This window comes from Labrus bergylta, chromosome 9, assembly GCF_963930695.1.
Source record: "Labrus bergylta chromosome 9, fLabBer1.1, whole genome shotgun sequence".
Classification (NCBI taxonomy): domain Eukaryota; kingdom Metazoa; phylum Chordata; class Actinopteri; order Labriformes; family Labridae; genus Labrus; species Labrus bergylta.
This window is the reverse complement of record NC_089203.1, coordinates 4,776,395-4,904,565: the sequence shown is the minus strand read 5'-3', so window position 1 is coordinate 4,904,565 and position 128,171 is coordinate 4,776,395. Positions and strand designations below refer to the sequence as shown.

The 128,171-nt window shown below is 42.3% G+C and overlaps 5 protein-coding genes and 1 long non-coding RNA gene across 7 annotated transcripts in view; 2 read left to right on the top strand and 4 right to left on the bottom strand.

Annotated features, from left to right (window-relative positions):
* Nucleotides 1-7,826: 7,826 nt before the first annotated feature.
* Nucleotides 7,827-68,094, bottom strand: efnb1 (ephrin-B1). Its single transcript, XM_020629713.3, has 5 exons — nt 67,070-68,094; nt 42,654-42,931; nt 20,926-21,018; nt 14,300-14,413; nt 7,827-11,981 (listed from the first exon to the last, which is right to left on the bottom strand). The coding sequence occupies exons 1-5, from the start codon at nt 67,183-67,185 to the stop codon at nt 11,587-11,589; spliced, it is 996 nt and encodes a 331-aa protein (XP_020485369.2). The 5' UTR covers nt 67,186-68,094; the 3' UTR covers nt 7,827-11,586.
* A 34-nt stretch (nt 68,095-68,128) lies between these two features.
* LOC109981073 (uncharacterized) lies at nt 68,129-69,921 on the top strand. Its single transcript, XR_002277859.3, has 3 exons — nt 68,129-68,408; nt 68,756-68,820; nt 69,281-69,921. It is a non-coding gene; the product is annotated as an uncharacterized lncRNA (long non-coding RNA).
* Nucleotides 69,922-81,974: 12,053 nt separating this feature from the next.
* stag2b (STAG2 cohesin complex component b) lies at nt 81,975-106,708 on the bottom strand. Of its 2 annotated transcripts, none has more exons than XM_020629683.3 (34): nt 106,670-106,708; nt 104,442-104,569; nt 104,276-104,357; nt 103,983-104,126; nt 103,755-103,851; nt 103,550-103,626; nt 102,742-102,946; nt 101,783-101,934; nt 100,930-101,003; nt 100,697-100,820; nt 100,056-100,154; nt 99,764-99,843; nt 99,457-99,564; nt 98,481-98,592; nt 98,262-98,379; nt 98,064-98,167; nt 97,805-97,897; nt 97,604-97,693; nt 97,265-97,468; nt 96,080-96,150; nt 95,859-95,946; nt 95,659-95,739; nt 95,463-95,555; nt 94,276-94,450; nt 94,015-94,154; nt 93,753-93,854; nt 93,489-93,637; nt 92,148-92,276; nt 91,721-91,947; nt 90,082-90,301; nt 89,086-89,193; nt 88,849-88,975; nt 86,910-86,987; nt 81,975-83,897 (listed from the first exon to the last, which is right to left on the bottom strand). In XM_020629683.3, exons 2-34 carry the CDS (start codon nt 104,483-104,485, stop codon nt 83,874-83,876), a joined length of 3,819 nt encoding a protein of 1,272 aa, XP_020485339.1. In that variant the 5' UTR covers nt 104,486-104,569; nt 106,670-106,708; the 3' UTR covers nt 81,975-83,873. The 2 variants fall into 2 exon arrangements, with proteins under 2 accessions (XP_020485339.1, XP_020485338.1); XM_020629682.3 differs by having other exon boundaries at nt 106,536-106,701.
* Nucleotides 106,709-108,107: 1,399 nt separating this feature from the next.
* xiap (X-linked inhibitor of apoptosis) lies at nt 108,108-112,638 on the bottom strand. Its single transcript, XM_020629643.3, has 8 exons — nt 112,480-112,638; nt 110,908-111,166; nt 110,251-110,815; nt 110,007-110,106; nt 109,831-109,909; nt 109,310-109,349; nt 109,009-109,191; nt 108,108-108,909 (listed from the first exon to the last, which is right to left on the bottom strand). Exons 2-8 carry the CDS (start codon nt 111,145-111,147, stop codon nt 108,716-108,718), a joined length of 1,401 nt encoding a protein of 466 aa, XP_020485299.2. The 5' UTR covers nt 111,148-111,166; nt 112,480-112,638; the 3' UTR covers nt 108,108-108,715.
* A 3,838-nt stretch (nt 112,639-116,476) lies between these two features.
* Nucleotides 116,477-126,332, bottom strand: psmd10 (proteasome 26S subunit, non-ATPase 10). The gene is made up of 5 exons (XM_020629714.3): nt 126,114-126,332; nt 125,931-126,029; nt 124,202-124,348; nt 117,096-117,262; nt 116,477-116,944 (listed from the first exon to the last, which is right to left on the bottom strand). Exons 1-5 carry the CDS (start codon nt 126,225-126,227, stop codon nt 116,791-116,793), a joined length of 681 nt encoding a protein of 226 aa, XP_020485370.1. The 5' UTR covers nt 126,228-126,332; the 3' UTR covers nt 116,477-116,790.
* Nucleotides 126,333-126,566: 234 nt separating this feature from the next.
* nxt2 (nuclear transport factor 2-like export factor 2) overlaps nt 126,567-128,171 on the top strand; it is a 2,495-nt gene continuing 890 nt past the window's right edge. The window contains exons 1-2 of the mRNA XM_020629688.3: nt 126,567-126,727; nt 126,885-126,971. Of these exons, the coding sequence (XP_020485344.1) occupies nt 126,713-126,727; nt 126,885-126,971 (102 nt within the window). The 5' untranslated portion in view covers nt 126,567-126,712. The remainder of the gene's footprint in view (nt 126,728-126,884; nt 126,972-128,171) is intronic.

The window sequence follows — 128,171 nt, the reverse complement described above, 5'->3', positions numbered from 1 at the left end:
CACGATGTCAAACAATGTCAGCATGAACAGGGAAACATGAATCCAGCTGTTAGCTGCAGCTAGGAACCATCTGCTTGAAGCCGAGCTGTCTCTTCTCATTGCTTTTTTTGCATATGGCAGATTTCGCCTTAAGCCGTTTTTAAGCAGTTGTTTTATAATGAAACAAGAAACACACTTATTGAGCTAATGGATTCATAAGCAGCCGTTGCTAAGAGATATTGTTCAAATGTTTATAATATCTTTATGAGAGAAGTCAAGTTGGATGAGTTGGATGAGGCGTGTGTGTGTGTGTGTGTGTGTGTGTGTGTGTGTGTGTGTGTGTGTGTGTGTGTGTGTGTGTGTGTGTGTGTGTGTGTGTGTGTGTGTGTGTGTGTGTGTGTGTGTGTGTGTGTGTTCTGCTGCTGTATGTAATGAGCATGCGCTTTTGATATGAATGAGTGCAGCGAGGCGTGAGATGAGTATGTGCCTGCTGGTATGGAACAAGTCCTTGCTCTTCGTGTGTGTGTGTGTGTGTGTGTGTGTGTGTGTGTGTGTGTGTGTGTGTGTGTGTGTGTGTGTGTGTGTGTGTGTGTGTGTGTGTGTGTGTGTGTGTGATTTTGTGACTGGTTCTAAGTGTGTTTATGTGTTTATGTGTGTGTGTTTGTTTGAGGGACAGAGAGAGAGAGAGAGAGGGAAGGAGTGTTCATTGGGCTGAAATGGGTCCCTGCCCTTCATGAATATTCAGTTACCCCCCGCGTTTCCACTGATGTCTCACTGATGTCAGCTTGCGTGTGGGAAAAACAAGTTGCCCCAGTAACGATGTTCCCCCAAAGCTGCTTAAATTGCTGCAAAAAAACGAAAAGAAAAAAAAAACGAGTCGTGTACTGTAGTTTGTCCCTAAAACGCAACAGCAAGCTGGTCTGGAGCCAGTAATAAACTACAGCTGAGTGAAATCTTGATCTCATGTGGCACCCTCTGAAAGTAGGGCAGCACTTAGGTCACATGTTTAGGTCATTCACCCTTCACTGAGGGATTCTCTAATGCGTCCTGTCAACCGCTGTGCAGCCACAGCAGCACAGGGAACACAAAGGCATGTCTGCGCCGGCTCATGATGCTTCCTGACTGCTCTTCTCAGTTTTAATTTCTCCGCTGTGTGTTTGCTAGGAGTTTGTTGGTTAAGCTGAAAAGCACAGATATGAAAAGCTCTGTTCTGCTCTCTTCAAGGAGAGTGACATTGAGAGATCCTTCACCGCCGCACTGAGTGAGAGATGTTATTATTCTGACGCTGTCATTGTCAAACAGACTGGCAAGAGAGAGAGAGACACACACGGGCATGCGCACACACTCCTACACACAGAGTCTATCCGTCAGCATCCTCCATCTCTGCCCCCACAGATGTTGCTCAGTATTTAGGTCAGTTAGTTTGCAGATGGGTGGTCACTAACGCTTCTATTCGCTTGGGTTTCCAGGAACCGATACAATAGGCCAGTCAGCTCTCAGCGGCCACCCCGACGAGGCCGGAAGTGTAGCTCTTTGTAATCATAACGGACAGAGCTCGCTCACAGATACCAAACAGCATTAAGGTCTGCCTAATGACAGGAGCGACGAGATTTAGTCCGCTGTGAAAATCCAACGTACTGACGAGTGCTGGAGCTTTGGAGATAAGACAGATCATATGACTGTGCACTACTTACAGACTAACACTGGGAACAATCCGAACACTGCTCCTATTATTACTACTGGGACAGTTATTATAAAGCACTTTACCTCTTTATGGTTTGTCAACATTACTGGTATTTCTTTTTCTGGCATGATAACTCGTATAAGACTGAATGATATGACTATATAATATTCTTGAGTATCTACTGTCAGGTTTTCATTCAATATTCTCAGTTTCTCGGGTTGTAATTTTATATCCTCAACTAATCTTTGAATATTCTTAAGTGCTTGTTCAATATTCTATAGTTTCAGTTCAATAATCTCCATTTGTCAGTCAATAGGTCATTTGTTAAGTCTCAGGTTTTGGGTAAGTCAATATTGTCCATAATGTACTGCTAATGTTTTTCAGTATGCTCAGATTCTTGTTTTCACTTTTTTATCGCTTTTATTCACTCTGCTTTTAGTTTTGTTCAGTATTTTCCTTTATTAAATTAATTCTCAGATAATAATTTCCAGTTTTGTTTGGTATTTTAAGATGCAGAGGTAATTTTTCCTAACTTTGGGAAGAAATAGGCTACGTACAGTTTTCATTTCTTTATTTTGGCAGGTTTTGAATATATTGTTTAAGAGGGAAATTCAATCACATTAAAAGCACTTTCAAGATACCAAGACAACACGTTTTTTTCTTTTCAACCATCCATGTACTTTTTTTACTGTGTCCCCCATCATGTACACACTGCTGACTTTCCATTACCCTGTAGGCACTGCTGGACTGCCCAAAAAAATGTATCATTGACCCTTTTAGCTTAAACCAGGCCTGTACGGTTACTGTCTCATTAGTGACTGAAACATTTGTGGAACAAGAGACTTACTAAAGGTCAATGCAAAGCCCGCCATCAATGTACAGGATGGCTGTGGAAACACAAGTGAGGTCAGGGTTTACCGTACTGAACTGTACTGAACCAAACCGGACCACTTGGTAGAACGGGGTCTTAAGTGACGCATATACCAATGCATAAACACTCTGTTTTGTCTGACTCCCATGTGGTCAGAGGAAAGTATATATAACCCATTATTCTTACTCAAGTAGAAGCACCTAAAAGAAATAAATTGTTTTAAAAAAATGATTTCAGAATATATACATTTAGAAAAACTACATTAACATTTACTGTTGAATGTGTTTAAGTACATTTACTGGAATTATATAGGCTGGATAATTAAAAATAAAGCAAACGGTCCTGAGAAAGATTGGGCCAGCAAACTGTCAACTTAAAGAAATCATCACATGGACTGCTGCCCCTGCTACGTGGGCTGATGATTTATGATTTCTTAAAATACATTTTCCAAGATAAAATCATACGGTGCTAGAAGTGGAAAACCTGGAACGTGCCTGTTATCTCAGATATTAAGTCAGGCTCTTTCTATTATGCAATAATTATTTCTATTGGCTGATTTTGTAGATTTTTTTTCATATTTGTTGTTACTCTGTCATTTATTACTACATTAACTTACTGGTACCTACGCTAAAACAAAGTCCTGTTCTATATGACAATGTGCACGCACACACAATGTCAAAGGTCACAGAGCTGATGAGTGAAATAGAGCGAACCAGAAAGAAACACACCCTGTTCATTTTGCTGTCCATGTTAGTCAGACTAACCGTGTAATCTCTGCGCTCTGTCTTGTGTTTGATGCCAGAGACAACGAAAAATATGATGACAAGATAGTTTACACCTCAAATGTTAAAAGAATTAGGAGAACATGAAAGGTTGTGGAGTTGAAAGAACTGATTCTTTTTTCAAATTCAAGAATGCTTGTGGAGTTATTTGAGCCAGGAGCACATTTTTGAAAGTGTTTTATTGATTTAATGCTAAACAAGAGGAGATACCATCGTGAGTCAGCGCCCATCACATCTTTATCTTAATAGGGCATTGATGCCTTGTTATTTGTGAGGGGTCAGGGTGTGCATTGCTGAAGATGTGCGTGGATGTAATGTTGGGCAGAACTTCTGATGAGCACGGTAAAGGGACCCTTGGGCGCTGAATGTGCCGAGAGATGAAGGTGAATGAGGTGGGGGTGGAGGGGGTGGGGGGTTGCATCTGTTTGACTCAGATGCCATCTGATCGCCGCTGAGAGGGACAGTTTAAACAGCTATGTGATGATTGGCTCATGGGGGTCGTGGCAAACTGTGATTAAACTGAAAGAGCCAACAGTCAGCTGAGGAGTAAGAGACAGGATATAAATAATTAATGAGTGCAAGATGGTCAGTGTGCCTGGTTGAACTTATGCAAAGTTTCTTCCAACTTAAAACATGTTCCTAACCTTGAAAACATGGTAAATGGTTGAGTTTAGCATTTATTTTTACATTTCAAGACTGTGTACAAACTGGTATCTGTTCAATATTCACCTCATTTATGTCCAGTTTCAAAGATTCCTGTTTAATATTCTGAAGATTTCATCAAATAATTTCCCATTTTTCTTGTCAATTTTAAGTTGTACATGCAGTATAGCTAAAGAGTATTTCCTTAAAAATGCAACAGACACAATGTGTTTGAGTGTACGGAATTGTATTAAGAACATTTGAATTGTTTAATTCTTCGGCTCTGCCAAACAAACCTCCTGGGGTTTTTTTAGTCCTTCATCCACCTGTCAGTCAGCCAAGGCTAGGACTCGGGTCGTTGATGTTGCTTGAAACCAGGTTGAAAATAAAGTAAACACTAACAATGCATTAAAAAAAGAGCGAGGCCATTACTTTAAAGTACAGACGTGTGTCTGCGTTTGGGCAACTCTTTTGTAGTGTTAAACATCAAGAGCGGTTTGAGTGAAAGGGGGGAAATGAGAGAGACAGAAGGAACCAAAGCTTGGAGGCATAATACTGTAATTGGAAAATTGTGCAAATGCGTTTTGGAGTCATGTTATATAAATGGCCGGCAGAGATAATGCCTGAGATTCGAGGCATGGCCTAATTGAGACTCAGAGATGGAGGAGGAGAAGGGAGGCGATGCTGAGGGGGCGAATGAAGTGTGGTTTTAAATTGGGTGAAGGGAAAGTGGATGGAAATAGGATGTTTTCAAAGACATGGGCATACGGGAGGCAGAGGGGGAGAGAGAGAGAGAGAGAGAGAGAGAGAGAGAGAGAGAGAGCTGTTTCTCTTTAAAGGGGAGCAGGGAGGGAAGGAAAGAAAGAAAGGGAGTAATTCCCACTTTCTTCCACACCTGTGACCCAGCCGCCAGCCGCCCCAGCTATTTCTCCCGTCAGTGTGAGTGTGTGCTTCTTTTTCATGTGTGTAAGTCTCTCTGGTTCTCGCACTCTCTGTATGATTGATGACTTGGTCAGGCCTGGATCCTTGCCATGGCCCGGGCCTGATCAGGCATGTTCTGGTCATAACAATGCCATCAATATGTGGCTGACGGCTGTACGTGAGAGTGTGTGTGTGTGTGTGTGTGTGTGTAATGTAAAATAAAAATGAAGCCCAACATTACCCAAGAGAGTCAAGATGCTTTGGTGGAATTTCCCTTCCTGCACCTCTGAGGGGATAAAAGAGGAACGTTGTTTAGATATAGTTCCCCCCCCCCATTGATTGGAATTTGAATCCCATTAATTAGCCCTTCCATGAACAATCCATATGTTACTGCTTGACAAATGAACTCTACTTTCATGGTTTTTTCTTCTCCCAGTTTCCGTTTCTCTTCGCAGGCTCAGGTTTCCTGTGTCTGCTTTGAGATTGACCAAAAATCTGCTTGATATCTGATGAGCAGCATTTGATGAAAGGCATTAGTGAGCTTGCATTATTGATGACTGTGGAGTGATGCATTAACTCATTAAATATGTATGTGTACATTACATGAGAACGAACATGTCCCATAGCATGTCATATTGATTCTGGTGTGAGTTACGAGTCTCCTGCACGAGCCAGATGAAGAAGAAAAAAAAACAAAACATTAGGTGATGGCACACCAAATCGCTTAAGAGCTTTTATTGACGGCCTCCCCTCCGGATGCTCGGTCACAGTTGAGAAGTTTCAGAGTTTTGAACTTGCTCGCTTGGACAGATCAAGGGGAGTATGTGCACATGCAGCAGATTTTGTGTGGGAGGGGAGTGTGTGAAATAACGTGAGAGGAAACCAAGAAGTGGTGCCAACTTACACTGTTAAAGGATTCGTAGCAGTGTTTCTGAATTCTTTCCCTCATCTGGTTAGCTATCACTTTACATCTCCCACTGACAACATTATTTTCCACTCATGGCTTCTTTACAAGCCCTGCTGCCCTTGTGGCCCCCGTCAGAACTGAAAGTGACTCCCCTCGCTCCCCAGTGATGGAGCAAACAAAAAAAAGATGAGTAAACTATGCTAATGTAAAAACCGGTTGGTGATCATCTGAGGCTAACAGTGCAATCTAAAATGAATTACTCAGCCCCAAGAAAAGGCATTCATCTGTGCTTCCTTACCTTAAAAGACACTGTGCTCATTTAGTTTACATCAGGTTGAAAGTAATTACTGTGGCTGCCACACGCTATGAATTTATATTGTGCCATTTTTGTGAGTCTAAGGAAAAGTTCATTATCCTCTGACTAATAAAAATGCAAGTTTGCTCTCCTTGTACGTGCCGCAAAAGTGACTTTATTAAAATCTCCAGTGATTTACTTTACTTTTCCACATTAAAAACTGTTAGGAAAACTAAGCTGCTGAAAAAAAAATCTTCTTTGAGAGAGCTGCACGATTAGTATTCATGGTCATGGATAAAAATGAATGTAAGTTAAATTGTTCCCAAGCCACCACAAACTGCTGGCAGCTGTTGCTGTCCCAGGTGACTTGTTTCATCTATAAAGACATGCCAGCCACCATGTTACACAATAAAAAAGAAACACACAATGTGGGGAATTACACATGCTCACATCAAGTGAAAACTCAGCAGGGTGTGTTTAGCTGCAGTTTAAAAATGTACCGGTGTTTAAATATGCAAATGAAGTGGATTCTAAGAGGGAGGACGTTGAGATACTGACAGGTAAATGGATGGAAATCAATTACATTAAAGAGACCATGTGGCATAAGCATTGTGAGTCATTTCTGGTCTTTTAATTTAGCTAAGAGTTGTATAAATATTAAACATGTTCATGTTCAAACAAGTGTCCCCGAGTCTTGATTACACAGGACTGTTGAATGTCAAGCATTCATGTGATGTAATATGCATTTAGAGGCTGCAAATCCCCCCCCCCCCCATAATAGAAGTGTAAAAATACTGCAGTACATGCTGCGTATATTTCCTTATTTTTGTGGTGTTGACTCTGTTGTTGAACACCAGAAGAACCCTGTGGCAAACACACACTCACACAGATAGAGAGAAAGAGGGACGTACACACACACGCAGAAAAACATGCAGTCACACAGTAGCTCGGTGGGGGGAAGGTTTTAATAAACCCACAGTAACGTAGATCTATGGGGGCGTCTCGGGACCGAGCCAGGAAACCAGATGAACGTACCTGCCCGGGGGCACAGAGAGAGAAACAGTGAGGGTGGGGAGGGGGGGGGGGGGGGGTTGCAGAGAAGCCACAGGCACATTATGTCTCCCGTTGCCCTGACTTTTTTTCTCTCTCTCCTGCCATCAGTCTCTTCACTCGCCCACTCTGTCCGTCTCTGCTCACATCATCAGCCTCATGAAAGCAGCCATGCCCACAAACAAGCCATGTGTTTGTCAGAGAAAATGCCCAATCACTTTAATGACATTTCATGCCATCTCTGCTTTCACAGAGGACTTGGAAGTTTGTTCCTTCAGTCGGCTAAATGCAGACTGTAATTTCAGACAAACGCAATGGAAATGCCGAGTGCAGCCAATCAGATCTAATCATGTATGAAGAAATGTAATTTTGGAGGACACCAGGGCAGAGCGGGTTGATACGGGTATTAGTTACTATGCAAAAAGGCGTGTCCATACTCCCGCAATATGAATTTATGAAGCTTGCCTGTGATTTCAATCTGACTAATGTATCAGAACAAACCCATCTGTGCAGCACTGACCCCTGAGGTGAGGGGTTTTTGGGGTGGGGGGGGAGTAGTTGGAGCGTGGGCGGCTGGTTTATACTCCCACAATGAACCAAGGCGGTCAGTGAGATAGCAAATGAAATCTTTTTACCCACATTTGTAAAGCTTAAAATGAAGAACAAAGAAAGAAAGAAAAACAATCTCTCCAGAACAGATTCCATGGGAAAAATTTTATTTATCAATATGCGGTAGTTTCCAAACTGGTGGAACGTTATTTCCATTGTAGCTGGTGCCAATAGGTTACGCTGAGAAGCGGCGAGAAAGTGAGTGGCAAAAAGAAAACGAAAAAAAAAAAACTTGACAAGTTATGATTCAAACAAAGGGAAACAAATTCAACAGGTTTTGCTTACACATGCACATTGAAAAATAATACTGTGGCTTTGAACAATAGCAGAAATCAACCTACAGTGAGGCTCAATACCATGAGCAAAGCTCTTTGAGCTAAATTAGGAAAGGAGGGAGAGAGCAACTTTAAAACAAAGGACCGCCTGGGAGATAATGAGTGGTGTAAACCGGATGATTTATTGGCGAGCGCAGAACGGTCACACTCTCATTCGCGGGCTCTTTTCTCTCTCCCTCTCTCCGTCTAGCCCGATAGACTTATTAAAACCGAGAAAAGATTAATCTTTCTGGACCAAAATGTTTTTGTTGCGTCTAATAATGGAGTGGAGGGTGTAGGTAACTCAAAGGCAGTGGAATAACACAGTCTTTATATGCAGAGTTAAGTGCTGTCTCCAACAGGGAAGTGGTCTTATCATTCATAGTTTCAATCACATATCCATTTCAAAGCTGTGCGCTGACAAAGCTTCAGTCCTGAACAGTTTCTGAGCAACTAGAAATCCTGCTGAATGGCGATGTAAAAACTCTGAACCCCATTTATTTAAACACGTGTGGTAACAAAGACTTTTTTTTTTTTGACAATACTGGACGCTGCGAGAAAAAAAAGACAGCTCATGTGTCCGTTGCAATATTTAGTTTAACTCTAAAAGAAAAAAGAAAATAAAAACATATTGCAAACAGAGACAAAAAAAATGCAAGGAGTCATACAAAACACACTTTAAAAAGACAGCTATTTACAAACATCCTCCATTACAAAAATCTATTCTTAAATTTTTCTTATGAGCAGTGTTCAGGTGAAATTACATCTTTAAATCGGGCTCTATCCATATATTTACATTTCTCTCATTTTAATTTTTTCTTCTAAAAAAAAAAATTGAATAACATTAAGTGGTCACAAGAATGAATAAAAATGAGATATGGTTGGTGGTAATTTGGTAATGACTCCCTTGGCTGGTGTAGGTGAATGGATGCGCACCGATCCGAAACAAAAACATTTGATGTAGATGTGTTTCACAGAGGGCCGCTGAGGGCTGCATGCTGAGTTAAAACACAGGACCACAAAAGCACGAGCAGCTGTTTAGGCTGTTAACTCTAAAGGTTAACGACACGCAAAAGCCACTGGAGTCTTCCCCGAGTCTTCAAGCTGGGGCCGCCTTTTAACTCAGCAGTGTGTGTCTCCGTGGATGGCAATAGTATGTGGCAGCGGATGATAGGTGTCTGCCGGTGAGAAAAAACATCGACTGGCAGTCTGACCGTTTGACTGGAGATAAAACCTGGACCCGTCAGTCTCGGTGTGTGTGTGTGTGTCTGTGTGTGTGTCTGTGTGTGTGTGTGTGTGTGTGTGTGTGTGTGTGTGTCTGTGTGTGTGTGTGTGTGTGTATGTGTGTGTGTGTGTGTGTGTGTGTGTGCGCACATGTGCGTCAAACGTCAGCTCGTGTCTGTGTGTGTGCTGAGGAATAGCTGTCCTTATCTGCTCCCCCTCTCCTCTCACACATCATTAACTGGGACTGCGGCGCTCCGTACTTTGGCAGCCACACTGTTTGGAGCACCTCGATCCAATCCCAAAACAAGACTGTTTGTCTGCCCGACCACAGAAGCATTCACAAACATACACACACACACACAGACACAGACAGACACACACAGAAAAAAAAGTTGCAAATATAAGCACAAATGTACCAACATGTGCACACAGACAGATTTGAACACCATCAGCACCTGAAAGCCAGCTCTGGCATACACACACATGCGCACACACCAAACTGCTGTAAATCCTGTGCCGGTGCTGCTGCTGCCCTGGGCTGTGTGATAGCTGAGCTGCAGTGTCCTCTTCGCTGGCTGAACACCTTGACTGTGGAATATCCTGCACAGCATTTTTTATTCACAGCACAACTGGTGAGAGAACTACCACTGCCCAACACATCACCCATCACCCCCCTCTTACCCCCCATCAACACCACCATCTTCCTCTCAGGTTAAGTCACAGGAACATTTTCTCTCTCGCTCTCTCTCTCTCTCTCTCTCCGGCTGGTGAGTGTGGGCACTGAGATGGCACATAGATTAGTCACACGCCGACGAAGCCACGACTGCGCACTCCACCGAGTCATCTACAGATGGCGGCCAATTGGCATCTGACAATACTGTAACCCACCCGTAGCTCTCGCCATCCAACTTATATTTAGGGCATCCTACCTATGTAGGCCAGCCAATCAGAAACCAACCTACGCCCACCTCGCCCAGGCAGCAGGCACCAGGCTAACTGTTTGATGCTAACACCATAGCACCAGAAGCCAGAACAAACACATTTTTTTAACCTGCCTGCTGTCTTAAAAAAACCAGCTCACAGAAAGCTCATCAGACACATAAAAACCATTGATGGGTGCCAACTGGGACACTGGAAGGGTGTTGTAAGATCTGGGGCTTGTCTGTCTGTCAGCATGTCAGTCTGTCCTGTTTTTTGCAGCGATACGCTAATTTAGAGTTCTACCCCTAAGCTAATAAGTCTGCCCAAATACAAACTAGTCCTGACATGCCCAACACACACACACACTCACAGAGGGCGCACCCTGAAATACACACATAGTAAGTCATAAATACCAGAGTAATGGTAAAGCTCATATCAGACCAGAGGAGAAGGGAGAACTCCAAGCAAACACACATACACATACACACCTAGATATCAACAGTCCAGGTCAAGGTACGTGATCAGGAGGAAAAAAAAAAAGAGAAGGATGACATGGGTGGTGAAAGATGGAGTAATAGTGATGATCTATTCAACTCTATACATTGTGCACTTGTAGGAAAAGTCTAACAAAATACAACTGCTTTGTGAACTGAATCAGGGTTCGAGGAAATCCTCCATCAAAAATAGTAAGTAAGGCAAACATCAGAGGTGCGAAGGGAGAGGAACACGTCATTTCACACACTGTGTCTGATACCTGAGCTATCTGGAGAGTTCCCTGGCCCCAGCACGGAGCCCTGACTAACACACACACACACACACACACACACACACACACACACACACACACACACACACATTTTATACTCGCACACAAACTGCAGGCTGAGTGGCATTTGGGGCCTGTGTCTGCCTGCTCCTGGCTTAGTGTGCTCTGATGGTGTGTTTAATTGGGTGTAGCACAGACTGTACTTCAGGGAACTGAGATAAGTTATATCCTGCCCGTTATAGGGGGACAGTGAACCAGGAAGCTCGAATTCCATCTGTTGGTTCAATTCAGCCCCGCCCCCCCTTTCAGAGCGCGTCGAGGAGGTGTAGAAGGTGGGAAGTGAGGGGGAGGAGGAGGAGGGGTGGGGGGGGGGGGGGTGGGGGATTGTCAAACAACCCAAACAAACAGAATAAACCTCTCTCAACAGTCAGCTCACAACCCCGCTGGTTACTGGTCAGTGCGTGTCTCTCCAGATTTGTGCAGCAGGTGGTAGAAATAACAAGGGCTCGAAGAAGCTTCAAGTCCCATAAAAATGCAAGGAAAGTGTCCTTCCCAAGAACATAAATCAAAGCGCTCCTCTCATCCTCTCTCCTGACGGGGTGGCTGGCTGTGCGGAGCATGTCAGACTTTGTAGTAAATGTTGGCAGGGCTCTGCGGGGGCATCTCCTGGACAATGTAGACAGGGTGGCCATAGTCGCCGCTCACCTTCTCATAGTGAGGGCAGTAGTTGTTCTCTGTCCGCAGCGGAATGATGATGTCACTGGGCTCCGTGCCAGCCGTGCCCCCGGGCATCTTGGGGTTGGACAGCGTGCTGAGTGACAGCGCTGAGGGGCGGGGCTGCGAGTGGGCATTTTTCCTCGAGCGCTTGCGCATCTTGATGAGCAGGATGACGAGGAGGAGGATGAGAAGGAGGAAGATGATGCAGCCGGCACCGATGAAGGAAAACACGGCCACTTTGGAGCCGAGGATGCCGTCCGAGCCCGCGGAGGAACCAGACTGGTCCTGATTCATGTGGTCTGGAGAGAGAGAAAAAAGAAAGAGACAGAAAGTTGGCTTAGAGGCTGTGCAAAAATGATTAGACAGGGTCAAACAGTGTAAAGATAAAAGAAAAATACAGTGAGCTTCTTATACATCCCATATGTCTTCCATATTTGTGAGATTTATGGTATCAAAAGAGATATTAAGGACCATCAAAAGATGGTTTTCATGTGCTCCATAAAGGTTCTTTTTTGTTTCTTGGCATATGGGCAAAGCTCAGTTCCAGGATGACACATCTGGTGATTATAGTTACAGTTCATCTGTGATTATCTTACAATAGAAATGAAAACCTTCATATAGCGTCGTTTTCCTAACATAGCAGAAGGGTCCAGAGAAAATGTTTATAACACTAAGGAGGTCCTTCTTTGCTTATTTGTAGAAACATTTGGCAACGCTCCCCATCCAAAATTATTTTCCGACATCCCCTCGGAGACTGTGGAACAAAGTGGGCAGGAACAGTAACAGTGAGCCAGTCCTGACCTGTCATGAGCAAATCTTACTGTTTCTGTGCCTAAATCAACTATGATCACAACCCCGTTTGTTGTTTGCTTTACATGACTAACGGCCCCATTGATGTAATCTAATTGAATTAGCTTCATCAAAATAGCCCACTAATGAAATCCGCAGCCATCACTCATCACAGCAGAGATTCCCGCCCTGATATGATTGAGCCTGAGTAACTTGTATGACATATCCAGGCCATGTTTCTATGGCAAAGGCCAAGTGAGATATGAAAAAAAAGTAAAGGGGGGGCATATCTGAACATCTGATTTTATTTTATCCTTTTGTCAAGGGGGGCAGGAAGGGTTGGAGGAGGAGGAGAAAGGGGGGGGGGGGGGCTGTTACTGGATGAGAGAGAGAGAATGACTGCCTCCTCCAGTAACTGAAATCCGAGAAGAACCAAATCTGTTTTCCATGTATGCATGCAGCTGCTGCCAAAGAGCAGCACTCACCTCCTCCCACCACCACCACCACCTCTTTACTGTCCTCAACCCCCCCACCCCCACCCCCACCCCTTTCCACACACACACACACACACACACACACACACACACACACACACACACACACACACACACACACACACACACACACACACACACACACACACACACACACACACACACACACACACACACACACACACAGGCCTCATACCTCCGGAGACTGCCATCCTCACTAATGACTGTGTCTCCGCACTCTGCTGACCATTCTGCACTTAACCATTTATTGAGTAGGGGGGAATAACTGCTCCTTACGTCTTATCACGTCTAAATGACATCACTGAGAGCTTCTGATTTGAGCCTTATCAGTGAAATCAGAGGAGTGAGGAATTTAGTACATTCTGGGGCAGTGGGGAGAGCTGGAGAAGTGCTGTCAGAAATCTCATTCCAGAAATATCAGCCCCTCAAACCACAATGACACGTCCTTCATTCCACCCTCCACTTCTTCTTCACTTGACATAATCACTGATCTAACAATGGCAGCCAGGTAAAAGCCGAGGGTTTAGGGAAAAGTGACATTAGGAACTCTTTTTATAGAGCAACTAATGTCAAATAAGCAACTATTAAATGAGGACGGCTTATCACATCGGGACAGGCAGAACAGCTTGTACTTGGGAGGAAGTTTGTGGCAAAGTTGTGGAGTAAGTCAAAAAGTTGAGGAGCGTATGCCTCCTGTGGAAAAGCAGCGATGAAAATGTGCTGTGAAAACAGGAAACAGGGAGGGCCCAGAGCATCCACGTATAGGCTCGAGTGACTGCTTCAATTATCTCCGCATTTAATCTTCATTTATTTGCAATTCTAATGAAGTTTAAAAAGATATATCATAAAGAGCTGCGTCTTTGAGTCTCCTTGGGTGCAGCACACGCCTTTGTGCTCAGCATGAATGAGGGAAGTGACTCAGGTTGAGCTTCGTTTATCTAAGGCGAGGTTTTCGTTTGGTTTAAAAAGCAAGCAGCTTTTTTTTTGTGGCTATTGTTTTATTTTCTGCAACATCCAGTTTACACCTTTTAACCATGTTGACCCACAAGAAATCAAAGGAGTGCCTGCGGTATGAGAAGTCCATATAAGAGACTGCTTACATAGGAAAACTCAACTGTGATTTTTATTTTCACTTCTCCGGCTAATTGTGATTAATTATTAGAGGAACCCTTGGGGCTGTGAATATTCAGTTTTTACATTTCAAAAACCTTTATTTTACTAAAATATTTGCACTCTAGAGAGTAGAAAGCATTATTCAAAGAGTCTTGAAGCCGCAGTTTATGTGTAAAGGGTTACTCTATCAATCTGCTCACCAGGGTTTCCTGGCATCGCAGGTCCAATTCGATCCTGGTCAGGCGGACTGGGACTGGACTCCGGTATGGCATTGTCTTCTGGAGGCTCCGGCTCTGCAGGGTTTGCGTTTGGGACTGCAGGAAACAAAAACAAAAAAAGAAACACACTCAGAAACTTAGCCTTGGAGAGAAACACATGTGCTGTGAATGACAATCACTCGTTCTCTCTGCATCCAAGATTATTTTTTTTATTATTATCTTTTGATATGTCTTTTACACACTGAGAAGGTTATCGTTGCATGTGTTGAAAGTGTCTCAGAAGCGGAGATGAAAGCGCAAAAAAAGAGGAAGGACAAGTTAGCGAACGTCTGTGAAACACGGCAGTATCCCTGTCCTGTCGTAAAAAATGAGCTCACATCTACATCAGCAGCTCCTTCAGCAAACACTCAGACAGGCATCTCCAACACTGACACATTCATGAGAGCAGAGAGTGCACACAAACACACACATGCATGCACACATACAAACCCACACATGGGATATTCTTACAATACACTTAGGCATGGCAGAATGAGGGTAAAGTAGTTATATATTAACTTTTTATTGTTTTACATTATTCATCACGTTAAAAGGCCATAATATGCCTTATTTATTGCCCCGGCTTTAACTCTGCCTGGAAGAGGCACACTTCTGAAGAGGAGCACAGGAAGGAGAAGGGGGGAGACAAGGAGTAGAGGGGGGGAGCTGCATATGCTCTGAGGGGGACGCAAAGGAAACAGACAGTTTATCTGTCTGTCTGTTGTGATTTCAGCATGCGCACTTTGAAGTCTCTGTGCGGTAAACACTGGTGGGTCCGCGGCGTGGCTCTTTATGAGGGCAGGACCGGCAGACAGAAGACGGTTATAAACCATTACCGAAGCCGCTCTGATGGATTCCACAGTTCACTATCAGATGCCTCTCTTCTATCTGGCCTTATCTGCATCTGCCCGAAGGCCTGCTCAAGGGGTGTGTGTGAGAAATACAGAGGAGGGTGTGCGGGGAGGCAATTTACATTTCAGTCCCTCTTGGCCTGTGTGTGGCCGTGCATAACTGAGAATGTGTGTGTGTGATTTAAAAAAAAAAAAGGACCTGACAGTCAAGCAGACTATTTTCTATTTTCAACACAGTTTGACCGAGACCGGGGGTAGAGACATGAATTTGGTGTGGGATGTCTGGAGGACAGGAAGGCGGAAAAAAGAAGGAAAGAGGGAAAGACAGAGAGGGCCATGTTTTAATGTGCAGCATTTTTCTTTTGGCGTTTGGCAAACATAAGCTCACTATTAACAAATTGATCTCCTCTCCTCCTCTTTCTTCTCCATGTCCAGACCGCCGCATAGCTCCTCCACACTGATTGCAGCAGTGGTGAACTTAGCCGTGAGCTGTTTTGCACCGTCAATAATTGATGAGAAAAGACAGGAGTGAGAAGTGGCAACATTCACGTGTGGCAGGGGATACGAGAGGACACAGTGATCTGATTCAGTGCCGTGCATGCAGCCCCAACAGTGTGTGTCACTGAGCATGTGCAGGGAGCGTTCTAATGTTCTGACCCATTTTTACTGTGTACTGCTGACATTTCCCTTAGCTATGCAGACAGCAACTACCTCAGAACTGCCAAACCGCCAGAAGGAGGTAGAAGGCGGAGGGGGAAGGAGGAGGAGGAGGAGAGAGAGAGAGAAAAAGAGAGGGAGACAATGATCGAGCAAAAGAAGAGGGAGAGAGGAATGTGTTGGGATAGGAAGAGGGAGAGAAAACAAGAAGGGGAGGGGGGAGGGGAGGGTGTGCGAGAGGCGGTGAGTCAACATATTTTTAATGAGCATTGTGACACGATGTGGTGGAGGGGAAAGAGAGTGTAGAACAGCGATGGATGTATAAAATATGGCCTCCTCCTACTTCCCCTTCAATCAATTTCACTTCCTGTCGTACTTTATATTTTTCATAAAGACAAAAGACGGAACACGAGGCATTTAAAGTACAATTAGATATCGACGTGTCGGAGAGCATCATTTCCCCGAACAGATGAGTCAACATGATAGCGTCTGGGAGTGTCGCCACAAAAAATGTAACAGTAAAAAAAAGTGCACATTTCACACTCTGTGAGAGTGAGTCACCAAGAATAAAAATCCATAGAGCAAAGTGCAGAGGAGCGCGGGTGGACATATTGGGGAGATGTTGGGGACTTGGCCACAGGAAGCGTTGGCATTTCGCTGCAAAGATGGTGGAAATGTGGCTTAAACACAATAGCAGCTGGGGTCAAAGCCAAGCAGAGCCCAGATTCTTTTGTGCTTGTTAAAACAACATCCAGTGTGACTGCAGGTAAATTTATAGCCCTTTAAAAAAAACCTCTCAGTTCTGATTCATCTTTGAAGGGTTGTCGTGGTAACTCTGATTTAGCTATTGGACTAAAAAAGTGCAAATTGTAAATCACAGTTTTAAAAGAGACCAAGGCGTCTTGTTTAAATGACAGTCATAAAAGTCAACAAGCCAAATATATTATATCTTTAATATAAAATCAAAATACTCTTGCAGATGTAGTTTCTTACATCTTTTTAAATCTTTGGTCCTCTTGGTCTCAGCTCGTGTTGTTGGGTTCTTGTGTTGCCTGGGTTCTTATGATGGTTCTTGTGATGGTCGGGTTATATATGTCTGTTGGGTATCTTGCTATATGGGTTCATTTCTGTTGAATTGTATTTAATTATTTTTAGTATTTATCATTTGTTAGATTCTTGCTGTTGTTCTTCTGTGTTTGGTTTAGTTTGTTCTTGTTTTTTGTCTTTGTAAACCTGTGTTTTTAAAAGGTGCTATATAAATAAAGTTATTATTATTATTATCATTATTACACTGAATATTATGGCTGTTTGCATTATTTTGTTAATTAACAGTGGTCGTGGACGTATGACGCTATTGTCCTCAAGCAAAAGAAGCAATTCCACACTTTAAAAAAACAACCTCGGTAACAGAAAAAATCCATGTCTGTATGAATTCAATCGTATGTTGGACTACAATAAGCATTTTCCAGTGTTTCCTAACATGCAAGACACACAAATATTCATTGATTAATCCATAACATAATCAGTCCCAGCAGATGAATCAATCATGCATCAAATCATTATGTGCAGCCCTAAGGGTCACGCTTTCTCTTTTATGGGAAAACAATCATTTCAAACGTGCACACAGCAGCTAAATCTAAGTTTCCATCGACGCTCTAATTTCCTCGTGTCCTCTCCTCTTTTATAGTTACTGGGCTGGATTGGACAAATTATGCATCAAAAAATTCCCCTCACAGAAATAGAATTAAAAAGTAGTAGCAGCTGGGACGACAGCATCCTTTCAATCAAGGTTTATAGGGCACGCTGATTGTGAGTGACAGCTTCGGACTGCTTTTGGAAATGAGCGCACGGCTTTGGCGAAGTTGAGGAACAGCCGGCAGCCACAGAAACAGTGTCAAACTGAGAGGAACTTTCCTAGAACTTTCCTCGAATGAGACATTTTCCTTTCAACTCTCATTAATGTGAGTTCAGGGATTTGTTTCCCTCTGAGTTAATAGTTCTGTGTGAGAGCCTGTGTCGCCTGCATCGATGCAGCTGTGTTGTCATTTGGCGCGGGTGTTGCAATCCGGTGGCTGTCGGATGCTCAAATTGACCTACATGGGGAGATAATGCAATGCCTGTCTGTTTGTAAGATAGCTGCGGGTATTTTTCACTGTAGCTGCTGAAATTGTTCCGACTCAGACCTTGCTAGCATCAGCAGCTTGTTAGCTTCTATTCTCCCACTGACTGCCAGGATGCACTGCTGTCATCCAACAAGCCAGCATTCAAATATGCACACACACACACACACACACACACACACACACACACACACACACACACACACACACACACACACACACACACACACACACACACACACACACACACACACACACACACACACACACACACACACACACACACACACACACACACACACACACACACACACACACACACACACACACACACACAGATGATTTCTTCTCAGCTAGTCTCATTTTTATTTCTGACATGTTGATATCCACTCTTAAGGTGGAATCAGATCGTGGTGGTTAGCAGATGTTCCTCTCAGAGGGCCGTTAGTGTCTCTAACCCCCCCCCCCCGGTCAAAACAACCACAGTTAAAAAATGGGGGGGATGTTTACAGAGTAACACATCTGTATACTGTACCCTGTCAAATGCAGGATATGGATGTCCACATATTGAGTAAAACTCTGTCTAAAAGTCGAATGCATGATGCAAACCAAATGTTTTGTCCAAGGATATCTAAACAAAGCTTGCTTGTTTACTTTCAGCATTTTTTAGACGACTTACCCCGGACTATTCACTGACATACTGAATTCAAACAACCTTCATTCTGTGACGACTGAAAAACAATCAGGCGGAGAAACAGCTGAGGCACATCAGAGCCCTCGTTTCAATGTGGAAGTGAACTCCTGACTTATTTGGATGTTATTTCTTTGTGATCTCACTCTTTGCACTAACTGTTTACGCGTGTTAAAAGGTTTATTCAGCACTACTGTAAGAGATTAATAGTCATGTTTAGTTGATGGTAAAATACTGATGTATATATTGTGATTTTTAACGGAAAATGAATCCAGAGGTTGATTACACGCAGAGCAAACAGATGGGTCAGGAGTGTTTTACAAAGGAAGACGTATTCTTAGTTAAATAGCTAACAAATCAGAGAGCTTCATAACAATGAGGCAAGAAATCTGTAAATCCAATACTGCAGTCCATAAAACTGTCCTGCTCATTGATTTGTTACATTGTTTGTGATCGCATTATACAACCGAGTTTACTCAGAATGATATCCTAAAAAACCTTTGACGCTCAAAAGTTTTAACGCTGATTTTAAAAGGGTGAATCTCTGTTGTTTGCATTTTTAATTCGCTTTGTGAGACGTTTTTTGAACATATAATTTAAAATCGCTCTTTAGGTTTCTACAGAGCCCTAAAAAGTAAAAAGTAAAAAATAAAAAAATAAATAAAACTTGTGCGCTGATGTTTTTAGGTTTCTAAAGGTTTTCAGCAGATTTTTTAAAAGGTTTTTTCTCTCTGAGGCATCAGACACATGAGGACTGATTGACAAGATTCACTTGTAATATTTAGATTTTTTTTTATTGCATCAACATGCTTTTGTTTATTTGTGTTCACTTTTTATAATAATGGTAAGATATAGTCCATATTTTTATTAAATATATTAGCATACAATTTATATTCCTACTTTGTATCTCTCAGAAACAACCGAGGAGACGCCGTCCTTTTTACAATCCAAAGTACAAACAACAGAAAATATTCTACATTAATATGTAAAGAAAAATACTAGTAGCCTTTGCAAAATCAACTGATTGTTGTTTTCAACATAAAATCCGCCTCTGACAGGTCAAATAGCCAATCACAGTTTATGACGTTTGGGGTGGCACCTGGAGTGGCCAATCACATTTCTAGGGGGGCCCATGCCACCCCTCTGGACACGCCCCTGACTGTCTGCACTAACAAATGTCTACTGTAATATTTTTCTGGTAAGTTGTCGCTGAAAGATCCTTAAAAAGGTCTTTGGTCAAACGTCAATTCATCAAGAACCTTTATGCAGATAAATCCAACATGTCTTCATGGCTTTAATGTCATTACAGTTTTTAGCATGCTGAAAACAAGTATTAACTGTAAATACATATTTTATGAACCACCGTTGGGATTTGTTCCTGTGTGATTATTTTAAATATGATTTCAGCAGAGCTCCAGTTTATCACTCTGTGCTATGAATCATTAAAGGGAGTTCTTGTCATGTTTTATGTCAATCTTGATTGGTCTTAATGATAAATGTCAATCAATTTAATTTCATTTAATGCTACATAGTAAAGTGTAATATGTTAATAAAGCTCTTTTATTTGAAATGATGAGATCAAAAATGGCTCTATCTTTCTGAGGGTATCTGTATTGTGTTTAAATGTGTAAAACCTGACCATGGGTTTAGTATATATACAGTATATATAAATTATTTAAAAATGCAATAGGATGGACTGAAATATTTCTCATAATATTTGATATATGATTTACTTTTTCAATCTAAACTTTACAGAAATATAAATAACACATTAAAATAAATCTTAAGATTTAAAGGTATATAATAAAGGGTTGTGTATTTGACCAATCAGAACTCTTAAAAAGTAGAAAATTGACCTTCTTGTTTTTTTTTTTTTAATATCACTTTGAAGGGAAAAATAATTTGGACGCCATATTTTTTTTTATGATGGAATAATAATAGATCAAATAGAATGATTTGAATTTATGTTTGATATGCAACATCACTTTAAATAAATTGGAGAAAAAAAACGGTTACATGGATTTGTCATCCATGGCACAAAAAAAATAAATAAATAAATGTAAACTAGCGGCCGATTCATTTCACAACTTTCCCATCGTAGTAAAGAAGCAGTCCTGTCAGAGGCCGGTGGCGGACAAAGTCACGCTCGGTACACATGGCGATAAATGAGAATGTCACACCAAAGTGAAACATGGCTTTAAGGCAGCAGCCATGTATTGTGTTCTACATGTGGGGTGAGCACACATTTACCTTGTCCGACTTTCATGATGACTTTCATGGCTCGGCTCTTGCACACGCCTCCCTCCCGGTTCTCCAGGCCCTCGACCGTACCGTTGGAGGTTGCTGCAGGAGGGAAAGAGGAAAGGGGATGAAGGAGGAGGAAAGGGAGGAAAAGGAAGAGGAGGAGAGAAGATGACACACTGGTTAATGAGCACGTCCATAACGCACCGAGCTAATCAATATTTACGACAAGCACTGATTAGCTGTTCCAGTGATTAGCCGTTCTCACCCTCAATCAAGCGCCAGCTCCTCTCTACGGTATCTCTCATTAACACAATAAAGTGAAGTCAAATAAATGGAACAACATTAGAACCTACAGAGAGGGAGGCTGGGCGCTGAGGTGAAGACTAGGAGCATGGTCAGACCTGTGTGTGTGTTTTCTGTCTGAGCATAGTTAAGCAGTGAGACATGCCAGTGAGAGTTCCAGCGTCTTGCCAAGTCCTGGAGCAGCTTACTCCCCTCGGAGCCACATGTGTCATTACTTGCTGCTAGTGCTGAAAGCTAAATGCCTCCTTAATGTTTTTTGCGTGCAAGTGTGTGTGTGTGTGTGTGTGTGTGTGTGTGTGTGTGTCCATTTTTATGATAAAGCATTTCTTGTGTTTGTGTGTGTGTGTGTGTGTCCGCCTCTCTCCATTTGTTTCAAAGTGTATGTTGTTTGCTCTGACTTGAGGGAGGAGCTCAGGATCGAGGGTTGTTTATTCAATGTCACATTCACTTCAGACGCTGTGACACAATTGGCTGTCTATTTTAGGGCCCATGATAATGACCTAGGCAGACAGAGTGTGACTCTGACCTTAACGCTGAGCAGCACAAGGCAGTCCTGAGTGTGTGTGTGTGTGTGTGTGTGTGTGTGTGTGTGTGTGTGTGTGTGTGTGTGTGTGTGTGTGAGGGGGGCCTAGCCTGTGTGGGCGCATGCAATGGCAGCTCTAATTTTGGAATTCCCCAAATGATCGCCATCTCCGCTTAGTCTGCTGTTTCAACTTACTCCCTTCCTCCGATATGCTTTTGTTTCTCTTCCTGCTCTGCCCTTCTTAGTCTCTCTCTCTCTCTCTCTCTCTCTGTTTTCTCGCTCACTTCATTTAGTTTTTATCTGCGGTATATCTAGCTCTACCCCTCCCCTTCCCTCCCTCTTAACTCAATGACCATCTCCCTGGGTGATTGCTTCAGATGGCACCCTCATTATGATGAGATAGTCTTAGAGAGGGTGCTTATCTAATGATGACACAAAGGGAGGCAGACTAAGCTACAGGCTGTAAAAGTGGGACGGGTGGGGGGGTGGTGGGGGGTGGGTCGGGTCTGAACAATGTTCCACAAACATCCTATCACTCAGCCTTGCTAGCATGATGTTTCAATGTTTCTACATGCGTTTATAAACTGATGGTGCATCAAGCGGTGTTGAAATCTGGCTCCACAGCGACGGAAAAGCTCATCTAGTTGATTCATGCCTTGTCATTCCTAAGTATTATTAATGTTGACATTTGTTGCCCTGTGGGAATTCGGCTTTGAGCTCCGGCGAAATTGAAGAAAACCAAATAATGAACTGCACTAATATTTTGTTTCATTATCAGATCATACTCAGGCTCCAGATTTGGAGCAGAACCACAACATTTTGTTAGTGTGGATGGAGCAACGTGATAATTTGTGAGCAGGATTGTGATAACATTGTGTCAGGAGCTCTTTGGCGAATTCCCCCCGCGCTGTAGACTCAACACAACCGAATGAACCGGACGCTGAAATATATATACGAGGGGGGGGGGGGACAGCCGAGAGCCGAGAGGGAACAAAAAGATTTCAAATTTACGTGGGACATTAATGTGAATGAACACTCAGGGCTAAGTGAGTCTTATGATTAATGTAAAGTCTTTTTCAGGGAGCATGCCTCTTCTGAAGGGAACATTCAAAGACGGTGAGGTGAACAGGCCCGTTCCACTCTTAAAGGCACACACCGTCTCGCGGCGCTGAAAGGCCCAGACGCTACAAGTGCTGACCTCATCGAGCCATTTTCCACCCGATTTCTCCTCTTCTTTCAATTTTTTACATTTCCAGGGCAAGGTTAGACAAAAATGAGCCCTTTGAAGATCGAGCTCAAAGGCACTTGAATAATCTGACTAAGAGTGAGCGTCCAGCTATGAATTTTATATCCACTCAGGGAGAGCAAATCTTCCGAGTGTTAACTTCCCTCTGTCATCTAAATTAACTATTCCTTCAGGCTGGCTGACCGGGGCCCCGGCATCACTGATGTGGCATGATGATAAGTTGGCCCTTCTAGGCTTCTGTTTAGGCGGACAACTGAGACTGAGCCGGATTTATAAAGAGATGATCACTTTATGTGTTGTTTGTGTTCAGGCCATTTAAATGTCTAATGATTCAAGGCCTTTTTCTGAACTGCTGGAAATGTGTAATCCAATTAACCATGTCCAGTTTTAACTACATTTCCTTCTGTGAAAGCATCTTTTAAATGCTGTTCAAGATGGAAATCATCTACAGAAACAAGTTGAGCGCATTAGAAACCCAGACAGAATGAAAAGCACAACACACTCCTGTTGTAGTCATTTGTACTGCTGTCTGCTTTCTGTGTATTTACATCTGTCATGTCACAGTTCACTCTAATACAAACGATGCCAGCCTGGTTTCTCAGACACTCTAACCCTACTAGAAAACAAGGACACAGTGCCAGCTTGTTTATTTTAATCTGAAAGCCTCTCACTCACTCTATCGCCGCTTCTCCTCCCTCTCTCTCTCTCTCTCTCTCATTTCATCCCTGCATTCTGACATTAATCCAAATCTGGATTTCCAGATATTAAAAGGCTGACGGTCATGGCGTGTTTTGGAAAGAGGAAACTGGGGAATTGGGTCTTCCTGTGAGTCTCGATGGAGATGAAAACACAAGGGGGATAAAGCAGCGACAGGGCGAGGAACAAAGAAACTCCCATTCTGCTGTTAATGATTTGGTGGAACAAACCGGTTCAGCGTTCGCGGTCCAGAATACCAAAAGAAACTGGTCATTGCATGAAGGAATGTTGCTTTTTTTTTCTTTTTTTAAATAAAGTGGTCGGCTCCAGAGTTTGCCTTTTGTATGATTTAAGGCTCTCTTTGTGGGTGTGGAAGCATTGGCCACAGAGAGACTAGAGGGAGAACAAAAGATCTACAGCTGCTGAAGTCATAAGAGAAACCAGGTGCCAAAAGTTGATGTTGGGAAATATCTACAGTACAAATGTATCAGCCAAGAGCAGCTTACAGGGGAAATAACTGACCTGCAAGACAGGCTCCTGTTCCAATACCACACATACATCACCACTGCTAGCATATTAACATGCATGTTTATATGCACACGCCTACATATAACCAAATGCACAGATTTCACAAGGACATTCGGGGTGGAGCTGGGAGACCGCTCCCGTGGGTGACCCCGATGGGAAGCATGGAAGATGTGTGAAAGATGCAGAGCTGCCCGGTCGAGACCAACACCAGCTCAGGCTAGAGTGCGATGCGGTGGTCTATATTTATTCTCAGGTCGGCTAAATGAGGTCACTCAGGTGGTCCTGCTGAATACATTCCCCATCTCCATCATGAATCATCTGCTGCTTATTATTCCTGTCCAGCCCAGGGGGGGCTCGCTTTCATACAGCACGATGGGCTGTGTGTGTGTGTGTGTGTGTGCACGCAGCATGTGCTCCCCTGTCTATGCGAGCGCGTGCGAGCTCTCATGCACGACATCTGCCCAAAGCGCCAAAGAAGAGGATAGACACAGCCCGTGTGACAGACAGAGAGCAGGTTGTTTAATGAGAAAGTGGATGAGAGGTGACATTCATTGGCTACCTTTCACACATCACCCCCCCCCCACACACACACACACACACACACACACACATTCTCCACAGCATTCAGACTTCCACTTAGACGAGTCGAGCAGGCACCGGGTAGTCACAGTAACCACAGGCAATAATGTCTACATTTCCACAAAAATATAAAAAGCTAAATACATAAACAGGCACAAGCACGATCTGATCATTCACACTTAGCATCAAGGAAAAACAGCAGCACACAGAGCTGTTTCATCCATTTGAGGCAAAGCAGGGAGCTAAACACAGCCGTGTCAGGCTGCGTCTGTGTCTGTATCAAACAGAGCGGCAAAACTGTATTGGCTATTTCTCATACCTGAGATATTCCATCTCCATTTTTGTTTACATTTGTGAACCAAACTCAAAGTGGGGGAGAAGGAAAAGAGAGCCTATTTGCACAAATATTTCACTCCTGAATGAGCACAGAGAGGGTTAGATTAGGTTTATGGGCCTGATTCCAGAGATAACCCTCCCCAGCAGATCTGGCTTGCATGCAAGCATGCACGTGTATACACACACACACACACACACACACACACACACACACACACACACACACACACAGTGAGGTTGGCAGACTGGAATAATACTGGGGGATCTAGATGTTTGCACTTTGAACCTTTTCTAATCCAGAGTATTAGGACATGGCTAAAGCCTGATTATGGCAGAATGAAATGGATCTAAATAGATGTCCCAGCCCATCAGCCTCTCGTTTCTTTGTCCTCGAAATAAAAATGGAAATCAGCAATCAACCTCCAACCCCCTCACCCGCTGTCTCTCCCACATAGCCTCCTGTATGGGGTTGGCTTCAGCGAAGAAAATTCATTCAGACTATCATATCATCTCGGATGAATTAGGCTGCGCTCAGCTCGGCCAATGTTTTCTTCTCCTGTTTCTTTTGAATAATAAAAACTGGCAGACAATATAAAAGAGTCATAAATATGACATTAGAGCTGGATTTTCAAAATCCAATATTGAATGTAGGTTAGTATGAATGTGGTTTTGAGTAATGTGCAAAGACACAGCTGATTTTCTCATCTTCATGTTCGACAACAGTGCTCTTTTCCATTTCGCTTTTTGGAAGAGCATCACCTTGTAGCAGCTCTAATATCACTACGTGCTGCCTGTTCCCGGGAGCCGCTTTGTGCGTGTATGCCAAGCAGGTAGCAGCATTAGTGTCAGGGTTTAAGGTGGTTAGCGGCCCACTGCACACAACTGTTGCTCAGCTCACTGCTTCAGTATACAGCCAGAGGGGGAGCTCCTCCCCTGCGCCCTGATTACACTCTCTCTCATGCACACACACTAACAGACACGCAAGCAAAAAAGCATGCACGGCTGCACACACACTAATATGACCACACTTGAAAAGGTTGCGAAAAAATATATATACAGACATGTAAGCATTTGGGCCAACAGCAGCGAAACACACACTGAAGCACACACTGTGATGTGCGTGCACACACACATACATATTCACACACGCAAACACACACTGGCTGCCTGTGTAGCCAGAAGATCAGCCAGGACTTAAGAGCTCCTTAGGCACCAAAATTACAGGGTACCTCTAAATCCTTCCAGCAGAGAGCACTATGGGATAGCATGGGGTGGGGGGGAGGGGGAGGAGGAGTGGTGTTGCTATGGGTGGGTGAGGGAGGGAGGTGAAGTGGAGAGGTGTGTGTGTGTGTAGGGGTGAGGTGTTTAGAGAGGGGTTGGAGAGAGCAGTGCAGGGTGAGGGAGGGCAGGAGAGGAAGCAGGAGATTCCTTTTCTTTTTGAAGAGGGGAGAGTGTGCGAGCTGGGGAGGAGTGCGACTTGATCTGTCTGAAGTGTAGTTGCATGCAAGTGTGTTTGAGTTTGTGTATTTGTCTGTGTGTTGCACTGGATGGGGGGATGACTGTGCGTGCATGCATATGTCAGTGAGGGAATATGGAGGGAGGTGATGAAGTGAGGAGTTGAGAGAAGGAGGAGGAGAGCTCAGTTTTGGAGAGAAGAAGAAGTGGGAGGTGATCTCTCTCTGTGAAGCAGAGGAAGCATAGTGTGTGTGTGTGTGTGTGTGTGTGTGTGTGTGTGTCTGCCAGCTTGCTTCTGCCTCACTAACACTCACTATTTCTTTTGCACGCTCCCTGGAGTGTCTCAATGTAAGTGTGTTTTGGCCTCTGCGCAGCTGAGCATCTCTTTGTACAGTTGTGTGTGTCTGTGTGTATAATGTAAGTGTGTGCATTCTTGGGCAGATATGTGCATGATCATTCATTTGTATTTCTGCATGTAGGTGTTTAAATGTTTGGGACTAGACTATTCCTTTGTGGTTGTGGTGTTTTTCTTACAAGTATGTGTGTGTGTGTGTGTGTGTGTGTGTGTGTGTGTGTGTGTGTGTGTGTGTGTGTGTGTGTGTGTGTGTGGTCCTTGCACATCAGTCAGTCCCAGATTACGGAGCCAAAGGTTGGGCATTATGGTCTTCCGTGTCCGGCACCACTGGGCTTGTGCTTTCAGAACTACTTATGACAGCTTTTAACCTCTGCAGAGGACCTGTCAGCGCCTCCCAAAGTGTCTGCGTGTGTGTCCCAAAGTGTGTCTGTTCAGAATCACAGCCTGCAGACATAGAGAGCTTCTGCATCATTTCGCCGCAGGTGTCTTTTGTGTCACCTCTCCAGTGAATCCAGCAGGGCAGATTTTTTACACCGCTGCACTTTCCACTCTCCATTTCCCATCTCAGCACGCTGCGAAACCCCCAGCTCCTGAACACAGCACAAAACTTCCCATAATGTCCACACACACACACACACACACACACAGAACGTATATTGCCCTATATGTGCCATCAAAAGGAGACACCAAAAGATTGGCCAAATTTCCCTTTCACACAAGCACGCCAACACACAAACAACCAAGAGTACACACCGGGTGCAGGCCGTCTGTCGGATCAGGAGGAGATAAAGGACGCAGAATAACAGGCAGACCTTGGGGAGCGGAGCAAGTCATCTGTCTCAAACACGAACAGACTGAGCACACTCCAACATGACAGATGCAGACAGACTCATCTTAGAGCACATTGCATCCTCAACCTTTCTCCTGCACTCTTGCTTCCCCCCAAACCACCCCTTTCCACAAACACACACAAAAAGACACACACAAAAAACGATGAAGGGGAACTGTTCAAAACGTGAGCAAGCGCCTAAGCCAAACCCCCACATAATCTGACAGGTGTGCACTGAGGGAGTTCAGATCATAGAATTTTGTAAGCGGTCGATTGGCACAATAAAACAGAGTAACCTGAGGGAGGTAGACTTACAGGGTATAATACCATAAGCTGTTGCATATAGTATTAAAGTTATGAGAAGCAGCGACAGCAGCCGAGGCATCCAATAATAATTTCATAACCACACTGCCTGTAAAAATTCAAGCCTGCCTCGACTCTCCCCCTTTCAAATATGGAACATTTTTAGATATGAGCTATTTCAACTTTACCAGCTATTTCAGCGATAATGTATTCTGTTGTGTGGAGAAGTTGCCAGTAGCCCACACAACCCTCCCTAATGACAGAGTAGCTAATTGGCTGTAATGGCTCTTTTCACCGATATCATCGAGCTGCAGCCGCAGAAAACCTCAGCAGTTTTACACAAATCATGAGAAGAGTGGAAGTAGGGGAAAACAGCCCAGAGCAGAGGCCTGCAGTTACCCTTTTTTTTTTTTCCTAAAATGACCAGCAGTTGTATACTACTAAATAGCACATTAATGTAACCATAAAAGGAAAAATAGCAGTCCAGGCGATGGAGACTGTTATTTTTCTTTGTTTGGAGAACGTCACTTCTTATCCACTAGATGATTATTTAAAAAAAAAATAAAAAAAAAAACTGGCACAGCCCTGGTGGGCACACACATTAACACATAAATACACAGGACTAGCAGGTGAACAAACACACTCTGAGAGCTACACACACAGACCACACAAACAACACGCACAATAAAACCCTGCATACACACACACACACACACACACACACACACACACACACAAACATGCATCTAAACTCCGCTCGCAGACAGTGCATCATTTGACTAATAGCAGCTGAAATGTTGCGTGTTCAGAGAAATAAGCAGAAGGCAGAAGGGAAAATAGGTCAGAGAGAAAAGACCAGCATTTTCACCTTCCTATTGGATAGAGCTAAAGGTTAGAAGACAAGCAACACATACTGAAGCACACACACACACACACACACACCAAAAGCTAAAGGTTAATATTGTTCATGTGGGAGTTGCCGAGTTGCTGTTCATCTCATTCTAAACCAATGTGTGTGTGTGTGTGTGTGTGTGTGTGTGTGTGTGTGTGTGTGTGTGTGTGTGTGTGTGTGCGCTTAAGGCTTGTTTGTGTGCTCGTGTGTGCAGCTATCAATGAGTACACAGAGTTTCATTCCTACTAAAGTCAGAGGGGGGGTTCCACTTTAGTCTTTCATTAATACCATCATAAGCCCAGTGTTTCCCTTATCACAGGTATTAGCTGGCACGATGCCCATCCCTCTCAACCCAATGCCCACTAATCCACATCAACAATCAGTCCACATGACTTCCTCTCCTGCTCTTTTTCTTTTTTTTTCTTTTTCTTGTAGCGCTAGTTTTTTTTTGATCCTCCATTATTTGCCATTCTTCAGTTAGCTGACTGATCACTTCATGCTGCCACTTCAGATGAAAAGCTGCACACCTCAGCCTTATCCTTTGGCCTTGTCTGAGGTTAAGAGCATCCTGGGAAGTTATGCTCAAAGAAGTGGAGCACACTATCCAGTTTTCATTCTCCATTAACCATCATGGAGAGTTGGGCAATGTGCCAAGAGAAATGGTGGACAAAAGAGACAACTATGTGTTGACAATATAAAAAGTAATTGTCCTGAAAGAAGTGGCTGCATTATATATGTCCTCATATTTAAATAAATAAAGAGAAAACATGAGCATATTCAGTGTATGGGAACGAGGAAGAAGCACTACAACCATATTGTAACATGGCCTCCTTAATCATGATTCTACGGGAAATAAATTGATCTCCCAACTTTGGATTTATTCAGAATTTAAGGGATCGCTCAAAAGCCAATTTATTGTACAGTATTAATTCATTTCAATAAGATGAACTTTAAAAACAAATCATAGGTACAGTGTTCTAAGCACCTTTTAATTGTGGATAAAATACAGATTTAAAAACAGAAAAGTGAGAACTGGTCTTTTAAAAGTCCTCTGTATTAATCCTTGCTAATTGTGAATCCCAGACGTTATGTTCTGTTCACATGCTCTAACATCCCCATCAGTGGGTGGTATTGCTATCGTCAGGTTACACATGTGCAATCAGCTGACACGTGCTCACAGAGGGTCTCATGGTGAGCTTGTTACTCAGCAGGAGGCTCATTGCAGTTTTCGTTTTGCTTCATTTGCACTGATAATCACACGAGGTCGACCGTGGTTCAACTCGCTAAATCCCACCAGATGATAAAAGTGATCCTCTTCTGCGTCTTCTCTCTTGTGCTCGTCTACAAAGGTGATTTGGGACCCTGGACTCTGGAGAGGAGTCGCCTGCCTCGAGCCGAGAGTCCACCAGCCACAAATCAGCCCCTGCACTGGCTGATAAAAGGAGCGCTGGGATGGATCGGAATGTGGTGGGAGATAGTGGTGGCATGTCAAAGGCCAGAAGGCAACTTAAATCTACACTGACGAAAAAAGTTAACCACACACACACACACACACACACACACACACACACACACACACACACACACACACACACACACACACACACACACACACACACACACACACACACACACACACACACACACACACACACACACACACACACACACACACACACACACACACACACACACACACACCCGGAGGGAATCAGAGATTAAACCCTGGAACAAGTTAACCAACATGAACGCGTAGGACTACATTTCCTCTCAGAACTCGCTGCCTGTACTGGTGCCTGTAAAAAAAAAAGTCAAGTTTTCAGCGGCTCAGTATATTTCTGTGCACATTTATGTAAATGTATTTTGATGCCTGAGTGTGTGAGGCACATTTATGTTTGTGTGTGTGTGTGTGTGTGTGTGTGTGTGTGTGTGTGTGTGTGTGTGTGTGTGTGTGTGTGTGTGTGTGTGTGTGTGTGTGTGTGTGTGTGTGAGACGCTTCTACACTGTGTCCATTCATTCTCTGTGGAGAGGGTGGCATCATTTTCTCTGACCTTTTCAATCTGGCCTCCAGAAGAGAGTTATGACAACTGAGCCAGAGTTGTGTTCCTCAGCACAACAACACACATCAAAGATGGGAAACAAACAAATAAACAAACAATAACTCTTTACCGCAGGCTCAGCGCTGCCAATTGCAAATAGGCGATGCGAAATGAACTCGATGAGATATTCCAAGCAAAGGGGGGGGAACGGTGCAGTGATGCAACGTGCAAGGAAAGACAAGCTGAATGTTATGGCTCAGGTAAAAAAAAAAAAAAAAAAAAAGTGCCATCAGGGTAATGAGGCTGCCAGGGCGATGAACAGGTCAGAGAAACACACTGAGGGAAAGATTTAGAGCTGCGACTCACTATTTTCCCCCAAGTAGAGTATTTCTTTTGGATTCATGGATTTCTGTAGCCAATAACATGCCAGAAAACGGTGAAAAATGGCTACCACAATCACAAGGTCATGATTCACAAACGGTACTTTGTCCAGCCAGCAGTCCAAAACAAAAAGATGCTCAATTTACAATAATAAAAAAACAGTAAAGGCCAGCGTGTCCTCACAGTCGAGAGGCTATAGAGAGAGCGAATGTTTGGAGGGTTTTTTATGCTTGATGAATGACTGAAAGGAATAACGGACAGATCATTTCAGAGCAGCAGAGATTACAGTGCTGCAGTAAGGCAGTAAAGACAGAGAGAGATGTCAGAGACAGAGTGACAGATAGACAGACAGTGTACTTGTTATTAAAGAGAGAGTCGATGTCAGCCCATCTGTTGTCCGCAAAGGCAAAATCTGCAAGCGGCAGAACAAAGGCAGAGATAGAGCGAGAGAGAGAGAGGGAAAGAGGACAGTGCACATGTGTGTGGGCGTGCTGTGTCCCTGTGACTGTGTATGCGTGAGCCTGTGTTGCCTAAAAAACCCTGGGGGAATCTGCTGTACCTGCTATAACATGGAGGCGAGTGAGCAAAGCTGACTGCAGCCAACATGGGACCCAGAGCAATAGACCTGAGTCGGAGCGGTTCGATCACACACACAGACACAGAGATATAGACTAGGTGGCAGAGAGGGAGACAGACTTATAATAGAAAGAGGGTCGGATATAACTGATGTGTAAAGCGCCAGAGCTCCAAGCGCAGCTCCAAACCACAGCGAGGCTTCTCCAGCCTCAGAGGCCACGCAGACTGCAGGAACAGAATCGCACTCTTCCTCCCTTCCCCTGTTTATCGCCAAAACCCCAATCAGAGAGCAGAGCCAACCACAGAGGAAAATGCTGCTGATTACATCCTAATACACACAAAGCCGGCAGCTGACGCACATATACAAAAAACACACGCACACACACACACACACACACACACACACACACACACACACACACTGATTACATCCTCTCATGGTGCTCCTCGCTCCTCATCCCTGGTATTGGTTACACGGTAAAGCCTGCGTCGATCATGGATCAGTGTTTTTTGGCGTAGGGAGAGAAAGAGTTTTGGGAGCTTAACCTCTAGACTGAGAGCGGGGAGGAAACTGAGGCTCCTGGACCCCTGTGCCCCCCCAGCACAAATAAACAGCTACAACACAAAAATGTCTGGCAGACTCGAAACAATTTCCTGAAGGATCTGTCACTGTGCAGGAGGGATGGGGCGAGGAGGAAGAGAGGGGTTTTTTTTTTTTTAGATCTAAGAAGGGGGAGAAAATAGGTGGAATGGCAAGACGGAGAGAGGGAGAAAGATTGAGTTGCAGAAGAAAAAAGGAGAGAGGAACCGAAAGAGAGAGAGAGGGAGAAATTGGACCTGTGTGTTTGGAAGGTAAAAATTGTTCCCTAGCCGTCTACAAAATCATCATCTCACTGCGGCGGCCTCAATCCAAACACATCACGCTTTTATTTGAAGACATGCTTCTTTTTTTTTTCCCAAGCATCCATCAATCCATCCATCATGGTACGCTTTTGCACGAACATTGACAGCACACACATTGACACCCATGGGATGGCTGACTGGGAAATATCTTATGCTCAGAGAGGGTACAGTGAATTGAATGTGCATGTGCAACAAATGCACAATGGATTCAGCAGCTCCTACTATGCAAGCAAATGGCTGCAGATAGAAGCAGGATGGACGTTTGAGAGTGCATTGTGTTTTTGTGTGAGCATCTATTTGCATGCTAGTGAGAGCTTATGAGAGTATATATATTTGAATTTGCCTATGTGGCTTTGTGCTTTATTTGTGCCTGTGTGTTTGTACGCACACACACACACACACACACGCCTCTTGTGTGTTTGTCGGCTTCTGTTGCTGTGTTTGTGTGCTTGTGGTCGTGCTGGAATGGAACATGGACGTTTTGCCACCGAGCTGAATTCAGAGAAACGGGCTTGGTCCCGGCCTTGCAGAGCAGTATTTAGACTGTGTATTTATGCGTTGGACAACCACAGCAATCTCTATCACCGCCTCGTGATTCATGTTTGTTTGCTTTGCTCGGCGCTGATTCTTTTCCATCAAGAAGCTCCTTTTTCTCTCTCCCTCCACCCCAACCAACACCATTTTCGCAGAAATGTTTCACGCCATCCCCGGTCAGAGTTTCATCAGCCGCTCCTCATCGTAGCTGACCAAGCATTCAGTGGTTTCCATTGCAAGGATGCGACATTAAAACTAACAACCTCTATAATTACACATCCATATTTCTCTCCGATGAGTTTGTGTAAACAAGCCCCGGCTCCAGCTCGGGGAAGGCGGACTTCTTGGCAGGCCCGGGCTGAGGGGTGCCACTGAATGGCTGTCGGAAAACAAAGCCATTTCAGAGTGTGCCTTGGAAAAGAGAAACCACTGTTCTGGAGATGGTGGAGAGGGAGAGCGAGCTCCTTCTGAGAGACAGAGAGCTGTGATTTGAGCTTAGCTTTTGGCCGGAGAAGAAAGACACTGAGAATATGTGTTGTTGGCAAAGCAGAGGGGCAAACAACCTCAGACATCTCCGATGGAACGGGAAATGTGCTTTTCCAGAGTGTTTTAGATTATGGGTTGTCTTTTGTTTTATCTTGTACTCATGATTTTGTGCTCAAAAATGCAGCATTGTCCGATACAATTTGCCTCATGGACAATGATGCTCCCTCCTCCCCGTCCCACATTTACTTTTCCTAATCACCATCGACTCCACTCCAAACATGCATCCCTCCAGGAGTCTAAAGATGCTTCCTCTTCTTTTGCCCGAAGCCGTTTAAGGGTTGCAAAACCACAGAGATGGTGTCTGCATTTTGGATGGAATAAAAAAAACAAAAACAGGAAAGCTACTTTTAATAACTAAAAGTGGTTCATAGAGAATAGAGTCGGATTGCAGTTGAGTTAGTGTTAGTTGGGGGAGGGGGGGGAACCTAAAAAAATAAATAAAATCAACAGTGCTGTAGTTTCGCAGAGTTAGTTCTGTGGTCTCTTTGTGGTTTGTGTGCTGAAAGGACATCTAAGATATCAGTTAACAAATATGAGTCGAACACAGACTTCCCCCAGCACCTCCATGCACACACAACAACTTCTGAACATGAGAGCAGAACAATGGAAGAAGAAAAGGAGAGTTGGAGGAGTGGGAGCGAGGGACGACAAAAGTAAGAGGTTTCACTCACAGGATAAAATATTCTAATAAGATAAGCATGGAGCACAGCCGAGGAGGGATGAGTGTCTGCATTTGAAGATGCACGAAGCGGACTAATTGAGATGAATACATGAATATATCAGCTTCATCTAGCAGTGACGGGTTCAGCCCCGTATCCAATGGTTACCATTCACTTGTACAGCCACGTGAGCAGCCCTCCCTCTAAAAGAAAGTCCTTATGCCCCCCCCTTCAAAACACCCCCACTCTAAACAAACTCCTCTGTAATAAACGAAAGGCAATAACCAGCGACAATAACGCTGTGCCTGCTAACCCTCTGTGAATGAAATATCCAAAGGAGAAGTAGCAGAGGCAGCCTGGATAGATTTGCAAAGCAAGCACAAAGTCATATATTACACTGGCACTCTAATAAACATGGGGCTGTGTTCCCTCACGGGGGGGTGGGGGGGTTAAATCTCCTTATCCCAGGCCATGCTGCTCCACCGGTGCTAACCTGACCTGTTAGCAGGGATGACTTTGAAAATGGAATCCTTTAAAGCCTACTGCTTAAAACTCTAATCTGCAACATCAATGACATTTACTTGAAGCTGATTTTCTATGTCAAATCTTAAAGCATCATGCCATTCAATGCATTTTGTTAATTGAAAAACACGTCTTATACAGGAACTTAATAACTACATCCAAACAAAAGCTTTTAGTAAACACTTTGAGACTGTATCCTCTAAAGACATGACACAGAAATCATAGCGAGGGCGTTTTTCCTACCACTTCAAGAGTTTATATGTTTTCGTTTCCCAACCACACAAATCATTATTTCAGGTTTTTGTGTGTGCTACACTGTGTGCTAAATATGCAACAAAACAATTCTTTGTTCTTGACTAACATGTATTCGGGAGAGTCCACAAAATCCTGCAGTGTGTCTCTCGCTTGTAATTAAAATATTTCAGGGTGAATTTACTGAGGGAGGTTACCAGATGTTAACAGTTATCGTTTCTCAACAGAAAAATGCATTTAATTGCGAGCTGGAAAATGTGTGAGTTATTTGGATCCCTATGATCTGACAATCAAAATGCCTTTGTCTTTCTCCAAAGTACCGCGCTGACAAATGCAACCGCCTTTTTTTCCAAATAGCTGTGATTTGATTATGGTAATTTTATGTTAACTCAAGCAGATGACATTTAACACTAGTTTTTTTTGTTCTAATTATTGTTATTACACTACAAAAAATTGTGATATACACCTGCAACTGCTTAAATGTAATAGACTCTGTGTAAGCTTTCATTCATGTATGTGTTTCATGTATTTCTAATGAGAGTACCTGCGTGGAATCACACATGTGCACACATATGTTAAGAGTGTTTACGTCTTCTGAAATGTAGGGGAGGCAGGGATATTATGATTCACTGCAGCCGGGCCAGGGATTTCAACCTTGACCTTCAACTATCCCAAGGGCAAATAAAAGGAGAAGAAGAAATGCAGGAGAAGACTGTATTGCATACATACCATTCAACAGAGGAGGAGTCCTCTGGGGGGTCTCTAGATATAGGGGTGCATAATGTGTAGGTTGGCGAGCAAATAACAGCTATACAGAGGAGAGCCCACGCAAAAGAGAATAAATGTTAGAGATATGCAACATGCCTCCTCACCCTATAAGCCTTCCAGGTGAGAGCACTGCAGGATTATTATCCCACAGCCGCACATGCACTTTGTCAGATATATGCTTTGTTTCTCAAAGACTTGGTCAGCACCTATGTTTAAATGTGTCAGGAAAAAAGATCTTTCCATTACAGATTTATCCTCTAATAAAAATCACTTTGTGTGTGCTTTCAGCCTGGAGAGAAAAAAAAAGAATTCTGAGAAATAGGACTGGATTTTTCTCGCAAAGTCAAATAAACGAGGTGACAAGAAAGAAAACAACCTTGCTGTTTGCCGCAAGTGGGCATTATATATGTCACTGAAGCAATCTTCTGGAGGCGAGATAGTAGCCCAGCACTCTGGTGGAGAAGTCTGTGTGTCAGAGACCACGATAGAACACTGAGATGGAGAGTGACAGCTGTCAGTAGGGATCAGGCTTACCCTGCCCACTACACAGAAAATCAAGGCAGAAGACGAGTGCATGACGACAGGCTGCTTCTGTTTACTGCCTCATGGCCTTACCCCTTATATAGAACTGGGACACACTGGCCCAACTACCCTCTGAAAATATATCACCGAGCAGTCATGGTACATTATTTCAATGAGGGGAGAATGGGAGACAAAATGGGGGGACTTTTTTGGCTCCACTGGGGACGTATAAAGACTGTCTGAATATATGAGTGTGTGTGAGTGTGAGTGCGAGTGCGTGTGTGTGGGTACATATGCTTGTCCCTTCCTTCTTTTCCCGCTCTGTTGCTCGTTTTCTCCATTATATTTCCTTCGACTTAAAAGCCTCCTGTCTAAAATCACTTCTCTCCTGACTCTAACCCCTAAACACAGTGCGGCCATTTTTCTTCACAAACAGCTCATTCCATATCCTGTGTTTAGACAACGCAATGAAATACAACCAGTTTGTTCGCTCATACACTTGGGGGGTGGGAAGTTGTGTGCCTGTGTGAGTATGTGTGTGTACATAGGGGGGGTGGGAGTGCTGATGGACAGCACAGGCTGGTGCCGGCCTGCGGTTTAGATCAGTGCAGGGTTATCATTACGGAGCCCCTGCTGTGTTTCCGCGACCCCTTGTCCATGAGTTCTGACCTTTAACCCCCCCACGACTCCTGTCAGCTTGACTGGGATAGACGGGGCCGTGTGGACGGGATCCCCTGCAGTGACACCAAGGCAAGGGGACACACACACACACAAATATATACACACATGCACCATTTGTTGCTTACTTTACCCACACCTTTTGTTGCTTATTCAACCCCATGGATGGAGCAGAAGTATAAGGGTGGGGGGGGGGAGGGGTTAGTGGAGTGATCAAGGAAAAGTCAACAGAGCCACAGAGTCAGAGTAGGAGACCTGGGGTGGACAAGAAAAAAAAAAAGAAAAGACAGACTGCCAGAAGATTCAGTGGAATGTCCACTCCCTCGGCATCTTCATCTCGTCTCAAACGTCGGCTGCTGCCACGTTTGACCGTTAATCAGGCCAGATAAGCCGGGTCTTTATAGGCCGAGCAGATTTACACCGCTCTGCTGGCCTGTTAGACCGCATTCCCAGCAGAGACGGTGGGATAACGCACTCACATCTTCTAGGTGGGGATAAGCTGGCCTAAAGGGGCCTCAAGGCACACACATGTACACACACAGGACTCTACTGTACCAGACGAGCAGGAAAAGTGTGCTCAGAGCAGGTGCAAGCTGTCTCTCTCTCTCTCTCTCTCTCTCTCTCTCTCTCTCTCTTTTGCTCTCTTAAGAAAACACACATATATTAAAAGCGCGTACAGAAACCAAGCATGGTCATTATCTTAATGATAGATGAAGTGTGTCACGGTGAACGCGCAAGCTCCAGTGAAATAAATAACACAAGCTCTTCCTGCTGCAAAGGACAACAACATTAACATAACACCAAGACAAATACTACTGTCGATTACTGCTGACGCGAAAACGTTACCGTATATATGAGCCTAATGATGATCCACAATCAGGCTGGATCCTGCACGTCCAGCCTCCCCTGTGATGGATTTAGCTCTGGTTATGAGTTCACAGTCTGAAACAGTGTGGAGCTCATTTGAAGTATTTTTTTAATGCTTGCATGATAACACACATCAGCAAGAGAGCGTTGTGTAAAAGCTAATCCAGACTAAGGTAAAGTAGATGTTTTCTCCTTGATGTCGGTTCTCACTTTAGTCATGCATGCCCACGCACATGTCACTAATAGAGTTGGCTAAAATATTTATGATGTAATCAGGAGACAATATGTGAAGCAGCACCGCAAACAGGCGGGCCAGGGAGAAACTTGGAGCAGACGCCCCGAACTGCCCAAGGTGTTTTCTGGAGACATGTGGGTGTAATAAAAGCACACGGAAATATGTCTTAAATTCCACTTGATGTGTAGTTACAGGAGTACCCCCCCCCCCCCTTCACTAAAACTGTCGCTTGATAACATCACAGGCTCCATGCTTCCCTGCATTCAGGCTTTGAGGGAGAGTTCACAAATATCGATTGAACTGCTGCAGATCAAAAGAAACACATATGTGAGATTTAATTAAGCATGGATTTTTTTTTTCCTTTCAGAGGGGGATGATATAAAAAAAAGCTATTTTTACTGTAAGAATAAATCATAGCTTGGGTTTACTTTCTTCACATAAGAGAGATTTAGCTTTTTATCTTTTGAAGTGTTTTAAAACTTTTAACTCTTAAATAAGTGCTTCAAATAAGAACCATATATATGCAGATACTCATTAAAAAATGATGTGATTAATGTGATAATAAATGTAAAAGAAAAGAATGGATTTTTAGGAAAGGTTCATTAGTTCCAACTTCTCTGTATCATGCTGTCCTTAGCAAACCTCAGCTAGATCACAAGAGATGATTGGTGCTGAATTGATTCCTTATTTCCCACAATGCCTCTGTGGACCTCCAGGCAGAAGTTCTCTGAAACATTGAGCTTGTTGCATGTTAAGAGCAGACATTGTCTTCAGTAATGTCACAGTCATCTGTTTCAATGAGGAATCAATCAGAGATATGGCAGCACACCAAACTGAAAAACAACCACAACACATGGAATGATTTTAGAAAACAAGTCGCTACAGGAAATGTAGGAAATGACAAGCGAAAGGAAAAAAAAAAAGATAAGTAACATCCAAAATAATAATAATAATAATAATAATAATACTATCATGGGATTATGTGCTTCTGCTGCTACTGATCCACAAGATGGAGAAACAGCGTCTAGACTGCCTCATGCATCATCCCCTTAGATTAAATGTTGCTTTGGTGTTGCCAACATGTGACTTGATTTATTAGGCTAGCTTTATTGCATCATTTTTTTTGCGGTCAACAAATCAGATCACAACCAACAAAATATAAGACTGCCATCTCCTCCTAGCACAGTGGTCCTTTTGAGCTCCTTAATCTTTGAGGACAAGTTACAAATAGTCTAATTTTTATAACTCATACAATCATTCCCTAAAAACTGCTGGCAGAGGGAGTAAACTAGACAGTTTTCTAGATTGGATTTAAAACATTTTGTGGTTTTTTAGAGTGTATTTAAGGAACATTTTACAGAACAGCTAGTGTCACTGTTAATTATAATACAGACACATGTAACATTGTGGATGTGCTTTATTCGTTTTTATTGACAACAATGGAGGTTTTGTGTCAAGGGGTATAATTATATTGTGCTTTGACTTTTCTGTAAATGTGTATCTCTAGGATCAATTGTTGTCTTGAATCTTTTCATGGGATTTGTTGACAATAAAATATCAAATGTCAACAGCCCTACCCTTTACAGTCAAATATGAAGAAGCTTACAGAGGATTTCACTGGGAATCAAACTGTCCTTCATGTAACTAATGATGCCTTGAGGCAACATTCAATGACTGTATGATGACCAGAGCCTTTATAAATACCTTATTATGTATGCAGCATTACACAGCAGTGTCCTACGGGTGCTTACAGATTTGACACTTTACTTAACAACATGATATTTCGAAACTGTTTCCAGGGTGACCAAGCAGAATATATGTCATAAGGAGCTCTGATCTAGAATGAACAACAAGAATTCCATTCCACAGTTTATAAATCTTCATCCAGATCTCTAGTTTGTCCAGTTGTACCTGAAGGACTGACAGAGTGTTGGCTGCTCTTGAGTTTACTCTTCAAAGATACACCTGTGAATTTATTTTGTTGTTGTTGCTGTTTTGTGATATAAAGCAACAAATTGCAATGACCTGCCTTGGCGACGGTTGAAGACAAATCTAGGTAGGTCAGAGACTTCCACTTTTTTATTGGAGCATGATTTAAAAGAGTCTGGAGCTTTACTTTAATTACTTATAATAAGGTGTCTCAGAAACATGCTGAGTATGACAGAAGGGAAGTGTATAAGATGTCTTAAGACAAACTGTATGCAGCATATTTAGAGAAGTGTATATAATAATACCCAGAAGGGAAAACAGTTGATTTACAAGTAAATATGCTGCAAGAAGAATTATCAGCATTATGGGCATTACAAGTTCTTATCAGGCAGACTACCACACTTTTAGATTCTTCTCCATGTAATGCTTTCTTGGTCCTTTGTCAAAAGGAAAAATGTATTTATGGTACTAATTACAGGAGAAGTGGAAATTAGCCCTATAAGTAAAGCGACTTTGCAGGTCCCTTACCTCTGGGAAATAAGAGTCTCGACACAGAGAATGCACTGCAGCCTCCTGATAGCACCTTGAACTGTGCATCACTATAGCTGAAGCAAACTTCCTCAACTCAAGGTTGAATTCACAGAGGATGTTACGCTTCTGATGTTCCAGCACAAACAGGCCCATAAGGTTTTGCAGCTCAGCGCAGTTTACTCTTGTTATGCATCTGATTGTAGAATGGAGCTGTCAGCACCTCGGCTCTCTGCTGCGGGAGCTGTGCTCTCATGTCGACAGAGTTTAGTTCCATACACGTATATAGATGATGAGTTGAGAGGGGAGAGGGCTTCCTCTTGTTCCAGTTTCTGGTGACGCCCAGACTGGACAGTAAGGATACTATGTTCACCTTCTATAACACAACTTTCTCCCTGGAGTGAGGAATCAACAGCAGCTTTCCAGGATGAAAAAAAAAAAACATCCCTGAGTGTTTCCACACTGTGTCAGAATATTATTTACAAAGTGTGTTAACAGGTGAGTACATATCTAAATGTTTCCATAAGGTGTCATTATTATAAAGACCGATACCTGACACCTTTGTAAACAAATCACAGCAGTTACCACCAAGTATCATCTCTCTTCACTTCAACTGTGCTATTAGTCCTGGTGTTTGTTTTGTAATTGGATTTTTTTTTTTTTTTTTTTTTTAAATAAAGCCAAATTTAAAGAGGACATATTATCCCCCTTCTCCACCTTTTCAAACAGTCCCCTGTGGTCTAAATGAAACATCTGTGCTGTGCTTTGGTCAAAATATAACATGAATCAAGCACCAGAGGAGGTTTGTGACCCTGTATAAACCAGCTCTCTCAGAACGCTCCGTTTTGGTGTGTCTGTCTCTTTAAATGCAATGAACCCCCCTGAGTTTTCCCAGTAGACATCACTCCTTTGCTAGCGAGAATAAAAATGGCGGACCTGCGCAAAAGTTTTGTTCTAGGCTGGAGGTGGAGTTTATGGGTGGAGATACCAGGGGAGGAGAGGGGATTAATTTACCAGAATCCAACTTGTGACATCACAAGGAGAGCACATTTGAAACAGAGCATTTTTCTCTGTGCTGTAAGACTTATGCAGACCACAAACAAAGGACTGGATGGGTTTATTTCACATTTTGTGGGTCAGTAGACTCTCAGGCTACCCAAATATATGTTCAGAAACACTGTAGAAGATGATTTTTCATAAAATGTCCCCTTTACCACAAAGGGGAAATTTGACCCTTGAATTCATACATGGATACAGCCATGGAGCACCAAGATGCTTTGCTCTGCAGTTAAGTCTGGAATACATTGTACACTTCGCAGCTGCTTTTAAAATTAGTTGCTTTCCTTTAACGCGTCTGAGCAGCTTCAGTGACCACAAAGACTTTGTATTACCCTCACAGCTTTATGTCCAGCTGACCTGCTTTTGCTTTTGTAATTCAAAAATGTATTAAGTTAAGAAGCACTTGACTAATATGAATTAAAGATTGGGTTTGTATCCTGACCCACAATTCCTGCATGAATGCCAGCTACCTCTGTGCCATACACACAGCACGGCACCTCCAGTTGTTGCTATGGAGCCACTGCAGCAGCCATTAATATACAGTTTTTAGAAGGAAACTCCCGAGTGTGACTGTGTGTAACTGAGTGTGAAACAGACATTATTACTCAGATTGCTCAGCCATGCTTCTCTGGTTAAATGAAGGTGAGAAAGCTAAATATGAAGCATAAATCATCCTTTGTGACAGACTTACAGGTGATGTAGTAGTTGACGTTCCTCTTGAACTCCAGGCCCATGTAGTTCGGGCTGAACTCCTGGAATTTGATGGTGAACTTGATGTCCTTCTCTGGCTTGTTACAGTTGACCAGGACATTAGGATCCAGGACTGTACTGCAGCTCTCTGCCTGCTCCCTTTTCACCAGATACAGTTTGAAGAACTCATAGTCTCTGCCCTGGTCTGCCTTGGGACAGATGATGTCCAGTTTGTCCCCGATGTCGGGGTAGATTATTAGGCCCTTTCCAGCCAGAAACCTGAGGGAGAAGGGGGGGGGGAGGACACAGTGTTACCATCACATAAAGGAAGTCTTGAAAAGCACCTACATAATTCAACAACAGTTTATACAGGCGTAATACTTTGAGCTGGAAGAGTTATGGGTTTAGATTTGTCTGGCATGGGCTTTAGGCAAAGTGTAGTTCATTTGGCTCCACTAAAAACTCTGCATGTCGCAGCTTGACAGCATTCAGCGATTGTCTACAGACCGTTTCACACAAATCCTCTAAAGTTTCTTTTCATTCTTGGATCTGAATCAAAGCATACCGAAAGAGTGCAAGGAGGGAAACAAAATGGCCTGACACAAAATGGCTGCCCCAGAAACGACTACAGATAGGATTACATCCAAAGTATGCCATAGATTATTTTTTCATATTTTTGGAGTTCCATATAAGTCTGGTTGCTCCTCATAATTCCCTTTTCGCTCCCACTTCAGAGGGCTGCATTTCTTGGAGGAAAATATTGCTCGGGGGTCAGACGGGAGGTTAAGGCTTCCGGGTTCATCTTCCCTCTGCCATGATCATCGAGTAGAGGATTTAGATAATCCATCTGGCCTTACTGTACCTCTCCACCTCGCTCTCTGCTGCCAACTCAATCAGATCAGCGCTTGTTCTCTTTTATTCACAAAAGGTGGGGAACAGGAGGAGACCCACTGTGTGTGTGTAAGTGTGTGTGAAAAGAGGGGGCGGGGGTATCTGAGTACTTGCAGTGTGTTTGGGCAGTGGTGTGTATGTTTATGCCCGTCTGTGTGTGTGCGTGTGTATGTGTGCGAGTCGGTCAGCAAAATGGGCTGAGGTTGCGGTCTGATGGGGGGGCAGACGGGCTGAATCATTGTTCTGGACTTGTTTGAGGCTTAAAATGTCAACATGGTTCAGCTCTGCTGTCCCAGTTAGCCAAGCATTAACCCAGACAGCCGGACTGACCACGGGTGTGTTGATGTACTTGTGTGTATGTGTGTGTGTTGTGGTCGCAGACAGCGAGCACAGCAGCGGGGCTATCTGCTAGATCTGCCCATGCCAGCGGATTTAAGCAGGATTTAGCAGCGCGCAATGCATGTGTTGTTCTTTCTGATCCCTTGTGTTTTAACAAGACATCAGGGGGCCGGGCCCCTCTCTGTCTCTCCCTTCTTTTTTTCTTTCAGAGAGCAATCTCACCTTATCTACAGTCCCTCATTTCATCATCACACACATCATTTCACCACTAAATAACTGGCTCTTCAGACAGGCCGGGGAAGGGAGGACTCTGATGCCTCCTGTAAGAGACTGATAGAGGAGTGTGTGAGAGTGGGGGGGGGGGGGATTACAATCGCCATCCTTCCTCATCTGATGTTAAACACTGGCTAACGGCCAGCCATTGTAGGAAATGATCATTTAAAAAGTCCCATTTTCTGAATAAATACCCCCCCATGAAAATGAACATGATTGGATTAACATTCAAGGCCATTCTTCTTGGACAGGGACATTAGCAAATAAATGACTTCATTCACAAAAGAGATAAATGCAACATCAAATTTGCAAAACGCTCAAAATCCCATCCGTCAGGCCCCCCATTTTTCCCCCGAAATATGATGTCATGATAGCGAGTGTGGATTGGATCTCTAATACAAGGCTTGGGAGCCGGGTGAGACGTTATTTCCACGCTATTGTCTGATGATCGTGGGGGTGAGGAGGGGGCCCGGGGTGAGAGGAGGGGTTGCGCTAATTCAAGGGCTGATAAGAGAGAGAACGCCGGGTAGCCTTTGTCCAAGCCACCCTAACAATTTGCTGCCTTTCAGGAGCGACACTCTGCATATGCCTGTGTGTGTGTGTGTGTGTGTGTGTGTGTGTGTGTGTGTGTGTGTGTGTGTGTGTGTGTGTGTGTGTGTGTCTGTGTGTGTGTGTGTATCCATAGGCCTACATATGTTTTCATGCATACACTTGTGTGTGTGTCTGTGTGTACACCATGCCAGGGTACACGTGCGTGTGTCTATGAAGACACAGACACAATCAGTCTCTAATTGGATCTACAAGATGCATCAGTGAGGCATAAACAAGTTTCCATGGCAACATTAGGCTTTGTCGCTGACCACCCCCCTCTCTTCCCCATTTTCTCTCCATTCCTCCCTCGATCCCCCCCAATCTCAGCCCCCTCTATTTCAACTCTACAATCTCATTCCCTCTAGCTTTATCCTTCCCTCTCATTCACCTCCTCAACATCTCCCTCATTCTGTCTTCTCTTACCCGCCTCTCCATCCTCCCCCTCACCACCCCCACCCCCCCCAAACACACACATGAAAAACACCTACAGAAAAACAAGCATCAAACACGAGAGGGGGGAAGAAAGACCGGGCAATCATGGATGTTGATTCGTTTCACTCTACAAGTTGGAGTTTTTTCTTTTTATTTGTAAGCGTTGTCAACTTTTTTCAAATGTTTTATCTCACATGTTAAAAAATTACTTCAACACCCGTTGCTCAAATAAAACATTGAGCCTTACACCCCCAATTCTTGTTTTACAACCCATTTATTCCATTATCAAAGAGCCATAACAATTTAGATGAATAATTAAGATTTCCAAAATCATAATATCTTAATATCCCTGAAGGATTTAATCACAAGCCGGCCCCTGTCATTGATTCAATTTTCCGAGCAGGCCTCCTACTTGGCGGTTAGATAGCTATCCTAAGTGAATTCTCTGCTTCTGTTTCCCAGCCTTTGTTAACTGTCTGCTATAATGAGGCTCTGGCTGCTGTGGAGGTCTGGAAGCGCCATCGCAGATGGGAAAGAAGCAACATAAAAGAAATAGGGCAGCAATTAGTGTTTAGCCCAGTTTAAAAGCCCTCCACTTGGCAAGCTGCAGCCCAGCTCCAGTCCAGGATGTGAAACTAAACTGGTGGGTTGGGACTTTGTCTCCCGTTTGTCTCTCTGTTGGCTTAATCAGCGCCACTCCGGTGTTATACACAGCCACGCAATGGAGAGGAGGAGACGAGTGACTGAAGATTATTGTACTTTTGAGAAGGTCGAAAGGGAAAAGGGGGGGAAAGAGAGGTTGAATTGCGTCTTTCATTCATGTTGTCTGGAGACCTGTTGATGGAAGAAGTTTGAGTGCACAGAGGAAGAGCCGCTTGGATACAAACGATGTTTCTGGGAAATGACCCTGAACGGGAGAGCGCCTTTATTCCCCTCATGTCAAACGACGTGGATCTGCCTGGACCAAACAAAATAAAGAGAATCATTTTCAAAACAACCAAATGAGGTTGGTTTTGTTTCATCTGGATGGCTCCTCAGCGTGCTCAATCCTGTAAAGAGCTTATACAAACAGGACTGAGCTACAGCACAGCAGAGAGAGAACAGAAAACAACGAAGCGGAGGAAAAAGAGAGGAGAACCCCCCCACCCCTCTCTTTTTACATTCCACTGGTGAATATGAGCACATGATCTCACATATGCTACCGCCCCCCCACCACCTCCCCGTACACATACACACACACGGATGTGAGAGCACACAAAAGCACTGTGGGGTGCATCCTGGACCTTCCCAGCACAACTTCCCAGCCACCCCTATTCAGACGCCCTGCCCTCACCAACTTTCATATAAAACGCCGCCTACACTCAGGCCCACTCAAAGCCCCTTACAGAGCCTCAAACCAGCCCTTCCCCCAGTGCTCTCCACCCCCGTCCAGTCAACTCAGGCCTCTGCCCCTTGCATAGCACTGGCAGGCTGCCTCGGCCGCTGAATGAACGGACCCGAGACACAGGAACTGTGAAAGAAAGAGGCAGAAACGGCTCATATCCTCGGAATTGTGTCAAATTGATGTGTTCCTCCTGAGCACCAGCAGGAACAGCCATACATATGAATTCAATTCAATTATCCTGAACTACATATAGAGAGATCCCTATCCATACAAGGGGGACATGCCAACACACTGGGGATGCAGGCATACCTTTGTCTTTTTCTACATTTCAGCAGCTCTTAATCTTTCTCTGGCCTTTAAAAACACATAAGTGCATCATATGAAAACAAAGACACACTTCGGACCTCAGCAGCGCAACAGGTCCTCTATTCCCCTAGCTCTCAACACGTAATTATCACAACAGGAAAAGTGTTCCCTCACCAATTATCATATCTCTCTTACATTATACACAAATTCTCCCACTCCCCCTTTTATTACAGAAGACACTTCCCATACAGACCCCATATCTTTAAGCCCTTTCCATCAATATTCCATACGATAGATTTTATGGCTCCTTTGGAAATATGACAGTAATTCACCCACATGACAGGCTAACAGTTGAGTCTGTAAAGAGCACAAAGCCGTTTTATGCAAAGAGCATTGTCGCTGAGCCGTTGGGTTATATATATATAATGGTGGGGATTTACCGCCGATTCACTAGCCTGAGGCCGTCTGTGTTGTGTGTAATCACAGGGTACAAATGCATCCTGTTCTCATTCAAGTCAATCAATATTAAATAATTGTCTGCTAGCAGGAACGGTTTCAGTCTTAAAACCGCTTTCAGATCCATCAAGATAGAGCCACACGCTGGCTGGGCCTCACAATGGAAACATTCAAGCAGCAGCTTCTGAAATGGTTTCCCTCTTGATGTGTGGTTAAGATCCTCCGAGAGATGTTGACACAGTGTGATCATTTCATTCTAGGGAGAAAAAGCACGTATCATCAAACTGTCAGTGTGTTTGCACGGCTCTGGAGAGACTTTCCCCCACATTTATAAAGAAGTAGGGTCACATGAGGTGTCGGCTACACGACTTGCAGGTCTGAAACGGGTTTGACCAGTATTCCTGTTGGATTTTAAGAAACACTACGAGAAGCAGAGCTGGTCATAGTTCTGCTCTCGTAGCCCCGGGGCTCGACCCTTGTGCTTGTATACATAGCTGGCTTCTGTCAGGCTGTCGCATGGGGAAGATGTTCTTAGGAAGGCCTGACTGTAAACACACACACATAAACACACGCCCCGCAGTGTACACAAAACGATTTCCTCACATGTCAAACACGGTAAACAAGTCGCCTCAATGCTGGCGCAGGCCACACACACACACACAGCCACACAAACACACAAGGAACCTGAAATTAAGCAAAACAAGGCCCATCTGGCTCCAGAATTGTTTAGCAAAGCAGGAAGGATTTGACCCTTATTATAGAAAAGCAGGACGAGCTCGCCAACGGGTAGTTGTATTGGATAAACTGTAAACTCTTTCCAAGTTGCATTTAAACTCCAGACTTGGCAACGACGACTTGCTGGAAAGCAGAAAGCTCGGTATTTTGCCTCCATGCTGTCCCCATTAGGGGCGCATAAATGAAGATGTCAGAGGAAAAAAAGACAGACAGAATATCCTGAATTCCACCCCGCAGAGAACAGCTTTTGTACGTGTGAACACAGACACCCTCTCTCTCTCACAGACGCAGACAAACACTCTCTAGCTTCAGTTAGCTCAGTCAACATGCTGGCATGCAGAGCAAATCACATTCAGCGTGACTCATAACAGTTGCACACAGGACGAGTTATATCACACACACACACACGAGTGAGGCAGACACACACCTCTCATACTCAGTTCACCAAACAAGCTCTGTATGCTCGCCCTCGATCACTGTCACATGAGGGACTAGCATAACACCGTCAGTGTCAGTAATAAGCTAACAAGATGACGCCCAGATGGCCCCGCCACGAGGAGGACAGGAGTGGACGTCGTTGCTAGAGGAACAGGCTGAAGAGGACTGTTGAGCGAAAAGGAGTGTCAGAAGTCATTAGGGAGGAGAAAGAGCATAATCTGTTTCTTCTTATGGCCGCTGTGGTTTCTGTCCATGCTGAGCCCATCCCTCTCTAAGAGCAGGGGAGTTAAATGAGCATGGGTGTATGCGGTTGTGATTGAACGTCATCCACGGTATCACTGACAGCAAGAGAAGGCCCAGACCGTCGCTCTCTGAATCTCCACTTATTCATCCGGGAGCCCAGGGACTGAGCTCTTCCAGCTGGAGGCATGGGGGGGGAGAGAGGGGGAGGAAGGAAAGGTTTGCCTCCACAAGACAAGAGAGTTTGGGTCAGTTTCAGTCTGAGTTTAGCCCTCATTCTGGGGTTGCTCTGCGACACAAACACACATAAAGCCTCTTTCCTCCTCTGCTAGCTCCTTCACTGGCCACCACACAACACAAACACATGCACATACATACACTAACACACACACGCACACACACAGCCAGCTGCCTCCCATCACTGAGGAGCAGCCACAGATGGGCTCTGCATGCTCCGTAAAGATCTCTCCACAGGCCCAGTCTACAGTCGCTGCCAAACCCGCCTGGCCCGAACCCCACTGTATGTGTGAGCGTGTTTGTGTGACTCTGTGTGCAGATATACGTGTGGTCATACGTGCTGGAGTGGGTGAGGGTGTGTGATAGCGTGCCAGACACCCCAAACATGCCAGAGTTGGTATGAGTGCGCGTATGGTTGGGGGGCTGGACAGCAGTTCAGAGAGGAATCCCTCAGGACGAGGAGCTGCAGAGTACCGAGTCAAGAGCTGGACCAGGATGCAAGGTTGTAATCAGCGCCGAGCAGAGCCGGAGACGAGAGCATGAAGAACCACCCAGATGAACAATAGCATCTCTCAAACTCACCCGATTGTGTTTTACTCCCACTTCAGGGAGAAAAGGAGAAACTAAAGAGAAACAGAATCCTAACCATAATCAAACCCACACAGCTTGCCCAGCTTGTTAGCTAGCGGACATTTTCTACTCTGTTTCTCTGACCCCATCGATAAGTCCTCAGAAAACATTTCTCAGAACTAAAGAGCCCTTTAATGTTGTAACTTAATGAGCTAATCACATGTACCAAAAAGCACTCTCACACAAACACAAGCAAAACACAGCTAAACAAGTTATTTAAATTCAGTTTGGCCTGTATTCAGCCAGTCATGGTTAAATTCAATTTTTAACAATTGCCCTCTTCTTTCAGCATGGTTTAAAATGACTCCAAGGGACTGACGCTTCAGACTGAATAATGGAGCAAAGTAAAAAGCTCACTGAGGATGACAGTCAGGTTATGGTTTGAAGCTAAAGTTAGCTAATTTTTCAAACTAGTGCTGATGATTTGGCTCTTTGACAGACACCGGGGGGGGGGGGGGGGGGGGGGGGTTAATTCCATGCTCAGCTGTATTTTGGCACCAATACATCTAGGAATCAAATCAGCAAGTGATCAAACACAAGACATCTCCCAAACAAACATGACATCCATTACTAATGAGGGTTTCCCTCGCCCCCACACACATTTTGGGTTATAAACTTATTCCCTTTCTTGCCTGAAGTGAGAAAAGAAAAGTGACACCGCTCTCATATCTGTGCAATGTATAATAACTTGGACCAGCAGCTTGTTAGCTTAGCATAAAGACTAGAACAATAATAAAGGGGAACAGCTTGCCTGGCTCTGCCAGAAGGTAATAAAGTCTGACCAGCACCACCTGTAACACTGTTAAGTGTCCTTTTTACACTACACAAAGGTTTTTGCCAAATTAAACAAATGGGATATTACATGAATTAGTGAGCTTCAAAGATGCTGGTAGAAAGAGGAGAGAGCCAGGCTAGTTGTTCTGCTGTTTAAAAATAGTTAGACAGGTATGGCTGGTATGAATGGGCAAGCAGGGCTAAGCCCTCCCTTTATTCTTGTACAATAAAGATGTCAAATAACTCTAATTATTTTCAACAGATTGTTTTAATTTTGGTGGATCTTAGAGTAGTAGCAGAGCCTAATAGTTACAAGAAAAACAGAAGTTATGTTTACATGGGCCCAGGGACTGAAGCATCCTCTTCCATTCATTTCTGTCAATGGGTCACAGAGGTGTTGTGGCACGCCCTCTTTGATTCACTGATCATCTGGGCACACACTTGACTACTGACACAACTATAGCGTTACAGACCGCAGAGATGCTAAGAAACTAAGTTAGCATTTCTTAACTTTAGAAACCATCTATTTAACTAAAAACTGTTCAGTAAAATAGTTTGATTCTGAAGCTAAAATCATCACTACAATGCTAAATGTGAGCCTGTTTATGGCTGTTTCTACCTTGAGAATAATGCAGCACCCACCACTGCATTTAGACATTAGCTAGCCTTCTATTAGCTGTAGCTTCATATTAAGACAGACTTAAAATGTATGGAAATCTGTAATTTCACAGTGGGCAAGACAGCAAAAAAGTGCATTTCCAAAATACTGAACTATTCCCATTACAGTAATAATATGATACTTGATCCTTGAATTAGTTTTACTAAAGGCAGACTTGGGTTGGTCAATTTTTTTTTGGATATAGATTGAACTGCTTCCAGTCTGAATTTTATAGCAACACTTTATGATCAAGGGGCAGCTGAATCGATATTTTACGAGTCTGTATGTTGTTAACAGGTGTTAATAGGACACAGCTACAGAGGGCCTGGAACACTGGAGTAAAACCAAAGCCTTCCAGAGAGAACAAAGGGAAGACATGGCGCACAGAAAGCAAATCAATCAATCTCTGCCAGAACACGTCTGGCTTTGACAGCATGGTTCTGAACCCCGAAGTAAAAGATAGCATGCAGCAAAGTTCAAAATACTTCCATTGTTCATCTGTCAGTGAGGAAGACAATTGCACGGGAGAGGGAGGGAAAATACTAACACAATATTTATCTAGCGTCCCCTTCCCTCCTGACTCACTCTTTTTTTTTTAATGTATTCCTGCTATTGTGAGGAGTGCTGGGAGATGGATGGGTAGAGGAGTCCGGTAGGTGATATGTGTCTGCTACAAACACAGTGCAGTCAGTCACACATTTCCCCCGTCTGCAATCTCGAGCAACGGCAATAATTCAGTCACCAACAAACAGCGATGGGTTCTCTTTTTTTCATGTGGCATTTCAATTGTGGTGGTTGGTGGTTTTTCTTCTGCATTGTTCTCGAAACTGCTTCCCTGGGAAACTGGGAAAGTCAAACAGCTGACGAGATGTCACCTCATGAACTCTCTCCTAGGTTTCACACACTCGCAAACAGCCACGTTGGCGATCTGACACACACTCTCCTTCTTAAACATTCACTTACTCACTCTCAGTCTCTCTCACACACACACACACACACACACACACACACACACACACACACACACACACACACACACACACACACACACACACACACACACACACACACACACACACACACACACACACACACACACACACACAATTGGAAGGATCTCTCATCAACTGCTAGTCAAGCTCAACGGCACACAGGGCTGTCTAAACAGGCCTCGAGCTGCAACTTCGCACTGACTGTTGCCTTCCAACGCTGGTGACTCTTGATCAAATCACGTCGGACTTGTGGGCCTTCTGATGCCGCTTGCCTAGTCACGGTACATCACCGTAAAATCTAAGGGATTTCCGTAGAGAGTGCGGACACATTCCTCTTAACTTAGTTTTTCATTTGCCCTTCAGCGTCCCAAGGTTTAGAGAGTGTGTGTGGTGCAATAAAACTCAGCTTTAACAGTCATTTCCCTGTAGCAATACCTGTTCTCTGTGCATGCCCGTACCTGGGCCCCACACATGCCTGTTGTGACTGGTCATGCGGTGCTATATGGGGAGCATGTATGACCTGAGGAATTATCCTGTGTTCCAACAGGGACATATGCATGCATGAGTGCACACACACACACACACACACACACATTCCTGCATGTGCAAGTACATTTCATACACATACATTCTTTAAAAGCCAACAGTAGCGAAACAAGAGAAGATAGGCCTCTCTGTGTGCGACTGACAGAGTGAATTACACACTGAGCTAAAACACTAGCTTCCTGTCTCACACAACAGCGCTGGATGGCTTTCAGATGGATTTCGCCGAATCTTGAACAAACAGTGAGTCAATAATGGGGTAATGGCAAATCGTTGAGGAAGAGCATTTCACAAGTGATTTGCAGAAGAAAATGTGTGTTTAGGGCACTTTGCACCACAGTCTGTCACACAGCCATAACAAGGGCGCGCTGCCAATAGGTTCCATTCGCAGGGCTTGACACCAGAGATGCACGCAGGCATCTGAATATTCCTGAGCCCTTACTATGTGACTCGATATACCTCATCATAGGCAGGCCTCAGAGGAGGAAAAAAAGAAAGAAATTCCACTGATGGAAAGCTGATAGTTCTGTCGCTAACGATTCTCGAAGCAATGAAATCAATGACAAATTTGTGTTATGAGCAAACGTACAAGACATTTTAATCCTTCACCACTTTGCTCCTGATATTTATGTCTGTCGCAGGCGCTTTCATTATCATAAAGCGTGTTTAATATTTCTCAGCTGTGTGAGAGGGACTGCCACACTGCAGATGATTGAGTGCACTAGATTTAGTGGCTCTTTCTGTCTCCCCTTGTCTTCCTCCAGCTGTGTCCACGTACTTCAGGACCTAAACACGCGATAGAGTTGACTAGGAAAGAAGGCAACAGAGAGAAAAAGAGACGGGGGGTGGGGGGCACTATGCATGCACTAAGGACATGGTGCCAACCAGAGAGGCCCACCATGCCTCAGTCCCATCTCTCCAGCTGAGGGCTTTGATTCGCCTGATTGTCTCCAATATTGAGACACACAATAAACACAACACTTGGCCGCCATTTGCAATTCTAATCAGACGCTCTCAACTGGCCCGGACAACCCAGCTACAGCCCTCTGGGATATCACTCATCTGACTGCAAAATAATGACACAATCATCGCCATGGCTACGCTCCTACTGCATCCCACGAGCGGCAGTGCAGAGGATATTAATACACAGGAGTGCTTGGAGGACTAAATGAATTAGCCAGGAGATTAGCTGGATACCAGGTTAATGAACGTGCCATGCAGCCAACTTCTCCTGTCTTGCATTTGGGAAGCGTTCATAACCCAGCCCCCCCTCCCACCCCCCAAAATCACTAGCGGCAAGTAGTCGAGCTTGCAGGTCCACACCTGCTTCTGCCCGGCATGTTGCGACAGGATTTCAATAAACCATCTTCTCTCAACATGATTTTCTGCCTATGTAAACTTCAGTTGAGTGTTCCTTGATAAGATAGCAAGTTGCAAACTTCAGCACTATCTGATTTTGACATGCTGTAACGTGAAGATAAACTAGGATGCAGGCTGTAATATGATCCTTATACATCATACAAGTCTGTTGATGCTCAACTATATGAAATAATTTGTTTACCGGATGTTAAGAATGGTAAATGAATCCAGCAAATAAAGATCAGCTTTAAGATAAACAGGGTTTATCTTTAACAAAATGTCCCTAAATCAAACATCTGTGGATTCTAAGAACCCATCTGTTGGCTTTTTCCGCCGCTGTTTTCATTGACTTGACAACATGATGGTAATGGATGCTTCCAGATAAATGAGAGCAAAGTGACATGCAATCACCCACGTTTTAGAAGCCTTGATGTATTTTGCTTGAACAGTCATCCGGAAGATGAGGAGCTCAAATTTATTTCACAAAAATAACAGGCACATCTTATGAAACTGGCTATTTGACTTGCAAATCATTCAGATGATTCATAATGGCGACCGTGCTCGCCTGCCCTCGTTTTCAAGGGAGCACGAGAGCAAGCCTGCACGGCCAACTCTGTGTGTGTGTGTGTGTGTGTGTGTGCGTGTGTGTGTGTATGCAGGTTTTTGTGTGTCGATGCTTGCAGAGGCATGTGACTGACAGCCTGTCAGTGAAAGAGATGTCATTATCAGGCTGATGTCTGTTTGAGTTGTGGCTGGGGGCAGGGTCGTATCGCTGGTGTGGAGCTGACACTCTGCGGACAGGAAACATTACTTTCAGATTTCTCTCTTGAGGGGAAACACTCTTGTCACAATCTGTAATGCCACTGTTCGACCTCAATTAGAGGTTACACCAAGAAGCATGACAAATGTGCGTCAGAACGGCGCACACATGTGACAATAGCCTGAAAGATTCCTACCAGAAAAACATATTTAAAGGAGTTATTTCTTTTTTTAAACTATAGGGGATCTTTTTTCTTTGTTCCCAAGGCCTTACAGGGAGGATTTCTGGTTAAACTCTCCCCTCCCTGTCCTTAACCTTTGACTTTTTCTGTGTAACAACAATACACAGGTTTTAGTTCAGTGTCCTGTGGTCGATCTGTTAGGGCGCTGATAAGAGAGGCTGATGGATAGGTTTAATCAGCCAAGCCCAGGGATCAAGACCAAAGGACAGATCAATCAAATGCTGTGTGGTTTATAAAAGAAACAGCTTTTATCAGTGTCACAAGGGTCTCTGCTTTTGCCTTTCTTTTTTTTTTTAAGGGAAGAAAACCAGCATTAGAGCAGTAAAATAAATTAGAAAAATAGAGAGATTACCCTCGTGTTGCAAGCTGTGTTAACTTAGTAATGTGACTAATAAGTCTTATGCTGTTAAAAAAGGAGATGTAGAAATAAAAAAAGGAACATCTGTAATCACTATACAGAGACTATTAAACTCCTAAGGCAACTCTGGGATATAAAGCATGAAGCTAAATGTCCCTCGTCTCCAACATACTAAACACCTCCTGACATAAACTGAAAATAAAACTGCAGCTGAGCCCCTTCTGAACTATAAACACTTAACTGAATCTGAAATCGCACCGAAATCAAAAAAGGGAAAACAACAGAAAGAAAAAGAAAAGGCTGAAAACTAGCAAACAACAAACCTCCACATTACAAAGCGCCAGACGTTGTTATAACTGGGACACAGTGTTTTTAATACACACAGCTGCCTTCTGTGCGACTTAAAAGCAGCTTCTTATCAGAGCATCTGAGTGACAGGTCTATTCTCTGCTTACAATCTGAGCACATGATTGTTTAAGACAGCTACACATGTCCCATCCAATCCAAGACAAATTAGTTGCTCTTTCTTTTCTTCCCTTGGATGGGAGATCTTATCCAGGCGGACATGCTTAAGTTGTCAGTGGGTTTCTAAAACCCATATTGAACAGCATATTGACTGATGCAATCGCCGAGACACACATCATTAGGCTCATTAACAGTGAATGTAAAAAGGGGAGGACGGCCTAACTGGTGCAGCGGGAGGCTGTGTCTCCTCTGATAACACTCGCCTTTAACAAGCCGAGCGGAGGCAAGACGCAGGCTGTCGGTGTTAAAATGAAATGTGTGTGATGTGTGTGCTAATAAATAGCTTGTTTGACATGATACTATTCTCACACACACACAGTTTGCTCTGCGATAACCGGGGCGGATTGTGGCCTCGTAAAGACGCTCCATGTGTTGTTTTAGGAAGCCATTACAAACTGGGCCGTCTCCATTACAAGGGCTATCTGATCATTATTACCGCCATCTGTAATGCACACTCAAAGCTTAATCTGTACAAGGCAAGCACAGCTGACTCCTGAGCTAGAGTACACACACTTATACACACACTAACTTCCGCTGTGATAAATGTGTGTGTGTGTGTGTGTGTGTGTGTGTGTGTGTGTGTGTGTGTGTGTGTGTGTGTGTGTGGATATTCAAACGTGACACAGTCGCTGTTCCCCTCGTCACATTGCGACTCCGGGGTCAACACGTTTCAGTCGACCCCTCTTTAAGCGACGCTGAGTGGAGCGCCACAATCCTGTTGAAGCCAGCCACTCGCAAACCTCTTTTTCCAAGGCCCGTACCCCCCCAAACACCCATGCAAAGGCAATCGCAATCTCCACAGCCAGAACTGCCCGCACCCTTCAAAGGCTCATCACAGGACGCACATCTAATGCAGAGAGAAGGCCGGTTAAAGCCTCAGCCAGGCAACGCTGCTTTGAAGCGACTGCTCTAGCCCCTCAAAATAGGAGCCAAATCATTTCCCTTCCCTTTCGCCGTCGCATTGTGTGAGCGGCGCACCAGCCGGCTCTATTTGGTGGCCGCATGTGGGGGCGCCTTCAAGGATCACGCCACTCCATTCCAGAGCAGGGCCACTACAGGAAATGAGACTCTACCAGATGCACGGGGGCCTTCTCCACAATAAATATATTCATACATTCATGTATATTTCAAATAGGAATTTGACTCAGGGCCGCATAATGCACACGGAGAGGTGCAGACTTTGAGATTCTTGACATGCACGAGGTGCCACAATCAGAAATGTATAAATAAATCAGAATGTGCAGCAAACAGCTACTAAAAGCGGCAACACAAGCATGGGCCGGGGTGCACACACGAAAAAAGGGCTCACAGAGGTTTTGTCTGCATAGAGGAGCTTTCATCTGGGAGACAGGAGAGGAGAAGAGAGGAGTGATGCGGTGGAGGTTTGTACTGTCATGTTTCACAGTGGGGGGGGGGCAGGATAGACAGATGAGGAGAATAGCTAAAAGTAGTCACCGTTTTCAGTGCGGGGGGGGGGGAGATGAGACAGCAGAGTGCTGAAAGAGCAAGCCCACATTAAGATTAGCGAGTTAAAATCGGTGTGAAATATTATATTACCGAGTCTTAAGAGGGAGAAACTACCACAGCTACTCATTAACTAGAGTCAACACGGTTCCCTTCGGTTTTGAGTCTCCGTATAGTTCATAAAGCGAGGGGAGAAGTTTGGAGATATTGTGTTTGCTTTAGCAGACCTTCACTCCTATTTCCAATATCGGAGACATGAGAGGCTTCCATGGCAAAGCACATCATGGGGGAGAATAAACACACATCTAATGGGAAACATGTGTGTGGGAGATGAAACGGCCTCCCTCATATGAATGGGATGAAATATAGACCTGAGTCCCGCTGCGCTCCAATCATGGCCGTAAGAACTCGGCGTGGAGGGGAAACGGCAGACCCCCGACAGGCTGCCTCACTCAACACACACACACACACACACACACACACACACACAAGCTGCCAATATGGCCACTCTGGAGCGGATTCATGTGGAGGCCAGAGTCTGACAGTGACATCTCCATTCACTCTTGAATTCTTTTTCTCTTTCCAACATGCGCGCGCACACACACACACACACACACACACACACACACACACACACACACACACACACACACACACACACACACACACACACACACACACACACACACACACACACACACACACACACACACACACACACACACACACACACACACACACACACACACACACACACACACACAGAGCCAGAGGCCATGGAGGAGGAGCAGCGCCGGGGCATAAAAAAAAAAGCTTTCTCCCTGCCGTGGGTCTCTGTGGGGTTTAGCATGGCATTATGGGAAGATTAGACTTTAGAGTGCTCTGCTATCTGATGTCATTGTGGGTTTTTACGTTGTCTGGTTGGCTTGTTGGAGCTCGGACCTGATGGCAGGCACATTTCTCTCCAAACAAAAATGCTCGGAGTTGCAGTTGTGATTGATTGCAGGTTCCTATTGTATCTGTCTGGTATGGCTCTATTGGAAGAAGAATTAGTCGGGACAAAAACTCATGGAAAACGCCGCACATCTGACTCCATCAATCAAGTCAGCAATCAAAATAATTCAATTAAGAGACTTAAATCCCGCTGGCTTACGAGTCCCTGCTCCAATAGCCCAGAGACAAACTCAATTTACCGACAATCCATACATGATAGCATTAACTCCACTTTTAGGCTCAAATCTTTTTCCATTACTTACATTTTCTAAATATCAAGGGAAATGCAAAGGAAATTATTTAGTTGTACTGTTTACTTAAGACCACTCAGGAAAAAAATAATATAAACCAGAGCAATTTAAAATACATAAGAAAAAAGCATAAAGGTTGATCAGACAGCTAAACTACTTTGCAATTTGTTTGGATAGAGGAGTTATTTGCAAAGCAGATGAACTTTAGAAATGTTTTTATAGGTCTGGTAAATGGCCGTACATCAGAAATGCAGCATTGTGGAGCGACTGAGAGAGGGAGGTTGCTGAATATGTGTGTAATTGTCTTTTTCCCCCCGTTTCCGAGGTGTGAAAGGGAATGCAGGGTTGCGCTGGGGTGTCCCGGGGAGATGCGATTGAAGCGTCAGTCACAGCTGCCACACAGAGCCCCGGCGTGCAGCAAATCCCAGGCCCGGCCCTCGTGGGCGGAGGGGCCGGGGCCGAGCCTGGGAGCCGCAGGAGTCCCCCAAAGGCCTTTTCTTCCAACTCCTCTCACCAGCACAAGGGGGACCGGGATCATGCTGGGAGTTTGCTTAGAAAAGGCTGAGCCGAGACTTGGCAGAATGGGTTAACGGAGGAATGCATGCACACTCTCACACACACTCACACACACTCACACACACTCACACACACTCACACTCACACACACAGACACACACTCAGACCCACACACACACTCACACACAAACTCAAATGCTTTTGGGCTGTCTGTCTTTGCCTGTGGGCATGGTGGGAAAAAAAAAGATAAAGTGGGGAAAAATCAAAGATAAATCAAACTTCCAGTTAACATCTGAAAATGGACGGGCACACACACGATTGTGGACACACTCACACACCCAGACTGAGCAGAATGGGACTGCTGGAACAAGATTACTGGAGAAATGAGTGTTTTTAGCTCTATGCCTGGGGAGCCTAATAGTGGTAAAGTCCTAAGGATTATACACTGTGCCATTTCCATGCTCCCCCTAATAGTCTCCATGTCCTGCCTCTGTATGCCATAGATGGATTATGATGCTTTATAATTAACATGGGGAGGGGGGGTTGTTACAGACCGCCCATCTGCCATACTGACACACTTACGGGGGGTATCCCCTGGGAAAAAGGGGACCGCTACCACACTACTCCATTACTTTATCATTCTATCATTCTATTATCCCACCACTCCATTCAATTACACTGTCACTCCATTAGTGAACTCATAACAGTGAACAAAGAGCTCGGAGATGATCATTAGTGATACGTTCAGAGCTGCCAGGGTTCACTCGTGCTTCATGCCATCTACAAAATATTCTCTGTGACAAAACTTCGGCTCACTTTGGTTCCACTTAAAGAGCAACAGGTCAAGTGATTTATCAGTAACAATCATACATTTGTTATTCTATTAAATAATATAATATTACATTATTTTATATTTTATTATATTACATTTGTATCTTTAGTTATAGGTTAAAGTTTATGGTTGACCTTGGAAAGTTTGACTCAAAATAATTTTAATTCAAGGGTCGATTTTTTTTGGGACCAAAATATAAAGATAAGTTACGCCATAGAAAAATAATATCTTAAAAAAGTTTCCTTCTTTTTTTCCAGATTAATTTAATTGTTTAAAAACTTTTAGAAAAGCAGAAAAATAGTAAATATAGTAAGGTGACCTAAAGCCACTTTTTTGGTGTTCAGCAAACACTACTACAACTATAAGTTAGAGATTGGACCTTGAAGAGATTTCTTTTTTTTAATTTATAAAGCTTTAGTTGAATTAAGAAATATCTAGTAAACCTAGCAGTGGACCTTGAGTGAAAACTTTTTCTTTATTACATTCTTATTCGTTTGTGTTTTTAACTCATGCAAAGCTGCTAAAATTACAAACCAAGCTTGAAATTTTTAAATTAAGGGTATTTCCTGAACATCTGAAGAAACTAGGACAAGTTGCCAAGACCTGCATCATAATTTACAGCCCACATTCTTTCAGCTTTACCATGACTTTTTTATTTGTCAATAAACATGCTCTCCAACTCCCTTCTCTCCCATTTTTGTCATTTTTGTTGAAACCCCTTACCCCCACCCCAAAGTGCTGGCACACAAACCTCCCACAAAAGTCTTTGGAGTGCCACAAACGTGGGGAAAACAGATCCCTTGCCTCCTGTATGCTGTTGACAACTCATGACGTCTTTTCAAAAAGTTGCAGTGCAGCTGGCTGTAAAGGTTGCCTGCTCGCTGCTCGGGGCCTGGCGTCTGATCAGGTCTGCCTCCGCAGCACAGAGGGGTTCTCTGAGAAAGAGTTAATTCTATGAGGTCAGTCCAGAGAAGGAGGTTACGAGTTCCCGAGTCGGAGCCGCAGGGGTAATGGTTTTAGAGATGGCTGTCACACAGATCCGTTCCACTGTCCAACACCACCGCTGATCTCCACCAATCCAAGTCCGCTGGCTTTTCAATCGCTCAACTTCTTCTCTCTCCCTGTCCCCTTTCTTCCTTCTCCCTCTCTTTCCCCCTCGCACTGACACATGGAAGTAATCTGGGAGCTCTACGGCGGACTGAAAGGATGTGCGGTTGAGCCCAGGGCCGCGTTTCAACGCTCTACATCGGCTTCCTTTCCTCTCCTGTTTAATCCCCTTATTTTCAGCTTCTCTTATGTAAAAGAACTAAGATGGCAAACAAAAGGCAGACTTTTCCCTGCTTTTGCCCAACTTATTCTCCTCACTTCCTGTAACTCATGCATCCCTACGTTCTCATTTGATTCAGTCGAGGCTGAGACAAGAAGAGATCTGAAGGGAAGCCTTCCAGCTCCAGAGCCTGTGCCTCTGCTTGGCAGCATCGGAGCTGATGGGAAACTTCCAGGCTTCTGTCTAATGAAGCCGGCTCGCTAACTGCCTGTAAGGAAGCCACTGTTCAGCCACTCCACACTCGTCCACCGCTCGGCCCTCAACACTTTCACAGAGGGCACACTGGCACGCTTCTAACACTTCCTTAATGCTCCTCTGTGGCCAGACAAAGAACAATGGCACAACGACGTGCACTCTTAAGCACTCATTCACTTCCATAAGCTCATACTTGTTCTTTTCATAAGAGACTTAGTGTCCTTTAATTGCAGAAGGAAGACGTAAAAAGTAAAAATTAAATGAGCTGCAAATTACGCTGCAAAAATAATTGAGTGATTGCTAACGAGACACTGCTGGATAAAGTCCAAATATGCAGCACTTTGTGTTTGTTTTGGCCCAATTGAGTCTTTCATAAATGTGGTTTCATTACACCAATAATAATGAGGAGAAGCACAAAGTCTCAACAGGTTTCTCAGAGTTTTGTAACTCGCAGCAGACAACATAAGCCCATGTCTGTCACTCCTACGTGAGAGTCTGCTCAGTAAAATCTTCTGGTTTGCAGAATTAAGAAAATTGATTAATCATCTGTTATGGGTCAACAAAAAAATCCAAACAATTATTTTAATGTTCAATTATTTGTTTAAAATGATTAGTCATCAAGATTATGAATCTAGGCAATTTATGAAAACAGAAATGTGAGACATTTATTCACCCCACAAGCTGGAAACAAAACCTTGTTGTTGAAACACTTCACAAGTGATTCATTATTAATTATAGGTGTGGGATTTTGCAATAAATTGCCATGAGATGAGATTAATTTTTCAACAGTCAGAGATTATTCTAAGCTTTAAATTATTTAATTGAACGCTGGTTGTATGGAGTTGTATTAACAGGATTTTGACATCAAATTGACAAAGTATTTTTAATTCCCTTGATAAATTAAAAAATAAAACCTTCAGACAATCCGGACTCATTTGTTTAACCATAAACCGTTTCTCAACTGATTTCTTAATCATTTATTTAATGGTGGTTTATACAGTAATGTAAGATTTTATCAATGTTGCCTCACCCAGATGGATTATCAAAGTTGCTGCTGATTGTTTTTGATCAGCTAACTGATGGACTGACTCATGTTTTTCCATTCTTCTTCCAAGTGATTCATGACATTCAGCTGCTCTCTCGGCTGTGAATCAGTCTCCATATGTCTTTAAATAAAACCACTTGTAGCTCTTTGTCTTGAGCACCAGTAGGATTCCTATACATGAAAATATATATAAAAAAATGTGCTGTGAAATGCAACTCGCCCCAGAGCAGGGGACTGGATCTGGGTATCACATTCACCACTGCATGAATATAAAGCAATGAACGCATCATAACACACACACACCAAAAAAAAAGGCAGAATGATCAGTTTTCAGTGATGTGGCAGCCAAACCACCAGCGGATAAAGTGAGTCCATCTGGAGAGAAAAAAAGCCATGATGGAAAAATGGCATTTTTTCCCCTGAAATAACCTAAAGCTCTGGAACCCCTTTCAGAGCCCAGGTGCCTCACAAAGATAACCAAATGAAGAGTCTGACGCTGCTCACCGCTGAAACAACAGACATGTCCACACAGAAGTGCACACACATAAAAGCAGGCGCAGCTGTCCTCAGAGAGAGACACAGGGAGCCTTTACAGCACCGAGGGCCAGTTGCTTTCCACCAGGATTTCTTATTGGTGGGCCCTCGCTCTTTCTCTCTGAGTGGGGCTCGGGCTCTAAGTCCTCTCTGTGTGTAATGAGATCTTTATCAGAGGGAAACACGATCAGAGTCGAAAGAGGGAGAAAGGGGGGGACTCTGGGAGGATAGGGGAGAGAAGGTGTGTATCACGAGGGGTAAAGGGGGCAAGCAGCAGGGCACAGGGCAGGGGAGAAACAAAAACAGGCCTCTGACCCTCTCAGCAGCGACCCACTCAGCAGAGAGAACGAGGGGAGCATTCACCTAACTCTTTGCGAGGAACCCAAATCATGTTTCTCTAGTCCTGAAGTTTCAACCGGCTCTCGTTCAACAGGTTGAGGCAGTTTCAAGTTTTGCTGTTGTACTCAGTTTTGTTTTTTTAGACCTTCCACTGAAACCCTGAGCTGACATTTTAAGATGTTAAGAAACTTCACTCTGCATGAAGCAGAAAGTTATTCAGCGTTTGAGGACAAACCTTTTGAACATTAGTTTTGATTGCATCTAAAACAAAGATAAAGAAGGCGTTTGTTTTTTATCCCCTAATTGCCTCCAAGGAAAAACGATTTCTCCCACCAATTACCTTATCGGGAAAAAAAACAAACCTGAACTTTCATTTGGCCTTGTGTGCACCTTTGCTAATAATAACAGCTAAATTAGATTTTTTTTTTGTACTCTTAAGTTTCTATCTCTGTCAAAAAAAAAATTACATTCCTTTTTTCGGTTCCTTTTTTCTATTTTGTTGTTCTCCAAAACGTTGGCTAAATGTCACTTAATAACCAAGTGTTAATCAAATCCAGCATAATCATCAAACTCACTCAACCCTTAAACCACACAATCACACTATAAACCAAACCAGTGAGCTGTTAAACTGCGAGCCAGGCAGCCGAGGTCAATAGACATCAAAATAAGATGAGTAAGTAAAAGACCTGCAGGAACAGAGGCTTTAGCCCCGACTCTTATCGACAAAAATGCCTCTATCTGTCTGTTTTGCTACTTTGTGGGCTTCAAATCCGACACGGAGGCCAGAAAATGTCTGCAAACTGTTTCCAAGCCACGGTGAAAAAAAAATATGAAGAGTTTAAAAACCAGTGCAGCAGACCCCCGGCCTGCCCGTGGCTGTTTCCTAGCTGAGTGTTTTTAGAGGTGTGCAAGTGTGTTTCCCATCTCTCTCTCCCATCATCTTGTTTGTCTCCCGAGCTGCTTGCAAACAGACTGCGGTGGCTTCAGGTCATGAGGTAAATATTAGCAAAGGAGGGTTAGAGGACATGCAGGAAGCCAGTCATAGCAACCTTGTCAGATTATCATTAAATTGGCATCACTGCAGCATTCCTGAGCACACTGTGAGTGTGTGTGTGTGTGTGTGTGTGTGTGTGTGTGTGTGTGTGTGTGTGTGTGTGTGTGTGAGTATGAGGTCTGCCTGTACATTGCTGTGCGAGCTTCAGAAAAACCGATGGGACGTGATCAGTCATAACAAAGTGACATTTTCTGAAGTAATCCCACTCAGCTAAATGAGAACTAATCCGATTTGCTCTGATCAAATGTTAGAAGGTTCTTTACCGACCGGGGACGTTGACACATCCAGCCTTCTTCTGCACGGCTGCTCCCTCACCCCCCGACAAAAAAAAATAACTCTGCTCTACCCCCCTCGCCATTTCACTCAACCACCCTCAAATTAAATATCAAAAATGTATCAAACATCCTGCAGGAAAGTTTACAGTCAGGGATGTTTCTCCTGCTTCTTCTTCTTCTTCTTCTTTCTAGACGGCACCACAGTGATGATGTATGTTGCCTGTTCAAGCATGCTGGGAGGAAATCAATTAAGCAAACCCCAGTTATTGATAATGCAGGCGCGGGAGTGATAGCATCCTCACATGGAAATCCATAACAGCAGGACCGCTTGGAGGGGCCCGCTCGTAAGCCTGCACACACACACTCTTAAAAATAGAAAAAACACACGCGCACCATAGTGGCCCAAACCTGCTGGTTTCCTATACTTTGTCTCATAACTCATGGCCTGTAGGGAGGTGCTTGTATTGTTATATTTTGTGTGTATGTGGTACACCGTGCAAGCAGAGGGCCAGATTAATTTATTAGCTGAGGCAGCACTGCTCCCCAAAGTGGGAACAGGAAGTAAGAAGTCGTAAATCTAGATAAGTCACCAGATAGTGTACTGTACATTTCTATAGGGCGCGCTCCCTCTCTCTGTTATCGCTGCGCTGTAATATGGGCCGAGACAAAGAGATGGAATTTAAAACAACAAACAGTGAAGACTGATGCTGATTGCCGTACAAGTATTCCCTTTTTTATTGCCTATCGGACGCCGCTGCTGACTGATACATTTCAGAAGAAAAACAGGTTTGTCTTTTGTTATTGCAAAGCCTGCACACAGCAAGATAATTGTCTATTGTTTTGTAAGCGCGGAGCAGCAGGATAATTAGGTTGAGAGAACACTTTGCGGAGTGCATTATTGTTCCACTGTGAACTTTATGAAATATTCAGCCGGCATGGGGATTTTACAAGGAGCAGAGCGGAGAAACAGATGGAGGAATGATCCTTCAATCCCGAAAAACCAGCGTGGCAACCTTCTAAGACATTCCCTGCAGGTGACATCATCAATCAATAAATGTCTCCCCCACTTTTTGTCATCCGTCTTCCCCGTGACTGACACAAGGTGTGGGTTTTTTGTGCATATGGGATATGTGTGGCTCTTATCTCTGTGTGATGACGCTCATTGTTCCACTACCTCTGCAGCCTTTAGTCAAATAAAAGCTGATGGGCCGTAGTAGTCTTACCATTAGGACCCAGGCCACACACACACACATCCACACATATCCACACACACTCCAATGAACGTGGCAGCAATATTCATACCCACTGACTGCACAACGAGCTCCAATGACATCTGACATTTGGGGGATAAATCATGGATTCACTTGAATGAGTAAGTTCTAGCTATAAGCTGGTCGGGCTACTCTTCATTTCCCCCTCAGTGCTGTGAGCTCACATGAAGGTCAGCTCCTCGGCCTCATGCAGAAACACAGGAGAGGGGTTTTATTTCTCTCCGTTTTGGTGTATTTTCCCTTATGAATGCTTTCCAACATCATGCAAATGTGGGAGTCAAGTCTAAGTGGGTGATAATTGTTACCAGAGCAGATTTTTTTTATCAGCAGTCTGGGCTTACTCTGCGTGTTTTTTAAAGGGAATCAAATGAATTTTTAAGAAAAGTGTCTGGCTTCAGCTGCTTGCTTTTGAGAAACTTGCCCCTGTATTTGAAATACAGTAATTAGACTGGATCCAAAGCCAGGCCAATTAAGGAAAATTTGATTCATTTCAAGCGTTTCTTGTTCTCATATCTGAAACCATCGTATCACGCATGTTGTGTGGGCAAACTGAATTCACACAGAGGAGAGTTGGGACGCAAGTGTGGCCCCACATTCAGGGCTCCTGAGACGGTCTGAGAGGAGAAAATCCTCGATCTAGTTTACAGGGCTACACCTTGGCACACTTGGCACTCTTTCCAGGACTTTTTTTTCTCCTTCATTGTCTACTCAGTTAATTACATCATTTACAAGAACGTGAAGGATTAAGTGAACACAGTTTCACAACTCTTGGATGGTCGTAAATGGAGTGTCAACGCAGACTTTGCCCTCGATCTGTCATAAAAAGGTGACTGTAATATTGTCATAAATTATGATAATTATCCACCTATCATTGTGTTTTAAGTGAGGCCTACTGTTTGTGGTATGAGCCTGTATCTACTGTGTTTCTGTGGTGTTGGGAAATTCCCCCTCTGAGAATTAAGTCAACACAGAACTGTGTGGCGCAGGAACGACAATTACATCTAAATAAATTATGCTCTTTTTTTAAAAGATAATTGCCACATTTTAACAGAACATTTAACCCAGCACACAAAGGCAACTTTTCCAGTAATGTCAGTCTTCCATTGCGCACACACCCAGTGAATTTGGTATGCTTGTACAAATGAAACGCGAGACTTACTTGGAATTCTGCGAGCTCCAAATTATAGTCTCCAGCGATTTGGCAGAAGGTAACGCCGACCTGCACATTAAAATAAAGATCCAGAGATAATACTTCCAACAGCCGAGTCCCGCCATTCTGCTTTTTGTACAGACAGTGAGACGATAACTCAGAGAGGGTCGGACAGTGCGCCTGGCAGCCTCTATGTGTGGTTCGCCCGGTGGGAAGGTGAGCTACGATCAGTCAGGAGCATGTGAGGTCGATATCAGATACATGTCCTTCTGTCCGACTTCTTAAAAATCTTCTTCAGGCCCCCGTGTCCTTGACTGAACTGTCCGCAGGACGTGCGAAGAAGCCCCCGGTTCTTGACGGGATCTGGGAGGGAAGCAGCCCCCCGAGTGTCCTGGTTGACCTGTAGCTGAGACAGAAACAGCTCTCGCGACCTTATTACTCAGTAGAGACAACTCAAGGATACGATCTCATGTGTGCTGAAACAGATCTAAGCGATCGCACAGTTTCTGGAGCCACAAATGTTGGCGAAGAGGGGCTGCCGATGAAGCGCTGCGCCGAGTCTTTGTCAAAGCTGCCCTGATGGTGTCTGTACCTGTCGCTGTTTATAGCCTACAGATGACCACATTCATCCATCAGTCACAACTCCGCAACACGCTGGGAATCCCGAGGTCCACTTCATTCCAGTGTTATCTTTCACTCCTCCTCCCCCTTTGCTATTCTTCTCCGCAACGGATTTCAGTTTCTATTGTAAATATCCCTCCCGGCTCTCAGCGCCGTTCCGCGTGTGCGTTGCGCTCCAGCAGGGTCGCCTCTATTCCAACTCGGGCATGCTGCGTGGCCAGCGCGTAAAACACTCACGTCTCCACACCTTGTTTCACGTTGCTGCTCGGTCACAAAAAGTACCGAGTGACGGTTAAACCTGCGCACCAGCCCGCTCGGTGCCTCTAAATCCGCCTGCCAACGTTTCCATGCCGGTGTGTGTCTGGGTTTTTTTTGAAGACCGTGAACAACAGTCTCTGGGCTTCGATGCGTGCAGCAGCTCGAGCTCAACTGTAACCCGAGTCGAAGAGAGCGCAGGAGGGGGGACAGCCCACCGTGCGAATCGACCAATCACAGCGCTCAGCGCTCTGTCCGAACTTGGGAGCAGGAAGCGAAGGCATTTATGGGGACGTGGAGGGGTTGGTGGTGGATAGATCGAGGGAGGGGAAGGGAGTCTGTTATTGGGTTGACCCCACATCTCCACTCCCCCCACTCCCCCCACTCCCACCACCACCACCACCGCCGCGGCCCGAGCCATCGACCCAAATTGAAATGGACTTTGAAGTTATTCGTCATACTGAAAGCTTTGGTGAGGAAAAGGAGCGTGATAGGCTATTGGAGCGTGCGTAAAAGTGCTTACAGGAGAAGAAGTTTGGCCTCTTTAATCGTGGACCTGCTTGTCCCTGTAGATCTAGCACTTAACATGTATGCCACAATAGGGAATTATAATCATCATGTCTGTCTTAGACTATTTGTGATTTACTGGGCTATGATTTCAGTTTTATACAAACAACTTCTCTATTTATACTCGTTGTTTATTTCTGCAACAATGTTCAGAATGTACTGTATTGTGTTACGTTATCTGTTATTTCAGTCTCTGCTTTGTTCCACTTCGAAAGGAATGATGATTTATGGTCTCTTTGGATCTGTTTCTAGTTGTCCCCGTTCGGGATAATGAAGTGCATGAGAACTCAGTCTCCAGTGTCGATACACAATAGACGGTCAGTAGCCTATAGTCATTGGGCCATTCATTCATTGAGGAAGAAATGCTTGACACATAATTGATCATGTCCATGTCTGTGCCCCCTTTGTGTGTGTGTGTGTGTGTGTGTGTGTGTGTGTGTGTGCGTGAGGGAAAGAGAAAGAGAAGCAGGAGAGTTTCTCTTAATTTTGGTGAATTTATTCAATCAATGCCGCCCCCTAACGGTAGTGATGAAATCGATTCACGGAATACAGGAGGGGAATTCAGTATAATTGGAAAGGAAGGATAACAGGCATTTAAAGACACGTCTTGTGTTTCCTGGAATTATTTTTATAACATCCTGTTGTGCCTTGACAGCCCATAAATCTTTGTAAAACAATAATCAACTTCACACCTGAATGATTATGTGCTCAGTTTATCCCAGTGAATTTATGTTTGTGTGTGTGTGTGTCTGTGCTTCTTGTGTGTGAGGGCCACAGACGTTTCAGTGCCGTGGCTGCATAAGAGTATGGATTTCTGGCACAATGTCCAAGGTGCATGCAGAGGGGAAACGGTGTTAAGAGGTCATAAAGTTGTTCTTTGTACTACAAGTGCTGCTGGAGTTTTGACATTGCTGCATCCTCAGAAGCCTGCCTATAAACCATCGGAGTGTTGTCACAGTAACAGCAAACACAGGCCAGTTGCCACAGAGCTGGCATGTCCCATCTGAAGGCCAGGACGTCTGGGATACCTGATACTTCACTGACCAATCACATGGTCACAGAGAGATACCTGATCTGCTGCGAGCCAATGAGACGCCTCCTGCATACAGTTGGATAAATGCCACAGCTGCAGCCAGTATATGAGTGGTCAATAAGAATAATATGTGACAGTGGACATACCATGTTGTTGTTGTAAGAGTGTGATCAGACCACAGCCTGGATTCAACAGATTAAAACAAAAACTGTAAGACAAGTGTGACATAACACAGGGATTGTTTTAAGATGCAATCCAAACTAATCTTATAACAGTACACGTGACAGAAGAAAAACACATCATATGCAGTACAAGGGGATTATGAAGGATATGTGGGAGATAATGGACTTTCAACACAACACTACATAAACAATATAGCTTTGAATCAATATGCTGTTGCTTGGATGTTTCACAAGGAATTTATTGAAAGAAGCTTTTATATTCAGTCTCACGCACACACACGCACACATGGAAGGCAATCTGATTTTTTTTTTTCATTCCCTAAGACAGCCACCTATAAAAAAAAAGTGGCATTTTCAAGAAATGAGGTCATCATGTTAATGTGTATATGTGGCTGTGATTAGTGCTTCTATTAATAGTCTGATGTACTTTCATACCACTGGAGCTCATAAGCAGACAATCTTCAGACCCGTTAAAGTCGAGTCAGGCCGAAACCAAAGAATATGTTTTATTATTCATAAATGTTTTTTACCCATTAATTAATCATTTGGGTTTATATGCAGAAAATTTGGGGAAATGCCAGGCACCCTTACCCATGAGGCCGAGGAGGCGTCTTAAAGCGACTTGTTTTTTTGTGCGACCAACAGTTAAAGAAACTGAAGTGTCTGAACGCTAGTGAAAAGCAAGGCAAGGCAAGTTTAATTATATAGCACCTTTCAGACACCAGGCAATTCAAAGTGCTTTACACAGGCACAAAAAGCATTTCAAACATTTCACAAGATAATAATAAAACAATAAACTAAATCTAAGAAGGCAATACAAGTTGAGGTAAAAATAAGATTTAGATCCAAATAAGTTTAATAAAAAGTAATTGATCAAAAGAAAACAGTAAAAACGTATTGTAAATACACACATACACATATACATATCTGTGAGTAAAACAAAGCAAAGCAAATGTCTCTAATAACCGACATGGTATGCCACATTAAACAGAAATGTTTAGCCTTAGAGGCTGGACTGAGAGACAGTGAAGTTCAAGACTAAATGCTAATGTCAGCATGCTAACATGCATGATGGCAATGCTAGCATTCAATGCTAAACTAAAAGTATGTTTGACTAAATGAAATGAAACTAAAAAATGAACATAATCAGTCCTCTCTATTTTTTTGTTTTTTAATGTATTCATCATACATTGTACAACCATTTTAAACAATATAAACAGTTAAAACAAAGTCATGTATTAAGTGGTGACTGAACAGACAAACTGCTTATAAAAAGCTGATCCTACATTTGTATCTAATTAAGCTAAGAGAGGTAAAAAGAGAGCAATAACTGATTCAGCATTCACACAAAAACTGCTTTTCCAAGCATTTTATTTTGAAAAACAAAAGCAAATTACAGGTTTTTTTATTCATATCGTCATCATTCCATAATTTAACACATCTCCTTTTAAAACCTTTTTTCTCTTTTTGTACATGAAACTTAGAAACACTTCTTTAATCATATTCCCTCTCCTGAATTAAAAATAACTTTTGTATAGTCTGGATGTGACTTAGATTTTGCTCTGAACATTATTTGCATTATTTTGTAATAGAACAAATCATCACATTTCAAGATTCAAGATTCCATTCATTTGTCATTTTTCTCATGTATCTGCAGAACAAATGCTGTTCTCCCAGCCCCAAGCAGTGTGACAGAAAGAAAAACATGTCACATAGAGACACATACAGAGGCGATTCTAGAGTCTGTTAGGGCCCTAGGCAAAAATCCATTGTGTCTGGACACATAAATATACCTGAAAATCAAGAGAGAGATCAAATCAGTTCTAAAAGTACGGTAAAACAATTACAATAAAAATAGCACCAATAATATAAAGTAGAAAAAACTAAATTCAAGAAATAGCACAGGCAGCATACAGTTAGCACCACTGTCATTCAATTCAAATTTCTATTGACTTAGACATTTTTATTTTGATATAGTCGATATGTTGTTTCAATGTTAATTTATAATCAATAACAACCCTGAGGAACTTTGGCTCAAAATGTCATTCATTTTAAGTATTACAGGTTTTTAACATAACATTATCATTAAAAGGTGCACTATGTAGTTTTGGTGAAATGTAAAAGTTGGAGAAGTGAAACAATACTGTGCTATATTTTCTGAACTGAATCCACAAACTTTATTCAAAAGGAAAAAATGTGTCCCCGAATGGTTTCACTGTTGCAGCCCACCCACCATAATGTTTTGTGTAGTGTTTTATCTTCCAACAGTGTTACATGTTCCACATTTTCCTCTGAGGACAGTTTGTATATAGTATAAGAACATAAACCACAGAATCTGTACATTTCTCCAACTTCCACATTTCTCTACCAAAACTCCATAGTGCACATTTAATTTCCTTTTGGGTTACGAAAATCATGAATTTATTTTTCTTAATATTAAGAGACAATTTATTAACATCAAACCAATATTTGAGGATTTTTAGCTCCCTTTCAGCACTTCATAAAATGTCTCTTAAAGTTTTACCAGAACTAAATACATTTGTATCATCTGCAAAAATATATATATACAGTATTTAAAAATCAGTAACACTGCAAACATCATTGATATGAAGTATAAACAACTTTGGACCGATCACCGATCCCTGGGGTACTCCACAGGTAACCTTCCTAATTCTTGACACAGTATCTTTCATTTGGACACACTGCTGTCTACTTTCTAAAGTAATGACGAATAAGCAACACCACGTATCACACACTTCATACATTTTCTCAAAATGGTCTGTGATCTGTAGTATCAAAAGCCTTCTGTCAGTCAATGTACAACCCAATGTGCATTCAATGTAAATTAGTCATTTTCAGATGCGTTTGTTTCTTCTACCATCTGCATTACTGCATAAGAAGTAGTTTTATTTTTCCTAAATCCTTGCTGGTTTTTATTTACTTTTACAAATAACAGACTCAATTTTTTTACAAATAACTTCTCTAAAATGTTTGAAAAATTAGGAAGAAGGGAAATATATATGATGTACTATTATGAAAACAGGAAGATGATCACTGACGTCACTTATAAGCAACCCACTTGTTGCTTGATGATGAGCATGGGTAAAAATGTAATCAATAAGTGTGGCACTCTCTTTGGTTATCTGACTAGGTTTGTCAATACGGGGCCAGAGGCCCAAACTAAACATAACATTAAAAAACTCTGTGGTCAGTATGTTTCATCATATGAAGATTTACATCAGCTCAAACAAAGAGTTGTTTCTTATCACATACTTTTCCCAAAATGTCAACATTAGTGTTCATACATAAATCAATGCTAGAACCAGGTGTCTATATCTGCAACTTAAGAATGCACTCTTGTTGTTATGGATTGAAATGAAACTATTATCATACTTCACTTTACTGATCATTCTAGGCATACTTTTAACATTATTACTGGTATCTTAGCTATAAATCTATTATACCTGTTCCTGTATTTCCATCTATCCGCTCGCAACCCCGACACTGTTTTCAGCAGACGGCTGTTCATCATGAGTCTGGTTCTGCTCGAGGTTTCTGCCTCTTAAAATACGTTTTTTCTTGCCACTGTAACTTTGCTAAATGTTACTTAGTGCTGTGCTCATGGTGGATTAATGTTTGGTCTATGTAAATATTATAACAAAGTAAGGTCCAGACCTGCTCTGTAAAGTGTCTTAAGATAACATTTGTTATGAATTGGTGCTATACAAATAAAGATTGTTTGATTGGTTGTTTGAAAACCAAAAGGAGCTCAGCATGGTGACACAAAAATAAAAAGTTTCAGGATCTTCTGATAACCATGAATATCTACCTGAAATGTTGTAAAGATAATACAGAAAAAAGGTGTAAGAAAAATAAAAGTAAAAAAAAGTTCACATCCTGGTGTTACTAGACAAAGTCAAAAGAGAAGTTCTTAGGATTTATCTTCTTGGCACTATGGGATGTCTGTGCAACATCTAATGACAGTCTATGGAAGTCAGGATCAGAGCAGTAGATAAATAGACCAGTGTTCCTCGAGCAAGGCCAAAAATGTTCAGTGTATAATTTAACAAAAGAGGTGGTAAATCCTCAGATTTTAGGGGCTGTAAAAATATATTTACATTATTTTGCTTAAGAAATTACAAAAGATGAATTGATATTCAACCTGGTTGGAGGTTAAAGCTCTGTTAATAATCGATTTGTTTCAGCTCTCAAATGGAGAATAGTTAGTCATTCTCTGCAGCTTTTGTTTTCCCCTCTGAAACTCCAAGATGAACTCTGCAGCTGAGGACAAAGTTCCCTCCCGATCTGATATTTACACTCAGCAAACACTGAAACCATGACATCATCATTCCAGGATGAAGCCACTGCGGGCCTGTAGTCAACCCAGCAACCTCACAGTGAAAATAAATCACAGTTTAAGTGGCCTCCTCTTGCTTTTAATCTGCCCTTAATGAAGTCTGGCACATTCTCCCTCTGGTGTGGCTCTGTGTCATGGTCGTGATCTACGGGCCGGGCTGGAGACCAGAGGGCTGCGGCCTCTGTGGAGCAATGGGGGGAGATGTGGCTTCAGGATCCAGGCTTATGGATCCAGGTATGAATGAAGCCCCCTTTGGCATGCAAGGGGTCAAGTGGTTAACCCTCGTTATCTAAAGGGGACGAGGAACATGTGACTCGGACGTTCCAGCAGTAATCAATATCGAACAGCCATTAACCACTGTGATAACACACCCTCACAAAAACACAGTCACACACACACACACACACACACACACACACACACACACACACACACACACACACACACACACACACACACGAGCACTCAGCAGCATGTTTCCCGTCCATGTCACGTACAGTAAAGTGTCCACTAAAAGAAACACAAGAGCATGAATGCAAACAACATGAGTTCACTCCAAACACTGGGCTAAATGAAACAGTGGGAAAACTCTGTTCATGTAAACGGACTATTTTCAGATGCTGACACTTGAAAGTTGTTGTTTGAGCTATTCATGCTGCTCTGATTGAACTGGAGCAGCACAGAGGCCAAACACAACAGCTGGGGCATCCGCAGACTTCCATTTCCTGTTTGTGGTACAGCTTGATTGCCGTCCAGACGTCTTCCTCCTCTCTCTCTTCTTCTCCTCCTCTTGCTTCACTCCACCTCCTCTTCTTACTCATCCCAGCCATCACGACTGACAGGAAAGCACTGATTACAGACAAATAACAATCTGCGCTAAACATGTCCTCCCCAATTTAACATCCCAGCAGGAGATGTAAGCTAAACCTCTTCTCCTCTCTTATTCTTCCCTCCTCGCTGCTCATATCAGCAATTAAATCTAATAACAAGCCAAGACAATGGATGTTTCGTGTAACCGTTTTTGTCTACATATAAACATCTCAGGATCATGATAACAATCCTGATTAGTAGCTGAAAGTGATCCTCCTATCTTGGCTCCCCACAGTTCCCTCCATTATACCTCTTTTAGCCTCTCAGATGAGATTAGGATTTGAAAAGAGAAATTGTTCTTTGATGCTAAATATCAAAGAAGTCTGCGCTCAACAATTCCAGATGCAAAAGTAAGGAAGAAAGTTGGGACACACATACACTCACACAGACACACATAGGTTATTAACTCGCTGTGATTATTTGTAAACTGGATTTTGTAGGCCCGTGGCCCGGAGGGTTTAGAGGGGAGCTAAATTGATGGAGAGAATATGCCAAATGGTGGCTTGGGGGGGATGTTCTGTCCATTCTAATAGAATTACAAGCCTCTGATAGATGAGTCTTTTCTCCAAGGCTACTTGTCTGTCAAACATTAGGTCACACTCAGTTTCCAGACTGGGTGGGAGGGTGGTGGGTGCACAGTGAGAAGAGGGGAAATAGAAAGGGGGCTCAAGGCACAGAGGAACGTCTGAAGAGGTGCCTCGCTCCCTGCCAAGAAAAAAGGAGGGCAACAAAAGTGAAAAAGGGTTAGGGGAGAAAAGGAGGAATGAGAGGAAAAAAAGAGAGGGTGGGAGCTGTGAAAGAGAGTGAAATGAGTGAGGGTGGGGGTTAAAGAAAGAGGAGAGAGTGAGAAGGGTACAAAAGGGTGCATTCGAATCCACTCTAATTAAGGCCTGTGTGATGGACAGGACCTGCGGACGTGCTTTCTTTTCTTTTTCAGTGTGTGTGTGTGTGTGTGTGTGTGTGTGTGTGTGTGTGTGTGTGTGTGTGTGAGGGCACGGTGTGACGATGGGAGGGGCCGCGCCTCTAGTAGAGATGTCTACTGCCAGCAGCCTGAATGGGACAAAGACCTGAATAGAAACTTCAAAGCGACCTCTGAGCTCAGCACCACTCCCCCCCCCCCCCCCCCCCCCCCCTTCTTCACAGTGCCTTGGCTGTGTGATGGTCAACAAACCCCTGCTCAAGTGGTGTGTGAATCTATGTATGTGTGTGTGTGTTTGTACGCATGCCATGTGTGATTCTGTTTTCCAGCCTGTTATTTTCTGACTGCTACATGCGTTTTTTGGCAGCTAATGCGTGCAGTGTGGATTTCAAAGTGTGTCTTTCTGCCCGTGTGTGTGTTTTGTCTTCTGCGAGGATGTGTGTGTGTGTGTGTGTATGTGTGTGTGTGTGTGTTTGCTTTAAAAGGCCGACTGCAGGATGCAGATATAATTGGAGCAGAGGATCTGACTCATTGCTCTCCCTCTCTGAACTGAGCGCTTGCTCTCTTTGGTGGGATTGGAAGTGAAACAAGTAGCCCACAGAGCTGACGGGGTCGCAGGAATTATTGTTCCTAAATGATACAGAGGGATTTAGCATCCAATTTGATCCCAGTGTCCTTACTGTTTTTGGCACCGGGTTATCATCTTGTGGCGTGCGTCATCTAATTCAGTTTGGCTCTGGCTCAGGGCTTCTAATGATCTTCCACTTATCACCCCTCTCTCTCTCTCTCTCCAGTAGATACTCCTCAAAGTGTCTCAAAGCAGAGCTAATAGCCACACACACGACTCTGCTGAAGGCTGCAGAGAGTTTGGAATCTTTCAGGGCCCCTGAGAAAAACAGGAAGACCCCGGGTGATGGCCAGGGCAGGCAGAAAGATAAGATTTGTGAGTGTATTGTGCCCTTAGGCATGCGTGTGATCATATGTGTGTGTGTGTACATGGTATCAGGAACTGTCTGAGCCCACTTACAGCAGTCAAGAGTCAGGTCAGGCTCCAAAGCCCCTGGGATCAACGTGTCATTGTTGCGGCCTGGTGTCACTGACAAACTCCTCAGTGACATCATCACCTGGGGACATTGAGCAGATGATTCATCCCTCTTCAATGCTCCGCTGAAGAGCCATTAGTGACCATCTCTAATCAGAGTACAGAATGAAAGTAGCCCCGCACAACCTAATCAGCTCTGCCTTGTTTCCCCTGGCAGGCGGAGTGTAACAGCGTAGGCTGCAGCAGCTTTGATCGTGTATTTATATTTTAGGAGGTAATACAGAAGCCATGCATGTAAGGCCTAGTCCTCATTATGACTGTGCTTGGGTGAGAAACATCCTCTGAATGTGTCTTTTATTTCAAACCTAACTGTTGCTGTCATCTGTTTCCAGGAAAATACGCTCATGTAAAGCCCAGAGAAAATTCAATTGAGATAACCTTATCTGCATAGAATGTTGTCTGTCATCCTGATTATGTCATGTGTTTTCAGCTGAGCGTGATTCTGTGGATCTATAAATAAATAGGCTGTAAGAATCCTGGAGGAGGTCTGAATTCTTCAGTGTAACGCCCAAACACAAACAAAATAACAGTAATGGTGACACATTTGAAATGTAGAAAATCCCAGCTTATCTACATACTTGTGCACATGCAGGACCAAAAGGAAGCAGGGCACCTTTGCATGCACTGATGCACAACCCCACCTTTGTGCAACCCGAGACATACACCGAAAAACACACTTTAAAACCCACAGAGACAAACTCCTAAATCTGAGGATGTCCTTGTTAGTAAGCAGCCGAGGGTACACGAGTGCTCTCAGCCGCATCATCAAAGCCTCAGCAATTACTCCCATGCTCCCTCACTCTGGCATAAATCTGCTCTTATCTCAGCTCGCTGCAGGATCAGGGAATATCAGCTCCAGCATCTGCTCCATCTACAAACCCAGCCACTAAAAGCACAACAAAGTGGCTCTGCAGGCATAAATAACGGAAGGAGGGGCACCGGAAGACGCAAGGGGGGCATAGCGAGAAATATAGAATGAAAGATAGGCGGAGGACCGCACGGGGGGGGGGGGGAGGGTGTTCCTGCTTGTCTTGTTTGCCTGGAGCATTTGGGCTCTTTCACATTGCAATCTGTCAATCAGCCAGAGAGAAAAAAACTGATTTACAAGCAGATACTCGGCTGAGGCTCAGGATATATTCTTTACAGGAAATTAAGACATATGGAGAGAGGGGAGGTCAACAGCCCAGTTTGGGGGTAGGAGGTCAAAGTTGAAGATGAAATAGTCAAGGGCAGATATGATGTTAAACCCGGCATGTCATATTTATTGGAAGGGTTAAGATAATCAGTGATAATCTAGGCCCCCAGGACATATTCTTTACACAACTATCCAAGGTGTGCCAAAAAGTTGGCTGTTCCGCGGTCTGTAAATATGGGAGAAAGTTGCTCACACCTGGTTGAAAGCAACAGCGGTGAAAGATGAACAGGTCGCCCAACTATTTTTAGGAGGATGTTTATTTCCCTCCCGGCTGGACTGAAGCAACATCTTTCATTCTGACCTCTTTTATCGCAGCTGTGACCCTGACCTCCCTCCTCCACCTCCCATTCTGCCTCTTGTACCTCCCTGTCCCCTCCGCATTTCCTCCTTCCTCCCTGTGCCGTTCACTCCCACTCGCCTTGGGTCAACGTCACTCATGCACTCCAAACACGCCGTTGTGAGAAAAAAAAAAAAAAACGGGGAAGCAAAGCTGGTACATTTTTTTCCTTGCGATGCAAACTGAGAGATACAACTCAAATTTACAACCGTGAAAGACAGCTCAACATGAGCTTAAAGGCCGCAGCCCCCGCTGGTCATGAAACGGTTATTAAGACAAAATGTAACAAGTTAATGTTATGAGGAAATACCTCAGCTCCAGGTGCTGGCTGGGGGGTCAGGGGTGAGAGGTGATGGGTCGCCCACCACCCCTCAGGGCTCTCTGACCTCACAAGGCTGATGAATGGTGTGCTAACAAGGACCAGCTCTCTCTTACTGTGTCTGCACTCTCTCTTCTCGTCTTTGACTGCCTCTAATGTTTTCCCCCATTTCCCCCCCAACTCGCTCCTCTGGGCACTGATCTGGCAGCGGCAGAGTAGTAATACTTATACCTGCTGAACCTTTAAAGTACCTCGCCATCTGTCGTCTCCCTCGGATTTATAATTATCATCATATCACATTCAAACTAGGCACTGTCGTACTCTTACATAACCTAACCCCTATCTACCAGCGCATGCAATACTTAAGAATAGATTGAATAAATTATTATTGGGTGAGGTGTTAAATCTTGGCCAGCAATAGAAGTGCTCTCTTTCTAATGAGGCTTCCCTACCTCATTGCTGGCTTGTATCGGTGCAGACTGGAAGTGGAAAAGCTAATCACAGGCACATGCACGGGGCAACCTGCCTACACATACACATGCAGACACACCCGATGCACTCCCCTCCACACACACACACACACACACACACATGCACAAATGGACATAGCGCAGATGTGGACATTTATCAGGTCCCACAACCACACCTAGGCCATTTGCAAAGCCATATCATAGAGCCAATTAAAGAGATGAGTCTTATTAGCCGAGGTGTCCTGGCCCTCGTTTATCACTGGGGTTTCCTGGCAAGGGCTGGTGACATGCAGGGCCCTCCGTCATCTTTATGGGGCCTGTCTCATCACGCCCTTATAAGACACTCATCCAAACTTTACTGAGACTCATGATTTAGCAGAGCGGGCTTGGCCCAGAAATGTGTTCAGTCATCGGCAGGTCACCTTTGAATGAGCTTCAAGGGATTTGAAAAACGCAAGCGTAGAAAATGTAGGCCTCATGCGGCACACTGCTACCTCTCAGGCTTTGGATGTTTTTTCAGAGTTGCCTCCTAATTGAGAAGCCATAATCTTGTTTTCTCTTTCTGCAAGGGGGAAAACCACTTTTCCCTCCTTGCTGCAGAGCTCAGGCCCTCTGGGACGAGTGAAAGTGGCTCCCAAACAAATGATGTGAGGTGAGGAGAAAAGGTGTAGAGAATCAGATTCCAGGGTAACCCAGGGTAAATATCATGCAGCTCCCTGCTGAAAACAAGTCTTGTTTTCTCGCTTCACAGGGTCCAATGCCCTGCTAAGACCTCTGGACCACCTGCAGCCGTGTTGATGACAGATTCCCTCCTCACATTGGACCATCTCAGCCCTCAGTGTCAGGGAGAGACTAATCCTCCCGCTCCTGTCCTCCCAGTACAATAGCCCTGTCACTCGTTCACTCATTCAGCATGCCGTCAATCGCCCTGCCCGTGTGTCAATACTAAGTAAACCGACAGGAGGCAGACAGCAGACCTGTTCTCACGGCGATCTATTCATAGCTTTCCACAGGAATCTCTGACCTGTTCAGGCCTGTCTCATGAAACCTGCTCCTCATAATGAAGGGCATTGATCCTTTTTCTCATTTCACATTCACCTTGACATCTCTGTTACGGCCCGCAGAGCGTCTCCTTTCAATCCGGGGGAGATTCTTTCCATTTGTTTGGTTACCGGATATTTTATTGAGTGTACAGCACATTGTCGGAGTGATACGGGCTCAGAAATGTCAAGGATGGGGTGTTATGTTGAGCATCGTGAGGCGCAGGGAGATGAGTCTAGACATGTGAGCGTTAGTGGCCTGGAAGTTGCTTTATCTGCGTGTGTGTCTGTGTTCCTAATCTGAAGTCTTGGTAAATGATTTTCCAGGGTCAGCTGCTTTTCTCTGCCCTTTCAAGCCGAGAGGATTACAGCCAATGCTTTCATTGATGATTTATCCAAGGAATTAAAAAAATTGGTGATTTATTTTCTGGCAGACCACTGGATGCCTCTTCATGTACAACAAGAGCTCTTCCCAGAGTTGTAGGCAAAATCATGAAAGTGTGCCTGTGTAAAATATGGATCCAAGTTGTTCTTAAAACGGCTAAAAAAAAATTCCTTTCGGATCACGTCGGACTAGTTTCCCCAGTGAACTCTGCACATGGAAGTGTGAATCATGATTTCCAGTCCCCCTTGACCCTCTTTGAGGTCTCAACACCAGCTAAACTGATAGGGCCTGCGGGTTATCAGGAGTAAATACAAGTTTGAGGCCGTGCAGAGGCTGTGGCTCTGATTTAAACTCAGCAGCCCTGACCCCAGCCTCACATCTTAACCCAACTTAAGCCCATGCAGATGCACTGCTATGGGAACCAATAATGTGAGAGGAAAAGTAGAGGAGAGATAATGCACAAGCTGTGGACATAAAAAAAAAACCTCCTCCTCAACCTTCATAAAGCTAGTTTGACAACAGCTTTACACTAATCTAAATGTTCTCTTTGGTCTCTTTCTGCATGAACACCTCTTACAGCGCAAAAAACAAAAAGAGCTGACAGCTCAGAAGACGATGAAGCAAGGCTGCCGAGGTAAGTGCTTTTCTGCACATTATTCTGACAGTCGACATGTGACAGGCAGACTGATGCAGTGATAGATGAGCCTCTTCATGTATCACAGACTGGACATGAAGGGACACTCTCTGCATCGTCCTATTTTAATACTCTCGCATTGATCTGAGCTCCGCTTTATTAATCATGCACTTAGCACAGAAGTCTGTGTCGCTTTCATCCTTTCTTCTGCTACCTCATGTCCTCACTTTAATCATTACAGCAACTATGGCACTCTTTGTTTCTGCTGAACAAGACATTAGTCTCACTACAATGGAGCCTTTTGATAGTCAACACAAATGTAAAAGCTGTCACATACAGAGAGATGTGTGCATTGAAGCTGCAGAGTGCTTGAGAGCACATTTTCCTGGACTGTTTAAAGAAAAAAGTGCATGCCCACCTACAGTTAAAGCTCTGCTGTAACATGTTCACATTAGGCTAGCCTATACTGCCCCCTTGAGCCCTAACAATGAATCGATCAAGTGTAACTATATTTCACTATAAATGCTCATTGAAAGTACGAAGATAGAACACTTTGTGCTACACGTGCAGCCTGCATCTGATTGACCTCTGCACACACTGATGTTAAAATAAAAAAAATACACAGATGAAATGTGTTGATTTTTATTCAAAAGTTACTGTCTCCAGACAAGTACAAATCAGAAAACAGAGTGACTGAAAGAGGATGGGATAATAGACAACAACTTAGAGTGTAGGCAAGAGTGCAGAAAAAAAAGATAAAACAAATGGCCAAAAAAGAAGGAAGAGAAAAAAAATGAAATTTTGTATATATACACATGATCTAATAAGAATTTATACCAATGTAGTGGTAAGTAACAAACAATAAACAGTACTTTTTCCTTTAAAAGAATTTTCTTTTTTACTTACATAAAATAATTAGGCAAAACACATATAGGCTGTTCATCTACTTTATCACATTACATCTGACCACCTCGCGTTTCATGTTCTAAAGAAGCCAATTATCCACCTTTAAACATGACTGATCCTCGGACATGGAAGATTACTGTGAGAGAAGGTGACCTTCACAAGCATGTTTAAGGCTTAAGCATGGAATGACTACAAAATAACAACCTCAGTAGACAAAACATTTCATTAAAACTTGTGTGTGTGACAAATATATGTCAAAATCTAAGCTTTGTCTAGCTGCCACAGCGCTGCTGAATACCTCATCAGTATCGTCTGAACGTCTACCTTTCACGTTGAACATTTGAAATCTTGAAAGTATTTTTGTGACAGGACTTTTTATGTTGAGAAAACCTTAAAGCTGAATTTCACAAGTCTTTTCATTAGTTTTATCCAAACTAATTTACATGTAGGAAAAAAGGTAGAAACCCGAAGACATTATCAAGACGAAAAGAAAAGAAAAAAAAACGTAAAAATACAAATTTAAAAATCTTCCTTGATGCATGGCTTCACATGCTTTCATTTTTTTTTTGTTTTACTTACACGTTTCTCAAACTTTGTGACTGAAAGTTGAAAAGTTGAAAATAAGAAAACAAAAAGCACATATATAAAATCAGCACCGATTCATATATAACTTTTATTTAAAATGTAGATACCCATTTCAACATTATGCTGCTGGATTTTAAGAGAAAAAAAGGTGTCATATTTACCGAGCTGCTTTTTGCCAGAGCCCACACAGTGGCACCACTGGGATCAAAACCTGCTCAATTTTGGAAGGGGGGGGGGAGAGAGAGGGGCGACGACACATTTCTCTACTAGAAGATGGTGGCTAAGGAGAGGTCCGAATCTTAGGGTAAGCTTTAGGACTTACAGCGTTAACAGTGTGGAGCGTTCAGTGGACTCTGGATATCTTCACAGCATAAAGGGATCATGACTGATTCTATGTGACATCTCACCATCTTAACCACCAGTGGTTTTTTGGACCTCTAATCTGGCCCAACAAGAGGGAAAACAAACGTATGAGATAGAGGGAGGGGGGGGGGGGAAAAAAAAAAAAAAAAAAAAACAGAGCACGGAAACGTAAAGACCTCCATCCACTTGGCTAACACAGTACAAGCAAGCTACTACAGTCTGTTTATAAATTACTACTTCACACCTGGTAACTTACTACAATTGTAAAAAGGGTTAGACATGAACAAAAAAAAAAGTTTCTTAAGTTAAACACACCAATTCATCCCCGTTAAAAAAAAAAAAAAAAAAAGAAAGGAGAAAAAAAATAAGAAGCTATAATGGATTTCTCTTCAGACATGTCTCATCTCTAGAAGGTTTGGAAGTGGCCTGTTTCTCTATTTCTGAACAGGAAGAGCTTACCCAAGATTATAAAAGTAAATATTTGAAACAAAGTCCTCTCTGAGCAAGCAACACTGAGTGTGGGTTGTCGTTGGTCCACGTGGAGTACAAGCCAGAATTTTTTTTGTTTTGTTTTTTTCTTACAGAAAACACTTCTGTTTCCGCATCTATAATTCTCTTTAAATACAAAGCGCCTCCTCTCTTATCCCAGCGTCAAAATCATCTGGAGATTAGCTTAAAACATGGACACCCCGAGGACCTGGAAGACACAAAGCAAAACAGCGGCTTTAATAAACAGTTCTTACTTTCAATATCAAAGACATTTTCTAGACATGTGACAGGCTGATAAAGAAACACTAGAGATACACAGATCCACTTTGTGTGGTGATATTATATCGTCTCATGGCCACCAAGTATTGATATATTTAATATGATATTTTAGATATGCTTTTTATAATGTTTAACTGCTGAAGGGGTTGCACAATTCATTTTGAAAAAGTTTCATTGTTAAGAATTCATGTTAAAGTTCAATTAGACTGAAAGACAAATAAAAAGACTGAAGTGAGATAAATTGACTGAGAATTTTATCTTATTTGAAAAAAACAGTTATTGGTTTAGTTTAGTGTAGTGGATATATATATATATATATATATATATAAAAAATATGCAGTTAAAAAGCTGAATCACAATATATTGTATCGCAATTCTCAGCATATCGCTAAATGTTAAAAATCGGAATAGAATCGTATCGAATATCGTTTTGTGGGGACTCTGGTGATTTCCACCCCTGAACTTTGTGCTGACACATACACATACAAACAGGAAGCAGCAACTGTGAGGTTTTCAAAATAAATCTTTTTTAACTTAAGTCTAAGAATTTTTGATCATAAAGAAGGAGCTGTGCCATCTCGTCTGACCGTCGTCATGGAGACGATTTGTGGACAACTCTTGCAGTTCATTCTTAATGTCTTAAAAGTTCTCAACAATTCTTCTCGATCGGTGGTGTGGATTGGCGCCATAAGTCTGATATCCATACTTAAATTATGCCAATGTCGGACCCAATACCGATTTTGGATCAGATCTGTCCCATCTCAAAAATCATTCTTGGATGTGTGACGTAAAGACAAAACATCTACATGAATAATAATTGAAGTCCTACAGAGAATAACTTTCCACAGAAAATTCACTTTATATTATAATCATCATTTAGTGGTAACCCTGGTCCCCCTGAGTGCTGCCTTTGTGGGTGCTGTTGTTCTAATAGCATGATACCGTTTTATGTCAAATCTCTCAAATAAGAAAAAAAGGCCTGTTTCAACCTTTTAAAAAAATAATAAATCACAGCATTTTGTGCATCTGACTTCCTGTCTGTTGTTTGTGATAAAATCTCATTTACATCGGCATCAATACGAACACAGTTTTCAGAGCAGAAAACAGGATCTGAGGAAGATTTGTTCAGGGCAGTGAGTCAAGCGGTAACAGCTGAACTCGTTCTGCATCGAGTTTCTTTGCTGCTGAAGAACCTTAATGGAACAAGACGCTAAATGTTTGAAGGAGAAATCGTCTTCTGCTGTAATATTTTTGGTGACAAAACATTTTTCTCTGATCTACTCTGAGGCAGCGTGGAGGAGCACAGAACAGGCTTCATGCACATTTTTACCCAGAACATCTCCATGACCAGACATTCCCTAAAACATCTGTAAACATGTGGACAATTAAAATAGACGTTCATGTCAATTTGACCTCGATGTATGTTAACTCACATTGATGACAAGTTATGCTTTATAGCATGTCAACATGTGTGCACTCTGCTGCTCTGCGTCACTGACACACACACCTGCTCTCTGCCTGGTAGCAAACACACACACACCTCTTATGCTTGTATTTCGACTGACAGCTTAGACGTACAGAGGGGGAAAATAGAATTGATTATGGATTTGTGACAGCCCACCACAAACATTTTATTCCTGCCTCCTCTCGTTAAAGGTCTTCCAAGTTCCACTAACATTTTCTTGATAAGAAAATTAACCGTCTCTGAATCAACAGTGCTCTAGCTAAGCTAAAATTAGCTGCGATTTCCCAAAAATGGTGTAGGGAGAACAGCATTTCAGCCGCCCCTTTGAACTCGAGCCGCCGCCACAGCCGGCTTATTTTAATCATCTTGGACTCAAGACGAGGGAGCCATCATTTTAAACACACCTTCAACAAGCATACCCGTGGTAATGGAGATGCAAATCTGTGCTGCGCCTGACTCAAGCCATTTTAGTACATAGCCTATCACTGTAAACAAGAAAACACGCTCTGACACGAGGAGGGGGCGGAGCTTGTAGGGCTGACGGGCTCTGTTAGTGAAGTCAGAGCAGTACAGGAAGTATAAGCATGTGTCACATATGAAGCACATTTCCGTGACTTTTCCAAAACTTTCCTTGATTGATTTATTTTTCCAAAACTTCTCCAGGCCTGGAAATGTCTATTTTCATAGTCCGTAACTTTTCCAGGTTTTGCATGACCGTACAACCCCAGACAGAATAAGAACAAATCCTGAGGGTTAAGTTCGAGACATGCTGAAACAAGAGTTTATGGCCAGAAGTACATTCTGAAATATATTCAATTTGGCAAGTTTGCACAGGCAAAAACAGAAGTTCTCCATAAAGAGAAAGTGTTTGGCCCTAACTCTTCCAGGCTGGTCTTCTGAACGTGTCCAGACGTTTAACAGAGCCTCACACGTTAACGAGTAGTCCATGAAACAAGACAGTTTCAAGCCATCTCTCTTGATATACGTCCACACAGTTGTTCTGATTTTAGAGCCACTCTGTTTGCTTTGAAGAAATCACAAGTAGTGTCAGCTCTCATTGTGCCTCCCAGGCTCCTCCAGCTGACACACACACACACACACACACACACACACACACACACACACACACACACACACACACACACACACACACACACACACACACACACACACACACACACACACACACACACACACACACACACACACACACACACACACACACACACACACACACACACACACACACACACACACACACACACACACACACACACACACACACACACACACACACACACACACACACACACACACACACACACACACACACACACACACACACACACACACACACACACACACACACACACACACACACACACACACACACACACACACACACACACACACACACGTTTGTGACACTACGTGTGAACATGAAACTAATGAAGGTGAGCGTAGATGGCTTCTTACCGATTCATCCATGATAGAGGCAGGGTCAAAGTAATCCGGCTTCAGCTCAGACCTCTCCCTACGATTCTTAGAGGGTGGCTGGAAGAGAAAGAGGACATCATATCAGGACCGTCTTTACCCAAGAATTAGTGAGAACGTGAGAGAAAATGAACAATGTGACATTGAGGACTAAAACACACACTACAGCATTTGAAAGAAAAAGTTAAGTTCCAGAAAATGTTTGCAGTTTTCAGGCAGCTCAATTTGCTCAGAAATGTTTTCGTATTTGGGGAAAGAATTCAGAGAAACTAGGCCAGTTGTTCAGTTTTCTGGCTTATTCGACATGACATGGGGGAGCCTTTCTCATGGTGAGCAGCACAGGAGCATGAATCCAAAATAGACATTTGTCTTTGATATCATTTTGTTCTGGCTTTCACTCAGCATGCATGCTCCTTTGGTGTTTGGCCTAAATGCTCAAATAAATCCATCACGTTGCCTCATATGTTGCCAACAGTTGCAAGGCGCTGTCAAAAATGCATCTTTAGGGGGCGACTGTGGCTCAGTGGTAGTCGGTTGTTTCTCAATTGGAATGTCGGGGGTTCGATCCCCAGCTCCAGCCGTCCTCTGTCGAAGTATCCTTCTAAAAGACACTTGACCCCAAATAGTCCCAGCTGCTGAGTCAGCAGCGTGTGAATGTGTATGAATGGGATCAGTTAATACTGATGGACATCAGAGTGTGAACAGGTCAGTGTGACATGTGGTGGCGCTGTTTGCTCTGTTAGCATGGCTAGATGTCACAGGATGCTTAATGAAATATTTTGGTACATGTGTGAATTTTATATATTTTAAGTAACGTTTCTGAGGGTAGGCTGAGTGCATGCAGGCAAACTAGTTTCCAGTATGTAATTAAATCAGTTTTATTGAAAACATGTTTTGGTTTTTAAGCTTTGACAAAACTAACTGAATGAAAACACTTTGTCTTTGGGACTAGAAACTCTAGAAGTGATTGGGCCATTAAGCCACAGTAAAGAAGGACTGCAGTATTTTAAAGAGATGCTTAGACTGGGAGATGCCTTCACTGACACAGGAAAAAAAAAAGACTAAATGGTATCATTTAAATCAGCCAGCCAACAGGTATATTCAAATTTGTAATTATCACAAAGACACATCACATACAATGTGTTTACACTAACTCATCTACACCATACTGGTTTCTAAAGTAGTTCAGACTAAGTCAGGTGAGCAGGACCTTTGGACTGTTAGTTTATCACTGGTGGCCAAGAAACTCTGATGTCATGAGATGCTCTGAACCAACAGAGCTAGATAAAATGTTTTGCATGCAAGTTTTCTTTTTTAATGTTTGCCCTCCAAGTTTTCTAAAATGAAATCAGATAACTTGCTGCGTGACAGCTTTCATAAAAGTACCTCTAAAAAAAAAAAATCAGACTGCCATGAGCCTCCAGATGTAGCTTCTACCGCTACTTCCCCAAAACCAGATGTTTAATTAGTTAAAACAACAGCCAGTAATTAAACAACAGCAAGTCATTAATTGGATGGGATTGGATTAGTCCTGCTTTTGCTCTAAGTCTGAAAGTCTCAGGTCCTTTTTTTAAGAGCTCAATAGACTTGAGTGTGATGTATCCTTTTTTTCTGGTAAGCCCTCCAGATTAAAAAACAAAAAAAAAACATCTGTTCATAGTTTTCAAGGCATCTATAAAATGTAAAAATGATTTGATCGCAGGGTAAACTCATCTGCTGAGACATGAAGGTAAAGGCCACCTTTAGAGGACACTAATGATGGAACTGATATCCAAGTACAAACCCTAGCAGGACATTATCGTATTTTTTGTAGTTTCACTAAATGGAATATTTTAAAATAATACAAATACGTTTTATTCCACTTTAAGCTCAATTGAGTACAAATTCCAAAAAATGTGTTTTAATCCTATTTCTTTCTTACCAGATCAATGTCCATGGTGTCAAAGTCCATGCCTTCATTGAGGTCATCCATTCGACCTTCAGACGACATCATCACGTCCTCTACAATCGGCTCTTCATCCTCCTCCATAAGCCCAGTGCCTCGACGACTGCAAAAAAAAAAAAGAAAAAAAAAGAAGAAAGAACCCATTAAGTACATTTGAAAATGTCCTTTGGAGATGTTTACTTTAACTTCTTTGCAGACGTGTCTCTGTCTTACATAGCGTGTTGGAGATTGGTCCTGAGCTTGGCGTAGTTCATGGCTCTTTCCTGCTGCTGGCGTGCCTCTTCTTGCTGTCTCTGAGCTAGCATCCACGTCACCTGGGAACTAAGAGAACAAGAGAGCAATCGTTAGTTTTCTGAAAACTAAATGCACATCAGATACAACTTTACAGATTATTTTCATCACTAGCCACATGCCTATAAAAGTGGTTAGATGTATGAACTAGTCAGTCACTGTCCCAGTACATCTTCACTTGGCAGGATTTTAAGTTGGAACATTTACTGCTCTCACATTTAATAGCACACAAACGGAAAATTACATTGAACCCTATCCTAATGTGTTTTGGCTCATGTTTCCAGTCCTTTGATCCCATTCTTAGAGAATACATGAACCACTGAACTGAATGATGGGCCTGGATATGGGCCTAAATATATCTATAAAATATTGTGCTCCAAAGCATTAGGATGTGAGGAAATAACATAATAAATGAGAAGAAAATGGCCATCAAAGTCTTTCTGGAGTGCCGGGGCAAACGATGCAGATGAAGAAGAGAAAAGTGAACGTTAATCTGCTGAAACTGAAAGTGTATGAATATTCTCCTTAAACTAAATTCTTTGAATCCTGGAGCTGACATATTGATTGAAATATACAGTGCTCCCTAAAGGAGACATCTTTTTAAACATATATTTAATAAAAGCCAGAGCTGACATGAATGATAAAACTCTGAACTGATGTCAAAACCCTTGAACTCAAATTTCTTGGAACGCTACAAGGAAAACTAAAATACTGTGACATTTAAAAGCACGGTGCAGTTGGCATGTTGTGCCCAGGAATGACTTGAATACTTCTCCGTAGAGCTGTTTTCTTCTCATCTTTCCCCAAAAATACCTTGTATGTACTGATCTGTGACTTCCTGTCATGTCTAATATGTCAAACCGTGAAGTGCCTGCTGCTCTGTTACACCCCAGGACGGAAAGATTCAAGCATGCATACTTGTAATCCATGGATGTCTGGTGGTGCTGAGGCGTCTGTTGATGGTGCTGCGGTAGTTGGATGGGCTGCTGCTGGTCATGAGGGAGGGGATAGACCCCCATGAAGCTGTCTTCACGACCCCTCTTAGGGTCTCGCATGGCAGTAGAAGTGAGGTGGGGTGACGGCAACATGACCGGGGTCTGCATGCTCTGCTGCCACACCTCGCTGCTGCTGCTCTCCTCTGCAAAGAAAGGGCACGAGTGTCACAGGTCTTTAATTCCGTACAGTTCGATTTATCATGTTGTGAAATCTCCTCTTATGTCTCATAACTGTGAATAATGTTGAGATTTGAAAGGTCACACTGTTAGCAAAATGTAGGACTGTTAGGGGTTCTCTGACGAAACCTTTACCTCTATGCAAAGGATCAAAGTTAAAAACCTCTTAAGAGAGGACAGAATATTGGTATGCCATTTCTAATTTACTTTTGTACTGCTTGGAAATGACTTAACAGTACCTCGTGGTCTTTCCTTACAGAGAAGGTGGGGTTCAGGGTTAACATTTAATTTGAAAACAAGCCCACCAAAAAAAGGATCCAGGAAATAACACAACTGTTGAGAAGACTAATTTGATTTTGGGTGAACCAACACCTTGAACATTTTTGACAATTCATATCCAAAAAACATCCTTGATTATGAGCAGGTCTTCAGAAAACATGGTGACATAAAATCATACACACAGATACTGATGTTAATGATGCTGTGTGACTGTAAGGAGCGGTGTGACTAGGGGTGGGCGGTCATCCGGTACCAATACCTTCACCGTTTGGTCGTAGTGCACACATGAGGCAATACCAAAATGCTCAGCCTACCGACCACAGTGGTGTAGATAAAATGTAGTGTTACATAGAGATTTGTGTCAGACAACTGATCAGATTGAGTCCCCGGGTCTACTGCATGTTTTTCCCTCTCTCCGAGTTTGAGGAACAGTACCCGGGTGTGCTCGATTGAAGCCCCTTTTGGTCTGTCTTGGGCTTTGACTTATGCTGTGCTGGAAGAGCTTGACTCGGATTTGTTTCTCCACAACGTGTCGACCTGCTAAAGGTTGTGTTTCAACTGATGTCTGGCTTGTCCTAAATCCCAGATGATAATAAGAAGCAGGCAGAAGCTCTGACCCGTGGTCAAAGGAGCGGCAGTAAATACTCTAACTCCAACTGTTGTCAAAAATCCCTGCAAAATCTAGTTTCGCTAAAGCAATTGATAAACTCGTTCTATATCTGACAAATCCTTCATAATAAAATTTCCCCATATCGCCGACCACTCCGTGTGACTCTTAAACCATCTGCTGTTTAATCTCCACACCCATCAGCTCGACTGGCTGAGCCAGGGTGGTAAGAACGCATTTGGGTTAATCTGGGCTCCAACTCTGCTTTTGTGACATCATGGCTGAGCGAGGCTATATTGTACGAGGTCCTCTGGAAGACCCGCTCTTTGTGCATCAGAATGTGTTGAAGAGAATGAACTCATTGATGTGTATAGTTTCAAACATTTACACAATAATGCAGTCATTGCACTGTTTAACTGCACTAAGTTAGAGTCAAAGCTCTCTCATCCTGACTTGAGCCCGTTATTTAAAGCTCTGTTGATTATTTAGAGTGTAATACCTTCTGGTAGTTTCCTCTTGGTGGCAGAAGTTCCAGCTGTAACAGAAGGAGGCTTGGACTTCTTGGAGCGGATCGAGGAGCCTCTGCTCGAGTAGCCGCTCATCACAGACATGGTGTCGTCATCACCGCCCGCCTGCAGGGAATTCCTGTAGGAGATGAGGGGAAGCCAGCAGTCCTCTCGCTGCAGCGCCATCTGGAACGTCATGAAGCGCTCCAGGTACATGTGGCTGGAGAGAAGTGGGAGGAAACATAGACATGATGAACACATTCAGGCATCAAGACAAACGTAACATACAAACCCAGGTGCACATTCCAATTGGAGGCAACCACTCACGCAACAGAAACACCAGTTGTCACAAACACCTGTTACACTAAGACACTGAAGCCTCACACCTGTCAGCTCAGCAGAAGAAAAAAAAATACTTACACAGTCCTCTTGTCTTGTCTCATAAGCTTGGAGGAAAACTCGCTGAGGATGTCCAAGAAAGCCAGGTTGAGGGGCGGGCCTCCTTCTCCCGAGGGACTTGGATCCTTAAATGCAAACTCGATACCATCCCTAAGAGACGCAGACAGATAGAGAGGAAGAATGACACAATCAAAACAAATAAATCTTTGTTTTATAGGGCCAATTCATCACATATGTTATATCAAGAAACTTATACAGAGCAGGGCTAGATTTGTTCTGAGTTTGAACCACAATTTGAAAATTCCAATGTTCTTCTGCTGAGAGCAACAAAGAGTACTGTAGACCTGCTCTCTTTGTAAAGAGTCTTTAGATAACACTTTGCTGTTCTCAATGTGAGCAGAGGAACAGAACAGAGTGGGATATTAATATTGTGGCTGAACTCAAACTACAAATTGTGATTGTAATGTCAAGTGGATACAAAAATGTAGCTTTATAAACTTGTACAGAAAATCCATGTTAGCACCAGAACCAGGAACATGAATCTCATGATGCATGTTGTGAATCACTTTGCAACCAGCCCACATACCTCCACACTGACAGGCATGGTGTTGTACCAGTTTTTAATAACCTTACTATGAGGACATGCAATAAAAATGTGTGGTTGCTAACAATGAAAACAAATCTCACTGAAACCAATGATATTGCAGTGTAGGTAATGTTTCTTTTGCTTTAATCATTGTTTATAGTATTAATAAATAATATCATTAAAAGGAGTGTTAAGACATCTGATCGTTAATCCAAAGGGTCACTGATCCTTGTTGTGTTACCCTTACCCTCGTGCATGACCATGTGTTCTACATGATGACCCCCTATAGTCACGTCCCATTGTGCTGTAAAGTAAGACTCTTCTACATCTATTTCAAAGTTGAGACAATTTAAATAGTGGGTTCAAAAGCAAAATATTTGGCCTCTTTCATTCAACACCTGCTGCATACCCAGCAAATCGAATTACACACTGTACCCATATGTTGCACGAGTGGACAAAGTACCCATGCTAACTAACAAATTTGCACGTTTCACACACTCGATAAAAAGAAACAGGATGCATCACTGACACTGGTAGAGGCTGCATGTAATAATTACTGGAGTTTGAAGTATCTTTGTCATGTTTCCACAACCCTTTCAGTTCATGGGAATGAGAAGAAGGCAACATAGTTTCACTTAAGCCTCTCTACAATCCAGAGGGCAAGAGGAAACACAGTATTCAAGAAGCCATTTGTCTAGCATGACAGTTCCAAGATGCAAGGCCAAAAAAGAAAAAGAAGAGCAATGCAATGTAACCAGAGCAGCATGGAGCCTTACTTGTGAAGCATAGCGATGGCGTCTCTGGTCTTGACTTGGTCGAGGCCGAAGGTTAGAGAAAAACGACGGGCCAACTCTTTGATGCCGCAGAACGCAGAGGAGGAGCGATCGAACCCATGGCCCAGTTCAGACAGCATTTCATTGAAAAGCTGAGCAGAAAAAAGAAAAGAAAAAAGAAAGTGTTACAATGGGTCAACGATCTTTGTGAAATGAGACAAATCAACAGAATGACTTCCTGATATCTCAAACGGAGTTCACACTGACCTGCTGCAGACTGAGGATGAGCGTCTTGGCACACTGAATCTTATCGATTTGCCGAGTCTTGCTCATAGTTTCCTTGATGATGTCACCGTAATCGTTGTAATACTGTGAAAGAGAATAACATCAATGAGAGGTTAAGGATCGTCTCTGTGTATGTTAGCCGATTTTATGTAGTTAAAGATAATAAAGTGGAATCCCTCCTTAATTTAAACGTACAGTGAATGTCTATAGAGAGCATACTCTCTAGTTAGTTAGTTTAACTAACCCTCATGTACTGTTTGAAGATGTCCGCTCCAGTCTTCATGTCTACCACACAGTAAATGATGAGTTTACAGTAGGCAGCCAGGAGGTTTCTCCTCTTGTGCAACGCTTCAATCTTCACCGCCTCATCATCCTGTTGCCCGTCTGAGATGGAGGGAAAACAAGATAGACGTTCTACAGGTTACACATTTGCCAGTTTAAAAACACTTATTTTGTTTAGCTCTCATGGCCAAATGGAGAACGTAGATGATCATTATATTTGTACCTGTGCTATTCGAGTCATCATCCTGGTCTATGAAGACATGATTCAGAATGAAGGAGAGCAGTTCGGACTGAAGCGAGTCCTCTGGGGAATAGACCAGGGGCTCCAGGTGCTCCCTGCCCCCGGACACCATCTGGTGACTGAAGATGAGCAGGAGATCACACAGGATGGTGAAGGCCTACGGAGGGAAAAGAGTGAAAAAAAAGTTAAGTCTCAAGGTGAAATTAAAAAATAGGAATCACATTTTAGAGTATGGTAAACAGAGCACCTTAAATCAATATTATGTTTCAGAGTATTGATTTTCTCTTGATTTCCTGAGGTGTATCCATGTATAATAATAATAATAATAATAATGTATAGCTAGTGGGTTGTTATTACAGAATGAAACCCCTTTAATAGGGAGCAATGCCCCTCTGCTTTGCATTGAGGCCCTGCTAACCCTGTCAGGGTTCATTCAGCACTACCACCGCTCACTACATATTATCCCTTACATAATTAGCATGGGTTAAGGGCTTATTGTCATAACAAAGGAAGACTTTGTGCCTAATATTGTTATTTAATATAATATAATTAATAATGCTGCTGCAAACACTAATGACCAGAACGATTGGTGAAGCAGTGCAAAGACAGTATGAGGCTGACTAGATCAGAAATGAACCTGAGACATTAGAGGACATCATCTCTGCTACTGATCTGTAGAAGTGAGATAAATGCAAAAAGGTGAAATTTCACCAAGTAGAGCGACAGTTAGAACTACTGTGAGACCCCCTGTAAACAAGTTGTGCTCGTTTTGGCCAAGGTTTTGTCATGTGTGGAAAATGTTTCAAAGCACATGTTATATTTTGTCCTCAAGAGTACATCAACAAAAAATATTTTTATATTTATTGACTTATTTATATATGTTAATATTTCTTTAAATGATTTATAGTCATGTATTGCTTGTTTTTCAAGATGTTCAGATTGTAATGCAGGTGATCCAGATGTTGTGAAATCAATGTGAGATCATCAATATTAATCAAAATCATTGTTTTTATGATTTTACAATAATTGAGCCACCTAGGGGTCACTGGTCAATAATATAACAACATATGAAATCACTGTTATTAGTAATGTTGTGTGGTTATCATATCAGGTCTAAAGAATCCCATCAGTGACTTCTTCTAAACATGTGGGTGTATTTTTCTCATCACCTGTTCTTTGACTGCCGTGTTGACGTTGGTGAGGTAGCGCTGACACATCATACAGAATGCCCTCATCTGCTTCCTCAGGGTCACCATGTCATCCTGAGAGAAAACGTAGGCACAGTGTGTAACGTCAAGCTTACAACAAACAAACCTTCTAAATATTTCAGAATAAGACGAAGGAGTTGCCTTCTAGAGACCTCACCTTTCTGGAGCTGCCCTCAGATGATTTGGCCAGGTGCCATAAGATTACATAGTGGGTACACTGCAGAGAGTGGATGACTATCTGCTCGCAGGAAGACAACAACAATACCATACAAGTTAATATTTTATCATTAGTTCATAATGTCACTCTTTGTTGAGTCATAAAACTTGGCTTGTGTGTGTGTGTGTGTATCCATTGACCTGCTCTGGCATGTCTCCATTCTCTATTCCGGTGTTAAGAAGCTTGAAGTTGCTGGTAAAGAGGTCCCACCCCGACAGGTCGTGAGCACTGAAATAGATTTGAGAGGCACAGTTAGCTTTCAGACACATACAGAACCACAGGTAAACTATGGTTCACACTGTGTGCAGGCTGCATGATATGTTTAAGGAAATATATACTCCAGAGAAACTGAATTCCTTACTTGTGAAACGCTGTGATCCTTTTCAGAGTTGACAAAACCTGATAAGTATCATCTTCATCTGCATCTTCGCCCTGAAAAGAGAAACATGCACAGTCAATGTTTTATTTTGATTTTTCTTTTCTTGTCTACTGTCTTCTTTTCTTTTTGTCCCCTAATCGGAGAGACAGGACAGTGGATAGAGTCAGAAATCATGGGGAGAGAGAGCGGGAAGACTGTCTAATTTGAACCCAGGCCGCCTGCTTCAAGGACTAAAGCCTCTATACATGAGGCGTACAAACTAACCATATGGCCACCGGCGAACCATGCACCTTAAATTTTATAGATCAAGATCTTTACTCATCTGATAAACACTGAATCATCTAGATTGGAGATTTGGAGATTTAGTCAGACACAAATTAAATTTATCTAAGGAGCTTTTTTTACACTCCATTTCTTGAAAAGAAAAAATCCTGCAAACTACTCTTGCTAAGTATCACCAATTTAGTAGAAAAAAAATCACTGTTTTTCAGTCCCTCTGAACCTTTGTCAAGAGTGTTCACGCTCCATTTCTCAAATGTCACTCCTGTGAGGAATGTTCTGATAATTCAGGGAAAGTCAATACACATTGCATCCCTTAATAGAAAAGAACAGCTCTTAACTGGAAGTAAGAATTATTTACAGATTATTTAAGATTTAAATTTGACAATTTTTTTTATTTTTTGTAATATTTCTGGCCAATTTTGCCTTTCTCAGATAGGACAGCTAAAGAGAGACAAGAAAATGTTGGGAGGAGAGAGGGGGGATGACATGCAGCAAAGATCTGAGGTCGGATTCAAACCCAATGCCGCTGCGACGAGGACCACAGCCTCTGTACAATGGCTGCTAGGCTACAGACAATTTAGTTTCTAATGCAAGAAAGAGACTTAGAAAAATGTGGCCAACAACACATCACAACACAGCAAAAGGCACACATAGTAGTAATTATAATAAGTCATAGAGGTTCTGCTTGCGACAGGATTAGGTTCACTTTCAATTACTATCAATCATTACAATGTAAGGAGAACAGAACGTGCAGTAAAGGAGCCACAGGTAGGATTAGAACCAGGGCAACCAATGACAGGCATGGGGTCCACTACGCTACCGGTGCTCATAATCATGCCGTCATGTTTAAAACTGCTTTTGTGTGCATCAGTGCGTCTCCCCTACCTCTTGTAGAAAATCCTCAAGTAGCCTGTTGAACTTGTCCACCAGCTCATCCAGCAGCTGGGAGCGGGCAATGTCCACCCTGTTGAAGATTGTGAACTCTTCGTTGCAGAGGGCGTGGTAAGTCTTGGAGCAGGCTTCCAGGACTTCAGTGTCTGTGTGCTTCTCCACAATTTCCCTGATCTGACGCAGCAGGGATTCTAGATGCTGGATACGGGAGAAAAGAGACCAGTGATTGAGAAGGATGAATTATGACGCTGAAGTAAGACTAAATGATTAAAAGATGTCTAATTAACTGATCCTTATTCAAAGTTGAAAGGTCCTGACTGATCGGTTTCGTACCTTCTCCAGACGCCCTGTGGTGTAAATCTCCAGGTCGAAGAACTGAGGCAGCTGCAACAAGTTTGTCACCTTCTCTGCATCCACAGCGTACTGTAACACAAACATTCAACTTTAGGATTTTCTTCTGATTGATGAACACACATAACGTAAACAGCCCTTCTCATGAGTGCTTGTGTAAAACTTAGAATGGATGAAACAAACCTTGGCCAGTAGAGGGGGCAAAGCCACCGCAAACAGCTCTGTCATTCTGGTTCTGTCATCCAGCTGAGTCTTCTTCTCTTTCGCTGTCATTACCTGCAACAAGTAAGATGCTCGCTCTCACAACTATTGTGCAATCATGCATGCAATTTAACCCTCGTCTTTTAACTTTATGTCAAGTCTGAAAACTCCAAGACATTTAAATCCATGTAAAAAAAAAAAACTGCTTTATCCATCACACAAATCCGGGAGCCACTCTTACCCTCTTTCCTGTGCCTCTTCCAACAGGTGGATGGCATTCAGCAGCCTGGCGTACAGTGCACAGCATAATCTCAATCAGAGCCGTCTCTTGTCTGTCTGTTAGAGCTGTATAAATAACAGAAAACAATCAGCATGATCTATGTGTTGTTAGTCCTCCAAACGGGACATACAAGTGACCTTCAATAAACCAGGTCCATACCTTCCTCTCCTGGCAAAGGGTCATCTAGCAGTAGGCTGATCATACACTCCCAGTCCTTCAGTAGCTCTGCACCACATTCCCAGAGGGAGTCGACCAGGTATGCTGCATGCTCATGGAGCTAAGGAGAAAGAGAGAGAGAAATAAAAAGAACAGGTTATTCAATTCCTTCTAACTCACACCAAACAGATAAACTGTAGCTCATATAACTTGATAACATACCTCACTCTCCAGGAAGAAGAAGACAGTGGTCTTAATGAGGTTAGCATTGGGGCTTTGTCTGCCTCTCCTCCTGGGGGCACCTTCTTCCTCAGGTTCCCGCTGGCTGAACAGTCTTTGAAGGACAATTATCATCAGCTGGGTATCACACAAGAGCAACCCCCACATAACTACCACACTGACCTTCTCAGACCCAAAGAGAGGCCTTCAAAAATTAAAACTCACGAGGTCAGCAAGCTAATAATGAACAACTTAATTAGACTTCTAACAGCGACAGGTTATTGAGCAAGTCCTGAGTTAAACTAGAAAAACAATAGTTACACCAAACGAAAAGGCTTCGTTTTAATGCACACAGCAGTAGGCTTGTCATAATACTACACATTTAAACGTTGATACATTTCTGCATGAACACAGCCTTTAATTCACATTGATGGTGCTCTCTCTCTTTCACTCATGGACGCTTTTGTTTAAAAATATGAGATCATCTTGTTTTAAAACACATATCAGAAAGTTATCAACATTTTAAGAAACCTTACACAGCACAACACAATGTCACCTTTTTTCCAAGACTTCTCAGTCTCATGATAAATTATCTGAACAACATCCTTGTGTGCAGAGTTTCTCTGCCTTATTTCTGACCTCACCCAGTATTGATAGGAGTGATTGAGGGGGGTTAGATTTATGTTGTACTAGTATAGTACTCTTGTACCTGAAATTACACCCCAATGATATCATCAGGTCTTGAAGTCTCCCTCTACTTCACTGCAGTAAGTTGAAAAGTGAAACTGCAGGATGCACTGAGTGTGCATCCTGTGCATCTTTTAATGCTCACGTTTCCTCCCCACTTAACTATCATAAATCCCTCCTTCTTTTTTCTCCTTCCCCTGCCTGATTCTACATAATTTCCCTGAACAAAAATGGATGCTTCTCTGTTCAGTGATAAACACTGGTTAACTACTATTTAGTGAAAAGTACATACTTCTTAAAGAGGAACTCTCCAGCTGCAATGGCGACCGGTCTGTGTGCTGAGTAGACCAAGTGATAGACACTCTCACAGTCCTCGGGGGTCAACACCTCATCCGTACTACTGCAGAGGCAAACAGAAAGAGTAAGTCAACACTAGCTCCACATGAGTTGCCAGCAGCACACATGGACAAGCTGTACATCACAAAAAGGTTAGATAAGGGTTTGAGCTGACAGAGCAGACTACATCTCACCTATATATGGGGATACAGGAGACTACGACAGCATTCATCAAATAGCAAAAGAACAGAACAGCCACTTACTTCAGGACCAGAGTGAGCAGTTTAATAGCTTGTACTGCAACGTCGTACTCCTTGTCAAGGGTCATGGAGACGATACGATCCTGCACACAGAGAGAGAGGGTACATTTAATGAGTCATGGTTGAAATGATACATCTGATAATTAAGTCAAATCTTTCTAAAACAATGAGCATTATGTCCATCAACAGTACACCAGCCCTGTTGTGGTTGTTAAACATTAACCATGAATAATAAAGGTAAACAGGAAAGTTTGAGCTGCTGTGTTGAAGTTGTCCAGCAGGTGGTGCTGCTGACCTTAAAGCGACTGGTGAAGAGTTCCAGTCTTGCATTGAGCTCTCTGTTGTAGTACAGACCCTGCAGAGCTGTCAGACACTTCAGACGCACTTCTCCTTGCTGGAAAAGAGAAAAAAAACAGATGTTTATTTGGAACTTAAATGCAGTAAATGGTAACAATGACTTAATATTTTATCAACTCAAGGTGTTATAGTTGTTTATGGATTGTAAAACAACTTTGACCAGGATGGAGTTCTTAGCTGATCATAAAAATGAAGGCCTGTTTTTCTCCTGTCGTAAATGAAAGTAGGGAAATAAACCAACATTAAACACCAGATGTCAGAAACATCCAGGAGTCAGTTTTCTGTTTGTTAGACCTCACACTCAATGAACCAGTAGGTGACAGTCCTGAGATTTGTAAAGCTAGAAATTGAGTCCTTGATTATTTACTCAACAAGTGTTAGTGTTTTCACATTTTCTGTCGGATTAGACTTCAGATTGTATGGGACAATAATAACACTGACAGTAATCACGTTAGATTCTCACAGAGGAGGCTCTAACTTCATTACTGTGAGATATAAATATTTCACATTCATTGTATTGCATGGATCAGAAAAAAAAGTGATGTTTCTTGTGCTATGGAAGTCTTAGCAGTGACCCACCTTATCATGCATCGTCCACCCCACATACTTCAGATAGCTGTCGTTGAGGAAGGCATCGCTATAGAGTTTCATCCAAACTCCAATCTCTTCTATACAAATTGCCCTGATTTCTGCTATTGAATCACTGTTGAAAAAATAAATAAAATATGTTTACAAAAAGCAGAATTCGTAACCAGTTAGAAAAACAACATTATGTTTTGTTACTTGATAAAAAATAAAAGTAGATGCTGTACCGATATCGGTGAACAAACACTCCTTTGAATATTGCGTTCATCATGTTTTCAATTTCGTCCTGATTTTCTTGGAGCTAAAAAATAAAGCAGAATAAAAAACATGAAAAGAAACATAAAACACGAGTGACTACAATGATGCAGTAAGATTGGACCAGGAGGCGTTCATATAACGAGACGTGTGATTGCCGACTATGCCATCATGCTGCGGTGCGACTGCACGGTGAACTAACAGATGGATGCCCGGTGGGGCCTGCTGTTATATAACCTTATAAACTGCCAGTGCTAGATGAATAACACTCAGCAATAACTCAGTCACTGCAGGTCTACCACCTACAGAGGTGTTGCAGTTCTAAAAAGGGAACAGATTTATTGTCACAGGCTTGAATGATTCATAATTATTTGCTCTAACACTTTGACTGATTAGCTTGGGTCGCTATGTGGGGAAGCATTTCATGACATATCTGGGGGAAATGGCAGGTAGGAGGATGTAAATCGTAGGTTTGGAAATGTGCCTTTAAAAAGAAAATCAATTCTGGTTTTCAAATTGGAGTTCTTTATCCTGTCGTGGTATGAGTACAAAAAGAAGGTCTGCAGCTGTGAGACGTATTTATGAGATCAACGGTCAATATTCTGACACAGATTCTGTAAGACACTTTTGTTTTTTTCAAAGGTGAATTATGACAACATACATTTAAGTCTGCACACAACCATTAACCTGCAGCCAGTGCACACTGTCTTGCTTGCAGGTTACATGACTAACAGGAAAAGCTATTTGTTAACTGCCATCACAGGCTAAATAAATGTCTTCTGAAAAACAAAGGGAAACAGGAAATTGCCACGAGAGTGATCGTACCTCTTTGCGTTTCTGCAGGAGCAGCTCCAGCCTGTCGTTTGCCCTTTTGGCTACCATCTTATTCCTCTCTGCCTCATACTGGCGCTGGGTGTTGTCCATGTTGATGCTCAGGTTGAGAGCTACATTCACCAGGGCTGTCATCAGCTTCATTGCTGCCAAGAACACAACAAGCAACATCAGGATTGAAAAAGAAACCAACATGCACACTCTTTGATGGCCGACTACTGGCTTTAAACATTAAAACGTGCAAGATTACTTGAAATGATACTTTGAGTTTGTCCGTAGTATCGAGAATGTGCAGCATCATGTAGCCCGAATAAAGTGTAAGCTTCAGCATACTAAGTGGCACACATGACATACATAAACAGTTAGAAAAATACATACACCAAGAAGAGATATCAGTCCACTCTCATCTACATTAATTGTAAAGTTAGAAATGGGCTGGGTGCAGTAAAAAAAAAAATACTGGACACAGAAATCTATAAACCAGCTCTGCACAGACTGAGCTGAATCAAACACCAGAAAAGCAAACATTTCTGAACAGTTTAATGCATGAATGTTTTGTCACTTCAATCATATGCATAATTAAGACTGGAGATGTTACATGCATAATACTGTTGCGTGTGACTCTGGCTGTGACCTGCATCCCTCAGGTTGACCACAGGCTCGGCCCCAGGGAGACGCTTATGGCACTTTGTCATTAATTGATTCCACATTTACTTGTTTTATAGTCCAGAAGCAAATCAATGATGTAAGTGTATATAGCTTAATCTGTGGTTTACTTCATTCTAAAGTTATTAGAACACTCCAGAAAGTTGTTTATCATGGCTATAAGGGTCAATTGTCAATATCATACTGTGCCCTGAAACGTTACCCACTTTCACAATTCAATCCTTCATGTCTGCTATGTTTTCCCACCACCTTGAATCTAATCACAAATAACACACACTTAATCTCACCTGCCAGTGTTGAGGTGTGTCTGAAGGCTCGGACCTGGGAGTCCGATAGACCGGTGAGGAGGGAGATGACTGTGTCCATCATGTACTCATCATAGATGATACTGTATTGACACTGGCGCACTAGCACTGCGATGAATTCACAAAAGCTTGATTTGAACTTTTTCCACTGGGGTCCTGCTATGGTTAGGGGGTAGTCTCCACTGTCCTAAAGAGGCCACAGAAGAATAAAATAGAATTACTTTATTGATCCCAAACTGGGAAATTGTGGAAGGAATAACATCAGTAAATGCAACAATGACATGTGGCTTCAATTTGTTGTTAATGGTTTGTGGGTCTCCCCCAGATCATTGAGAGAACCAAATTTTCACATTTTCCTGCATTCTGTTAAATTTGTAGGTACTTTTTAGTGTGATTTCAGATCCATTTTTTGTATTAATATCGAACCTGTAGAATTCCTATAGCTGAAGCTTTACAATATTAAACATGCCTGCATGTGCACTCAATGTTGTAATGATGCAGTAAATCAAAGAGAGTGCAGAAATAACATCTAAGGTAAGAAAAGGGTTCATATTTGATGTGTGACATTGCCCCACATCTTTGTATTGCATTTCAGGAGAGATGGATAAGTGTCGCTCTCTCTCACATATACCCGGGGAGCCTGCCTGGGTATATGTGTGGGCAAGACTTTTATATAATAACATAATTCAAGTTTCATAGGACAACTTTTCGGGTTGAAAATCCAGAATTCGGGTTCAATTTGGAAGAATAACTCCCATGAATAATTATTTAACTGGGAAAGATTAGTTACCTCATCAAATTCTTCTGTCATTCGTCGGATGATCTCAGAGTTCTGCATGTTGCGGAACATTTCTCCGCTGACCACACCTGACAAACACAGAGGGGTAAGACAGAAGACAAATGTGTTTTAGCTGATCTCTAGGATGCACAACATTTAAGTGCCTTCCTACAAACATGTCAAAACATGAAATGAGAAAAGTGACAAACACACATACCTTTACATCCTGAGCACTGAATGAAGAAATTGATGAGATCTAGTAACGCAACATCTCTGTCATGTTTGTAAGACTCGATCCAGTCATCTACAACAGACTGCAAGGTAAATGGAATTACAAATTTAGAAATCAATTGTCGTTCAAGTATAGGGAGCATTCTCTTTTTTGAAGTCACACAGAAATTAGATTTTTACAATGTGGTGATGTCAAAGGTCTTGGTGTCCATACCTGCATTGCACTCCTGCCCAGCTTCACCACCTCAAACAGCATCATGTTTTCCATGCCATTCTCTTGGTGGTGGCCGTTTAAACGGCCAGCTCCCTTCCCTCCTTTGCCTTTCTCCCCTGCTGCCTTCTTTCCCTTCTTTCCACCCTGGAGCAGAATAGAAGACCAAAAGAAATAATTAAGTGAGAGACTCAACAATGAGATTAAGCCAATCTTATAAATGTCCCAAAACTGTGTTATTTCACCAGGATTTCCAACCTAGAACAAAGACAGCAAACCATTTGTGCTTCCTTTACCTTTCCCTTCGCTGAGCCTGCAATCCTTCCATCAAGATCCTCAGAGAAGTCTGTGTCTGAAGAGAATCGGGTGTCTGTGTCGCTGGAGACATAAGCAAATATTTTAATTAATCATCCAAGTATTAGTTATGAAACTTAACAATAGTGTAAGGAAAAGGGAACTTACTGAGTATAGACGTACTCTGATGGTATTTCTGGTGCTGCTATCATTTCTGTAACATCTTCTGTACAACTTCAACTTATGACTGGCTGGAGATCTTCAGAATATTCAATGTAGGAGATGTTGCATGTGACCTAGAATAAAAAAAAAAAGTCATTAAGAAAGCTACACCTGCAGACTTATTCAACAAACAAGGGGCCTAAATTATGCAAAACATCATCGCTATATGTGTTGACAGAAATCACACACTGTAGTGAGCCAATGTTTCTTTGATGCCGTTCAGAGAGAGAGAGAGAGAAAAAAAAAGCAGTTTCACATGGTAACAGGGGGCGGACCGAATGCTGCTGTCATGCTCGGCTGTCTTGCTATTGGCTCCCTCTCTTTCTCTGCTCCCCGATTTACGAACAACGTCACGGAAGAGCATTGGTGTCTTCCTAAATGGCCAAATATGGCACTGCACTATCCGCCCCATACAAATCTTAACCAATCAAAAAGCAGTATCAACATCAACAAGATACTGCAGGCCAAAGAAAAACTATAGCGTGGTTGTGAAGTGTAAATTTGTGGCACATACATAAAAGGGAGAGCAGGAACACTTTTGGAAACTAGGTTTTATGCTTTGGTCATAGTTCAGAAACAAATGTCAATGTCCCTATTTAGCCAGTAGAGTAAATAAAAGCACTCTGGGGAAAAACTTAACTCTTGAACGGGAAAACCTAAACTCCACCCCTCATTTACCCCCTCTGGGGGCAATAGGTCTCCAAGTCCCTTTGCACGCAACGACTGCATAAAAGTGTTTCATACTTTAACTACAATAGTGACCATAAAGGAATTGGTTGAATATGAATGGGAATTAAATATAGACAAATATTGATCATCCTTCTAAATATCCTGCACATGGTTGTCCATATATATAAAAAATCAGGTTCTTACATGGCACACATTTTATGAATGTTTAATGGTCGACGTAAAAAGTGCCAACACGTTCAATACACCGTGAACGTAGACCTATATAGCATCATCAATGTCTAAACTGTAGTGGAGCTGTAGTAAATGAAAACTTAGAGAGATGTGCATCATTGTACAGACAGTGATAGGGAGGGGAATACTGCACGGGAAGAATGAGAGATCTATGGGTGTAGACAGAAAAAGTGGCGCCAAATCCATCAGAGTATTTCATAAACTTATCAATAATACGGGTCACATGGCGATTTTTTAATTACACGAAATTCTGGGAGCAAATAGTTTGCATTCTCGGAAGTAAACTATGCCACAATGTACCGGCTCAGTGCCCCTCAGCCACGCCGACACGGCTGCGCTCTCCACGGGCTCCTGTCAAAATTGACGCCGGTGCTGCTGCTAGTGCTAGCGCCAAAAGCTAAGGTTCCTTTTCCTCGGTGTCTTTTACTTTAAATGAAATAAAGCAAGTACAAAGCACTTAATACGAGCAAATGGAGATTAACATAACAACAATAGCGACAGGCATGCAAGATGCATTCTAGTTTTAAATAGAGAACCAGCATTTAACGCCACCGTGCTACGACCATAATAACAAAACAACGCCGTACTGTACTAATGCTAATATTGGCAGCCCGACAATACGCCAGTCTCTTGCGTTTCCACACACATGTACGTTCTGCTGCGAGCACAACAGTAGTATTAAGAGCTTATCTGAGGATTGAGCAACGATTAAAACTCATATGTTGTAAATATACTTGGTAATCATCACTCCCGCTGGTTAGCTGTATGCTAACAGCTACTGCTAACGCTCCCTAAAAAAACATCACGTCCTTGCGTCCTCCATCTTGCCTCGGGAGTTCCAGTGCCGTATTGCATAAGCGACAAACACTTTGTTTACAAATATATAAAGTGCAACTAACTCACTTGAAACAATAAAACGCTTCAATCGGCTCGGAGCTACATATTTTTGCGCTACTGTGTCATAAATTCTGCTCGTTAGCTTGCTAACAACCGAAGTAGCCGGAGAAGCTAGCGGAGCGACTTGTGTTCAGGCGCTCTGAGCTCAGCGTTAAGCTAGGCTAGCAAAATACAAATCAACTAACTTCCACATAGCTCTCCGCCATTTTACAGCTAACTTACCTTGTTGTCAAATAGAGTCCCGGTAGATTGTTAACTTTTAGTATTCGTAAACAGTCTCCGTCTGAATGTATATACAACCGTGAAAAAAAGAGTTTAAAAGTCGCGGTCAGAGGCGGTTTCGGACGTTCTCTCACCCCGCTTGCTCCGTAGTTCGGTTTGTTGTTTCGACGACCTGGGAGGAGGAAATCCTGGTGCAGAGCTGCCACCTAGTGGCCACAATGCTCACAATGGATACAGCATCATGTGCTGCCATCTAGTGGCTGAAATCAAGTGATACAGATAAAACCAGGACGTGCTCTGATATGTCTCTTCTTAAGAGCGACTGAGTGAAACGACAGGGGTAAACTCAGGTAATTTCTGCACATTGCCGACTTCCTGTCTACTCTCTGTCGTGTTGTTACTGTAAACACGGTTATGGCAGGGGGAAAGCAGCCTCTAGTTGGACACTTTAATGATCACCTCAATTACTTAAATAGCACCTTTAATTTAATGTTTGCACTGACTGTTATTTAATGTCTGTTTTTGATAACTCTGCACTATCTGCTTTTTTAAATATTGCTGTACATATATAAACAACACAACTTCAGAAGGTCAACACTTTGTATTTTTTTTATTCAGGTCTAATTACAGATTTTTTCCTCAACTGTTTATAGGTTCTTGTTTAAATCACACATATATTTTTATCCCTGCATGGGTTATGTACATTTCTTATATAAGTCTATTATTAATTGCTCAGTTTAAGTTTGATTCATCTAGGGGTATTCTTTAAATCTTTTTTCGGGTTAATATATATGTATGGGAGGGGGGGCGTCGGTTTTGTGGTTAATTTGTAACAAATGTTTCATGTCATGTACGTCTTTGTAACCTGCTACTGGATGCTTTGAATTTCCCTCGGGATCAATAAAGTATCTATCTATCTAACAAGAGGTTGTCCGTTTCATATTACCAACGCAGTGGCGGCTCTGGACCATTTTTACTGAGGGGGCCAGTTGCTGGTTGTTGGTTTGAAGGGGGTGACCATTCTATTCATTTAACTGTGGCTGAGCCACAATTGCTCAACCTTTTGCTTCTGCATCAACGCAATATCATTGTTTTATCGATATGCTCTTCGTTTTGGAGGGGGGCCAAGCTCAGTGTTACAGGAGCACTGGCCCCTCTTGGCCCCTGCCCAAAAACCACCAACGCAACACATATCAGCGTCCTATTTTTTCAATTTATCTACATATTTATAACTGCAGCTTTATTGTCATGGGAAACGTTTACATTGCCAAAGCACGTGTAAAAATTAAAACACAAAAAGTAGAATAACAGAATATGAAATGTAAAAAAACAGTTGTGTTGGATTGCAGTATTGTAAGTGTGAAAACAAAGTGGTGTATTTTATTTATATATCTACCACAGTCCTATCAAGTCTCAAACGAGAAAATATTATATCAGTAAAACTCAGCAGACTTGTTTTATAAAGTCATACAAACCTTTTCTAAGTCAGTTTCCTCTAAGCACTAAATTCAACCAACCCATATCAGAAAATATAAAAAATTTAAAAGTAATAAATTTAAAAGTCAGGCCCAATTTATTCACAACTGATGACATCTTATTTATTGATGGAATGGTAAAATCATTTCACAACACAAAGATTTTTCTGCAGACCTTTAACCAGAATTGATTTTGATAGTTAAAAACCAAAGTCTACCTTCTTTCCTCTACAGAAAAATTAACAATGATAAAATAGAGTCTTAAACATTATGAACAGCAGACAAGATGTGTTGGTTACTGACTGATTTTACACCCCATGTCCACATCAATTAAATATTTAACGTTAAAAACAAAAAAGAGAAATTAGACACAAATACATACATCCAGGAAAAGGCACCTCTGGCAAGAGAGTTTTCAAACAGATGCTTTCATTTAGTCTGAATTTACAAGTGGCACTAATCATTGATGGCCAAAAAAAATCAACACCCGCTATTTATATATCATACATTTCATTATTAACAGCAACTTAGAATCTGAGTGATTGTGAAAATAGTGTTTTCTTGTGACACTCTAAAAACAACATGGTCTATATATATATATATTATACTGTTATTTTACAGGTTATCTACATTTATAATCAAAATATGATAGGATATAGATAGTGAGAAAGCAGCATTGGCATGGGGCAAGAGTCTGTGGTTCCCTTAAGCGATATAGGTTTTGATCTTCTGTGTAATGGCCCCGCAGCAGATCGGACACTTTATGAGTGACACTGAACACTCCTTACAGGTCACCAGATGACCACATGGAATGAGGACAATACAAATATCTCTGTCCATACATATTTTGCACTGTTTCTCCATCTGCAGTTTCCGTAGTTTCTCAAGTGGGTCCTCATCTATAAGAAAAAAAAAAGATTGAAATGTAGCCAGTCATAATCAAATCACTGCCTGTTATGTTTGATGAACCTGGAGTCAGAAAACAGGAGGTACGGTACCTTGCTCCTGTGATTTTGCAGGATCGCTGTCTTGTGTTTTATTATTACAATCCTCCAAAAGTTCTTCCAGGCTGGAGTAGCCCAAACCTGTGAGACTGATTTTCTCCAAGATCACCTTTTCCACCACACTGGGCTCTAGACCCATCCCTATGGCTCTCTGAGCCATGGCGGAGTGCAGCACCTCTGAACACAAAGAGGAAACTTCAGCCCTTTGTATTCTTAAGTTACATTATATCCATTTGTTAAACAAATTGAAATACACAAACAAGGGTAATCACATTAAAAACGAGTCATTATTTACCATTCCTATCTCCCGAAAATCCATTCTGATGACTTGAAGCCTGCACACAAACATGATCATGTCATTTTCAAAGACGTTCAAGTCAAATCAAAGCCTGAGTGATATCAAAACAGATGAAATGAATAAAGTATTGCAATTTAAACACTTAATAGTGTCACATTTTTCAAGTCTTATTCAATTTTCAAAACAGACCTCAGACATCCCACTCTAGAACATTTTTTGTATACGCAGAGTGGGGGTCCAAAATGCTTTCCAAAGTGTTCAAAATCTAACAAATATTTTTATCTCTATTTCAGTTTAAAGGATTTTTTGATATTTAAATACAAGGTAGGTAGCACCAGTATGAGTAATAATACTGCTTTTTATTCCAAGACACTGAAGTTCTGAGTCTTTGTTCTGCACATGTGCTTGATGAAAACAAGTTTAAAAAATCATTTATTTGCAAATCAGATTACTTGGGAAATCCAGGAACATCATGTTTAGTTTTTGTGTGTGTGTACACGTGTGCACTGAATACTTACAGCTCCGTTTCGTCGTGGGTCTTGTAGCTGGATGCTGTTGACAAATTCTTGTCCCTTTTCTGCTAACAGGAAACTGCATCTGATTTTTTTTTTGAAACATGTTTTTAGTTAACATAAAAGAAAATGCTGCAGAGTTCAACAAGTGTTAGGAGGAGCGTAATCATTGTTGCTTTTACCCAGGGTAGTATTTGGCATGTTCTTCCCAAGGGTCTTCCTCAGGCTGCCAGCCTTTCAAACCTCCACCACAGCAGAAACATAACACTTGGTCTCCTGAACCTGCATGGACACACAGAATTTAAACGTGATTGCATTTATAAATATGATCATATACTACAAACTATTGTGAACCACTAATAGTTTGAAACCTTGCTCAATGCTTCATTAGTCCCATGACAATTTCTCCCTCAGGCATCAATGTACCTGTGCTGTAGAAGCCAGCTCTGGCAAGCCTCTCGTGGTCTATAGGGTGCTGAACTCCAGCAAAGCTGCCAAGCCTGTCGTCAAAACTGCCCATCGGAACATGATTGTTTGCTTGTTGTCTACTGCTGCCCTCCTCCTCCATCACTCCCTGAAATGGGACGTTGCCCACATCATGCCCGAGGATGAAGAAGCAGTAGGGGAAATGGGTTGTGTGTTCCCTCCAGGCGGTGTCCCCTGTTTCCCAACCCCCCAGCATGCCACCACAGCAGAAGCACTGCACTCTGTCTAGCTCTCCTAAGTAGTAGAGCCCGGCTTCGGCCAGATCTCGAGGTCTCACAGGAGCTGTGGGGGGCCAAGAAGAGTAAGTTTGAAGCCGTACTTCCTCACTCTTCATGTGAGGGGCCATTGGATAAGTAGTTTCATCGACCACCTCTCCTGTTCTCAAACGATATTCCATGTCCTCAGCTTCCTCATTGTAGGTTAAACCGTTATTTAGGCTGGTATCAGAACTTGGGCCGAAACTGGGGCGGTGAGTGCAGCTAAGAAACTTGCATGATGGTGAAACCTGTAACAAGGGGGAGGGGGGTATGATTTATCAATATAGATAAAATAACAAAAAATATAAACACATATGTTTTTCTTTTATACGATGAGTACCTCTTTATGCCTCTCTACAGGTGTGTCTTCCCTGCACCAGTTCTCCACAGTCTTCTGGCAGCTGAAACAGCGGACACGATCAGCTTGGCCAGTGAAGTAGAAGCCTGCCCGGGCCAATCTTTCTGCTGACATCTGCGAGGCCAGCCCAGAGCCACGGAATGAATCCAGGCGGCTATTCATCCGGGAAAAATCATCCAAGTGATCCGTCTCAAAGTTGCTATCTTGCCCAAGATCACACATGATAGAGCCAGAGAGGAAGCTGTGGAGTAGACAGAATGTTTGCATACAAAACAGGAAGACAAATTATGATACAGGTTAAGTCAATGTGCTTACTTACAGCTTGAAACACATAATATATAAATATTTTTAGACCAGAGTATCATAAAAAAAGTTTCATATTAAAAATCTGCCAATTCAGTGATTGAATGCAATTCTGTTATTGAGCTACGCTCTTAGAGGGTCACTGTGCCTTTAAGAGAAACAGCCACCCTGTATCACATGGAGGCATTGAATATTCCATGTGAGGGATGGGCACTAGAGAGGAAGGATAGGCTAGATGCTTGGTTAACTGCAGTACACTCCTATTGCACAGGGTGTATCCCTTTGCAGCCCAAGAACATACACTGTGCCAAAGGACAGCAATAAAATAATATTTTAATATATATATATTTTTTTTAAAGGAAGACAGTAAACCCTGCACTGATAATCAAAATAGTCTAATGTAGGACATGAAACTATGTAGAAAGACATTATGAAGCTGTGACATATTTTAGTAAGCAAAGGTAAATGTTTACTCATAACAGAAATGATGTCGCAACAAGTCATGGGAAGCACACCACACCTCCATTTGTACATATTTTCCCAGCGGGTGGAACTTTTATGTTTTCTGTTCTCTACGTTTGGTCACATAGCTTAAGGTTTCCAAGGTTCACTCTTTGTACTGCAGACCTAGAGTACCTGTCTGTGTTGCAATACGGACTAAATGTATGCTTTAAGAAGTCTTAAACAGAGCAAAGATCGAAAATATAAGTATTTATTTGAAAGTAACTTTATCTTGACGGGGATAAAAAAGGGTACACCCAACAATAAGGCTTTATCCAAAAGCAAAAAAAAGGGCTTATGCAAAGACCCTTAGTTGTAACCAATTAACTAGTTACGCGACTATTTATTGATCAAATGCTTATCCATGACAGTTTATTGACTTAATCGAAGTCGTACCTTGTGATCTTTGGACTGAGTTGCGTGTCTTTAAAAAAGCAAAGTTCAGATAACGCTTCATGTAAATATATTTGTACCTGCATCTGCTCAGTTAAAAATGCTTCCTACAAAATACAAAAGTATTCGCGTCAGTAACAAATGGCCCAACAATTTCCAGAAACTTCGTAGAGTTTTAAGTATAACAAAAGCGACACAAAAGCTCCATGGTCTCGTAAAAGACAACAAAGCTGACTGACTGTTGTATGACAGCTAACACCAACAAACATTAGCTAGTCAAGTTAGCTTAGCTATTCGACATGACGCTAGGTCAAAAGGTTATTTGATAAATAAACGTCGCAAAACTTCAATAATTACCGTTCAAGCGCGTCCAGCCACCTCTTGAGTATATATTTCTCAGTCAACCTTTGGTGTGACCACCATCTACAGGAGGATACGGTAATGAGAGGATATTTAACGCATCCACTTCAGGAAGTGAAAGCTACACCTTCCTAGCGTTCACACTGCGCACGTGGTCGTGCGCATCACAGCTGCCCACTCACTGACGTCATGAAATTTCGGAAAAGAAGAGATAAGGGGATGGGGGGGAGTTTTCCAAAAAAAAAAAGAAAGAAATTTAACGACTTAAGTGTTGACATTTAATTTTATTTACAAGCATCGCTAAATGTTTGTTTTATTCACAATTTTTAAATCATTTTTGAAAAATGACATGTTCACAATAGTTATAGGCTACGTGGTGGGTTTCAGTGCCTGGCTGCTTCACTTGGATGTTGGGCCACCTCTCTTTTTGGTAAAAGAGGTATAAGACCATCAAATAACCTATACATTTGATTAATAATAAATGTTAATAATAAGTGTTAATAAACATTAAATTAACAATGTTAAAAAGTATAATTGTTTTTTAATTATGAGAATTAGAGTATCAGTAGGGTCCCTCTTGGGCCAATAAAGAACAACACAGCAATTTCAGCTGAAATAATTGTGATTATAACAGTAAATTGACACGAACATGTATTTGGTGTGCTATAATAATAATACCACAAATACATTTCATAGAACAACAAGTTGAACAAATATTTAATTGAAAAATGCTATTAAAAAAGAATGTTGTATGGATGTGTTTCTGTGAGTGTGTGTGTTTGTGTGTGTGTGTTTCTGCATGTTCGGTCAAAAATGTGTCAAACATTTTGTTTCAAACACCAAAAAGCATTAACATTTCCTGTAGCTATAGGTCTTAACATCTCACATATTCAGGTCTTTATTGGTCTCATCTAGACCTTTGAACCTGGTTTGTGCCCTCAATTTCAGTCTAAGTGTATGTGGCCCATTTTAGCTAGCTAGTTAAGGTAAAATGGGTCAGTACCTAAAATGACTTTTTTCCACAAAAATCAAAGGTTCTTTTTGAATGTAAACTTTTATTATTCCTAAAGAGCATGTAAAACATAATTCATAACCATTTGCTTTTCTGGTAAGCTTACTTATCATTGCTTTATCAACCTTAACGAAATATGATATGTCATGCACATTTACCATCACATACCACACATCTGAGTACTTCATGTAACACTCTGCCTCGCCAAAATGAGCAACCTTACGCCAATCAAAACTGTTGCTACATGTGAACTAGTGTTGTAGCAACAGTGCAAGATCATTTATTGTGATTGGCTGTACATTTTCGAAAGGCTATGATGCTCCATCCTTACCTGGCCCATTTTACCTGACTTCACCCTAGCTCTTCAGAGAAATCTTTACTAAAAATTTTTACTAAAGTTACAGTGATGATGGGGTGCATATGATAGCATATATTACATTAGGCAGTAGGATAATTAAACCTCGCCACTGTTGTCTTTTTATTTACATATGTATGGTATACAAGGTTCAAGGTATACAAACTGGCCTAATCCCATGCACTCAGATCACCAACCAGTGGACCAACAGGCTTTTTACCCCGTACAAAGTTTCAACATTTGTTTACAATTACATTGACCCACAGAGCGCTTTGTGGTATTAAATGTCTTTCCTTTGCTACATGTCTTGTGATCCCCTATTCATCATAACATTTCAATAGGTTTGAATGAAGCTGAAAATAATCCTGCTGCCTTGTCCATCTACAGCTGGAGTCAAATAGTTAGCCCAGCGTGTCTTGCTAGTTTATTCAATCAATATGTTGTGTGATTTATCAGTTTACGGTAATTTATCTTACCACACATGCTCCCTAAGGCAAGTACACATTTTACGTGGAGATATTCTGTACTTTTCATTTCCACAGATAACCTTTAATTTATTGGTTTTATTTCTTAAACAGATTAAAATTAGCATAAACAGTCTTGATCTTCTTAATTTACTGGATTTCGATGAAGTTGAATTTCAATTATTAGTATTTCAGCAGGAAGTCTGCGTGTCTCTTGACACCCTCTTACACTTCTTAGTTCCTTACATACTTCATCAATCAGGCTACATTTTCCTGGGTATGTTAGGTCCTTGTCTTTCTTGGGAAAAAACACTAAGCGGTTAGTAAATGTTCCTGTGGTAGCCACCTTAATCTTTATACTTCTTGTTTTATCTTTGTTGGCGTAGGCGCCATGCAAGAATGTTTCTTGTCAATTTCCGACCAATGGGACTTCCCCACTTTAATTTCATTACTGAACTATTCAGATCTGGTTTTATGACAAGTGAAAAATGAATAAGAGGAAATGTTCCTCTCTGAAAAGTGTCCCTGAATTTCCCCCCTTTTTTTGTTTTTTTTTAGAAATTTCTTTTAAGCCTTACTCCTCTTAATTTACTGTAAAGGTAGTCAGGGAACATTTCCACAAAAAATAATTACAGTTGTATACAAAAGTAGCTCAGTCTGTAGGGACAGTCCACTTCCTGAGCACTGCCAAGGTGCCCTTCAGCAAGGCACTGAACCCCAAAACTGCTCTGAAGCGCTCGCTGTGGACAGCCCCCCTCACTTTGAGACCTCTCCATTAATGCATGTACATAGGATAATGTGTGTGTATTTCTGTACATAACCTAATTTCCCCTCAAGGGATTAATGAAGTATTAATTATTATTATAATGCTGCTCAATCATCACGGGCCTCCATACATGTGTGGAGGTGACTGTGTCTGCAGAGACACTATCCTCTGCATGTAATTTGATGTTTAGGTTGACTTGGGATGTTTCTGGGCGGGTAGTGGATGTGTTTGTCCCAGCCAATGACAGCACAGAGGTGAGTTTGGGAGGGGATACAATTCAGCGATTGGACACCATTCCACCAAGGGAATATAGCAGTCATGGATGTAGCGGCAAAGAAGAAAAGACAATCATTTTGAGGCGGAACACCAAGCAGATGAACCTTGGGGTGGCTTTTACCCGCTTTAGGCCCCTTGGGATTAAGTACAATACGAGCTGGTCTGCTTTCTGTTGGGCAGGCAGGTGCCAAACACCAGCTTGTGCTAACCTGCTACATTACCTGCTTTTCCATTACAACAAATCTAATATTCTCAGGTAGTTTTCAGTGTATAGGTACACGCAGTAAATGTTCACTCTAACCCTGCAGTGGTTGAGTCCAGGAGCAGGGGCCCAATTTGAATTTTGTGTTTACAAACTGGAACAAACATTGCTACTGTCTCTACCTTTAAAGGATGTTAAATTTCATTCACACAACTTTCAACTGTCTGTATTTTTCTGCCAAATCCTTGTCATCCTCTTTAAGGTGACAAAGGGGCTCATCGAACCTTTCACTTCTTGTCATTTTCTTTTTTACATTGCCCCTTACATTAGCTGAAACGTTTCAGAATGTTTCTGGCAATGTTTGTGTATGAAAAACAACAGTTTCTCTTTGGGTTTATTTCTAAATACTTGATCTTGAAACAACGTAGTCATGAATGTTGTCCTTCTTCTGTTGGTCATATGTGCCTGGACCAACAGAAAGAAGTGCATTTTAGCATTAACTTTGACTTTAGGTGACGTGTACTCTATTCAGCGAGTTATTGAATGACCATTGGTGTTTTTGAACATTGTTTGAAAAGGTAACTGTGTAAAGAAAACTGTTCAGACACGGTTTAAAATACCCTTAACTGTGTGACCAGCAGATATTTCTACAATCATCTTGTATATCTTGTGAAAGAAGCCTGACTCTTACTTCTTAGGGGCATAGAAATGTCATACGTGGTTTCAATGAATATAATTCTTCCTTCTCCATCCTTGTGAAGGTGTGTTCAGATCAGAATCTAAAATATTTATCTCTAGATATAACTGCAAAATAAACACCATAATTTCCTGCTTCAGGAGCGCCCGCTCATATTTCATTTTCATGTAGAGATTAGTTATCCTCTCAGTGAAAAAATGCATGTAAAAAAAAATAAGAATATTCAGGCTGAACACTCATCTTTATTTTGAAATTATGGAACAATTCAAAATTCAAAGAAACTAGGCTGCAGTTTTGGACACACTGAGCTTTTTGCAGGAGAGAGTTTATTTAGCCTGACATCGAAGGTGCTTCACTGCCTCACCTAAGCAGGAATGCAGTTCTGTTCAACTTTTTGTCTCAAGGAGTGTCTCACCTTCCAGCTGTCTCACATCTGAAAGTGTCAAACCAGGCTGCTCAGGGAGGGTTGACTGGGATGAGAATTCACTGAGTGTACCTTGGCGATGGTGGGGATTTTGGGAGACAAAGTAAGAGCATCATCCTTCTACAATCCGACGGAGTATGTTGCCCAGCCCCCCCCTGGTTAACTGGAGGGGGGTCTTCTCCTCCTTGTTCTCAATATAGATGCTGGCTCCATGTTCCACCAGCAACTTGGCTGCTTCCACGCGCTCCTCATCGCATGCCAGGTGGCTGTTGAAAAATGATAACCAAATAAAGTTTTTTTAAACCCATAATTTTAAGCAAAAATAATAAATTAAAATACATTCTGTTCACTTTGACTGGATAAGGATTCAGGTAAAAACCTCATTGTCTAATTAGACAAACTTATATTCAAACATACAGTGGCGTGTTGCCTTGGGAGTCCTGGATGTTGGTTGAGGCACTCTCTTTGAGAAGCAGCTGGATGAGGCGGTGGTTGCCCTTGGCAGACGCTCTGTGGAGGGGAGTGGACTCAAACTTGTCTTTTGCATTAGGGTCAGCTCCTTTCTCCAACAACATCAGGGCAATCTGTAATTTCAAAAGCGGTTCTTATTCAGAAGTCATTGACAAGTATCTTCGTCTTTCATTTCAATGTCCTCCATTTTTATAGATATATACAGTGGGTACGGAAAGTATTCAGACCCCTTCTACATTTTTCACTCTTTGTTTCATTGCAGCCATTTGCTAAAATCAAAAAAGTTCATTTTATTTCTCATTAATGTACACTCAGCACCCCATCTTCACAGAAAAAAAACAGAAATGTAGACATTTTTGCAAATTTATTAAAAAAGAAAAACTGAAATATCACATGGTCATAAGTATTCAGACCCTTTGCTCAGTATTGAGTAGAAGCACCCTTTTGAGCTAGTACAGCCATGAGTCTTCTTGGGAATGATGCAACAAGTTTTTCACACCTGGATTTGGGGATCCTCTGCCATTCTTCCTTGCAGAGCCTCTCCAGTTCTGTCAGGTTGGATGATGAACGTTGGTGGACAGCCATTTTCAGGTCTCTCCAGAGATGCTCAATTGGGTTTAGGTCAGGGCTCTGGCTGGGCCAGTCAAGAATGGTCACAGAGTTGTTCCAAAGCCACTCCTTTGTTATTTTAGCTGTGTGCTTAGGGTCATTGTCTTGTTGGAAGGTGAACCTTCGGCCCAGTCTGAGGTCCTGAGCACTCTGGAAGAGGTTTTCTTCCAGGATATCTCTGTACTTGACCGCATTCATCTTTCCTTCAATTGCAACCAGTCGTTCTGTCCCTGCAGCTGAAAAACACCCCCATAGCATGATGTTGCCACCACCATGTTTCACTGTTGGGATTGTATTGGGCAGGTGATGAGCAGTGCCTGGTTTTCTCCACACATACCGCTTAGAATTAAAGCCAAAAAGTTCAATCTTGGTCTCATCAGACCAGAGAATCTTCTGTCTCATAGTCTGGGAGTCCTTCATGTGTTTTTTGGTAAACTCTATGCGGGCTTTCATGTGTCTTGCACTGAGGAGAGGCTTCCGTCGGGCCACGCTGCCATAAAGCCCCGACTGGTGGAGGGCTGCAGTGATAGTTGACTTTGTGGAACTTTCTCCCATCTCCCTACTGCATCTCTGGAGCTCAGCCACAGTGATCTTTGGGTTCTTCTTTACCTCTCTCACCAAGGCTCTTCTCCCACGATTGCTCAGTTTGGCTGGACGGCCAGGTCTAGGAAGAGTTCTGGTCGTCCCAAACTTCTTCCATTTAAGGATTATGGAGGCCACTGTGCTCTTAGGAACCTTGAGTGCTGCAGAAATTCTTTTGTAACCTTGGTCAGATCTGTGCCTTGCCACAATTCTGTCTCTGAGCTCCTTGGGCAGTTCCTTCGACCTCATGATTCTCATTTGCTCTGACATGCACTGTGAGCTGTAAGGTCTTATATAGACAGGTGTGTGCCTTTCCTAATCAAGTCCAATCAGTTTAATTAAACACAGCTGGACTCCAATGAAGGAGCAGAACCATCTCAAGGAGGATCAGAAGAAATGGACAGCATGTGAGTTAAATATGAGTGTCACAGCAAAGGGTCTGAATACTTATGACCATGTGATATTTCAGTTTTTCTTTTTTAATAAATTCGCAAAAATGTCTACATTTCTGTTTTTTTTCTGTCAAGATGGGGTGCTGAGTGTACATTAATGAGAAATAAAATGAACTTTTTTGATTTTAGCAAATGGCTGCAACGAAACAAAGAGTGAAAAATGTAAAGGGGTCTGAATACTTTCCGTACCCACTGTATTTTTTCATATCCTGCCATGTTGGTTTCAGTTAGTTAGTTTCCTAGTTTTGATGAGCTCTACTGACTATAAAAGAGAACAAAAAGATGGACATAAGTATTGAAAACAGAAAACACTTTTCCATGTAAATGCTATGGAGCATATATTTTTGACTACACATTACATCCAACAATTGCTTTTGCATTGCACTTAATGTAATGAAGTTGTTGATTTTATCAAACAACCTGGTTTGGGGATTAATATCCTCTTGTCCTTCTTGCATGCTTTCAATACCATCCAGCCCTGCCTCCTGAGGGACAAGCTGCAGGATATGTAACTGCACCATGATACCACAGCCTCGTTTACTGACCACCTCACTGACTGGCAACAGTATGTCAGAGTTGACATTTGTGTCTTAGAGGTAGTGAAACACCTTGAGGTACTCTGCAATAGCAGAACTGCTCTGGCGCTATTCCTCTTAACTCTCTACCCCTCAGACTTCCACTTTCAATCTGATTCCTACCACCTCCAAAAGCTTTCCAACATGCTCTGTTGGGTGAATGATGAGGAGGAGTAGAGAAATAGAAATAGAAATCTTTTTCACATGGTGCAACAGAAACCACCTGAAGCCTAACATCAGCAAGACCAAGGATGTGGTGATGGTTTACCGGAAGAAGGGGAGGCCCCCTGCGACAGTAATCATCCAGGGAGAGGAAGTTGAGAGGGTGGACTCAAAAGTACCTGGGGGTCCCCATTAACAATAAACTGGACTGGTCTCACAACACTGACGCCCTCTTCAGGCAAGGACAGAGCAGACTGTCCCTTCTGAGAAGACTCAGATCGTTCAGTTTTTGCAACAGACTCTAGAAGACCTTCTATCAGTCTGTGGAGGCCAGCACACTCTTCTTTGCTGTTGTGTGCTGGTGAGGTGGCATCAAGACCGGCGGTGAGATCAACAGCATCCATAAGCTGGTAAATAAAAGCCCACTCTGTGGTGGGTTTAGAACTGGACAGTTTGGAGACAGTGGCTGAGAGGAGCATGAAGGACAAAATCATAGCCATCCTGGACAACCCCCATCACCCTCTCCATGATGAGCTGTGGTGGATGGGCTGCTTATTCAGCCAACGCCACATCCCACCAAGGTGCAAAACCTTTGTGCCGACCGCCATCAGACTGTGTAACAGCAGTGGAAGCTAAGTCTGTCATCAACATGAACACTGACATTCCCAACAGCGGCTGTCACACTGCCACGCCCAGGACTCATTATGACTTTCAGCCATCATTGAGTCCCTATTCTATTCTATTCTGCATCTCTTCATACACACTACACTAAGTTAACATTGCAATGCTGTCTCACCATGTCAGATGATGCATTATGTCACACTACAACTGTAATGTCTTATCTTACATTTTAACCTCATTTCCCAACCCTCGTGGCTAAAAAGTGAGCACTCAATAGTTAAGCCCAACTGATTAATCGGCCACCCGATATATATATATATATATATGTTACCTCTATCTATGATTGGCAGAGTCAATGCCATTAAGATGGTATCCCTACCAAAATTTGCCAATTAGAAGAATTCAAGAAGAATTCAAGAAATTGTTTTAGACTTGGTTTGTGGTTACAAAAAACAGACTTTCAAAAAAACATATACGCAGGTAAACCCAGAATGGGGGTTTGGGTCTTCCTGTATTTAAAGGTTATTATTGGGCTGCTAATGCTAGGACAATGGCATACTGGCAATGTGGTTCTCCAGACCATGAATCACTAAATTCTGCCCCCCTCTGGTTAAAATTAGAGCTTTCATCCCTGATATTATGCTTCACTATCCTCCTTACTCTATACCAATCTTTCATCTCATATTAAACCAGTTAGTCAAAGTCTTGTTCTTAGAAACTTCATGAAAATTATTAGCCAAATTAAACATTTCTCTAAAATGCCTTTATTTCAAAAAACCCACCAGTCTGCAATAAGCATGCCTTCGCCCCAGCATCGCTGGACAATACTTTTGCTTTATGGTGTGAAAAAGTATTAAAAGAGATTTCTATTTGGACAACAAGTTTGCATCTTTTGGGCAACTTAGTTAAGAGTATAATCTACCTCATTCAAATGTCTTTCTTTATATGCAACTTGGGCACTTTGTAAGAGAAAATATCCCTCATTTTGAGTCCACCTGTGAGACACCCTCTGTTAGGATTACTTTCTATTTCACCAGAGAGTAAGAAGCTCATCACCAAATGTGTTCATTATTTCTCTAAGGATTCAGTCAATTCTTTTAATTGTATTAAGAAGGCTTGGTGGAATGGAGAGCTGGGTAAACTATGGAGAGCTGCACTATATTCATGGTTGATCAATTAATAGTAGACAGAGGTTAATTCAGTTCAAAGTGATTCACTGTTTTCATTATTCTAAAGTCATGCTTCATGAGTTTTACCCTTCTGTGTCTCCACTATGTGATAAATGTAACTCAAAAGATGGTACTTTGCTGCATTTATTTTGGGATAGTCCATTAATTTATCAGTTCTGGTCAAGATGTTTTTTGTTTTTCTCTGGGGTTTATCAGAGACCCCAACTCTCTCTCCTGACAGACACCTGGCTCTCGTTGGAGCCTCAGAGGACTCCGCATTGCTTCCTTCACATATTCAAACAGCTCTGTTGATGTGCATGGTATGAGCAAAAAAACAGATTCTCAAAGATTGGTAGACACCGACTCCACCATGCTTCAGAAACTGGTTGCATGAACTGGTTTCAGCGACTCAAATGGAGAAATTACAAACTAATAATTGAAACTGTAAACATAAATGGGAAGAATCTTGGGGTCCCTTCCTGCTACATTTGGTATCAGCCTGACAGCATTTTTTCCTATACATGGATTGATCTCTTTAATTTGCTCTGTTTTATTTATGGACATTTTCATTGTGAATAAGCTTGGATGTAGCAATAACATATGGATGATGTAAATTGATATGTGCTTTTGTGTCCTTGGCACAGGGCAATATAATGGTAGGGGAAACACTGGCGTGTTCTGAGGTGGGTGTGGGGGTGGGTGTGTATATTCATGGGTGGGATTGTGTTGTAAAAAATATGTCAATAAAAAAAGCAATATATTTTTTTAAATAACAGAATATTAAGTACTCATTGTGCCTGTGCGTGGCTAAATGGAGCAGATTAAAGTTGTTAAAATAAAATAAAAAGTGTCTTGCCCTAGGACACATTAGACATGTTGCTGCAAGAGCTGGGGATGAGAGACGACTCGAGACCGACTCGACCGACTCTACCATTATTAAACAAAAATAGATTGATTAATTGACTATTGAGGAAAGCATAGATCACAACAATTTCAACAAAATAATATTGAATTTCATTACCTTTCAAAACACTGGTTTTTAAAAACATTGCCTTTCTATTTAAGTGGTCTACTTGATTAAAACGGACAGATTTTTGAATTATATGAATTGTGTGTGAAATAACTTAAAGTTGTATGTTGCAGACACTATATGTAAATACAAAATGTATCTTGGGCTTCCCATAAAAGAATCCTCTTTGTCTAATTATAGCAAACTGGTGATACAATCCAAATGACATGTATAAGACATAGGACCAGATGTTTTCTATTATTAGGATCATATTGAGACAAATTTGAGATCTCACACTTTATTTCAGCTAAGATCTATGAGTGAGACAACCCTAAAACAATCTAAGAACTTGGACTGCTTCTCATAATTGTCTTGTCTTAGCTGAGATCTTAAAATGAGACATCTTTAAGTCAATTCAAATAATTTGGAAAGAGTGTAACTGTAAGAAATATAACAGACCTCACTCAGGTCTCACAGTGAGACATACCATTTGTATGTCACAGGATCATCTTTGAGACAAATGAGTAAATGGACAAAAATCTCCTTTTGGTCTTAAATGGTGCTTTTTTTTGTCTAGGAGACAGAGATCAGACATACATAAGACATTATCTTACATCAGGGGTGCCCAACCTTTTTTGAACCAAGATCTACTTTTAAAGTTACCAGTCTGCCGAGATCTACCAGTCCACATAGTGAGCCATAGCCGTTACCAACAGCCTACAAACGCATTTAATACTCAAACAACAAACAGAAAATAATAAATGAGAGTTCTGTAAAACATAATGCAATATCGACATACTTTTTTTAAAACTCTTATTTTAGGGTAGGCTACATTTTAATATTAAGTTTGTATTTATATCACATATGTTTTCCCCTTAATTTAGTTTACAACAAACAACTTTAATCTGTGTGGAGATGTTCACAGACTACAGCAGGCTGCTGTGAGATGATGTTGCTTTTGTTAAATTAGCTGCAGACACGGTGAGAGTGAACGGAGTAAAGTCCAACCGACTGTTTGACCGGGTCACGTGTGTTCACGCCTCGGTCTGTAAAGATCACGGATCAACTGTGTGCTGTAGCACTAAAAGTAAAAAGTAAAAAGGTTCGCGTGGTGGCTGGCGCTCCAGTGCAAGCGTGTGCGTGTGCGTGCGTGTGTGTGCGTTTGCGCTGTATGTTGGTGTGTCTCGTCCCCCGCCATGCTCACAGTCATGACAGCAGAGAGGAGCAGAGAAAAGTAGCTGCAGCTTCATCAAATGCGCTTAATACTCGTAGCATAGTTTCTATATATGACTTTTTTGTAAAACATTTACCCCCCGGTTTTACCACGTCATTGCGCATGCCTGCACTCTCTCTTGCGCGCGCGCTCGCTCTCTCATGCACGCAGCATTTTCATGAATAAATGAAAAATTAAATACAAACAGGTCGGAAGTATACTTGGGCTCCCCACACAGGTATCGTGTGTGGGGAGAAACTGCAATGAGATGAAATTGAAATCACTTTTCTATTTTACAATTGTATTTTATATTGACAAAACATCTCGCGATCGACTGAGAATCAGTCAGCGATCGACTGTTTGGGCACCCCTGTCTTACATTGTATATGTTATGGATACTGTCCTGTTAAACAATTTAAAAAAACACAATGAGAGTGTTGCAGAAGATGGCAGCATCCAGACTATGAAAATCTTAGAATAAAAGGATCTTAGAATACCATTGTAAATAGTAAACACATGTTGTCAATAATATAAACCAATAATGATACAATTCAACAGACGTGAAAAAAACCTGATATAAGTAACACAATCTTCTATAAGTCACTTGTTATCATATGGATCAAACTAACATCCAGTGGTATTGCAACTTGTGAACCTCACCTCATATCTGTCTTTAGAAGCAGCGTAGTGCAGAGGTGTACATCCGTTTTGATTTATAGAGTTCAGCTGAGCTCCTTTGGATATTAGAGCTTTCACAATGTCTTCTCTGCCAGCAGACGCTGCAATGTGAAGAGGGGTCCACAAAGCCTGTGAAGAAAGTGTCACTTAAATTAATTTCACATAACACAGTGAATTGGATAATCATGAGATTAATCAACATTTTGTGCTGCTTCAAGATCAGAAGATTATAATAATAATAATAATAATAATAATACATTTTATTTACAAGCGCTTTTCAAAACTCAAAGACACTGTACATTTGTTAAAAAAAAGAAATAACAGCACAGTAGGGACAGACTAACAGACATTTTGCAACATTACACACAAATCGAAACGACGACAACAATAAAGCTACAGCTACAGAAAACAAAACATAGATCACAATCATACATTAAAAGCTTGTTTAAAGAGGTGAGTTTTGATAAGTGAGGAGGGTCGGTGCAGTGTTGAATGTGAGTAGGGAGTGAGTTCCAGAGGGAGGGGGCAGCTATGGAGAAGGCTCTGTCCCCCCAGGTTCGGTGCTTGGTTCTGTGGGGGAGATAGGAGGTTGGCTTTTGAAGAATGGAGGCTGCGTGCAGGAGTGTGAGGGTGAAGGAGAGCCGTGAGGTAGGAGGGGGCCTGGTGGTTAAGGGCTTTATGTGTGAGGAGAAGGATTTTGAATTGGATACGGTAAGGGACAGTGAGCCAGTGGAGGTGTTCGGGTGTGGGTGAGAAGGCGTTTGGATGTATTGAAGTTTATTAAGGACTTTGGATGATGTGCCAAAAAGGATGCTATTAAAATAGTTGAGTCTGGATGTGATGAATGCATGGATTAGGGTTTCAGCAGCAGAAAATGAGAGTAGCGGACGGAGGCAGGCTATATTTTTGAGGTGAAAGAAGGCGGTTCTTGTGAGCTGGGTGACATGGTGATCAAAGGAGAGCTGGCTGTCAAAGATGACTTCAAGATTGCAGATATGAGGGGAGGGGGAGAGAGTGGAGTTGTCTATTGTGAAGGAGAAGTTGTGAATGGAATTGGATTTGGGGCCGATGATTATTATGTCCCGATTTTGCATAGTTGAGAGAGAGGAAGTTGGTGTGCATCCATGTTTTTATTTAATTGAGTCAGTTTGTCAGGGTAGAGCTGGTTTCCGTGGGGATTGAATTGGTGGAGATGTAAAGCTGGATGTCATCTGCATCCAGCTTTACAAGTAAGTAAGGAGCAAGTATATGATGAACAGGAGGGGACCAAGCACCGAACCCTGGGGGACGCCTTGGGACAAAGGAGCTATGGAGGAGGAGCAGTTATTGATGTTGATAAACTGTTGTCTTGGTGAGGTAGGATTTTAACCAGGAAAGAGCAGTGCCAGTGATGTTGAGTGAGTGTTCTAAGCGGGATAGAAGAATACTGTGGCTGATGGTGTCAAAGGCTATATTATGATATAATATGTTAATATAAAACCTGAAGTTATTAGAAAACATACCCCTGTTAGTTATTTTAAATATAGAGTTAAAGGAGTGAAAGAGTCAGTGTTATAAAAGGTAAATATACTCAATGTTGTTGTTGTTGTAGATTAGGTCTACATTATATATTACAGGGTGCGTTAGCTGTATTCAATCTGCCTCCATGAAGATAGTGCATACAGTTTAACACACAAATAATATTTGCAAAATAAAAAACCACAAGACTTACATCATCTTGCAGATTCACTTCAACTCCAAGACCAAGTAAAAAGTCCACAATGTCCGTGTGGCCGGCAGAACAAGCCCAGTGCAGGGCGGTTCTGTGGTCCTGAAATTACAAAAAGGAGAAGATGAAAACGAAGAAATCTCCCGCTGACATCTCAGTATAAACTAAAATGTTGCATATTCTTACCTGGTCAACTTTGCAAGCAAGCGTTTTATCTGTCAGGATGCACTCTCTTAATTTCTCAAACTGACCTGTGTAGGCAAAATTACAGACCTCCACATTTGATACTGTACCCTCCATTGTTAGGCTTTAAATGTTACACAAAAAATAAAGAGGTAAATAATGGTGGCGGGGCAGGGGGTAGATGTTTCGTTTCAGATTTGAACTAGAGGAGCAATGACTCAGGAAATTGTGAATTGTACTTCCGCATGCGTCATGTTTTTCTCCTTCAAATTAAAATATCTCAGTGCAACTTTAATGCAGAGCCGGTTCAATAATTATTCAACATTTGTTCTTATTTAATTAATAACAATTAAAATAAATGCATGCGAAAACTGACTCAACGATGTAGAACAAGGCTTAATTCGTTGCATTTAAAAATAAGTCAGTAACATTTTGTTTTGGTAGGAACATTTGGTGACCGGAGGAAGTAATACATCCTAAAAATAGCTTTCTTGTTAGCTGTTAAAAGAACAGGGTGATAAAGCTATTTAATTATAGTGACATCTTCTACTTTCTTTCTGATAGTTGCGTTCAGTAAAGTTCAAATACATGTAAATACACAAATGGCGAGCTCTCTGGTAAGTTATATAGTACGCTAACACTTGTCTGCTGAAATGTAAAAGCTAGCGCAATATTTGCTAACGTTAGCTAGCTAGTTTCACACTTTCACACATGTTTCAGTTTGTTCACTTTGATCACAACGTGGCAGTATTTAACGAGTGGTTGGCTTTCCAGGATTTCAGGACCCATGTTGACCAGTCATGCAGATATTCAGAAGAATTTGTCAACATTTACTATGACTGCATGGATAAGAAAAGGAGGGTGAGTGATGGTCCTGTTGTTGTCTGATTCATTTCCCCTCAAATGTGTGTAACAATATGAGGGACAAAAAATGACTAAAGTATAAATAAATAAATGTTGGGAGAAATGCATACAATAATGTGTAATTAAATAAATAAAAATAAAAATATGTAAATAAATATATAAATATTAAATAAATATAAATATTATACATTATATTAAAACTAAATATGTAAATTAAGTGGGCCGTCCTAACATTACTGAAGTAGAATTGGTCAATTTTTAGAAACAGACAGAAGTAAATTTACATATATACTTTTCCTCTCCTCTCAGAAATAAATAGATGTGTAAATGTAAAAATACGGAAATAAATGAATAACTCAATTAATGTGGAAATGTATGCATTGATACATATATAACTGTAGAAATACGCTAATAAATGAATAAATACATGTACAAATATATAAATAGCCTTTTTCATTAACAAAGTGTATTTATTATTTATTCATTGATGTATTGTTTTCAGCATTTATATATTTATTGATGCATTTATTTGATTATTTATACATTATTGTATGCATTTCTCCCAACATTTATTTATTCATTTATACTTTAGTCATTTTTTGTCCCTCATAGTAACAAGTGGCCAGTCCAGCAGAGGACAAACGGACTTTATAGAAACAGGGACATTAAGACTACTCTGGCATAATACATTAGTGCGTACAATTAGAGACAGCAGGGAGGGTTATCCCTTCACCAGCCTGTAAAAAAAAAATTGCAGCATACTACTGAATATTGCCAATCAAACAATGGTGTGAATCAGAGGGAATTTAGAAGTAGTTATACCCTTAATGTTTACCCCCAATTTATTTTTCAAGTGTCCCGTCCAGCAGAGTAAAAACGGCCTCTTTTATCAACAGTGACATGTAAGACTACTCCTGCTAATTTAGTCAGTGCGTACCAGCCAATCGAGTCAGAGTAGGTAGGGCCATCCCTTCACCATCCTAGGGAAAAGAATTGCAGCATACTGAATATTGTCAATCAAACAATGGTGTGCATTAGAGAGGATTTAGAAGAGTGTATACCCTCTGGAGACTGAAAATTAAGCAGGTATACTCCATACTACACCAAATATGAGTAAGCAAATAACGACGTCGCTGTCCAAAATGACCAGTTTTACTTTTAACCATGATATTGTTTGCCCACTAGAGAGCAGTGACA

Bases quoted from the DNA above. Each gene is read 5' to 3' on its own strand.
- efnb1 (XM_020629713.3), bottom strand. From the start codon at position 67,185: ATGGCGGGACTCGGCTGTTGGAAGTATTATCTCTGGATCTTTATTTTA. The intron at 42,932-67,069 runs GTAAGTCTCGCG...CTTCTCCCTCAG, and splicing joins TGGAGCTCGCAGAATTCCAA to GTTTCTGGCTGGAAAGGGCC. The intron at 11,982-14,299 runs GTGAGCAGATTG...CTCTCTCTCCAG, and splicing joins TGCGATGCCAGGAAACCCTG to ACCACATGAATCAGGACCAG.
- stag2b (XM_020629683.3), bottom strand. From the start codon at position 104,485: ATGATAGCAGCACCAGAAATACCATCAGAGTACGTCTATACTCA. The intron at 94,451-95,462 runs GTGATGAGAAAA...TTCCCTCCGTAG, and splicing joins ACACGGCAGTCAAAGAACAG to GCCTTCACCATCCTGTGTGA. The intron at 91,948-92,147 runs GTAAGTATTTTT...ACTTCTCTCCAG, and splicing joins AGACAAGACAAGAGGACTGT to CCACATGTACCTGGAGCGCT.
- xiap (XM_020629643.3), bottom strand. From the start codon at position 111,147: ATGTGTGATCTTGGGCAAGATAGCAACTTTGAGACGGATCACTTGGAT. The intron at 110,816-110,907 runs GTACTCATCGTA...CCCTTGTTACAG, and splicing joins CTGTAGAGAGGCATAAAGAG to GTTTCACCATCATGCAAGTT. The intron at 109,350-109,830 runs GTAAGTATTCAG...GTTTGTGTGCAG, and splicing joins ACCCACGACGAAACGGAGCT to GCTTCAAGTCATCAGAATGG.
- psmd10 (XM_020629714.3), bottom strand. From the start codon at position 126,227: ATGGAGGGTACAGTATCAAATGTGGAGGTCTGTAATTTTGCCTACACA. The intron at 124,349-125,930 runs GTAAGTCTTGTG...CTTTCTTCACAG, and splicing joins AAGTGAATCTGCAAGATGAT to GCTTTGTGGACCCCTCTTCA. The intron at 116,945-117,095 runs GTATGTTTGAAT...ATTTTTCAACAG, and splicing joins TCCCAAGGCAACACGCCACT to CCACCTGGCATGCGATGAGG.